The sequence below is a fragment of the Amphiura filiformis genome, chromosome 6 (assembly GCF_039555335.1).
Source record: "Amphiura filiformis chromosome 6, Afil_fr2py, whole genome shotgun sequence".
Classification (NCBI taxonomy): Eukaryota; Metazoa; Echinodermata; class Ophiuroidea; order Amphilepidida; family Amphiuridae; genus Amphiura; species Amphiura filiformis.
In genome coordinates this window covers 6,435,086-6,579,264 of record NC_092633.1, presented here as the reverse complement: position 1 = coordinate 6,579,264, position 144,179 = coordinate 6,435,086, and the positions used below count along the sequence as shown (strand labels likewise).

Here is a 144,179-nt window from a genome sequence, read left to right as displayed (position 1 = left end):
CCACATACAAAGTAAAGTTAACATTATTTGGGCATTTGATTCATGGTCTAGCAAGGCATAGAAAAAATTCCTTTCTCAGAGTATAAAGTGCTACACTACTTGACTGTGGGTCAGAGTTTTATTTTTAGGATATTGTGTTTTATGAATTAATGACATATGCATTTTTTGAGCCAGTTATTATTTTGTTCAATATTTTCTACCCCCCCCCCCCATTTCATTACTTTTATTGTTCTCATTTTTCTCTTTCCTTCTTTCCTGTGATTCTGAATTACCATATTCAATTCATATGAATTCCCCATCTCTCTTCCCCTCCTCTCCCTCCTTTCTTTTTTCCTCTCTCTCCCTCCTTTTTCCTCTTTTTTCCTTGCACTAGGGGGTGGTCAAATAGTCAATTTTTGCCAGGGGCAATTGCCCCCCACCCCGCCACTGGCCCAACCTCTTATAAACCCTTCACTGGTCATTACCACTTTTGACAGTTCTATGTACTTGTCAGAAAGTTGTAATAAACATCTCAAAAAAAGTAACTAACCCCCCTTAAATAATTACTATTATTCAAAAACGGGTGATTGTATTACAAATCTGTAAAATGCATTGGAAGCAGAATTTATTTCTGCACATTTTGACACCTCATTTGCAGCAATTGACTAAATATTGACGTCACCGCGTACATTTAAATCAATGTAACCCAAGATTTGAAAGTTGCAGTAAATTGTACTGATTTTGTATTCAGTGCAATGGAAGGAAATCTGTGTAATGATATCTGAGTGTTTTTGTATTGTAAAAATTTGTATGGAAGTGCAACTTTCAAATCTGAACCTCACTACATTAAATTGTCCGGTGTTTTATTGTTTTCTGGGCTATCGTATCAAATGAGGTGTCAAAATGCGCAGAAATCAATTCTGCTTCCAACACATTTGACAGATTTGTAATATAATAGACCCTTGAATAATGGCAATTATTTAAGGGGGGTTAGTTACTTTTTTTGAGATGTTTATCTATTTTTTGAACAAATTTTCAAGGAATTTACAAGTATAACAAGTAGTAATTGGTTAGTTGAGATTAATGTTAATTATGAGCTTGGTTAATTTCATTGTTTCCAAAAGCAAGTTAATAAGAATAAATTTATAATTAAATATAATATCAAATATAATAAAAAGCTGAATGAGTGGAGCGCTAGCTAGTATACAAAGTGCAACAGTATTAACATTTTAAAAACAGATATGAAAGTTATTCAACCATAAGCACTATTTGAGTTGTAAACTTTAGGAGCCTATTCCAGATTCACCAAATGGGCTATTTAGTTGAAATCCATACACCCCAATGGAATACAACTTATACAAGACCTTAATCTTCCACACCGGGAGTGTGAATTTCAAATGGGGTTACCTGAATGGGTGACTCATCAATTTGAAATCTACACCACCTGTGTGGGGATTAAGGTCATGTCTTCCATAGGGGGTAAAGATTTCAACTGGAAGAGCCAAATGCCCATAGCTATTTACCCTTCACCAAATTACAATTTGACATGCAGGTGTTCATGTCCATTCTCAACATGTATACCTAATAAATTATCCAACATAACTGTTTTATGTGTTTGAAGTTAATTTCATCAGAACTTTATATCAAGTGGTTACTTTGCATTTTTGGCTTTTTAGTTCACTCTAATATTAATATTTAACCATGCAATGTGAAGTGGTTTAGTATCACTATCATTATCAACTGATGTACACTGGAAAGTGCATGGGATCAAATGATGCGTGTTCATGCAATGTAGGTGGGGAGTGTGTGTTTGTTTGTTTGTGGGGGTGTACATACACGCGTGTAGGGGTGAGCTAATTTATGTGTATGCATATACTATTGTGTGTGGAAATGCGGATATAAACCCAAGAAGTACGACATAAAAGTAAAGGCACTATTAGTGATCCAAAAATAAATTAGCTAAATAACAAGTATATGTATATACATGAACAAACTCCCCTTGCAACATTGATCACAATGTAACCTTTTACCCTTATTATACCATTTGCCAGTATTATCACTTACAGGGTATACTTTAACACACACATTCTGTCTACAAAAATGCAAAAATCTGAATAAGCTCTATAAATATGCCTTATAAGTCCAATTTTATCATATTGAAATTAAGCTCTTTAAATAGGAAAGTGTTCATTTGAGATAGGGTTATGTTGGTTGTGTGTGACCGCTAACCTACATGTAACCAGCATAAACATTACCAATACTATTCAAACTTCAACTTGCTGGTCAGTGTGTGGGTCATTTCTCTGCCACAATCAGATATCGGGTGGAATTAATTAGTCAGTGTAAACAATTTCCTTAAATCTCAAATTTCATGACTGTGTCTATTTACATTAATATTTGAGAAGGCCCTTTCTAAATACATGTATATGAATACCGTATTCAGTGCAAGAGAATTAAGCACATGAATTGTTTTTCAACATCACCCATTGCTGGAATCCAATTTGGTTCTCACAAACTCATTTGGCAATAATCAAGAAGGAACCAAATGATTATAATATGTGCGTTCTTATTGCAGAATCAATGTTGATTCCTGCAAACCCATTTTAAGAGAATCATTGCAATCTCTGAATATTGCCAGATTTTAAGCTTTGAATGTTTTCCCCAGGACATACAGACCTGCCACATTAACTGTGACTTAGTCGAGTACAGAGATCACAGTTTCACTCTATGTGTACATTTACCGTACAATTTTCATGACATCAACTCTGTTTATACATTGGTCATCATCTATATTCCACAGCCATCCAGCATAGGTGTAAAGTTGTTTCTCACCATAATGCATTTGATAGCATCCACTATAAAGTATTCTACATGGGTTAATGATGTCTTTTTTACTACAAAAATGTATCGTTAGATGTTCATGTGATGCATAAGACATAATCAAGAAAATTGAGCCGTATTATATCAGTGCAATGATCCAGTTTGAGTTGCTTGGTGTCATTTCTCATTGTCTTCATTATTTAAAGGGGCATGGTCCAATTTTTTCATGTTCTGTTTTCTATCTTACATTGAGGATTACCATTGAAACAATTATGTTTCCAAATTTGGAGTGGTATTGCTCAAGCAGTTTTGATATGAAAAGCAAAATTGTGTTTAACAATGTCCCATAGATAGTACATTTAAACGAAACATGTCTTGGGCATTAAGTTTTACTGGGGTAATGAGAAAGATATGAGCTTTCTTCTAATACCAAAGGCTCAGTTCATGGGATGAGGCTGTCGATTGGGTCATGCCACTTTAAATATTAATTAGTCTTATCTCAAAATGGGTAAAATCAATTTAGATTTATTATGCTAATTTGATTTCATCAGACGCTATTTAAAATATTAATTAGTCTTATCTCAAAAAGGGTAAAATCAATTTAGATTTATTAATGCTAATTTGATTTCATCAGACGCTATTTATAACTTGGTTGAATTACATGTACCATGACCCCTATTCCCACATACATGTAAGGTGTTTTATGTTGTTATTAAAATTATGTTTCATGTGAGGAACAAAACTGTGGATTTGACAGAATTGTATAGTAAATAATAATTATGGGTGAATCCACTTTGGCAAACACTCCATCCATCAGTCCTAATATATTAGAGGGTCGATGAGAAAAATATGGATTTAACACGTACTAAATTCTCAATTTTGATGGAGAATAAGAGGGTGATAATAAACGACTCATTTTGCTTGATGTTGTCACATACATGAATAATGTACCGGATGTTACCAACTAGTGACTTCTACCGGTACTACTGTTTTATCCATGTTACCCTGTGGTAGATGAAGGTTATGTTAGTAATCAAAATGCAAGATTAGAAGAAACAAAATCTTACCTCTTGAAGAAGATCCTGTGCTTGGATAGCTTTGAGTACATTCTTTTTACTGGTTTCTTGAATCTCACCTCCTAACATCAGTTCATCTAACATAAAGTAGGCTTTCTCAAAGTTGAAGATAATGTCTAATTCACATACCTGAAGGGCAATCAATATGTTATTAGTTAGAGAGAATAAATTGTTTGTACTATGTTTTAAAATTAGGACCATCAGATTAATTTTGATACACCATGAGTATGCTTTGAATTAAGTTTTCAGATAATGTACCATATAAATCAAAAGATATTGGTATACATGCTACCACCTAATTAAATGATCAAGCTAAAGTGTTATACATATTGTAACGGAACCCCCAGTAGGCACTTCAGTAGGCCTACTAATATTGAAAAACATTAGTTTAAACTTCGGCAGCGCTAATCATATTTTTATTATATTTTCTAATCTTTTAATTTCAATCTTTATTTCATATGCTTGTTTGTGTGTGCTTACTTTGTAGGTGCAGCGCGTACACAAATCGCACGACCTAAATTGCTTGCACAATATAGAAAGAAAATGCTGTTTGTGTGATTTTTGGAATAACGGAGTTCAGACATCGTGTCGGACAGTCATGGTCTTACATGGTTCCCGCATGACAACTTTGTGCTGACCATTAACTGATTATTATGATTCGTTATTTATCTGACTAAAAATATGTTTATTAATTTTTGTATGATTTTTATATAATTTCTGATCACAGAAAGATTCGGAATTGTGAGTGCGGATAAATCTCACCAAGTACTTGTTTTCATGTTGATTTTTCTACTTCCGTCAGATAAATAATGCGCATCATCCACACATAAACATTAAATTCTTCTCAACATCTTTTTTATTATTTCCAACATAATTTTATAGGGATAATGAAATATCAACATTAAATAAATAATCATTATGCAACTCGGCAATGTTCCTGTTGCATACTCACACTGCCAAAGTACTTGTCTAGTAGTTCTACATATCTGTGGATGATTTCTAATGTCAGCAATTCATTATCTGTTTCCTCTATAGCACAGCAGAAATATAAACTGGCATATCTGTCAAGTAAAACAAATATACAATGATGAAACTTCACAATAGGTCTTACTCTTTTAAGTTCCCTTTATTCCCAACTCAATGTAGGTAATAAGCTAATACAGGGTGTTGAAAGGTTGGTATTGGAGCTACATAATTCCTTTGCTTGTACTTGCAAGAATAAAATTTAATATCCATATTGAAACTCAAACACACAAAATTTTGGGTTTTACCACAGCCCAGAGAACTGAAACTGAATCGGTCCTTGTGCGTGATATTAGACACGCTTCATAATAATTATGTCAAATGAGCAACGCAATGCATTATAGCGTTATAACTTTCTTCCATTTCCATCAAGGACCCGAATATCACAAATATTTTCCCCATAACTGACTGTAATAGTGAATATGGTGGTTTTAATTCTGTGGGTTTTACAATAGCATTCTTTTTAAATCATTGAATTCACTTATGTTGTTTTGTGATTTCCCACAAATTTAAATGAGAAAGATTTTCGCTCATGGATTAACTGTTACATACACAGATGGATGCAATATGCACCCCACGATGTTACTGTACAATGTAGTTAGTCGTGTATGTGTGTGACACGTGCTGACATATACCTCAAAATCTCATCAAATAAATTACTAAATTACGGAATTGATCAGTTTAGCTTTACATGCAAGAGCAAACATATTTGAAAACAAGCAAAACCTTCGCCTTACCTTTTGTATACTACCTTGAGGTCTCTCCATTCTAAAAAGTTACACATTTTGGGTTTGCGTGCTAGGACTGTGGTGATCAATTCCCGTGTGACCTTCTTCTTCTGTTTGTCAGGGGTTGCATTGTACCACTTCTGTAGTCGAAGCTTGCCTTGGCGGCTAAATAATAACATAAACTGCAACTAATATGACAAGAGAGAGAGAGAGAGAAATTTGATCAACATTGGACAAAGTTACATTAGTGTAAAGCACTTGGAATTACCTGGGAATTATGTGAATTCCCTGAAATATGTCAAGAATGTGATGTGATCGAGTAATCTGATATAAAGTTTGATTCCTGATCACACTTGTTTCCGAATTATTTCAAACTACAATGTGAACACACGACCGAAATTTACAGGCATTCACTCGGTCGGACATCCAGGAACATTGTCCCTTCGTCCCGTCCCCTTTGCACAAGCGCGCATAGCAACCAGCTCGAGAAAAGGGAACTGCACATGCGCACACTGGTTTTACAAAGCTATTTCCGCTTTGTGACGTCAGCCCGACCAAGAGAATGACTGGTAAATTTAAGTACCGTACTGTAGGCCTACTTCTTGGCTTGGGCTTGGCCAAGCTCGAACGTACCCGTTGGAAGAAATGTATGACGCTTGCATGCTTTCTTCTGTACCGCACTACGTGTGTGCATGTTTATCATGTAGAGCTCTACTAGTGTTCTGAGTATTTTCAAGCTTGGCCAAGAGTTACCTAATTTATCTGTACCGGTACATAGGTATAGAAAAATTATTTAATTTGTGTACATCATAAATGATCGTGGAATATTCAACTATTACTCTGTAACTATTACACGAGCGTACAATGCTACTCTACACATCCATATTAGCGAGGTTATCTGCGCACAACAGCTTACTATGCACAGCCACGCAAAGAGTATGTTCCTCGGAATGCCAGACGTGTGTTCCAACATGTACACAAATATCGAATTGAATGATTTTTTTATAATTAATGTAGCCCGACACATCATGGCCCTATTGGTTCCTTCCTCGCCATAGGGCCATGACTTCCGTATTTATTGCAAAAAGCGGGGCACACAAGGCAGCCGAACCGTGAACTCATGTCGCAGTTTCAAAGGTTCACCATGCATTCATATAAATACTCACGTGTTCAGTTTTATGATATAATCCTTAAAAATAACACTATGAAGACTTCCTGCATCTCTTTTCTTCACAGCAAAAAAATGAAATTTCTTCACAACCATGGCCACGGTGTTATCTCTAAGATGTTATGGTGACGATCGCTACGGTAAAAAATGTGGTCATTTTACTGTCTTTAAATGTACCGGTACCGTACCGGTACCGTACCGTACACATGCACCAAATACTTATCTTCATGTGAGGAACGGTAAGAAGTGATATTTTGTTAATAAAATTCGATACTGTGTACCCTGGACCAGATAGGCTCAGGAGCCTCAGACCTTCGTTTGGAGAAGGCCAGTGGAAATTGTAGTGACGGAGGTGTGAGTACGGTACCTCGGGCTATAATCAGGGCCGTGACACTCGTATTCAAACCCTGTATAAAAAGTGAAGTCACTTTACAGCAGTTTGATTGACACATCGGCAGTTTGAGTGACGATTGTTAGGGAGTTTGGTACCGGTACCGTAGTAACGTTTTAGCCTAAAATTTACATACGTGTGCACGACAACAACGTGCGTACTACTTGAATATTGAAGCAGACTTATTCCGTAATTTTGATTGACAGTTGCTGGGAGTTTGGTACCCTAAATTTGTCCAAGATGGCGGACATCGACTGCCAAATATTCAGACCCGTTCCTGCAAAAATACAGCTTTATATTTAGCCAAAGCCGACATAGGGTATTCGCAGATATTTATTTTCCTAGCCTAGGCTATTGAGCTAACTTCTCAGCTACTTGGTTTTTCACAATATGATAGCTAATGGAAAGAAACGACCAAATGTTCATCGTTTTTCGCAATTTTTATTTCTTTTTGAAACGATGACTTAACTGTAACAGAATGGTCGACTGCAGATCTGTCGGATAACGCTTTTTCAATGGGAAATGAACTTTGCTGCTTGCAGTGCTTGGATTATGCCTGCCACTTCCACATACTTGTGCATAATACGGAAGGTCGAGTTGTGCCCATAATGTTTAGGCCTATGTTAAACTGTATGTTATACAAATTGTACAGCTATCATTTCTACCCTATGACGAACCGACATACCTGTAAATCAAATAGCCCACAAAAAACTGGTCATCGCTGGTATTTTTCATGAAGAAAAACAACACTTTTTACGCCGAACATGTCCAAAACACGTCAGCTGACGTACAAGCCTCCCCACGCATGTACATAAACAAGCCGTGTTCATTGTTTAATTGTCACCTGCAGCTGTTCGCAAGAAAACTTTCTGCCGCCATAAAATTACCTGGGGTCGTTATCAGGCCTGAGACACACTGGCGCTAGTTTGAGGACAGTCACTATGAGTTACTAATGTCGGCACATGCAGAAAATGCGTGATGGGTCGCCATTTTGTGACTCGTGCAAGCTAACACAAACAAATTATTGGACTTAATAATCTTTTCAAGTTTTAATAAAACGTGCATCTATCATGATAATATTACATTTTATTATTTTATTATTTGAATTACATAAGATGTCAATTTTGTGTCCATGGTAATTTTTATATGGATTTACCTGTGTTGATTTTAAACTGTTGTGAACGTGGAGCTACGCAAACTGGCAGGCGATTACCCACCATCAGTGTTCGATTTACCACCTGCATACCTGCACCAGTGCATGTAACATTCCCTCTGTGCATGCAGCTTTTCACTACCTGCCTGCACGTGTGCATGTACGATTTTAGCGCTAGCGATATGACAAGGCAATATATACAAAAGTAAACAAGCAGTCAGTCCGATTTGGAAAAACCCAATCTATTTTTAGCGCAACATCCTGACTTCATTAGAAGGGCTGGCGCAAATCGCGCAATTGACAATTCCCGATACCCCTATCATGTGAGAACTGTCACTTTTTTTCATTGACTTCCCTAGTCTCCTACACAGCCAGTTTGCGTCGGTCTGATACTTGTCGATCCTAACGAACATTCGAGATAGCCACATTTAGTCTGGTCCGAGACTATGACTCCCTTCGAGGGGCTAGCGTAATGTGACGTCATCCACCAATTCCCGATACCCTCGCACATGTACAAGCTGTCATTTTCATTTCATTGAAAAAAAGAACCGAATTTAAACCGTGGGAAATATTTGTTTACGTACGGAAAATAATCATAATAATGTCCAGCAAAAAAGGAAATAGCTCAAAAAACACTTGCATCATTCTGGAAATCGTGCACCTCGTTGGCGACTAGTTCTAGAACAAATGAAGCCACAACATCCAGTGTTTTGGCTAAGAAATCGGCGAGTGATCGGCATAAAAATGACAATGACAGTGGAGCCGGGAATATTATTACAAGCTTAAGTTAACTGACAATGATCGTGATTCAATGTGATGTTATGTTTGCTTTAATTTTGGTGCATGCACACTTTTTGCTGTGCATGTAGACATTTTGGGCTACATGCACCAGTGCAGGTAGGAAAAAATTTGTAAATCGGACACTGCCCACCATGCAATGCGAATACACGGAAACGATCCAGTTTAGGATGCATCGCAGTTCCTATTGTGTAAACCGCCCATCCAACCTGATGATCGTGTGCACAGGATTTGTGCTGGAGGCTAGTTAATGCGCACAACCAATGCGCAGAAGAAGACCTTGATACTAGGCGGAGCTTACGTTTCACCAGAATGATTGACAGCTGTGAGTAGGTGAAATTCTGTTCTGTGATTGGTACAAAAATATGGTTCTCGTATAAATGAATATATTATCCATGGCTTCAAAATTAGGAACCGTTTCTTCCACAGAGCCCTAGATAGGGCTCTATGGTCTCTACTCATCATACACGACCGTAGAAGATCTGGCCAGCGACGACGCTTGCCAATCAGCCTAGCTATTTGTACGGCGTGGCCTCTCATCCTTTATTATCTCTGGTCTTGTCACGCTGGTAGATTCGCCCATCTGTGATTACTGACCTGGATCTGACAGAAGATTGTGGAATTTACGATTTTCAGCAGCAGGATTTTATGAAACTGCCAATATTTGCAAGTATTCTGAAGGATCGGTAATAATTAAAATATTTTTCATGGTGTCGGTAGTGCAAGTTGAAGTTAGTGAATTTGTGGTTTTGTATGTTATGTGCAAGAGTGTTTTCAGGAAGCGTAAATAGGCAGGCCGTTATGCTAAACTCTCCATCTTATATGTGAGTTCGGCGAAGAACTGGACACATCACACGGTAGTGTGATGTGTCCAGCCTGGATATATGCTTGGATGATGTCACGATGAGGTTAGCATTTATTCCGTAATGAAAAGCGTGTTCCGACGGATCTGCACTCGACCGGCCTCGTAAACATGCACATGCATCACCTCTTCCACAGCCTACAGGTCAACCTCTTACATAGCCCGAGGTACTCACACCTCCGTCACTACGATTTCCACTGTCCTTCTCCGTACGAAGGTCTGAGACTCCTGAGCATATCTGGTCCAGGATACACATAAAATACCACTTTTTCTCATAAATACCACTTCCTACCATTCCTCACGTGAAGATGAGACTTAAAAACAAAACATATTTGGTGCATGTTCGTAAATTTTGAGCACATTTGAGCTTGAGGATGTAAGACAAGACTTGTGACTGTTTATCGTCGCCGTGTTTTGAATTCTTCCTATAAATAGATGCCGTCAGTGTGACGTCATCACCGCGACGTGAGTTCACGATGCCCCGTTTTTACGAACGTAGGGCATTCATGGCCTAGTGAGGAACAAGGAAGGAACAGGGCCCCGGCCATGAATGTTTCGGGCTACCTCTTTTAATCTTTATACACAGCGCAAGCCATCACATGCATTGAACGCGCATTGAAGTGTGTGACTGACTTCATTTGCGCAAACGTGTGGGTTATCCTATATAGTACCGTATATAGTACTCGAGAATCCTTGCAATAATTTATACATCATTTTTACATGTATAAATCCATCAATCATCATCATCATGATTCCATGAAATCATGGAAATAGGGCTAGGCCCAGCTTGCTTTTCTCCATAATTCACAGTTGAATCATTAAATCAAAATCAAATACTCACCATTCTTTTGCAACTACCCTGCTCTTCCTGGTTTTCAATGTACGTATTCAACTGCAGATGTTAAATAATATATTTTAGGGACAGAAAACAAGCAGTAATTTTTATGTGTAGGCGATATGGGAAGGGAAAAATCAGTGTGTGCAAATTTAATATGACGTCATCTTTTGTAGGTATTTTCATTATTTTACGTTTTTTTCGGCAATTTAAGTTTAATAGTTTAATCAACAATTTATCATGATTTAAAAGAATTTAAACATGAGTTATTAGAAATAAATATTATGGAAAATGATGATTTTGTTTTGATAAATTATATCGCAGTTTTTGAAACGTCATCACAAATTTGCGGTCAAAGGTCGTATTTATGTTACAAAACAAAATAATGAAGCAGCCGACGGCGCATGACTTCGATTCATTTTATCAGGTCCAGGCATACAGGCTGCAAACTTAACTGTTTCTGGCATATATTCTAAGAGTAACAGGTAAAAATTGTAGACTAATTGTGCAGAATTCTGTTAACTGTGTGCTGTGAGCATGGGAGTGTGATGTGACTTGTGAGTGAGTGATGATTGATGACACCTACACCCGAGAAAAAGAGATAGAGAAGCGACACTCTGTACAAATTGCCTATACATGCTATACAGCAGTTGTTCGAGCATATTCTCTAACACGTAAATGCTTTAGCATTTACTGTTAGAGATGGCTACTAATACTATGTCATCCTTGTGCATAGTCCGGTTCATAAAATTGTACCGGGACGTAAACATGCTTCATAGTTCACAAACACACTTCATAAGCGTGTCATTATAAGCTTTATTCTATTTCATGTATTACGCCGTACCTTTTTACATTTTCGATACTTACGATCCTAAAATTGGAAGCAAATATAAGCTGATTTTTGCTGACTGCACAGCCGACGAAAAGATGGCAGAAATTTAACCTCAACCTGTAGGGGCATTTGACGCAGGTAAATATTCATGAATAATGACTGGGAGGTCATAGGCTAACACTAGTAACAGATTCTATAGATGAGAGTATCTTTACCACGTGAGCTTACTTGACGTGACCTGACCTTAGATTGCTGCCCTCAGTCAGGCGGCGGATGACATGCATGATAGAGAGAGAGACGGCAAAACTGCTAAGCCGTATGCACATGATGATGGCACTTTCCACACAAGTGCGATGAATTTCGCAGCTGCCGTGATCACTGATACGCGCCATTCAATTTGCACACTGAGTGATCGGAGCCTAACCAACACGGCAAATTACGTCAGAGTGACTCTCATCCAGTAATAATCAAATTTTACAGTATTTAATTAATTTGAAGGTTATTTTTGTAGGGTTCATTATCGAACCCCAACGGTTTCAGCTTGTATTAATTAACATAGGCCTACTTGTTTGTGATATTTTAAGCGTTTTTAAATTTCAAAATAATCCCATTCAATTACACGGCTGACAAAGCAAATTTACTGAATTTAGAGATTGCACGGCGTTCACCACCTGCATCTCTCTGACCTTTTATGCTGGTTTCATACTACCCTGCCGCTTGCCACTGAGCGGCGTGGCGCACGCGCATTGCAGACAAACGGACACAATAAAGGCTGCCATTGGTTGAAATGCCCTGCCGCTTGCAGCAGCGGCAAGCGGCAGGAAAGTATGCTGGAGGCTTTACTTGAATTACTTCCTGACAAAATGGTGACGCTAGCCGATCGCCGGAAAATATTGGAGCAATTTCTCCAGAAATAGTAATGAAATATTTACCTAAATGCACCTGAAATGACACATAGGACTGAGAATTACGTCAACAACTCGCATAGTAACAAATTGGTAGGTAAAGCTACGCATACAATGAGGTATTTAGGGGTATTTCAGAATTGCCTATTGTTATTACAATGACATTACGTAACGGTAAGCTTACGTAATTTGTTTACCGACCGATATTCCGGGCAAAGGAACACTAGCCACGAATGCGAGGGCATCCGTGAGCAAATTCGTGGCTAGTGTTTCTCGAGCAATACAGCAGTTGAAGACATGCAATTCGCAAGCGTCGTCGCCGGCCAAGTCTTACTACGAACGTGTAATGAGAAGATACCATAGAGTCCTACATAGAGATCTGAGGAAGAGACGGTCCGAATTGACCTAGTGACCTATAATTTATTAGAGAATCACATTTTAGAGTATAAGTCCGCCCACCGCTGTCAATCATTCTAATGAACAAATGAAACAAGCTCTGGCATTCTGGCAATGACGTAATCCTAATTATAAATGAGAAAATCACATTGTACATGTAACTGTCTGCTGTACTTCATGTCTTCCAACAAGTGCCGGAGTGTCGCGGCCCTGCCTACACTAGCTCTTAATTTCTTTAACTTCCGTGGTCCGAGCTGTGCGCCAAGCGTCTACGAGCGTACACACAGAAAAAATAAGCAATCACGCTGATTGGTTGATCAATGCACTTGACAACAAGTCGGTTGACCCATTGGTTGTCTGTTCGGCGCGTAGTAGGCGACCTTGTCACTTTTACGCGATCGCAATTCACCAGCGCGTACCCCGACCACGGAAGTTTAAAGAAAACAACTTTTTTTTTTTTTTTTTTAGTAGCTGACACTGACAGTCAGTGACACTCACAGAATTAAAACCAGAAAACCAGGACACGACCGCCATCTTGATACAGGCATGGAGCAAAAATTGGGGGTATTCGGTTTCCCTCGGAATGCGCTCGAGGCATTCGTTGTCATAAAAGCGCGACATGGATGATGGGCGCATTTGAGAGAGACGCACTTGCACGCGAGTACCAAGACGCTTCAGATAGGCATGTTCGTAAAATTTTGAAATTTAATAAATTCATCTAAAATTGCTTTCATTAAAAAGAGAATCGTTTAACTTAAACAATGAGGGGTCAATCATGTATGTAGGCCTATAATTGGCAATGTTATGAGGAAAAGTATGCTCGCCTGAATGTCCCAAAATGGGCCAAATTGTGTGTCCCAGCAATGGCTTCCTATGTCTTAACATGTGTGTATGTATTTTATGGCTAAATTTTTGAGCACGATGGGCCATTTTACAAAAATGTGCTAATGTTTCATGAAATGTAGCTTTCATTACTTGATAGCATCAAATATTATTCAAATGCAGATTTTTTAAAAATCATGCTACATGTAGGTTGGAGTTTTGAGGGTCAAAATCCAAATTTTCTTCATTTTCCTATTGGATTACACAGTTAAGACAGGATCTTGGTGCACAAGTAAGCTTAACAAAGCCCGCCCTCACATGTTCAAAATGTGATCATGTCTACTTCAGATGAGACGCAGAATTGTTTTCGTTCGTCTCCGCGCACCGTCGGCAAGGACCCGAATACCCCCAATTTTCTCCCCATGGCTGACGGCGCGATTGTACATGGCGGTATAGGGAGTCCCGGTTCTCCTTTAATTCTGTGGTGACACTGCACTGATTGACACATTCAATCATTCTCTGCACTGCAGCTAGCTGTGCATGCATGCACAATTGCACATGACATGATATTGTGCATGTGATGAGCAACTACATGTACTTGTACTTGATCGATTCGAGAAATCTATCTGGTTCTGGTTCTGGTTAAATACTTCTTAACACTTTCTACAAAGCCAGACGAGAAGGGTATTGTGCGCAGAACGTCAGATGCTAGTTGTTTCGAGCTGTGTTTTGGTGGTGTTTAAGGACTTCTTTCTTGAATACTTTAATTGGTTTCTGTAATGTCGACTATGGTTTGAGGAAGCTGGTTCCAATCTTTGGTTGTGTTGGGGAAGTACGAGTACACCCAGCAGTCTTTCTTGCCTGTTGGTCTTTGGAAGGCTTTTGTAGGAGATTTCTGGAGTGACGTCTGACAGGCTGTAGAAACGTTTGCTCCGGAATGGCTGCCTGACCACTGGTGATTTTGTGCATGAGGGTGAGTCTGTCTGCTTTGCGTCTGAGTTAAGTGTCCCACTCGAGTTCGGCCATCATGCTTGTTGGACTACTAGTTTTTCTGTAGTCTCTCATAACAAACCTTGCAGCTCTTCTTTGGATGGATTCAAGTTGCTGTTTTAGTTCACCTGTATGCGGATCCCAAACTGTGGACGAATACTCGAGCTGAGGTCTGACCAAGGCTGTATAACTATAAGCTTTTAATTCTTTTGGGCACGATAGGTGGTTTCTCCTAATGAAGCCCAACTGGCGGTTAGCCTTTGCTGTTATGTTGTTTATGTGTGCATTCCACCTTAGATCACTTGTTATTTCAACACCCAGATAACTATGACTTTGGGTTTCAGTTAGAACCTCCTTGCCAAGTTTATACTCAGTTTATACAAGTTGATAATTGGGTTTTTTTTATGAGTGATGCGTAGCAGAAAGCATTTGCTGGCATTAAATGCCATTTGCCATGTGTTTTGCCACTTTTCAAGTGACTCCATATCTTGTTGCAGGATGTGTGTGTCCTTTTTGGTAATTATAGTTTTATATACTACGCAATCGTCCGCAAAAAGACGCACATTTGACTTCAGGGTGGCTGGTAGGTCATTCAAGCTCAAGTAGAGCAAGAACAACAAGGGACCTGCTACCGTCCCCTGGGGGACACCTGATTTTACCTCCACCCAGTTTGAGTTCTCACCTGCAAATTACCACTCTCTGTTTTCTTGTAGTAAGAAATTTATTTAGCCAATGATGGATGTTTCCAGTAATCCCACAGCTTTCTCAAAAGTCTTTGATGCGGAACCGTGTCAAAGGCTTTTGAGAAATCCATCACAATGAGGTCGGTTTGTTGTTTCTCCAGTGTGTATGCTAAATCGTGCACTGTTTGCACTAACTGGGTCTCACATGAATGGCGGGCTCTAAAGCTGTGCTGCTTTTCTGTAAGGATTTTGTGAACCTCAAGGTGTGACATGATGTGACAATGAAGTATGTGTTCATAAAGTTTACAAGTCACCGAGGTCAGTGATACTGGGCGGTAATTGCCCGGGCAGGTTTTATCTCCTTTTTTATGTATAGGAGAAATATTTGCCATGAGCCAATCATCTGGTGGTGAACCATGGTTGTAAGAAAATTGAAATATGGTGGTTATGGCGGTGCAATTAGTTAATACGGGGACGCTACTTGGTGGGAGGAAGGATATCCAAGTTTGCTCTGTAACCCTATGTTTTCGGTGAAAAATATGCTAATTAACATAGCTAATTTGCATAATTTATGCGAAAATCAGCGTAAATTGATAGCAGAGTTTGTGGACAGACTATCTCAAGATCCGTCGGGCGCATGGTAACAAAACCTGGTGGCAGGAATGATACACACCTGCTGATCACCTGATTAGTTTTTCGGCGAAAAGTACATGCGCATTTAGTTGTCATCTTAGGTAAATTACTAAAAACTGTCGTATGGGCATGAAACTTGGTGGGTACAGTCAATATTTAGAGTCAAATTGTCGGAAGGTCATTTCGGGGTCATCCGAGGTCACCCAGGGGTCATCTGAGGTCAAATTACTTAAAACTGTTGTATGGGGATGAAACTTGGTGGGTAGGCCTACAGTCAACATTTAGAGTCAAATTTTCAGAAGGTCATTTCAGGGTCATCCGAGGTCACCCAGGGGTCATCTGAGGTCAAATTACTAAAAACTGTCGTATGGGCATGAAACTTGGTGGGTACAGTCAACATTTGGAGTCGAATTTTCGGAAAGGTCATTTCGGGGTCATCCAAGGTCACCCAGGGGTCATATGAGCTCAAATTACTAAAAACTGTTGGGCATGGAACTTGGAGCGTCAAGTCAACATTTAGAGTCAAATTTTTGGAAGGTCATTTTGGTGTCATCCAATTTTCTCAAAAAGTAGACCTAAAATGTTGTGTCATTTTCAGATATGTTATGCAGAATTTTGTTCTGATTAAGATGATATCAAATATATATTTCAAAAGTAGAGGTAACTCGACTTATGGCTAAAAACGTGACCCCTATTTTGCACGTAAAGTCTATGGAAGGCTATTTTGTGTTATGTACCCTTTAGGGTACATGCCACCAAATAGCTTTCCATAGACTTTACGTGCAAAATAGGGTCACGCTTTTAGGCTATAAGTCGAAAGTTACGCCTTACTTTGAAATATATATTTGATATCATCTTAATCAGAACAAAATTCTGCATAACATATCTGAAAATGACACCATATTTTAGGTTCTTTTTTGAGAAAAATAGCGCTATATAAAAGGCCCGATTTTCCCGTGTTTACGTCTGACTGCTAACGCGTTTTGACCTCGTGTGTTCATGCGCTCATCATCGTAAACATCACTCAAATTTTCGCGTTTTCTGTTCAAATTAGTAGAGATCACATTCACAAGTTCTAGCAAAACACGATTTGCAACATTAGAATTGTTAATATTGTACCGATTTTGCACAATTTTATGCAAAGTTGGGACTATAGTCGTGATAAACTTTTACCGGAAACCGCTTCACAGGCGGATTTAGTGGTATGAACCCTTCAAGAGGCTAAAAGATCGTTTTTAGGCCTTGAAAATGATTTTGTTATCTTTTTCACTACATTTTTAATTAATTGTAAGAAATTTTGGGTTATTTTCTTTCATACTTTAGACAGGGTGTCGATTTCAAGCACAAGCATGATAGCCGACAATTGCCATTTTTCGTCATTTTGATGCACATGAATGCACACTGGTTGCTGATTTGCTATTTTCATGAAGATATTATTTGATGTTAAGAGTAAACGTTCTTTGAACATCTTTTACAAGTGCATAACTTCAAAATTAAAACATTCTCAGTACCTGCAGAATATTTAAAAAGACAAGAAATGTCAATCAAGTAGGCCTACCCCCCCCCCCCTCCAGCGTCACTTTTAACCCGTTTTGTCCAAAAAGCAAATGTAATGAATGGCTATTTGAAATTGAATATTAATATAAATTAAACTTTGAATGTTATAACAATTTAAAATACTGGACAGTGGTATAAATAAAGCAAACTAGAAACTGAAATATCTTAAATCTAATATTTTATGTCATTTTATTAAAATTGAAGGCCAAAACTTGAATTTAAATGACAAAAAAATTGGTTAAAAAATAACAATGAAATTGAAAAACTTCTTTGTAATTTAAACACCAATAAACAATGTTTTTAATATTTTGAAACTCTTCTCAATTCATATCAAAAGGTTTCAAACTTCTACCAAAATCGGAACTTTTATTAAATTGGAAATAAAAGTAGGCCTAGTCGCTGACAAACGCACATACAGCGAAAAAAACCTGGCAGCGTCCATGAACGCGCTTGTTGATGTCCCTCCTCTTTTCTTCGCGTGCATTTTAAATAGATAAAGACGCGCGGAAAACGCATGGAATTGCTCCTTAAAGGGTACATGCCACCAAATAGCTTTCCATAGACTTTACGTGCAAAATAGGGGTCACGTTTTTAGGCTATAAGTCGAGTTACGTCTTACTTTGAAATATATATTTGATATCATCTTAATCAGAACAAAATTCTGCATAACATATCTGAAAATCACACCATATTTTAGGTCTACTTTTAAAGAAAAATAGCGCTATATAAAAAGGCCCGATTTTCCCGTGTTTACGTCTGACTGCTAACCGCGTTTTGACCTCGTGTGTTCATGCGCTCATCATCGTAAACATCACTCAAATTTTCGCGTTTTCTGTTCAAATTAGTAGAGATCACATTTACAAGTTCTAGCAAAACACGATTTGCAACATTAAAATTGTTAATATTGTACCGATTTTGCACAATTTTTATGCAAAGTTGGGACTATAGTCGTGATAAACTTTTACCGGAAACCGCTTCACAGGCGGATTTAGTGGTATGAACCCTTCAGAGCCAAACTTTTGGAAGGTCACTTCGGGGTCATTCAAGGTCACCCAGGGGTCATCTGAGGTCAAATATCTAAAAACTGTCGTGTGGGCATGAAACTTGGTGGGCACAGTCAACATTTGGAGTCGAATTTTCGGACAGGTCATTTCGGGGGCATCCAAGGTCACCCAGGGGTCATCTGAGGTCAAATTACTAAAACTGTCATATGGGCATGAAACTTGGTGGGTACAGTCAACATTTAGAGTCAAATTTTTGGAAGGTCATTTCGGGCCATGCAAGGTCACCCTGGGGTCATCTGAGCCGAGATCAAATTATTAAAAACTGTCGTATGGGCATGAAACTTGGTGAGTACAGTCAACATTTAAAGTCAAATTTTCAGGAGGTCATTTTGGGGTCATCTGAGGTCACCCAGGGTCATCTGAGGTCAAATTACTTAGAGAATAAACGATAGGAATTTTTATTTTGCCTATCCTCTACCGTGTGATAGACGACAGGCAGGTTCAATATTTTGAGTAGTGGATGCCGGCGCAGCCGGTATCCACTACGATAAAAATATTGGACCTGCCTGTCGCCTATCATAGGTAGAGGATAGGCAAAATAAAAATTCCTATCGCTTATTCTCATTCTTCGTCAGTTAAATATTATTTTAATAACTGTAAACAATTTTTTAAAGCAAAAACTAAGTTACCGTCATAAAAACTCCCTCATTATAAAATGAACGAAACTTGTTTACAACTTCACGTATTCTGCTGCTTGGCGTACTGCTAGCGCGTGCGATTCCGCACTAGTCTCACGCATTACAGCGCAATACATACGCGCACCTCTACAAGCGTGTAAGGCATTATCAAGACGCATGATGACGTGGGGTGCGTCTACGGCCTGATAAACGGCACCGAAATCTGCGATTGTCCAATCAAAAATGTGTCTACGAACTAGACCACTCCCACTGACTAAGAATAAAAATTGTTATATGGGCATGAAACTTGGGGTACAGTCAACATTTAGAGCCAAATTTTTGGAAGGTCATTTCAGGGTCATCCAAGGTCACCCAGGGATCATCTGAGGTCAAATATCTAAAACCTGTTGTACGGGCATGAAACTTGGTAAGTACAGTCAACATTTAGAGCCAAACTTTTGGAAGGTCATTTTGGGGTCATTCAAGGTCACCCAGGGGTCATCTGAGGTCAAATATCTAAAACTGTCGTATGGGCATGAAACTTGGTGGGTACAGTCAACATTTGGAGTCAAATTTTGGAAGGTCATTTTCGGGCCACTCAAGGTCACCCTGGGGTCATCTGAGGTCAAATTACTAAAAACTGTAGTATATGGGCATGAAACTTGGTGAGTACAGTCAACATTTAGAGTCAAATTTTCAGGTCATTTCGGGGTCATTCGAGGTTACCCAGGGGTCATCTGAGTTCAAATTACTAAAAATTGTCGTATGGGCATGAAACTTGGGGGTACAGTCAACATTTAGAGCCAAATTGTCGGAAGGTCATTTCGGGTCATCCGAGGTCACCCAGGGGTCATCTGAGGTCAAATTACTTAAGGGTTCATACCACTAAATCCGCCCGTGAAGCGGTTTCCGCAAAAGTTTATCACGACTATAGTCCCAACTTTGCATACAAATTGTGCAAAATCGGTGCAATATTAACAATTTTAGTGTTGAAAATCGTGTTTTACTAGAACTTGTGCATGTGATCTCTACTAATTTGAAAAGAAAACGCAAAAATTTGAGTGATGTTTACGATGATGAGCGCATGAACACACGAGGTCAAAACGCGGTTAGCAGTCGGACGTAAACACGGGAAAATCGGGCCTTTTTATATAGCGCTAATTTTCTCAAAAAGTAGACCTAAAATGTTGTGTCATTTTCAGATATGTTATGCAGAATTTTGTTCTGATTAAGATGATATCAAATATATGTTTCAAAACTAGAGGTAACTCGACTTATGGCCTAAAACGTGACCCCTATTTTGCATGTAAAGTCTATGGAAAGCTATTTTGTGTTATGTACCCTTTAAGGAGCAATTCCATGCGTTTTCCGCGCGTCTTTATGTATTTAAAATGCACGCGAAGAAAAGAAGAGGGTCATCAACAAGCGCGTGCATGGACGCCGCCAGGTTTTTCGTTGTACGTGAATTTGCCTCGAATAGGCCTGCTTTTATTTCCAATTTAATAAAAGTTCCGATTTTGGTAGAGGTTTGAAACCTTTTGATATGAATAAATAAGTGTTTCAGAATATTGAAAACATTTTTTATTGGTATTTAAATTACAAAGATGTTTTTCAATTTTATTGTTCTTTTTTAACTAATTTTTTTGTCATTTCAACTCAAGTTTTGGCCTTCAAATTTAATAAAATTGCATAAAAAAATTAGATCTAAGTTATCTAAGTTTCTAGTTTGCTTTATTTATACCACTGTCCAGTATTGTAAATTGTTATAACATTCACAGTTTAATTCGTATTAATATTTAATTTCAAAAAGCCATTCGTTACATTTGCTTTTTGGACAAAATGGGTTAAAACCGACGATGGAGGGGGGGGGGTAGGCCTACTTGATTGACATTTCCCGTCTTTTTAAATATTCTACACGTACTGAGAATGTTTTAATTTTGAAGTTATGCACTTGTAAAAGATGTTTAAATAACCTTTACTCTTAACATCAATTAATATCTTCATGAAAATAGCAAATCAGCAACCATTGTGCATCAAAATGACGAAAAATGGCAATTGTCGGCTATCATGCTTGTGTTTGAAATCGGCATCCTGTCTAAAGTATACAAGAAAATAACCCAAAATTTCTTAAAATTAGTTCAAAATATAGTAAAAAAGATAACAAAATACTTTATAAGACCTAAAAACAATGTTTTGACCTCTTCAAGGGTTCATACCACTAAATCCGCCCGTGAAGCGGTTTCCGGTAAAAGTTTATCACGACTATAGTCCCAACTTTGCATACAAATTGTGCAAAATCGGTGCAATATTAACAATTTTAGTGTTGAAAATCGTGTTTTACTAGAACTTGTGCATGTGATCTCTACTAATTTGAAAAGAAAAAGCAAAAATTTGAGTGATGTTTACGATGATGAGCGCATGAACACAGGAGGTCAAAACGCGGTTAGCAGTCGGACGTAAACACAGGAAAATCGGGCCTTTTTATATAGCGCTAATTTTCTCAAAAAGTAGACCTAAAATGTTGTGTCATTTTCAGATATGTTATGCAGAATTTTGTTCTGATTAAGATGATATCAAATATATATTTCAAAACTAGAGGTAACTCGACTTCTGGCCTAAAACGTGACCCCTATTTTGCATGTAAAGTCTATGGAAAGCTATTTTGTGTTATGTACCCTTAAAACTGTTGTATGGGGATGAAACTTGGTGGGTACAGTCAACATTTAGAGTCAAATTTTCGGAAGGTCATTTCAGGGTCATCCGAGGTCACCCAGGGTCATCTGAGGTCAAATTACTAAAACTGTCGTATGGGCATGAAACTTGGTGGGTACAGTCAACATTTAGAGCCAAATTTTTGGAAGGTCATTTTGGGGTCATCCAAGGTCACCCAGGGGTCATATGAGCTCAAATTACTAAAAACTGTTGTATGGGCATGGAACTTGGAGCATCAAGTCAACATTTAGAGTCAAATTTTTGGAAGGTCACTTTGGGGTCATTCAAGGTCACCCAGGGGTCATCTGAGGTCAAATATCTAAAAACTGTCATGTGGGCATGAAACTTGGTGGGTACAGTCAACATTTGGAGTCGAATTTTCGGAAAGGTCATTTTGGGGTCATCCGAGGTCACCCAGGGGTCATCTGAGGTCAAATTACTAAAAACTGTCATATGGGCGTGAAACTTGGTGGGTACAGTCAACATTTAGAGTCAAATTTTTGGAAGGTCATTTCGGGCCATGCAAGGTCACCCTGGGGTCATCTGAGCCGAGGTCAAATTATTAAAAACTGTCGTATGGGCATGAAACTTGGTCACCCAGGGGTCATATGAGCTCAAATTACTAAAAACTGTTGTATGGGCATGGAACTTGGAGCATCAAGTCAACATTTAGAGTCAAATTTTTGGAAGGTCATTTTGGGGTCATCTGAGGTCACCCAGGGGTCATCTGAGGTCAAATTACTAAAAATTGTTATATGGGCATGAAACTTGGGGTACAGTCAACATTTAGAGCCAAATTTTTGGAAGGTCATTTCAGGGTCATCCAAGGTCACCCAGGGATCATCTGAGGTCAAATATCTAAAACCTGTTGTACGGGCATGAAACTTGGTAAGTACAGTCAACATTTAGAGCCAAACTTTTGGAAGGTCATTTCGGGGTCATTCAAGGTCACCCAGGGGTCATCTGAGGTCAAATATCTAAAAACTGTCGTATGGGCATGACACTTGGTGGGTACAGTCAACATTTGGAGTCAAATGTTTGGAAGGTCATTTTCGGGCCACTCAAAGTCACCCTGGGGTCATCTGAGGTCAAATTACTAAAAACTGTAGTATGGGCATGAAACTTGGTGAGTACAGTCAACATTTAGAGTCAAATTTTCAGGTCATTTCGGGTCATTCGAGGTTACCCAGGGTCATCTGAGTTCAAATTACTAAAAATTGTCGTATGGGCATGAAACTTGGGGGTATAGTCAACATTTAGAGCCAAATTTTTGGAAGGTCATTTCGGGTCATCCAAGGTCACCCAGGGGTCATCTGAGGTCAAATTACTAAAAACTGTTGTATGGCATGAAACTTGGTGGGTACAGTCAACATTTAGAGTCAAATTTTCGGAAGGTCATTTCGGGGTCATCCGAGGTCACCCAGGGGTTATCTGAAGTCAAATTACTAAAAACTGTCGCATGCATGGGCATGAAACTTGGTGGGTACAGTCAACATTGCGAGCCAAATTTTTGGAAGGTCATTTTGGAGTCATCCAAGGTCACTCAGGGGTCATCTGAGGTCAAATTACTAAAAGCTCATCTGGGCAAGAAACTTGGTGGGTACAGTCAACATTTAGTCTAGCCAAATTTTTGGAAGGTCATTTTGGGGTACATACAGCCCAGTACATACATAAAAACAAAATTATAGGTCAAATCTCCAATTTTTATAATGAGCGGAAAGTTTACCCCTTTTTTTAGCAATGTAATATTCAGTTTTCCCTATTATTCTTAATAAAATTATACACTTTACAAGCAATAAAAGAGGGCTTCTTATTTTGAAATTTACACACATAAATATAATATTTTACAGACAAGCATAGATATGTAAGAAAATTGTCTTTTAAAAAAAAACCAAACACCTTTTCAAAATTTGACATTGAAAAATTAATGGGTGGGGGATGATTGTATGGTCCATCCCCCATGGCAAAATATTGGGGGGATTTATCCCCCCCCCCTGGATCTACGCTATGGTCTTTGAGATTGTACACACCAATTGCAAACTGAAAATAATTGTTCAGTTCTAAAGGCATGTACACCTATTCCTGAAGTGTCTTGTGATAACTGTCTGTAGGCCTAATAGTCTGATTGTTATTATAATTTTTGGTTTTTTACAGATTTGAAGTTCTTTGAGATTGTACACAACTAACTGAAAATGAGTTTGTACAGAAATACTGCATTTCTCTTTAAGGGACTGAGAGAGTTCACAAAGTAAGTATGTACACATTGTGTAGGTTGGAGGCATCAACGGTAACATCTCACTATCTCTAAGTACTGATATACCTGAGGTTCGCTATCTCAAAGGTTCGCTATCACTAATAATTGCAAAAAAGATTCGATATCACTAATTTCAAATAAGGTTCGCTCTCTCTAATTTCAAAACAGGTTCCCTATCTGTAATTTTAAATAAGGTTTGCTATCTCTAATAGCGTCTAATTTTAAGTAAGGTTTGCTATCTCTAAAAAATTTTATTGAAAGTAAGAGATAGCGAACCTTATTTATAATTAGTGATAGCGAACCTTATTTTAAATTGGTGATAGTGTACCGTATTTGAAATTAGTGGTATCGAGAACAAATGAACTTTATTCCTAATTAGTGATACTAGCGGTCACCCGTCTTTTGTGGTCAGAGTCTTTCGCGGTTGGTAAATTTAGTATATTTTGTGTAAATGTTTTATTTAATGTGATTAATGGTATGAGAGGAGATTATGACATGGTCTCAGATTTGAAGCAGGTTTCACTGCCAAAGTGTGTAAAAATTCACCCCAGAGTGAAAATAGCCATGTTAAATTTCTAAGGTGTCTTTTCTAGGGTAAAATTGTTTGTAGAACATGATTTTTTGATCAAAACGCGTGCATCGTACATCGTTTTGCTACAAAATGTTGATTTGTGGCCGATTTTGCCCGAAAAACGCACTTTTTGGGTGACAAAAATTTTCACATACCAACTTTGTATACTCATAGAGTCTACAATATACATAGATATGGCCCTTTAAAATGTTAACATATCAGCTGAGGGTACTATTTGATGGATTCAGGTATTTGTCTTGTGATTGACTTAATAATTTGCGCCAGAATCATTCAAATATGACATGCCTCGTGACAATTGACATGCCAAAATAAGCCGTTTTGCAAAAAAATTGATTTGAAAAATCATAACTCTTGATAGGAAGGTGCTACAGTGATGGTTGACCTACCAGTCTATGCAGTATTTAATTGGCTTTCATTTGATACCTAACTTTGTTCATTTTAACTAAGGGAAAGACTTGCAAAATGTACAAATGTTTCCCCTACCCCTTAAAATTTGGATGTGTGTAAAAATTCCCGCCATTTATAAAAATCGGGATTACAAGAAAACTACAAGAGCTATAGGCTTGAAAAACTAATCAGTTATGCACAGTATAAGTTCCTACTTGGGTATAACATTAATATCTTTCCATTCCTTCTCAATTTTCTTTTCTAATTTTTTTAACAATTTGTGAAATCTGTAAATTACGTAAAATTTGGCATTTAGAAAAATCGCAAAAAAAAAAAAATATGAGGGCGAAATGTTTAAAAAACTAATCAGTTATTCCCATGATACAGTATACTACAGGGATATAGTACCAAACGTGTGCTAAAATGCATATTTTTTGAGTTCTAGTTTTTTTAACAAATTGACTCGCCACCCCATTTTTGAGCAAAATCGGGAACAATTAGTGCCTGTAATATTGCGCAATCATGTGACCTATATTCAATGTGTGTGCACCAATCAGATGTCAGACTTGCACTACAACATGATGTGAGCCTTGCAGAGCCTTTATAAGTGTGCCAGTAGAGTTCAAATATGTTGTGATGATGTTGTCACTTATGGATCTCATATTTTTATTTCCGTCAAAAGCATATGCCTCTACTGTAATGCTCATATCAGGAAAACAATGACAGATTTTGCATTTCTGACTTCAGAAAAACTAATCAGTTATTCCCATGATACAGTACTACAGGGATATAGTATCAAACTTGTGCTAAAATGCATATTTTTGAGTTCTAATTTTTTTATCAAATTGACTCGCCACCCCATTTTTGAGCAAAATCGGGAACAATTAGTACCGGTAATATTGGGCAATCATATGACCTATATTCAATGTGTGTGCACCAATCAGATGTCAGACTTGCACTACAACATGATGTGAGCCTTGCAGAGCCTTTATAAGTGATGATGATGTCACTTATGGATCTCATGTTTTTATTTCCGTCAAAAGCATATGCCTCTACTGTAATGCTCATATCAGGAAAACAATGACAGATTGTGCATTTCTGACTTCAGAAATGAATTCTGCACAAAATTTCAGTCTAGAAAACATATTTAAAACAATATTTTTTGAAACTTTATATTTTGCCATTTTTGGCAGTCAAACCTGCTTCAAATCTGAAACCGTGTCTTATCATTTAGAAATATAATATTTAGTATCTTTTCCATATAAATCAATGGCTTGAAATTGCAATTAAATTAGATCATGATCGAAGAAAATCTTCTTGCCACCATATCGTATCCACCGTGAGAAGTCTTGCCCATGTTTGATGCTGGCCGCCCTGATATTTAAGATTTGTATGCATTTACAGTACTTTTTAGCCCATTTTGGACAAATTTGTTGTACCTTTTGGCCATTTTTTACCATTTCCGTCCAAGTTTGTCCCCTACCTTGAAATGTACCTTGCTGCCCCCTGCAAAAGTCCTGGCTACATCACTGAGCAGATGAACACAATTTTATTCACTTCCCTCTTGGCCTTCTGTGGTATCCTGGCTGACCTGATATTTAAGATTTGTATGCATTTGTTGTGCTTTTTATTTGTTAGCCCATTTTGGATAAATTTGTTGTACTTTTTCCGCAGTTCCCTCTACCCACAGGCATATTGCAAACAATATAAAAATTTATATAAGACTATAATTATCTTATTTTCCGGTGTAGGGTCATCAGTTGGATAATAAAAAGTCTGATTGGTCCATGGTTTGGAGCTTTGCTGGTGAGCACAGTCCCTGGTTAAATAGGAAAAAGTTGTAGGTCCTTGTTTGCATGGTCTTTACAAGTAGGGACATGTGGCTTTATCACTGTATGGATGTACGATAATAACGTTTTATGAATTTTGGGTGTTTATTTCAGGAGTGGCTATACCTCTGCTTCTAAAAGCTTTGATGCCAGTGCTCTTGAAGTAGATATGAGTAGTCAGGCTTTTATGATTACTGGTGCAAATAGTGGGATTGGGAAAGCTGCAGCTGTCGCCCTGGCCAAGAAAGGTTTGTTCACTTTATTGCATATCATAAACTTTGGTATAGATTCCATTATGTAACTGCTTAAACATCATACAATAAAATATTGGTTAACTGGAAGAGGCATCAAGCCATCCATTTTTAGGTTGTCCGAAGAGACGTTCTGGCAGTATGAGTTGTGTATCTGTGTGTCAATAATGTGTAAGAAATTTGGTTAAAATTTGGTCTCATTATGAACAGTTCAAATCCTATATAGCAACCATTATGTTTTCAGAATCCTCCTTCCTAGACCTTAATTGTACACATTTTTAAACAAGCAGGAGAAATTGGTACTGCAGATATAATGATTATTAATATTTGAAAGTTGAAACCACTATTTATTATTATATGTCATAGTATAATACTTGACATTATTAAATACGATTTCGCCATCTGGAATCTTTGGTGAAGTTTTGCAGCCAGGATATTTTGTGTCACATTTTGTGGACCATTTTAACGCTGATAACTGCCTACGCTGAAAGTGATAATTTCTGTGTTTGTATTTTTTAGCACATTGCCAATTTTAAGCTACCACATTTAACCTATTTAGTACCCTCCCTAATAAACCCCCACAATGTTTTTCAAGTCTAAGCACACCCTGTTTTCGATGTGCCTGAACAAATAAAATGTGAATAAATTTACCTTATACACCTTGCGACTTAGGATTATAGCTTCTTTTAACTTTGACTTTCATTTGATTATTGTAATAATGCTGATAATAACTTCAGATAATTATTGCAATACAGCATAATTATTCAAAGGTTTTTTTTTTTATTCTTCTTCCACATGACCTCCGGTTTATAGTCTACAATTACATATCCTGAAAATCCCATCAAAATTTGACTGTACTTTTTGAGAATTTGAACCGTTCTTTTTAGTCACAATCAATCAATTTCGGTAGCAAAGTTACTACATTTTTTGTTGCATATTATATCAGATACTTGCAAGATCATGCTGTAAAATATTTTTTGCTTGCTTCTTTAGGTGGCACAGTACACATGGTGTGTCGTAATACTGAGAGAGGGGAAGCAGCCAAACAAGAAATTATTGATGACTCAGGAAACCAGGTTAGCAGGGGCCTATGTAGTAAATATATTATGTCAAAAGCATACAGTGTTCAATAGCGTTCTTTTCATAAAAGTGAACATGAATGCTCGCATACTTTGCAATATCAACATGTTTGAGTTTCAGTCTTTTCCCCTTGTTTCTGCTCTCCTTCTGACTGTATTTTAATCATGTTGGTTTTTCAATGTTTGGTTGTTTATTTTGTTGTAAAGCGCATTGAGGCTCTTCGTAATAATGCGCTATATTAAGGTTAGCCGAAAGGTTTTTCATGCGCTTGATTTCAGAGGGGCGTAAGTTCATAACAGAAACAGCCATGCAGAAAATGAACAAGCGTGCATCGGGAGGTATAAGCCTACTTTAATAATTATAATAGAATATCGATCCACGGTCAAGACATGAAACTTGGCTCAGCTCGTGCCCGGAGCTCGTTATGGGGGGGGGGGGGGCACAAGCCGTTTTCGGCAATTTTCATGAGGATTTTATAAATTTTAAATTTGATTGGGGGCACTTCCTCTGGCCCCTATGCCCGCCTCATGAAGATACGCCACCGTCTAGAAAATGTGTTGATATTAAATTTATAGAGCCTTGATATCTTTGATGAAATAAATAAATAACATCAACAACAACATCACAAAGCAATTATTATTTGTAAATCGAATTTGGGAATATTCAGCAAGACTGACTTAGCAGGCCTACAAATTTCTGAATTATATAAAGTGAAAAACAATCAATCACTGTAGTCAGCGAATCAATCAAATATACAAAAACTATAAATGAAAGGAGCTAGCAAGAAAGAATAAAGAAATAGTGAATAAAAAAAATAAAATAAAAAGAAAGAAAGAAACTTAAGAAAGAAAGAAAGAAAGAAAAAGAGAAAGAAAGAAAAAAGAAATGAAAAAAGAAAAGGAGAAAGAAAAGAGGGAAGAACAGAAGTAAAAATGAGAAAAGAGGAAAAAACCGAAATTTCAGCCACACGGGGACTCGAACCCACAAAAATTAATCATAATAGATTCAAAGTCCAACGCTCTATCCGCTCGGCCACACATCACCTTACGCAATTGATTGGCGAAAGGGATATATAATTATAATTTGACGCAATGACGTGATTACAATTAATTGCGTCCGCATAATGGCTCTTAGAATAAACGTGCATGTCGCCGCTGAAATTTTGGACAAACCCGATGGAGAAAAACCTTGTTTTTTGCAAAACTAGCTTCAATTTGGAGTGAAAATCTAATGGAATAGCAATTGGCTAAATTAACGTCCCGTAATCAAGATATTGATAATTTCACAAACCAGCTTTTTCTCAAGCAAATTCTCCAAAATGTCCCCAAAAAACGGGCTTTTAAAATTTAATCGGTACTGTATTTGGTTCTTCCCCATGGCAACATTATTTCTTTGATCGATTTGTAGTACAATATGAAAAAAAAGAAAACAATCACTCGGCGTGGATTTATATGGGGCGCACATTTGAAAAAAACGTCATGGAACGTGTTTTTGATCTTGTGAACATGGTGCGTAAAAATGCTTTAAATGAAGGATTTTCAAATTTATTCTAAAAATGTGTATATAACACACACAAAAATGTTAAGCTACATCCAATGCACCAACATTTCACTCGCTGCGACATTTGATTACTGAGAAAACTCTGTTTTAGAGAACAACTTTATACGTCTTTTATACGTTTTTTATACATTTCTTCGTGTCAGTAACCTTAAGTGTCTGTTTATTATTATTATTATTATGAATCCAAGTTAAGTCATTAGAAATTTTGTTTGTGTTAGAGGGGATATGCGGGTCCCAAACTAGCTCAGTTAACCTCCTATTAAAGTTTGTTCCGCTTATCATTGGCCAAAAAAAAAGACTCATAACATCATGTATTGATTATGGCACACACACAGTTGAGCGCACCCCCTTACACTAGTTATGTGTTGCATAATGAGCAACTTGTGGGCGTTTATTTGAATTTACACAATCTTAAGTTCAGACTTTATTAATAGACTCACACAATTACAAAAACCAAAGAATTTTCGCCAATTATAAGCTGAACAAACTGTACTCCCTAGTTATTCACTGGTTTGCACTGTACAGTGCACACTGTTGAGATCATGTGTGCAAATCAGCTGGTATAGGAACTGCAGACAGACAAGAAAGACAGGAAATTAAGTGCTCACAGTTTAATTATGTTGAGTTGAACCTTGAACAGGCATGAAAGCAGAAGAATTACGTAACTTTACACAATGTTATATGACTCTTGTATGCTGCAAGATACCGATGCCCTACCCTTAAGGGTAGACAAGGTATTGTTGGTCGAAGCAACCTAAAAGTCGATTTTCATTATCTAGATCAATATATTATTAAAAAGTAACACCTTGATGTTTTGCAAAAGTTCATTCTACAAATCGTATACTTTGCAAACTTGCTTAATTTATTGTTGTTAATGAGTTATGGACATTTTACAAAAGTGTTGTTGTTTCAGCTCTCTTTACAACGTAACTCAAGAACCGCAACACCTATAAAAGTATATCTGTGATATTTTAATTCTTCTACACAGTCGCTATGAATTGAGCAATGCAGTTTTTGCCAAAGCTCACTACCATTCGTAAGATGCTGTGAACTACCAAATCACAACAGTTTAAAATAATTAATAACCTTAAATTTGATCACAATGCAAACATTTTATGAGTGGCCCACATCAAACTACAGGTCACTCACATTCTTTTTATTTTTATGGTCCAATCCACAATAGAGTCCTACTCATGATTCAGGAAAATACAGCACTAAATTTTAAGGATTAAAAAATATTGTCCTGTTTTGCCAAATGAAACATAGCTAATTCCAATTCCTTTAGCTAGTTTTAACTGGTAATGAAAGTCAAATTATTTGGTCAGTCAATTTTGAAATAAGGGCCAAAATCATGCGTTTTTAGTATGTTTTTGGTATGCCGTAACCATCAAACCCAAAAACTTGTACAAAGACTAATATCAAGTTAATCATTCTAATTTTTGGAAAACACAATTTTGAATCTCTTTTTTAATCAATTATAAAAATTAACATAAGATATTAAAATTATGAGCAAGATTTTGAATGCTTACACTTGTTTAAAGTCTTTGAATTTTGTGACTGCAATTGTAAGAAAACATTGGCCCATTTTCCCGCAAATTGCAAAAATATAAAAATTCACTAGTTTTATTGCCAGTTATACTAACTGAAGGATTATATATAAAATATAGTGCTGTGTTTTTCTGGAATTGGGAGTAGTATGTCCCCCTCTTGGTAGCATAAAAGCAATTGTTAAAATTAATGGGAAATGTCTACAGTATGGTGATATTGTATAATGCACACCATCCGCACTTGCCTAGTTCGGTAATATCATGTGCAATTCCCACTTCAAAGCGTGTTTAGATGTATTTGTTCAAAATTACAATATTTTTGAAGTAAATGAAACTGTCAATGTAATTTCTTTCTTGATTTTGCAGAATATTCATCTACACATTGTGGATATGTCTGACCCCAAGAAAGTTTTTCAGTTTGCATCAGAGTTTGTAGAGAGTGGAAAACCTCTGAATGTTTTGGTAAGGAAATTGTGATAGCATGTATAAATTGGGGTTGATATTATAACTCATCTGAAAATCTTGCTCATTTTATGATATATTATTAAATGTGATCATTTGTTTGGAACTAAAGCTACATATTAAAGAAGTTTTTCCAATTTGCTTAATGCTTAAGTCTTATGACTAATACAGTGGGTGGAGGTGATGCCCACGCTAAGCAGTATGAATGTAATGTAGGTAAGATTACTTTCTCTTTTAACCAAGTCTGCTATTATTCAATCATCTTTATTCAAACAATTCAAACATACAAAGTCAAAGGAATAAAGAAATCAACAAATATCCGAGACAACTGGGGCCTTTACTGACCACCAGGCATGGTGAGAACGAAATACATATTACACACACACACACAAATATTAAAACACCTAAAAAATATATAGTTAAAGAATGTTAACCAGCACAATGAGCAATAGGCGACAGACACGCCACCCGGCCCTGATAGGTTATCTGAGGATATTGACTTTCCACTCTTTTTCATGCCTTCCGTGAAAGATGGAAAAAGAAGACGTGAGAGCCATTTTGGAGATGTCATTCTTCAGATCTTTGTATTTGATGTGTGACTTGGCTATTGCAGGAGGTGGTTATGGCGAGCCTTATTCGATTTTGTAATGAGACCTCTTGAACCAACCTTAAAAGCTAACTTCAGTAATGTCGCCTACCAGGGAAGCATCCGGGGGAAGCATATCTGTCAACATTGAGTTTGTGGGACTTCTCAATGTTCATTTCACAAGGCACGGTGGGTCTCAGCAGAATGATTTTTTTCCTCTGGAAATGTTAAAACAACATCAGGTTCTTGAACGGTGGGGATGACATCAGTGGGAACTGTTCCCTCTGCAGTAAGGTAGCCTGAAATGTCCACCATGATGAGAACATGTTTGTTAAGAACAAATTGGCTGTTGTCCAGAGCGAACATTATGATGCAGATGATGTTGTTATGCCGCCGAAGGTATCAATCTAGCATATGGTTGCAGTTGTTCAGGATCTGGAAAGGGTACCCTTATCTGCGGGGGCAGTTCCCGTTTAATTGTTTCCGCCCCATTTGTACAGATTTGTGTTTGCAGGTAGGCTGTCAATGGCAGCATTAATCATGTTAATAGCAAATTTAAGCATGCTCTCAGGTAAACTGTACATAAAAGATTTCCAAGTTAAATTCATATTGACCTGTCCGGTCAGCAAGAACTTGGAATATCTTGCAAATGACAAAGTCAAGGAAATCATTTTGAAATTCTCAGGTCTGTCAGTCTCCCAGGTTTATATATCAACACATTTCTGGACTTAGACCAGCATTCTGAGGGTTGAGATCACATTGAAGGATTTTAGTAAACAATATTGCCATGAAATGGTGCTTTGAGGGTAAATTTGTCAACAACCCATTTTAAAGCAGTCCGTCATTGCCCGGAGTGGAGGTTGCTTTCTTTTGCTACAGGCAGGGTTCGCAGGTTGTTGCCGCAGGTGGAAAAAACCGCGGTTTTAACCGCGGTTTTAACCACTTGGCAAAAACAGTTTTTGCCAGTTTTTGCCGGCAAAAATGGCAAAAACTAAAAAAGTGATTTATATTCAGTTTTTTCATCTCATTAAGTTACAAAAATAAGTTCCCGAGTGTAACAAGGCCAGATTTTGTAATTATAAGCAATATATTAAGATATTATAGGCATGCGTTTTCATTGCTCAAGTGCATTTAATTGAAATGTGGCATGTATCAAATTCAAAACTTTTTCATTTTAAGGACTTGATTAGACAAAAAATATGTTGAATGATTCATTAAAAGTTGTGTGTTACTGTTTATGAGTTTTTGAGTCACTTTTTAATATTTGAGTGACTATATGTGAGTTTTGCCAGTTTTTGCCATTTTTGCGGTTTAAACCAGGCAAAAACTGGCAAAAACAGTTTTTGCCAGGTTTTTGCCACTTTGCCGGCAAAAACAGGTTTTTGCCGGCAAAAACCGAACCCTGGCTACAGGATAGATTTTATGTCTTTGGGTAATTACAGGACACATATTGAAAGGTAGCTCTTCCAGAACATTTACATTTGGGAACCCATGTTATCTGGGATAGATCCAGACTTGCTGGTTGCTGGCTTGAGTACTTATGTGGGTAATACGTATTGGCCATTTGTTTAGAGAAGGTTGTTCTTTTTATGCAAGTTCACCATCAGAGAAATTAACTTTGATTAACTCCCATTCAATAGCAGAGTGCCTTACTTGGCCATCTCACCTTTATTATTTTATTATAGTCAATATTTTTGTAACTGTTGAATTCAATAGGTGAATAATGCAGGCTGTATGGTGAATGACAGAGAAGTAACTGCAGATGGTTTGGAGAAGAATTTTGCAACTAATACAATGGGCACATACCTGTTAACAACTACACTCATTCCATGTCTTAGTCAACAACCATTTAAACCCAGGGTGGTAAGTACATAATGTATGTTTGTTTGGATCACTCATTGAGTTATTTTGGGGGAAAAATTTGCAAATATCCAGTCAGCCATAGTTGAAAGAAATACTGTATTAATCTATGTATATATTGCCTTTGATAAAGAACCTGCTTGGATCAAAAGCTCAGGCCCCTAAAAACTTTGGTAAGGGTGTGTGGTGCGCTGAACTTTGGGAACTAATAACTGATTTTGGGCAAAATATGCGCTTGATGATCTGAAATTTCAACATTTTGGGGGCTCTAGAAAACTCAAATTGGGCGCAAATATAAGCGTGGAGCTAAAAAATTCCAAGTTTTTCCAAAGAGCTACAGCTCAACTGATCATACTTTTCCTACATTCGACCTTGCATGGTTTTTGAGTTGACACAGTCATGAAAATAACTATAGATACTTGACAGACCATTAGTAGCCCAGTTCTGAACCTTTTCATTGATTATTCATAACAATAGGTATCTGATGGATCAGTGAAGATAAGAAGGGATTATAATATATCCGTAACCATGATATTATAGTACATCTCGAGGAAAAAGTGCAATGGACATGTTTTCATTTTATGTTTCAAATATCCCGCGCATGAAAATTGAGTATTTAACCCAAAATGGAAAATGGAACAATTTATTGGAAATCTGTTTTAACAGATTTTTTGACATCTTTTTCTGCACTGTATTATACCTAAATTAAGAAATTTTATAAATATTCAAAGAAAATATAGGTCATCCAAAAAATGTTGATTTTTACACATTTTGGGGCAAAAAAGGAAAAATAAGCAAAAATATCAAAATCTGTTTTAACAGATTCATTCATCAAGTCATAACAAACGGCCTACATGCTTGATTTCTAATAAAATATTTAAATTGTGAAAAATATAGGTATTTATTGATTTTCATGTTTTTTCTTGCAAATATGCTAATAATATGCAAATTATGAAATTGCAAAATAAAGTTTCTACATAGCATACATCTTTCAAGTGTGATGTTCAAAATGACAGACATCAAAAAGAGATTCGATGAAATGTAAAGGTGTAGTAACAATTTTGGCATGGACTGTCTGGTTAGGCAAAGTACGGTAAGTTGAGCTGTACAATTGTCAGAGTTGGAGGCTCAAAGAACTGGAGCATGGTCCAAAGGGGGGTCTTAAGGAACTGCCGGGGAGCCTGAAAAAGAAGCCCGACCGCCACACACATACCTACAACATGTGCCCCCTCCGGGTAGTATTTAACTGAAACAACCATGTATGTATCCCTCCTACGAGATTAACTCTATGCAAGTGATATGAGTTATGCTAACAGATTATAACTGAATCAACCATGTATATCCCTCCTATGAGATTAAGTCTATGCAAGTGATATGATTATGCTAACAGATTATAAATGAATCAACCGGTGTGTATATCCCTCAGTGAAATTAGCTTTATGCAAGTAATATGAGTTATGCTAACAGATTATAACTGAATAAACCATGTGTGTGTATCCCTCCTATGAGATTAGCTCTTTACTATTGATATGAGTTATGCTAACAGATTATATATATCTGAAACAATTATCAAATGTAATTTTAACCAAAGAGAAAGATTACAAGCAATAAAAAGGCATTAAAAATGATATTGGTATCCAATTTTTCGTGTAATGTCTGATAGCCTTAGTATCAAAACATGGGAATCTGTTTGTGGACCATCTGTATGAAATGACTTTGTAAGTTAAGTGTATCTCTAGCTGAGCTCAACCTGAGAATACTGAAACTAGTCACAGGCCAAACCACTTCTTTATCACTTGCTACATTCGAATTATTTTCATTGATATTCACTGATGATATACCTGCCTAGCTTCAATTCCATGCATTTGAAATTCATCCATTAATAGCTCTTGCTCCTAATACAGGCCATTTGGGCATATGTGATGCGATCTGCTCCATGGGGCCAATAGAGGCATTTTTGAAATAATTATTACCTTATACAAACATGTCCCAGAAAAAATTACCAGGTGAATGAATTTGGACATAAATCGAGAAATAGACATTGGAATCAAAAATTTTTAAAAGCTGCGCGTAGCTCATTTTATTGTGCAGCATCATACATAAATTTTATTTGATTCAGTTGAATGGTTACAAAGAAATGAGCGATTACATAAATGCATGCACCAATGCAATTCATTCTAAGTTTGATCAACAGGCGCTTTTTTTATAGTCACTCATATTCGCTATTTATTTCATAATCCGACGGTGTTATGTTACGCTGAAGGTGAACAACCTGAATATAACTTTTGATTTGCCTTCACATTGATACACGGTGGTTGAATTATGAAATTGGATAGCTATAACATTAACAGTTTTAATTCTTTATGCAAGGTGTTTACCTTTTCAAAAACCAAGAAAGAAAGCCATGATTAAGTGATGAGCTTATCGGGGAGCTTATATAGCTTCAAATGTTTGATATTGTGCAAATTTATGTTTGGGGTTCGATAATGAACCCAAAAAAACTAACCGAGTATATGGCCGGGCGGTTTCGCAAGTTGCCGGCTCTATCATGCCACTCGCCGCCTGATTTGCAGCTTTAATCATTCATGTTGTGCAGTATGTTATATCTTAACTTTCCAAGAATATTTGAGCCAAGAATGTCAATGATCATGATGATCAAGTGCTTAAAGCTTTACGTGTGAGTTTTGATATCATTCAACATTATGTTGATGTTTTAACAAATTTAAATTTTGTATTATCATTTCTTGGAAATATTCCAAAAACATTAATGTATAAGAAAACTTTAACATTAAAAGACATTTGCCACTTGTCTGCCCATGGGAACAATGCATTCAAGTCTTTCTATAAGGCTGCATGATCTTCTGGTCCTTTTATCTCATGATATAGAACACTATTGTCAGCGAATAGTCTAATGGTAGATTCCAGCTCCTCAGTGTTGTCGTTGATATAGATAAAGAAGACGTTGGGTCCTAACACAGACCCCTGGGGCACACCAGATTTTACAGGTGCCCAATTTGCAAGTTCCAAGTGCCATAATGGTGCAACTGCAATTTGGCAGCAAGCCTCTGGTGCCGCACCTTATCAAAGGCTTTGCTAAAATGTAGCATGGGAATATCAGTCTGATTGGTTCTGTTTTGGCATTCTACCTAATCATGGATGACTTCCAGCAGCTGAGTTTCACATGAGCACTTTTCACTGAAACCATGTTGATTTTTTACTATGATATTATATGCGGCAAGATGGTTTGAGATAAGACTATGTGTTCCATCAATTTACATGAAATACGAGTTAAACTAAAAGGTCTGTAGTTCTCAGGTGAAGAGTTTACTCCCTTTTTGTATATGCCAGTGACAAAAGCTTTTCTCCAATCATCTGGAAGAGTTCCTGTTGCATAGGATTGTTGAAAGATGGAATGCAGCATTGGTGCAAGTTCAATGATATGTTTATCATGAAGCATACTGGCTTGTATACTGTCTGGTCCCCCTGCCTTGTTGATGTTTTATTTGAGTAAGCTGTTTTATTACTCATTGTAACTCAATTATGTCAAGCTTGAATATTTGAAAAGACAGAGTATCCTTTGTTAGGAATTGCAGATAAGTTCTCGTCAGTAAATACGGAGGAAAACTGTTTGTTTAGGGCTTCAACCCAGGCTTGATAAATCAGAGACACATGTTTCCCCATCTGATATTAACCTCTTTGTTTCTTTCTTTTTCAGATAACAGTATCTTCAGGTGGAATGTACACACAAAAGCTAGATTTGACAAACTTGCAATCAGATAATGGGTCATTTGATGGCACAATGGTATATGCACATCAAAAGGTAAGAAACATTGCTCACATCAGTTTCATAGTTCACCAGTTTCTTGTTTGTAACATTAAAAGATGATTTTAATGATGTCCATGATATAGAGGCTGGTGAACAGATATTATGTTAAAGAAACTTTTCAGAAAAAGCTTGTTCACTTTTTGGAGGAAGCACAAGGTGTTGTAACGAGTCACCCTTGAGTCTCGTCTCAAATCAAGTCAAGTCAACTGTGGTTGAGTGACAAGTCAAGTCAAGTGATTTATTGACTTTGCTAAGTCAAATCAAGTCAAGTCAGAAACCTTGTCAAGTCAAGTCAACACATTGATCAAGTCAAGTCAAGTCAAAAACTTTGCTTGAGTCAGTAGTTGACTCAAACAAGATACCTTGAGTCACTTGAGAGTGGTAACTGAACACATTTAATCACAGGCACACTGACACAGTAGTATTATACAAGTTGATTTTTATTAACAAGGCCTTTTTATAGGGTTACACAATACTAATTCTTATTATAGTTTTAAAGCTTTTTAATAGAGGTTATCCATGTTCTATAAGCTGCATATTCTATCAGCGATTGCTATACCTTGTTTAGGGCTTTCAAAAGAAGCACCTGCAAGGGGATGACACTCTTATTCACATGTTCATTTACAACGCAAACCTATATCGAATCCCGGTGGTTTGCGAATAATGAAATGTCCGCATCCCTGGATCAATTAAACCCTGGTATGAATTGTTTATTAGCTTTCGCCACGATCCGTTTTGCAGTATTGGCCTACTAGGCCTTGGCCTAGCCTATGACTATGTCATGTGATGAGAGATTCTGTTGATTAAATTGTATTTTTATGCTTCTTGATTATTCAAACAGATAGTATATACTTACTGGCAGCATTTATTAGTAATTTATTTGGATTTAAAGAAGAGAAATAAGGAAATATCGTCAACAGAGATTGTGTATCTTGTATTTATGAATTGTGATGTAATAAGACAAATATGAAAGCAAAATAACAATACAAGATATAACGAAAGAAGCAAATATAAAACAGAATGGTCAAGTCTCATTTTTACCTGTTAGCCTACTCCTTTCATGTATCACTGATTTAACATGTCTCGGGGAGAATTCTAGTCTTTGATACTACGCTACCACTTGTATGTTTAGTGCGTTTGATACTCATCTATATGAGGACTGCACAACCATGGAAGAAGAAGAAGGCTAGTCTTTTTCATCAGTCGTTTATAAAAGTATTAGGGGCAAGTTCGGTCCCGTTACAATACTACGGGAACCAGCGCCTTTGGTTAGAAGTCACACATGAGTAAATGGATAACCTCTATTCATATTATTTTGTTACGTACTATAAAGTTGACATTCATTTTATTTCAACTAGTAACTTGGCATTGGCATTATCATGCATGTATGTCGCAAATTCAGAAGAAGGGCTTTGTGGTCACTATGTAATCCAATTTTGTGCCATTAAGTAGCAGTTCATAACAGTAACATATCAACGCTTTAAGAATTGCATAAGTTGCCAGTTGCCCCAGACATTTGGCCACAAAATATTTATTTTCTTTCAAAGGTAAGAAGCTGTAAGAGTGTTTCAACTGCCTGAAGATACACAGATTCAGTCATAGAGCTATTTGCTTGCACTCTTCTGCTGCATGATAGTCATTAGTCATATTACCCAAGTCAAGTAAAGTCAGGTCAAGTCAGCACATTAGTCAAGTAAAAAACAATTGCAGTGATACAAGTCAAGTCAAGTCACCAACAATTGTGACTCAATTGATTTGAGTCTCAGTTGTTTTATTTTATTAGAACTTATTTTGTCTTGGGTAAAGCTCAGTGATCAACAGTGTTTTCCAGTAAGGCTTTGGGGTCAAACAAAATACATCAAAATACATTAGAATTATACACACTTTAATACTGCAGTAACAAGTTATCATTTAATTGTAGCAAAATAAATGTTTCAGAGAAAGTCTAGGTCGATCAAATATATAGTTCATTTGCAGTTGTCACAAAAGTACCATGCCAGATTACTTTATTTCTGTTGCATTCTTGCATAAAATATGCATGTAGTGGTGTAGCCAAGGGGTGGATATGTGTAACTTAAGTCAAGTATGTCGCTTTGGGGCTCTAGTCCCCCCCTGCCTGTTTTACACCAAAACATGAAAATAATTCAGCATATAGATCATCACAACCGAGCATCACACACTTTGATACTTCAGTAACAAGTTATTATTTAATTCTGGCAACATAAATGTTTCACAGAAAGTAGGTCGGTCAAATTAGTTCATCAGTAGTCACAAGAGATGCCATTTTAATCTATTTCTCTGGTTCTTACATGAAATATGCATGCGGTGGTCTGTAGCCAAGGGGTGGATCTGCTAATCCATTTGCATTCCTGTTACTATAGTTTTTTTCAGCTTATAATTCGCGTAAACAATAAGGCTCAGTCATAACATTGTGACTGTGTATTGATGTAGAGTTGTGTGCATGCAGTTGGGTGCAACTTACACTAGTTTTTTATGCAGGACTGGCGCTCGCTTATTCTCGCTTTCGCGAAAGTAAATAGGGACTTTATAACAAAAGGTGAATAATTTTTGCCAATTATAAGCCGAACTAACTGTAGGGAAGCTATCTCAGCTGACAATATTTGTTGCTGTGAAAGTTGTTGTTTTGAGAAAATCTAGCAGGGATGCCATGCCATTGTAAAATAGTTTGTGATATGCCTATGAGGGACAGATAGCACATCAACAGGAAAAGTCCCTGTGATTATGCTTAGAGAATTCTCACATATTCATGAGGGCTGTTTGTTCTTTTGTTGAAGCATGTTGCATGCCTTATTTATATTTACAGCGTCACCTGTTGCACTTAATAGAACAATTGGCCTTCATTAATGATGCGCTGAACTTTGCCAGTTGGAGAAGGCATATGCAGACAGATATTGAGGAAGAATCAAAACATTAATTTTATACGGCCTAATAGAAGCCAAATGCTATTTGATACGCAGGGGATAAGTTTGTAATGATTGGTGTTGAACAAAATCCCGGGAACAAAATATGTGGCTGTGTATTGTTTAGGCTGATGTTGTTGTAAACTCTGTGATAAAAAATACTTGAAAATGCTGTTTTGTTATCGATGATAAAGGAAATGTGTATGGTAATTGTTCAATATTTGATTACCTACTGGATACGCTGTGAATATTTAACAAAATTTCAAAAATAAGTCGGGTCAGGTGGGGTATGAAAAGTGGGGTACGAAAAGTAGGGTATGAGAAGTAGGGTCACAAATTGTTACAACCCAGTTTTTGATCACTGTTTCCTCAATTCTCAGCTGATATTAACAAACAAGGTCCGCTTTAAATAAAGCAGAACTAAAGGGTACATGTATTTGGCTGCTAGTTTTAATTTTGAGACATTTGTCTTTGTTTAGGATATACATGGGTGAACATAACTGATCCTTTTATTTGCTGTCTCTATATAGCCTATACCTCGGATGAAAATACTTTTCACTACAAATAATTTGAAGTCAAATCTTAAATCTTAATATTTGAATGTTTTCACTAAATCTGTTTGATTAGTACTGCATGTGCTTGATTGCTGATAATGCATGATCACATATTATTTGGTATCACAATTATGACCTTTGGACAAGATATATTGATTGAACAATGTAAAGAGCAATGTACTGTAAAAGCATATAGCTTTTGTCTGGTTGTTATTTTCGTGGTAACTGATTGGAACCCTAAAAGCGCAAAAATAAACAGAGGTTGATGAACATTTGCATTTTTAGTTTTACAGTATCTCATCCTGGTGGCAAATACTTTGGAATGGATGAGTTTAAGATTAGGGATGCTTTCTTCTCGTTAATCAGAAATATTCAAGTTGATCATTATTATGTGGTAAAATCTTCATAAAACTTTTTTCTTTTGGAGTTCAGAATTATGAAACATACATCTTAGTTATGCCTTGGAATCAATACATTATGTTCAAATTTTTTTGATAAAAGTCTTTACTGGAAGTAAGTCAGAGCAGAAAAGTTGAGAAACAACTTTCCTGGTCAGAGTAATTCAGAAAGGGTAAAATTAAAGCACAGTCATATTTTACTTTCAGAGCAAGTACTAGTAGATTAACTGCCCAAAATTACAAAAAAACAACAACAACACAATATTATTTTCCTGAGATAAATAGCTGAATTCTATGCAAAATGTTTGTAAAGTTTAACAATAAGTTAATAAGTTCATGTTGACAAATATAACAATTAAGTTGCCTGGTACAGGGATAACAAGAATGATAAAGAACATTTGTAGAGCACTTTATGCAAAAGCCTCAAAAGCACTAATACACATATAAAAGCATGTGGCAGTAAAATTTAGATAATGCAATTTCAAAAACAAAGTGGTATACACAGTTTTAAAAGTCCCTCATTGAATATAAAGTGAAAGAATATTGTACAACCTGTTCAATGTCAGAACTCAGAAACACTATACTAAACTAAAATATGGCTTCACATAGCAACAACAGAAAATAGAGTAGAACTAGACACACTTTGGACAGACAAGACCCGAGACAAGATGGGTAACGGAGAAAACCGGAACCGGCAATAAAACTGCAGCTGAAGACGGAAAGGACAAAGAAAAAAAAAGAAGAAGAAGAAAAAAAAAGGAGTCAGTCCAAAGTAAATGTACATGTATAACTAAAGAAGTATTTATAAAATGATCATATCAGTAACAGAATAAGAAATATACATACATGATGTCAATTGAAACAAAATATGAGTTAGCAGTCAAAAACAATTTTAGAGGTGTGTTTTCAGCTTCTTATTGAACACCTTGACACTGACAAAGTTCTTTCAATCACCAAGTAAAGAGTTTGTAGAACTTCTACTAGTACTACATGTAGTTGCTAAACTAGTACTAGTAGTCACAGAGTGAAGTTTGTCCTCAATGTTTTAATGATAAAATGATAAGTTCATATTTTCACATCTATTACAAAATCCAAATGCTATTTATTAGAAAGTCAATAGTTAGTCTGCACCATGATATGAATGCTGATGTCTGGTTTGGGATATCTTGAACATTTGACGTCAAGTTCTTTTTACACACATAGTTCATAAGTTCTTCACACTGATATGAAACCCACTGTCCTTCTGTATTGCCAAAATTAATAGCTCCACAATCTTGAGGAAATGGTTTGTCTGGTTCTCCAGGAGCCCATTTTGTGTACCCAAGTTGTAATCCATCACTCCATGCCCATTCATTTGTTGTTGTCGTCTTGTCAGTCAGTCCAGTCCAGGCTTCTTTTCCATCGGTCAGATTTCGAACAAAGTCATTTTCTTCAGGGCTTACTATGCTCACAAGTTCACCACCATCTTTTTGACAGGATCCATGCCTTGCATCAGTCCAGTTCTTTGGTGTGGTATTGTAAAAGCGATAACACTGACTAGTTTCAGGGAACAATATCCATGGTGGTGAACAAAGTTTAGTAGGTGTAACAGAGTTATCCTGATCCCTGTTCAAGGTGTAACAACTTATTAGTGCAATTGAAGACATGAAAAACAAACATTTCAGTTGTGCCATCTTTGTCGCAGTGGTTATAGTCTGTTAATACTGGTGGTTGCGAAATGATCCAAATGTGGAAGATATCTGGCAAGGCTTTTAAAAGTTACAGTGCTAAAGTTGAGATAAGTGATTATTGTGATTATTGATTTGAATGTGCCTTTTCATCTATATAAAGTAATCAAAGCAGAAAGTTTGAAGACAACAGATTTCACAATGTCAAGTCCAAAAGTAGCTAGCTTCATCAAAGTTGTGATATACCATTTGTGAACAGACACAGGGAACAAACACTGCCTTTCTAGATGTAGTCTACATGAACACTGGAGAGATTTACATAGACAATAAAAAGATATTCTAACTTTAATTGTAAGGTCACACATGGGTTCACACGTGTGCTGATCACGTTAATAGGCTTGGTGTGTTTACCAATGATCTTCAGCTTTATTTACCCTGGCTTTATCTGGTTAGTATAGTGTACAATTATTGATACAATGAATCATGGCTTAGTGAAATAAAACAATTTAAAAAGTAATGAGTTGTTGAGTTGATAAGAAATGCTATAATCAATATTTTGGATATCACTTTGAATTTGTTGTCTTTGTATGGTTGTGTTTTTTTTAAAAGAAATTATGAATGACATTGATGTGAGTGTGCTTTGTAGAATGAAACATGATATTATTATGTGAGAAAAATCAGTTGAAAAAAATCAAACTGGGTTTAATACTGTAATTTGTAAAAAAAAAATATTGTTATCCAGTACTTTTGACATTTTTGGGTATTGTATGACTCCATGGTATTAACCCTTATCTTGCTTGGTGCAGCTGGGAGGAGGGGGCAACAACAATCCTTGATGGTTTCACTTAGCCGGTGCACTTAACAGTAAACACTCAATGATTAAAGCCAAACATGTTTCATTTGGAATTTTGGCTAAATTATGTCTTTTGTCCTATAGCAATGTTCAGTGAAAATTGCATATCATGTGTGGACTATTTTATAGCTGAAATCAACTTTGGCCTATATTTTGTGAATTTAGTAATGGTGCACACACACAATGACAGCATAGTGACATTATGTGCTATTAGATATATGTGAAGTTGGTACTTCTTTTGGTATGTATAGAGGGGACAATACCAAAATATTGTTTAGTATTATGCAATCCAGAAGAGGTTGCAATAACTCCTCCGTTCCCCAGTAAGGCATGTTACTCAAAAATCAAATCAAATTATTAAAATAATGTTTCTAGCTATCATGCCAAATATGTTTGACTGAATAGTTTAGCAATGATATTTTTGATTTCTTTAATTTTCTATGCAGCGACAGCAAATAATTATGACAGAGCAGTGGGCCAAGAAATTCCCAGAAATCCATTTTTCAGTGATGCATCCTGGATGGGCTGACACACCAGCTGTACGTACATCAATGCCGGGGTTCTACAATTCTATGAAGAATAAACTAAGAACACCAGAGGAGGGGGCAGATACCATTGTATGGCTAGCTGTAGCTGAGGCTGCGGTCAACCAGCCTAGTGGACAATTTTACCTCGGTAAGTGCATGTGTCAGGAAGTTCACAGATGGCTATATTGGCACTCTCAAGTAAAACCCGGGAGTAAAACATGCAGGATCTGCAGTGCAGATAAACTAAAAAATGTGTACTGCATTTTTACTTGGGAGACAACATGTTTTTTAATGAGTCTACTGCCAACTTGGTCAAAATGTGGTCTCTACATGTAAACAATATAAACCATGTTGCAGAAATAGATGTTTTTGAATTAGTGTTTTCCCACCGGGTTTTCCCAAAGTTAAAAGGCACTAACCCCAAACAGCAGAAAATGCTTGACCTTGAGAGTGGATACTTGAGGTATGCTAAAACTATGCTTTCATAAATAAGTAGCTGCGTAATGATTATCTGTCCCCAGGGGCAGGCAAATTTCAAAATGGTCTGCCAAAAAATACCTGCCCCCTTCTCGCCATGCATTTTTACTCTCTCTCTTCATATCGACCCCTACACTACACCCCTGGTCAATTTTGAGCTTATTTTTGCATTTTTTTCAAAAATTATAGCGCATTGGTGACAAGTAAGATATGCATATGTAGGGGCAAGGACTACAACTACTGCACTGGAAATTTTATTTCAGCACAGACAACAGTTGTGGAGTTAGTCAAAAATGAGGAAAACCAATATTTGATCAATAAATCAATAACTACTTGCCTTGAGTTGCTGAATTTTCAGTGCAGTAGTTGTAGTCCTTGCCCCTATAATATACATATCTTACTTGTCACCAATGCGCTATAATTTTTGAGAAAAATGCAACAATAGGCACAAAATTGGCTAGGGGTGTAGTACCCTTAAGTTACTAGGTATACAATTATTATTGTTGGTGTGGTGTTAACTGTCATAATTATTCCTACTTCTTTATTCCAGATCGTAAACCGCAGTCAACTCATTTGAGTCTAGCATGGACAAGATCCAAACCAGAAGAGGAAGAAAAATTAATGACTGTCGTAGAAGAAATGGCCAAGAAATTCAAAATGTGAATGTGAAAGTGGAAACTGAATCATGTTGTAGAAATGACTAATGCAATGAGGCTCTACTCCTCAATCACAGGTCATAAAACCAGAACGGGTTATGTCCACTTGATGAAAATGTCTGCCACATACTTTCATATACTCTCTGTGCCTTGAGTGTCTGTCCTACAAACTACAAAGAATATCATCATTTTTGCTTGAATTTTTGAGAACGAAATGTGAACAATTCACATTTTTAAACCCCTCTTGAATGACATTGATGTGAGTGTGCATTGTAGAATGATATTATTATGTGGGAATAATCAGTCCGAAAGAAATCAAACTGGGTTTAATACTGTAATTTATAACAAATTATATTGTTATCCAATACTTTTGACATTTTGGGTACTATATGACTCCATGGTAATAACCATGGTTTTTCACCTAGCTGGTGCACTTAAACTCTCAAATAGATCACTAAATGATTAAAGCCAACCAACCAAACAAGTCTCATTTGGAATTTTGGCTACATTGTGTTTTTCTTACAGCAATGTTCAGTGAAAATTACATATCTTGTGTGGACTATTTTATAGCTGAATCAACTTTGGCCTATATTTTGTGAATTTCCTAATTTAGTAATGGTGCACACACATCCCCCACCCACCTCCACAATGAGAGCATAGTGACATTATGTGGAGTAGATATGTGAAGTTAATATTTCATTTGGTATGGATAAAGGGGACCATTCACATTTTTAAACCCCTCTTGAAAAGGAAATTTTTGATCATTGCCAGTTGGAGTTCTAAGACCTCAAATACTTCACTTGGTATTTGGCAGGTAATAGGCCAAAACTGTTTGGGTTTTCTCAACTTACTTTTATGTACACTCACTTATAGAAGTGTGGGCAAAGAAGACACTAAGCAAGAACACTTAATTAATTAGGATATGTGCCACACTCAATGGTGTGTATGTTATACACAATATATATATTCTGTATCCGCAATCTTATAATGCCTTAATTACCTATGTACAGGTTGACCAAAGTGTAACAAGTCTTCACACAATATGTTGATGACAACTTGGGATCTAAAATATTTCAGGTATCACAGGTATCCAGTGTGACACTGACAAAGGATATTTTACCAAAGGTATTGTGAACATATTCACATTTGGGGCAATTTATAGTTAAACTTAAGAAGTTTCAAGAGATAAGAGATAAAAGAGTGTAATGTTAAAATCTTGTATCACAAGCATGCAGCTGAATACTACTTTATTGTATTCATATCATACAGATTAGACTAAAAGATTCAGGACTCCATGTTTTAATGTCTCTCACGGAGGGGTCAATAGTAAACCTCTGCATTATTTCACCATGCACCTGGTATTCTGGTAACTTAGATTTACAGTGTGTATTTGTTTATATTCTGTATGTAATGCATTGTACTGTACAAGCTTAAAGATGCAAATGCTCATTCTATATCAGACTTTGTCAATAAATGCCAGGAGGTGCACTATTTATAGCAGATTCAACCCAATGTGGGATGTTTTTTAAACAAATCCAGGCTACGGGCGATCATGCATATCAGGCTAAAGACGAGGTATAAATGATGGACCGGCAGCCTGGATTTGTTAGAAAAATGTCCCACGATGGGTTGAATCTGCTATAATATCCATGTGTGACAATTCAATATGACAGTTCTGAGTATGGACTCTTTTTAAATCTAATCTCTCATGTTTCATATATCGATTTGGAAAATATATGAAGGATATATCTTGTGCAATTTATACAATCATGACTTATGTGATAAATTTAAGAGATTATAATAATACCAGCAAATTTATTTTCATAATTACATGTATAATTTATGTACACTAAATAATGACAGCCATCAATTGGGTCCACCATCTCAGGGTTGACCATTATAGTGTCATGATATTGTTATAATAAAGTCTGCACAAAAAGTAACGCAGCTGTTACAATACGCCTATAGCTGTAGAATTAATAATTGTTTTCAAAATAAAGGATGATTTATTAACACACATTTTGATACCCCATTTGTCAAATGTCGTTCAATATTAACAACACAGTAGTACTTTTAAAGAAAAATACCCGACTTTAAAAGTTGCAGTTTACAGCGATCAATGGTTATTATGCCAGCACTGTAGCATATAAAGCCGGCCATTATGTTCGCGCTTACTTCAAATCAATACAAATAGCTGTAACTTTTAAATTCGGGTATATTTCTTTCAAAACACTACTGTATTGTTAATATTGAACAGAATTAGTAGAATCTGGGATCAAACTGCGCGTAATTAAATCATCATTCTTTGTTGAAATAATGTGAAAACAATTATTAGTTCTGAAGCTATAAGCCCATTTATAACAGCTGCGTTACTTTTTGTGCAGACTTTAGATTTTAATAAGTAATAAGTTATGGTTGGACCAAAAAATATATAATGTAGTATCTATCTATGTGATTTACTTATTGATATTGTTTTCTACTTAAAGAGCAGACTGATTAAAGCAATGTTCAGGCAAAAAAGCAGTGTCTGATTTGCAATATTTGCCGATTTGTATGGAAGGGTGTGTGCCTTATTTTCCTGTGTATAAGATGCTCTCTGTTTGATAGAAGTTTGCCATTCAAGTTGCAATACAGTGTATGTGACATAGCATGATAAAGATACACATTATGTTTGATTTAGGGCAAAGATATAAAAATTGACTTTATTGTAACTTAAGGCATCAGATATTAACGTCTGCACAGTATTTTTGTGGGAGCTGAGAGTACATCGGACATATTGAATTGCATTCTGAATACCAGAAATGAGCTTCTGATGTCAAATAATTTGATTTTTTGAAATCGCGATATAATACAGAATTTTATGACAAGTTATTAAAATGTTTGATATTTAACAGTCCTCAAAGTAAACTTTCTAAATCTACTGTACATTTTTTCCCCAAAAAGACCTACATTTTTCAATCTTCAATATGAAAGGTCAAAATTTTCAAAGATATAAAAATTGACTTTATTGTAACTTAAGGCATCGGATATTAACGTCTGCACAGTATTTTTATGGGAGCTGAGAGTACATCAGACATATTCAATTGCATTCTGAATACCAGAAATGAGCTTCTGATGTCAAATAATTTGATTTTTTTTGAAATCGCGATATAAGACATAATTTTATGACAAGTTATTAAAATGTTTGATATTTAACAGTCCTCAAAGTAAACTTTCTAAATCTACTGTACATTTTTTTCCCCAAAAAGACCTACATTTTTCAATCTTCAATATGAAAGGTCAAAATTTTCAAATATTGTCGGCTTTTCATCCCAGCTACATACACTTTAAGTACATATCATTAGATTGATAAGTTTACTTTGAGGTCTGTAAAATATCAATTTCTAATCATTTGCCATCAAAATGTGTATTATATTGTGAATTTAAAAAAAATGAAAATTATTTGATATCAGGACATCCTTCGTATTCAGAATGCAATTCGATATGTCCGATGTGCTCTCATGTCCCACAAAAAATACTGTCCCAATGTTGCTACTAGAGCCCTTAAAGGTCCTATAATTTATTTTAAGGTTTTATTAATTAGGGATCTAAAATGGCGTTTATTGCGTTTCGACAGTATTTTTTGTGGGACATGAGAGCACCTCAGACCTATCGAATTGCATTCTGAATACTGAAGCATGTCTTTCTGATATCAAATAATTTTCATTTTTGAAAATCACAATATAATACAAATTTTATGACAAATTATAAAAATTTGATATTTTTCAAATTTTGATATATAACAGTCCTCGAAGTAAATTATATAAATCTAATGACATATTCTTAAAGTGTATGTAGCAGGAGGAAAAGCCGACGGTCAATTGAAAATTTTGACCTTTCATATTGAAGATATGGATATTTGTCCCAAAAAGACCTAATTTTTTTTGGTGTTTTGGGAAAAAAATCCATATCTTCAATACGAAAGGTCAAAATTTTCAATTGATCGTCGGCTTTTCATCCCACCTACATACACTTTAAGTATAAATCATCAGATTTATAAAGTTTACTTCAAGTACTGTTAAATATCAAAAATATCAATTTTAATGATTTGCCATAAAATGTGTATTAAATTGCGAATTTCAAAAATCAAAATTATTTGATATCAGAATGACATTCTTCGTATTCAGAATGCAATTTGATATGTCTGATGTGCTCTAATGTCCCACAATAAATACTGTCCAAACGTTCATACCCCAGCCCTTAAATAATGAAACCAATTTTCATTAGATTTGATTGGTTAAAATGATAGGTTTAAACGTTTTCCCCATATCCATTCTTGTTCCAAAACTTGCCAATTTTGCCCTTGAATCGGTTATTGTCACTTTTTAAAGGAGGATTTCGTGATCCTAGCATCCTCTTTTTTTGACATTCTTTCATCCATGAAAAAAGCTTATTCCCAAAATTTCAGATCCGATTTTGCGTTTGCGACTTGCGAGTTATGCATGATTATGTGCATTACACTGCTCCATAGGCCACTGTTGTCATTTCGTTCTGGTATACCAGAACAAAATTCAAATTTGACGATATTTTTGCTAAACAAATTAATCTGCAAGAAATTTTTGGTACATAAACATGTAGCCAGAGGTTTCCAGTAGTAGAAAAACTTTTTTTGAGAAAAGTGGGGAGATGCGGCTGTGGATCACGAAATGCCCTTTTAATTGATAATGCATCTCACAATAATATTACTTGATTGAATTACATACACTGATCACGTATACTCTGATGTTTGTTGACAGTTCACATAAATAATGAAAACATTTATTTTTTGGAAGTTATAAATAACTGTTATTCTTTATTTTTCTGAAACAAAAAATAACAAACAAATCCACACACTTCATCTGATAATGCACTAAACAATATATATACTATTCGCCTATTGCACGGTTCCGCCATATGCGAGGAGAGCCTTGAACTGGCAATAGGCATGAAAGGAAGTGTTACGTGACTTTACGCAATGTTATATGACTGGTTCAATTCCCATTCATGCATGCTGCCAGATCGAGGCTCTCCTTGCATATGGCGGAACCGTGCAATGGGTGAATGTGAACAAACTTAAACTTTCCCGAATAAACCCAACTGAACTCCTCAAATCATCACCAAACTTTGCATTACAGATAAGACAAATCCATTGTTCAAATAAGATGAAATATTCCTGGAATCTAGGGACTGTGTAACAAACTCATATAGAAAATAAAATATTGCAGCAATCTAAGGACTGCGAGTTAAATCCATAAATCAAATAGGCAGTCGCGTAGCTATGGGTTGTGGTGCCCAGGACTAAGGATACATAATGGCCCCTAGCTCCCTAATTCTTGAAACAATTGTGTGGTGTGCGTGCGAAAATTTGCACAAAAAGGTCCTACCACTCATTAATTTGGGTTATAATGGTACTTAAGGGATCTAGAATGGCGTTTATTGCGTTTCGACAGTATTTTTGTGGGACATGAGAGCACCTCAGACCTATCGAATTGCATTCTGAATCTGAAGCATGTCTTTCTGATATCAAATAATTTTCATTTTTGAAAATCACATAATAAAAATTTGATATTTTTCAAATTTTTGATATATAACAGTCCTCGAAGTAAATTATTTAAATCTAATGATATATTCTTAAAGTGTATGTAGCTGGGAGGAAAAGCCGACGGTCAATTGAAAATTTTGACCTTTGATATTGAAGATATGGATTTTTTTCCCAAAAAGACCTAATTTTTTTTTGGTGTTTTGGGAAAAAAATCCATATCTTCAATACGAAAGGTCAAAATTTTCAATTGATCGTCGACTTTTCATCCCACCTACATACACTTTAAGTATAAATCATCAGATTTATAAAGTTTACCGAGTACTGTTAAATATCAAAAATATCAATTTTAATGATTTGCCATAAAATGTGTATTAAATTGCAATTTCAAAAACTCAAAATTATTTGATATCAGAAGGACATTTTTCGTATTCAGAATGCAGTTCGATATGTCTGATGTGCTCTAATGTCCCAAAATAAATACTGTCCAAACGTTCATACCCCAGCCCTTAAGTTGAATATTGGTCTTAAATTGATTTTTGAAATATCTTGTGCTGAAATGTGCACACAAATTTTGACTTTCATCGAATGGAGGGGGGAGGCAGAATCAATGCTGAATTGTTCAAATCGGCACCCTGGGGCGCCACCCCATCACTACGCAAATAAGACAAGATATTCCAGGAATCCAGGGACTGTGAGGCACTGAAATCCATCAATGAAATAGAAAATAAAAATATTCCAGGAATCTAGGGACTCCCATTAATTAAATTGAAGATGAAATATTCCAGCAATCTGGGCACAATGAGACAAATCCTAATTAAATATAAAATAAAATATTCCAGGAATCTAGTAGGAGTTATAAGACAAACTGACAGACCACCGCAATACGAAACCAGAGTCATGTGACAGTCTGTGTTTTGTCTAGGGACTGTGATACAAACTCCCAGGCCACCACAATACAAAGCCGAGCCATCCGGCAGTCTGTTTTGTAATGTGACACTACAGAATACCGACTATATATAATTAAATGGAGAAAGTAACATGATAATGTCATGAAAAGCATCACCTTACAGGTGTTTGTACACAACTTGTGCTCCAGGAGCACTGCAAGAACACATTTTGATAATATCTTCAAAAATCAAAAAAGGAAAGGATTTTTTATAAGCCTTGTATGTGACCATCCACCACAAATGAGTCCAGAAGTCAGTTAATATTTTTACAGATTTGGAAACCTCATATCTGAAGCTTCAAAATGACACTTCAATCAACTTTGTATGATATCCTGAAATGAAGTCATGTTTCTTTGAAATTTGCCTTATGTGCAACACTGAGAAAACTGCAAAGTTATCAAAATTCAATTCTTTCTTTTGAAACCAGCTCCATAAAATGTCAATTTTTAATTATTTTTAGTTTTTGTATAGCTGTGTAGCTGTATAAGAGAAGTATGAAATATTTCAAATCTGAAAATCTAATTTCTCTCAAAATATGAAATGTTTGGATATTTTGAATTGTAGCACAAAATCACATTCCGACTTCTGGGCTCATATTTTTTACATTATACCTGTACCTTCTTTTGCAATCAATATTGAGTAGGAAGCTAGTAAGAAGAGTAGATATAAATCAGTTATTACATTGTTAGCATTGTTAGACTCTAGCATGGAGTCTGAGTGAATCAGTGTCAGTGATATTGGAAATAATAGATTGTGTTCCATTGTGTGAAACATGATATGTATCAATGTTGCTGCCATCCATTGCAAAAACATGCAAATATTACTCATTGAAAATTTTCAAAACCTTTGCTGACAAAGAATTCCCCAGATTTCCTTTATTTAAAGTGAAATGACTACTTTCATACACTTGATATAATATTTAAAAAAAACAAGAACAGTAGAATTTTGAAGACGGCTGTAAAGAACAATTGAATTTGCCTACATGTATTTCCCAAAAGGCTTATTACACCACACTGACACTTCACAACTAAGTATAGAAGTATGTTCTGCTATTTATTGCATCATAAATAAAAATTTATAAAAAAAAATAAAACACACACATAATGTAAAACATTTTACAAGGATAAAAAAAAAATACACTCAATAGAACAGCAGACAGGACAACATAACACCTCAGCCTGTAGGTTTTAAATCTCCACAAATGACAGTGCAATACTGCCTCACCTGTTGTCCCACATACAATTGTTGTTCCTAAAAGCAATATGTCTCTCCGATTTCCGGCAAACTTTCAATACATCGATCAAAACATATTAGGTTTCACCTCCTTACACCTGACTAAAAAAACAATGTACTTATGCTGGCATCATTGTGAATCTTGGACCCACCCACTTGAGCCACGCCAACTTCACCATCTTACTGATGGTGAAGCTTGGACTTTACAAAATTACTTACTAGGTGAAGCTTGGATTAATAAAAGAATGGTTAAGGTGAAGCTTGAACTAAGCTTTTAATAGGCATTATGGTGAACTGATGGTGAAGAATCTGATGCATGAATGGTGAAACAATGGAAACATTTTTTGAAGCCTGGCCCAAAAGATCGTTTTATGGAGTTAAGGGGGTACTACACCCCTCGATAAATTTGTGTCTATTTTTGCATTTTTCTCAAAAACTAATAACACAGTGGTAACAAAAGTTATACATATTATAGGGGCAAGGATCCAATTACTACACTGGAATTTCAGTGACCAAAGACAAGCGGTTCGTTATTTATGATAAGAAATAAGGTACCGCTAGGATGTACCGCATTTCCTATCATATATACTGAACCGCTTGTCTTGATTCACTGAAATTTCAGTGTAGTACCGTAATTGGATTCCTTGCCCCAATAATATACATAACTTTTGTTACCAGTGTGTTATTATTTTTGAGAAAATGCAAAAGTAGTCACAAATTTACCACAGGGGTGTAGTACCCCCTTAAGCTTGATCTTAAATATGTGAGCAAGGGTGTAATCAGCTTGACCTCATACGCAATGAAGGTGAGAAACGACAAATGCTTGAGGAGGGTGGGTTCAAGGTTTTGAATGATTCTGCATTAAACCTGGCTATATGGGCATCAAGAATAGCCAGTAAAAACATCTTTCATTGTATGATTAAGCCATGTTAAGGATTCAAGAAGGTCAAAAATTGATAATGGATGCGTGTGAAAGAAAAACAAAAATGACAAAAATACCAAAATTGACAAGTCTGGCTCTTTAAAGCCATATTTATGTACAATTTCCTTCGAATTTTAGATATTTTATTCTTTATTCAAAATGCTGAAATAATATTAGTAATAATTGCCGGGAAGGGTATCAGTCCATTTTAAGATGAAATAACAAGGTGGGACTTCAAGTCATATATGACTTTTATGTCAAAATTGCTCTCTTGACCTACAAACACAATAAAATTGGATGATTCCATTAAGGTGCAAGTTGGGACATGTATAAACCAAAAATTAACCAATTTCATATTATAAAATCATACATTACAGCTTTAATCTGAACAGAAGTGTTGATTGCTTCTTGAGGCTCTGCTTGCTTTATAGTATGTCTACAGATGCAGTGAGGAGTTAGGTCACTTGATGCATAATATGAACATGTGCTACCATGCATTATTTTAAATTAATAATTAATCTATGTTATTAGAAGTGCTATTCCACATTTGAGCTTTTTCCTTGTTTTTTAAGGGGATACTACACCCCTCGATAAATATGTGCCTATTTTGCATTTTTCTCAAAAACTAATAACACAGTGGTAACAAAAGTTATGTATATTATAGGGGCAAGGAATCCCATTACTACTCTCGAATTTCAGTGACCCAAGACAAGCGGTTCGTTATTTATGATAAGAAATAAGGTACCGCTAGGATGTACCTCATTTCTTATCATATATCTGGAACCGCTTGTCTTGAGGCACTGAAATTTCAGTGTGGTAATTGGAATCCTTGCCCCAATAATATACATAACTTTTGTTACCAGTGTGTTATTATTTTTCGAGAAAAATGCAAAACTAGTCACAAATTTACCACAGGGGTGTAGTACCCCCTTAAATGTATATAAGATTGGAATCCCTTTTACCCTAATTAGCACCCCTATTTTAATTTCGATCACAAAGTTACCTCATGTTTTTTCATACAGCAGGTACAAAAGTGAATCGGTGATAATCAAATCAAACCAAGCATATATTTTGTGTAACTTCTCAGGATGGACAGAGAAGAATTAAATCAATGACCTAATACCATTTTGCCATAAGTGGATATTCAATTTCAATAAATCGACTACCATAAATGAGTTTCATTTGACGGGTGTCTACAACTGAAATCCATTTCGTTGAAATTTGATTAAAACTTTCTATTTATGCATGATGGGTCTACTTGAAATCAATGGTTAATACCAGCGGGCTGCAACATTCATTGTTCTATTGTGTCTGATTAGAGCGCTGACATATTGGAAAATGTTGCCAATCAATATTCATGAGAGTGTACATTCAACGTCCAGTTTTCGACATCGGGTGACTTGTGCTTGGCAGGTGCGAAATACATCTGACTGGGCGTTTTAATTACGTAACGCATAACGGCATTGATGTCATCGATTGGCTGCTTAGTGCTGTTATGTGTTTAGTTTCTATAATAATTATTATTACATTTATTTTCCTTTCTTTTCTTTCTCTACTTATTCTTTCATAGTCCTACACTAACTTTATCACTCCCTCGCTCTCCTTCTCTCTCTTCCCTTCTTCCCCATCTTTCTTTCTTTTTGTTCTCTCTCACTCTCCCTGTCATTCCAATAATATGTCCTTATCTTTCTATTATTTTATTTACTTCTCATTATTTCTTTCTCTTCATTTTTCCTCTTTTTTCCCTTCCTGTAGGCCCCTCTCATTCTCCATATCCCTTCCTCCCCTCTTCCTCCCTCCTCCCCTCTCAAGACTTCTCACAGGGTAAATCTGCCCCTACCCCCGGTACACCGCTATTTCTATTCCAATCGCCTTAAAATAAAATAAAACGGACATTTGTGAAAAAAAAAACCTTTATAGGCCATACTTATACTTACATTTATATGCAGCAATTACCATTATAGAGTACTATAGAAATATGGACATGGCAGCCTTAATACATTCTTATGTGTAATCGATCAGCAGGGGCATTCAATTTATTTAAATGAAGCGCCTAAAGTCAGGTGGGTGATAAAAAAGATTATATCGACAACTAAAGCCTCCTTTATAGACTTCAGACCCAGACAAGCGCACATTTGGGATACGTGAGAACAATGGTACCACTTTACACATGACTGCCCTTACACATGACTGTATTGTGGTCACTTATTGATACTCGCCTGTTGTGTAAAGCGTTAATATGATGCCGGATCAGTGACCAATTTAATGGCGGAACCCCTTTGTTCGAAACAATGGTACCACTTTTATGAATAGCCTACCGGAAAACAAATCGGCATCAAAGGAACAAAGCATTACGTAATCTATTTCTCTCCTTTCTATCCCTAACCTTCTTAGTTAATACCAATTGCATAAACAACAAATTTAATGCAACTGAATGGTGCTCCAGTCCACTCCAAGAGCAGCATTCGATACCAATTTTTCAAGCCCCAATTGAGTAACAACTAAACCTACTTACATTAATGTGGCACTATTTTGATACTGCACTCAATAGTAGCTCAGGTAATTCACATTGAGGCTTTTGTTTTAGTTAGCGTAACACTGGTAGCTCTAAACGTTAATACCCTAGAATAGATGAATGGGGAATTAGTTTGGCTGACAATAAAACTGGGTATGGGTATTCAGGTTTACTAACTATCACATACTTGTCAAAGACATTACCGTACCAGACAAAGCAAAGTTCTATAGAAACATGAGCTTCTATCTCTTACACATAATGGATAATGCACTTACAAAATGAATGGGCATAGTTCCTAGTCCTATTGGAGTCATATGAGATTTTTTATTATACATTTGAAATACAAGTTGATTTGATCACAGCATGCATGGTAAACATTACTTTGTCCAAAACATTACCAGTAATGCATAAAGCACTTAGAAAATGAATAGGAATAGTTCCCTGCCTAGTCCTATTGGAACCATATGATATTTTTGATACATTTATACAAATTGATTTGATCACAGTATATCATTGCTAACATTACTTTAAATTATTCAAAAGATGTGGGCTAAATGTGTACCATTGTCTGGGATGTCTTTACACACTGACAAAAATGGGTAAAACCTGATGACATGTTTCTTAACTTGATGAAAATGTATTATTATTGTCGACAACTTTTGGCTTAAAATATCATACCCAAGATTTATTCTTTTTACATGCCTCCTATCAAGGAGAGGCTGGGGAGTCTAACAATACATCCAGACTGTTAAATGGTCTATATATGTCCAAACTAGTATGACATATCTAGGCATTCATGAGTTCAGCATGTCTAGGCATGCCTTGCAATCAGAGATAGTGTTGTTATTCCATTCATGCACATTTAAACAGTGTCAATACTATTATTGCATAATAGAGCATCGCACATTACACTAGAATCCAATTCCCACATGGATGGTATTAAATAATCCATACAAAGCAGTCGTGTAACAGTCATCAGTATTCCCTGCCTTCTCTTTCTGGTAAACTTGGTTGTGTTATTCTAGATTCCATGTCATTATTGCACGCATGTTCTTTCAGTCTATCCATTATTGTGTTATCATATTCCTTTGGAGTGGGCTTGTGTCCTGTAATATGAATCACACACAGAGAAAATGGTGTAAGTGGAATACCTGAGAACTTGTAAATACCTACCTGTTACACGTACCATTAGTGTGTTTAAAGTACTAAGCATACCCCTTATGTTGTCGACAAAGCAAATTTTCCTAATTGTTGACTTTGTTTTGTCTTGTGTTTTGCACGCTCGCTCCCAGGCATATTTTTGTTCTTTTTGTGGGTCCCAATTGGAATTAGACTTTATGGGTCATCCTGGCAATTCGGCATTTTGGTGTCTATGTTCTTTTTGGTGTGCAGCTTTTCAGTGTGTTAATTTATGTATGTTTGATTATACAATTTTGTGTCGCTTTTTGCCAAATAAATATGAATGAATGAATGACAAGTATGGACTAATTGTCAACAAAGACTAGGTATTATAAATATTTAGAGATAAGCTTAAGATCACAATTACTTACAGGGTTCCCACACCTTGAAGCCTTTCAATTTCAAGGACTTTTCATGGACTTTCAATGTCCAAAAGCATGATTTTCAAGGACTTATAACAACACAAAAATCATCATGCGGCTCTCCATGTGGCACATATTAACAAAAGTGACAGCTTCCCTTCCTCTCATAATCCTAGATTTTATCGGGGTACTCAGTACAAATGACCATACGGGGGCGTGCACGCAAATATGGGTAGCATTTTCGGCCTTTTGGTATATCAATGACCCTTTTTCAAAGCCTATTTTGGTATATGAATGGGTCCTTTTTTCAAAATATTTCGGAAAATAGCCCAATTTTTCCTTAATCTAGCCAAAATTTGGGAAAATTTGTAAAAACCAAGACAATTTGGGTTCAATTTGGCCAAAAATTTTGACTTTTGGTATATAAATGGGTCCAAATTTCTTGAAAAATTGGTATATTTATGGGTCCACTTTCAAATTCTCAGCGGCACGTCCCTACCAAAACCAAACTTGAGTACCCCCCCCGGATTTTATATCAATCTTTATCTTTACCATAACCCTAAAACATTACAAAACCCGATATCTTGGGTTGGCTGAAGTCATTTATGAGTCTTGCATATCTATCTTTTGATGGGATGTTTTTTAATCATAAGCTTAGCTACAGATAACACTATCATAAGTACCAGCAGCCAAGGCATTGAAGCTTTGGCTAATTAGAAGGTATTGTACAGGTATAGCAACATCTTCAGTACATCAGAAATTGTATTTAATATCTGATCTTTTTTTTCTTCATAATAATCAATTAATCATGTGTATAGAAAGCAAAAATTCTACCGTGTTTTTTGTTGCATCTCTGCTAAAAGCCTAACCACTTCATATCACTTACCAACCATCCAATGAAACAGGTCCCAGTCATTGTTGGGCTTGTTTATCAAAACATCATACAGTTGCAGTTCTTCCTTGTTAAATGAATTCAGATATTTATCAGCAAATGTACTGTAAGAAAGAAGTTAAAAACAATGTTTTACTTGGGGCTCCAAGTTCATCTAGGTAGATAAACATAATGAAGTGGAATTATAAATCTGCTCACTTGGACTTTTTTGAAAATATAAGTCTTAAAGCCCTAATTTGATATTCTATACTTAAAATGCTGAAATAATACTAGTAATAATTGTCGGGAAGGGTTTCTGTCCATTTTGAGGTTAAATAACAAGGTAAAGCGAGAAAACCCCTACTGGTTATTTTGGCAGTTTATCATGTAGTTCTACAGGAGGACATAAAGTCACAATTCATGAATTATAACTTTGCTCTGTTGACCTACAAACAACAAATTTGGCTGGTTCCATTTAGGTGCAAGTTGGGACATGTGTAAACATAACAAATATGCCAAAAATTCAGGTTTGACAAAAATTAGCCAATTTCATATTATAAGATTGTACATTATGGCTGTAAGTCTAAAATATTATTAAGTCCACATTTGTAATTTATTTCATATGTTGACAAACTGTTTTGCAAAAATGTTTACCAACTTGCCAAAAATTATTTTACAAGAACATTCTGACAACATTTTTTTTTTCTATTATCAAACCAGCTAGTATGAAATATGAAATACTTTAAAACACTACCAAAACTTCACCAGTCAACGTACCTTAACAGAAGTCCATTTTCTGTCATGCCTCTTTTGCGACTCTGATACACAAGTCTAGCTCTCTGTAAATCAACTGTTTCATTTGTAGGTTGCTTCCACTCGGGTATTGGTGGCTCACTTACTGGTGGGTTAGCATTGCTAGCTAATGGTCTTAAAATGCACTGATGAGGTACCTGACAACAAAACAAAATATTAGAACATTGTGAAATAAGAACCATTTATTTCATTTACAGTGTGCATGTCTATGTACCATCTGTGGATTCTTGTAGATTCAATGTATTTGACCAAAACTTTCATTATTTTCATAAAAAAGTCAATTATCTGAAAATTGAGATGGAAATAATCAAAATGTCTGACATCCCCTGCTGATCATAATCAGCAGTTTTCTTAGTTGTAGGGGTAGAGGATGTAGTAAATAATTGAAATTTAAGGATTACCTCATCATGTTTCTAGTGATTACAAAAATTGCACATTTCTTTTCATTTTAATAAAAACAAATTCAAATATTTTCTCAATCTGTTGCAAAATTTCTGTAATGATGATCTAAGCATTAATACCTGTTTTAAGATGATCTTTCATCAACAATATAGGTATAGCCATATAAATGAAAGTAAATAATGAAATTTTCCAAAATAATGAATAATGAAATCATGACCTCATAGGTTCATATTTCACTGAAAAAAAAATGTGACGGGAAACTAATAATTTCATATTTTCATTAGCCTAATACAAGTCTCATTCTGAGTCATTCAATTACAAAATGAGTGGAATATTCCATTTTGTTTATGGGTGTTTCGAAATAGTTGGACCGAGATGCAATAACAATCCTTGCAAAATGTGAACCAAAAATTATCTACAAAGTTTAATTTTGAGTATTCAAAACAAAAGAAAAACACCTCAAAGATTAGGTCCATCCCCCCTCTTCAGTTTCATGAAATTACCAGTAAAAGTTATGTGATCATAAATTATACAAGAATATTTAAAAAACATTTTTGAACCATTAAAATAAAAAGGCTGTATTTGTAGCATGTATGTATATATGTTTATACTGATATGGTTACAGTAGTGTTTCTTGAAAGTAATCGGTTTGCGTTAAAAAGATGATTTTGTGAAAAATGTTTCAACTAACCCCAATCTCCCCTACTTGCCTTGAGTTGCTGAATTTTCAGTGCAGTAGTTGTAGGGGAGATTGGGGTTAGTTGAAACATTTTTCACAAAATCATCTTTTTAACGCAAACCGATTACATTCAAGAAACACTAACCATATCAGTATAAACATATACATACATGCTACAAATACAGCCTTAAATTTTATTGGACCTGCTTATGATTATTCATATAATCCAATTTGAAAATTTGAAAAAAAGAGTTTCAACTAACCCCACCCCTGGGGTAAGTTGAAACATAGGGTGGGGTTAGTTGAAACATGGCTTGTAAAAATTTCAAAATAATTATTATTGTGTTCTTAGGGTTACTTCCCTTGAAGGCACCCTTTAACATACAATCAGTGTGAAAAAATGAATAAATAAATATGTGGGAGCGCGGGTCAATACTTTGGACACAAGGTGACGAGTGTCACCATGGACAAAAATATGAGAAACCTAAAATATTATAAACTGTACTTTCTGTGTGCACTTTTTGCTTGTATGATTGCTTTTTAACCATATTAAAGCAATATTGAAGAAATGGTAAACATGTTACAAATTTTTAAAAAGTCAAATTTTTAACCATATTTTTCTATGCGATTTTCACGTGTCAACTAACCCCACCTCAAAAGTTTCAACTAACCCCGATGCCTATTTTTACATTTCAAAGTTCATTACACAAAATAAGAAATACAATAAAACTTTTATTTAACATTATTCTGGGACTTACTACTAGTGCTTATGATACTCAAAAAATAATCCCTGAATCTTCAAACAACATGGAGATAACGCATCTTTTCTGAGGGGTATAAAAATTAGTCAGTAAGTCAAAAAACAGATATTCCTTTCCCAAGCCAACACTGGTGGGGCATCAGTGCTGTTGCTAATTTGGTGGATGACCCTTACTAATACCTATTACTAGGTGCCAGTAGTTAACCAAATTAATTTTTTGTGTCAGAAAAAATACAATGTTTCAACTTACCCCCAGCGTTCCAACTAACCCCAATCTCCCCTAGTTATTGATTTATTGATCAAATATTGGTTTTCCCCACAACTGTTGTCTGTGCTGAAATAAAATTTCCAGTGCAGTAGTTGTAGTCCTTGCCCCTATAATATACATATCTTACTTGTCACCAATGCGCTATAATTTTTGAGAAAAATGCAAAAATAGGCACAAAATTGTGCAGGGGTGTAGTACCCCCTTAACTGCACAAGTTATGTATGTGTGCAATTCTAGAGAACAGCGAATCATGCGCATTGAGGTTGGTTGGTGCGCATGCATCGACGGTAGTTGCTTTTTTGCAGACCTGGAGGTCGGGGGATTTTTATCCATCAGAATCCCTAGTTTATGTTTTCCATCCACCATAAACTCTCTCCAGATATTGCTCTTTGACATCTACTGAGCGATATAGTGTGGTTTGTTGGTAGCTTTAAGACTTTATTTTCCTCAAATTTTGTGTTGAAGTTTTGTATTTCGCCGTCCCAGTAGTGGCCATTTTGACATCAAGGTACAATCTACACACTGTGCAGTCACTCTGTCAACGAGGGGTTCCTTCGTCTAACTGAACCCAATTGCGTAGTTATGGCTGGCTAGACCAGTAGTGCCTTGGACCGGGGGACGGTAGTTGTGAGATACTCTACCGGTGGGGTTAGGTTGTCCCTCTCATATGCCTTGTTTTGAGCATTTTCATGCTCATGTAAAATGTTTACATGCCTCTTCATGTTGTCGAATGCATGAATGTATGGCCCTGTATTGTTTACATTGCATCTTCATTATGCATACCCGTATATTGATTGTATTTTGCTTATTTATTGATAATTGCTTTGTATATATATAGTCTTGAGCGTGCGCACGCCAATTGCGTTAGTGCTAGCTTAAAATATTATAGCAAATTGGTGGATTTTGAATTATTATGATCCACATTGGCATTTGCTTGCTTGTTATCTCATGTATATATTTGTTTGCTGTATTTATATAATATATGTAAACATCGCCAACAGCATTGTCATTATTGTTCTTTGATATTTATGTAATTTTGTACCATACTTCATTGCTGTGCGTATGTCAGACGCATTCAAAATTTTATGATCAAAATCTTGCGCTAGTGCTCCATTGATTGTAAGTTGGATTGTATGAATTTTGATATTATCCTACCTGTCATTTGCCAGACAGGCTTACATGTTTTGCATTGTATACTGTATTATTTTGTTATGTATACATCGCCAACGGCGTTGTCATTGCCATTTAAATATATATTTTTGTATCATATTTATATTTGCTCAATTGCGTGCTACATGTAATTGCATATTTCTAGTGACACTGATTGCTAGTTGAACTACATTGTATACTGTATCATCATACATGTATGCATTGCCATCGGCGTTGTCATAGTGCCATATATTTTTGTATCATATTTATATTGCTCAATTGCGTGCTAATTGCATATTTCTTGTGACATTCATTGCATTTCATATTTGCAAGCGCTCTTATTGTACGATAATTGCACGCGCGCATGATTGATTTGCCTTGCCTTATTTGGGCTCTTGTGTTACTATCTATGCATACCATTGTATATTATATATTGTGTATTTATTATTTTAAAAATATTTTGTGCTCAAAGCCGAGGGTAAAGCTTGTCAGGTACACCACGCTTGCGCCAAATTTTGGTTGACTTTGTAGTGTCATCACTACACGATCTAGTCCTGCTTTAAAAGATCGTGTGAGCGTAGTTATCCCCGACGCTAGTTTTCATCAGCCTAAATCTCTTATGCTGCTGTGAAAACTCCCCGCTCGCATCATGAGACTTGACATTGTTCTCGTCTCTTTATTATTCGTTGTTGGATCTGGCTTACAGATCCACCAAACCTGGATGGAACATATGCCTGATACTCTTCAGTATCAACCCTCAATGTCAAATGAGATCAGTTTAGTTAGTCAGAATTATTTTGACCACTTCCCGGCCCTATTGGGAGTCCTAAGCAACACAGGACCCCAATCTTTGAGGATTACGAGTTGTAATCGGCCGTGGAAGATCACCTTGTGTTATATTTCCATACTGATGCTCGCACGTGCAGGTGACTTACATCCCAATCCAGGTCCCTACACACCAAAATTCCCATGTATGATCTGCAGCAAAGCGGTTAAATGGAAGCAGCGTGCACTAGGGTGCGACGGGTGCATGGAATGGTGCCATTCGGATTGCCTGAACATGGACCTGTCAGTTTATGAAGCACTTGCCAATTGCAGCGTCTCCTGGATTTGTATTAAGTGTGGACTGCCAAACTTTACTGACTCATTCTTTAGTACATCTAATGTCACCGTGTCCAACTCATATTCAATTTTGTCAACCGATTCTGATTTAGAAACCAACACTAGCCACGCTAGTTGTAATAGCTCTGGGCCAAAAAGCCCTCCTCTGGCGGCATCCTCGCCTAGAGCGACCATTGGTGTTCATATTAATCGTACTATTCCTGGCAATAATAACAGGCCAGCCAAACGAAGTAACCTGAAAGTGTTAGTCATCAACTTTCAAGGTATACGGGGCAAGATTTCTGAATTGGCTTGTTGCATAGACACCAATAACCCTGATGTCATCATAGGGACAGAAACCCATGTGGATTGCTCCATTAATAGTAGTGAATTGTTCCCACCACAGTACCAAATAGTCAGAAAAGACCGTGACTTTGGTTCTGCTGTTAGAGGGGGAGTTCTGATTGCAGTTAAGAACGACCTCATCGCCACTCACAGAATTGATCTCGATTCAAACTGTGAAGTTGTCTGGATTTCTATCTCAGTCCAAGGGATGAAACAGATCATTGTTGGTGCTTTTTATCGATCGCACCAATTTGGTAACACCACTGAGTACTTGGACCAACTTAGGGATTCGCTCAGCAAGATCAAAAGATCTGGCTTGCTGGCGATTTTAATCTTCCTGGAGTCGACTGGGATTCTCAGAGTGTCACCCCTAATTCCCAGTATGTTAGACTTTCCAAACACATGCTTGAGATTGCTGCAGACTTTGGCCTTGAGCAAATGGTCACTAAACCTACTCGAGGCAAAAACATCCTTGACCTATTTTTCACCAACAATCCAACCCTGGTTGAAAGGTTTTCACTTATCCCAGGGTTGAGTGATCATGACGGTATCCCCATGATCATAGTCAGCTCTAAGCCCAAGGTGATCAAAACCAAGCCTAGAAAGGTCTTTTTATATCAGAAAGCTGACGTCAGTGCCATCAGAAATGATCTCAAGCAGTTTAGTGATACTCTGACTTCTAGTGATCCATCATCGTGCTCTGTGAGTGACCTATGGGCTGATTTTGAGAAAGCGGTCAAGAATTCCATGGATTCCCACATTCGAATCGCATGGCCAGCAAGCTTAATCTGACCCCTTGGATAGGAGGAATATTAAGAGACAGCTGAAAAAGAAACAGCGTGCGTTGCCGTTTAACCATAAACAGAAAGTTGGGGACCAGGAATCTCTTGATCGCTTCCATGATTTGCGCAAGGCCACTCAGAAAGCTACGAGGAAGGCCCACCGAGAGTTTATCAACTCTGTTTGTCTAGATTCCAGCAAAAAGTTCTGGTCCTTCATGAAGAATTTGAAGACCGACTCTGTTGGCATATCTACCCTGAGATCAAACTCAGGTGTTCTGGAATCTGACAACCATGACAAGGCTAACATTCTCAATGACCAATTCAAATCTGTTTTTACCAATGAAGATGACACATTACCAACATTAGGACCTAGTAATTATCCCACAATACCAGACATTCAAATTTCACAAGAGGGCATCATTAAACTCTTACAGAACATCAAGATTCACAAAGCCCCAGGGCCTGATGGTATTCCTGCCTATATACTCAAGGTTGCAGCTGAGGAGATAGCCCCGGCATTATGTATGATTTTGAAAGATCCCTAGAGTCTGGCGAACTACCATCTGATTGGCTTAGTGCCAATATTAGCCCGATTTTCAAGAAAGGAGACCGAACAGCTGCCTCGAACTATAGGCCCGTCTCTCTCACAGCCATATGTTGCAAGGTCTTAGAACATGTCATCCATTCACACATCATGCATCATTTTGATAAACATTCTGTTCTCACCACAAAACAACATGGCTTCAGACACAACCACTCATGCGAATCACAACTTTTATTAACAACTCATGACCTGGCCCTTTCACTAAATAACAGACAACAAACTGATCTTGTAATTATGGATTTTAGCAAGGCATTTGATACGGTACCACACAATCGCCTTCTCCTTAAATTACAACACTATGGCATTCGCAATAACATTCATACATGGATAGCAAACTTCCTTAAGCACCGTAAGCAGAGGGTCGTTGTCGGGGGTGAACACTCGGCTTGGACAGATGTGTTATCTGGCGTTCCCCAGGGCACGGTGCTAGGACCTTTGCTATTCCTCATATATATCAATGACTTGCCACAAAACATACAGTCTGAAGTCCGGCTCTTTGCCGATGATTGTGTTATCTATAGGCAAATAGTTCACAATCATGACCATGTTCAACTCCAGGATGACTTAAACACACTTGTCAAATGGCAGAATGATTGGCAACTACATTTCAACATCCAAAAATGTTTCGGTCATGAGGATCACCCATGCACGCTCCACTAAAATGTTTGATTACAAACTAGGAGACAGCATTTTAGAAGAGACAAAATGCCATCCCTACCTAGGAGTTGAGATTTCCAACAATCTTTCATGGTCAAATCACATCAACCGCAACACATCATCTGCAAACAGACAATTAGGATTTGTTAGAAGGAACTTATACTCTTGCACCAAACAAATCAAACAAAATCAAACAAAATGTCACTTGTACGTCCCCACATTGAATATGCCAGTTCAGTGTGGGACCCCAAGGACCTAAGTAACAAAATTGAGATGGTGCAGCGTCGCGCAGCAGCGCTTTGTTATGAATGACCACAAAAGAACTAGTAGTGTCACTAACATGCTGAAGGAGCTGGATTGGTGTTCTCTTAAAGATCGTAGAACAGCCAATAGGTTAACCATCCTCCACAAGGCTAGAGAGGGTCTCCTGCCCCTACCGGTCGACGACCTCCTTCTGCCGGTCCAAAGTCCTTCTAGGCACTCCCATCAGAACTCATATCAAATTATAACAGCAAATAAGGACTGATACAAGTACTCGTTCTGGCCAAGGACAGTACAAGACTGGAACAAACTACCCTACCACATCACCACGATACAAGACTCAAAAGAATTCAAGAATCAAGCAACCAACCACCTAAAGCAACTACAATAAATAGCATTCGCATGTGCACAACCATTTCTTTTCGTCTGGCTTCACCTGAAGCGTTGAGCAGTATTGCTACAGATACAGATACAGTAGGTATCCCAGGCAAACCTTAGTTAACACATTTGCTAGTCAGCGAAATTCACCGAGACCGGGGCCCAAACACAATGCATATTTACATAGAAATTTCAATTTTTTTCGAGAATAGGTCGGTGAAGGAAACCTACATAAATATGTTTTCTATACTTCACTTGACCCAAATATATGATTTTTTATGGTGATAATCAAGTCGCACATGGAATTTTAGAGGGATTTTGATAGCAGTTCCATTAAAAAAAGCTGCTATCGCCATGAGACTAAGATCTAGAAACACCCCTAAATGCCGTTTTGGGGAATTTTGCTAGCAGAATCTTTTTGATGAAAGTCAATCTTTGACAAGATGTAACTTTGTTACGGAAAGTGCTATGACAAAAATGTTTTCAGTTTTGGCTTTCTTTACTCAAGGGCTTTAATTTGATATGTAAAATGATGCAGTTTGATGGCAAATTTGAATTCACCTAGCATACCTAGATACATATGGTCATTTTCACAGTAAAGGGTGTAACTTTTGATTTTTAGGGTCAAAATTTCAAACCACTTAAATATGTTTCTGTTTACTGTAATCATGCATAGAAGCAACTTAAATTCCAGTAAAATAGTGTTTCAAGGCTTAAACCTTTTGATTTCTGATAAAAATTTGACATTTCCATAACATTTTGGTTAAAATAAAAGAAAAAATGTATTTTACATAAGCTCAGAAAATTATGACATGAAAGCTGGAATACATGTGAAATCCCATTCCAAAGTAAGTCAACAGATATAAGTTAAATTTTATACCATGTTTTGCTATGTTTGTAATGCAATTTTGAAAATTTTTAACATCAAGGGTCATTTGCAGTGGAAATTTCCCAACCTTAAACATATTTTTTAAGTTTTAATTGGGTTCCTAAAATAATTTAAATGTCTAACTTCATGTACAAATACTACTTGATGAAAGGAACCTCCCAGCCAAGTTTCACAGAAATTGGAGTTATTTTTAGAATTGGCAATTCAAGCGATTTGTGTTTCGGAGGCTTCAGTTAACAACACAGGTGATCATAAAAGTAAAATATTTGGCTAACTACTAGAAGTTGACATGAAAAAATAGGTAAAAAATATCACAATTACCAATTTTCATGCTTTGCTTCTAAGTATTGAATTTCAGTTGTGACAAAAATTAAATTATCACAGCAAGTCATTTTTTTTGTTTGGAGGCTTCATGTTAACAATGGTTAAACATTGCAGCAGTGTTTTTTTTGAAAACAACACTGTTGGGATCATCTAAGCTGTTATTTTCTTGTTTGTATTGAATCAATGATTCTATGCGGCAGATATTGTAGATTTATAACATGGTAATTTTTTCACCCATTTGTTAAGTATGGTGTTATTTGCATGTGAAGCCTCCAAACGGGCTTTCTTGGATATCAGTATATTTTTCAAGCATTAACCATAATATCAATTTTTTTTTAATTTATGACATTCTGCACATATCATGCAACAATTACAATGCAGATATCAATATGGAACATATCAATTTAGATATGCATAGATGATAATTAAGCTTACTGTTGTTTCGGAGGCTTCATTTGTTTCGGAGGCTTCAATTGTTAACGGAAAGTTTGTATTGGGTCCCATTTTCAAACGGTGATATATATCTCCATGATTTAAAAACAAGTGACTTGAGGATCTACTTTGCTACATTTTGATAAATAGATTGGATGAGCTCTCTTATTTATATTTGCCCAAGCTTGCTGAACAGTTTGTTTCGGAGGCTTCAAAAAAGTTAACGGAAAATCGGCTCTTTGAAGTCAAGATTTTATAAAAATTTTAAAAGCTTGCAAATCAACTAAGTTTTGTTACCCATTTCAAGTTAAGATATCAACTGTTATGAATCAAGAAGAAGTGAAGAAATAACCAAGAATTATGAACCAAAGCTATACCCATTAAGTTTGTTAACAATTGGTAACGGTAAATTAAGCCTCCGAAGCGACAAATATCAAGTCCGGTTCTCAAAAATACAGGGCTGTTCACAATTAAATCTAATGTGGCAGTGTTTACTGAACATATGACCGTACTTTCAGGATAAGAAAAATTATCCGTGAACTAACTGAAGAAAACACAGGGTTTTACAAAAATGTTACTATTTTTACAGTTTTTCAAAATGGCAATATTAGGTACATTTAAGCCTGCTAAAACTGAACGCAGTAACTCCCGAAGATGATTATGCTACCCAAGGTAGCTGCTAACTAGATGACTTATGTGGCCAAAAATCATGGAATTCTGTGGCTTTATTAGAAAACTACGGATCAAAATGTTAAAAATCCAAAGTTACACCCTTTACCGTGAAAATGACCATATACATGCTCAGCAGGCAAATTGCGACGGCGATTTAGTACACTGATCATGCGTGCGATTCAGGTTTCTGCAAAAGCGATTGAGTATAAATGCATCTTTAGAAATGACCGGCGATTGTGCGTTCTCAAGTGGGTTTTATCATGTTAATTAGTGACCTGACACACATTTGTATTGGTTCGATCAAGGCTCAAGCAGCCATTGGGCCATTGAAATGCTTTCATTTTTTGTACTGGATCGTTCAAGCATTCCCAACAAATTTTTCAATGTAAGTGCCTCTGGCCCTAGTGGAAGTAAAAACGGATACTATTACCAGAGTTCTAGGACTAGGCTAGGCCAGTTGTAGTAACTACAAATTTCGAACGTTTGAGGACTTGTTCTCAAGTTGTAGAAGGTGCCATAGGGTGTCTTCAGTGTTAATTATTTTCATTAAAAATGTCGCAAAATATTAATATTGACAATAATTAACATTCCGTTTCACCTCTCCATATATTCATACATTGCTCACCTAGTCGGGATTATGCACTTTCAGTTTCTCACGCGTTTGAACGGGAATTGGATTGCCTACTTTTTTGATGTCTAGTGAGCAAATTTCTTCAATATTTTGAGAAAATGATGTCAAATTTTCTATTCTATATTGTTTGGTAATAATGTCTTTTGCCAATAGTATGTTTAAAGTTGTAATTTTGTGTTTTTGATCGCAAAGATCGGATATTTTCGCTTCGATTCAATTCTGAACCCTTCGCAAGGGTGCCGATTTCGCAGAACTTTGACGATAATTTTGCCTTTTGGACACTAAAATGCATTCGATCCTTAATTTTGTTTCAACCGAGTCTTAAATTAGCAAGCACAATAAGGTTGGTACCACTTTTATATACATTGATAAAATTTTTAAGATTTTTTTTCAAGTTTCTAACCGGCGCAAATCGTTAAGTGTGTATTTCCCATTGACATCCAAAATGGCATTTAAAGCCAGTCCTTAATATACAAAGGTACGGCGTATGTAGGACTGGCAAGCAAGTCTATGCTCACCTGTGTTTTCATATCATATTTTGTGGTGAAAAATGATTACAAATGTGTAATTTGCAATCATGTTTGAGCAACGATTTCTTCAGTACCGACGGCTAAGTGTGTATGTGAATGCACATTAAACACATACAAACACATACACAGCACCTAGGTTGGAACTCCCCGTCGGAGCGGGGAGTTTTAATTATTGGAACTGAGGCTAGGCTCAGACAGGGTCTAATTCTGCATAAAACCGAGCAACGTTATTTCTATAGATCTGCTGCGCATTCAAATTGCATTGTGTTGCATCGTAATTTCATTTGTGTCTATGCTAATTATGTTTACACAACATGAACTCACGTGTTTTCAAGCAAATTCGCCGATAATAGGTGATCAAAAGCGATCGGAATGTTACAAAAGTACAGATCGCATTCAGCTTACTTCATATGAGATGATCTTTGGAAAAATACGGCATAATTTGTCTTGGTGTTTGCGGAATGCCATGCAGTAAAATATTAATATGTTGCGGCAATTCATGATTGACAACTAACAATCGGCGTGTCCTTCATATCCTCCACTGTCAATTTCTTATCCACTCACTAATCCTCACAAAAGCTTTGTGTTGATTACGTAATGTGTGGAGGCAAATTGCAATAAGTACAATGAAATAATGAGTAGGGCGGGCTCCGAGGCGGGTTTCTTCTTCATCTTACGTAAAACAGTATTGTTCTCCAAAAAAACCCGGAAGCTTGTCGTTTGGAGCTCTAGCTGAAATACAGCAAGATAATGTAAGATAGTAAATGTAAACCTGTATTTTAGCTAGAGTATCTCGAGCTAGCTAGGCTAGCTGCCTGCCAGGGCTAGTATTATAGTAAAGTGGTGGTCGATGGTAGACTGCGGAACTCAGTCCTCAATGATAGTCAGTCATTTATCTTTTGGTCGTTATATGACTATCATTTGAGGGACTGAGTTGTTATAATATATCTTCGGAGGTGCAATTTCAGACAATAGCTGGGGATTAGTGGGGCAGAGGTTATCTATTGAATCCTTTCATGACCACTGAAGCATAGTCAAGTCTGCCAAGGACACTCGGCACAAATTGAAAGACCATCACAAAAGAATGCATGCATGTCAGGTCATCGACACCAATTTGGTGTTTGTTATGACACAAATTTTGTGTCTGTTATGCACCTCGAAATATGGGAAACAGGACGGTTCGCACCCTTTCAATTTCGCACCCGTGCACTTTCGCCCCCTTTTAAAACCGCGGGTAATGTGCTGCTGTTGATTGATGATGCACGATCGATCGCTTCAACTCCCGGCGCCGGTACAGTGGGGTGTTGTATGTGTATAGTATTGGTTGACTTTTGAGTGTTGATTGTCTGTGTTTGCAGTACCGGTACTGGGTCCAGCGTGTACAAAAGCAAATAGTATGTTGATGGACTCTCCGGTTCGATTGAATTTAATAGGCCTATATTATTACGATATATTAAATGTGCTTCGACTAAAGATTGGTATTCATTATGTTTTTGATTTGTTATTTTGTTTTACTTAGGCCTATTTTATTTTATTTCATTTCTATTTTATTTTATTTTAAGCCTATTAATTATTTTTATTATATTATTATTATTATTATTATTATTATTATTATTATTATTATATTAATTATTATTATATTATTGTTATTAGAATTATGTTACCTTATTAGTACTTTATAATAGGCTATATAATTTAGTGTTCAATTATTTATGGCCTATAAAGTATAAAATTTATAGGGCCTAATATTGATATGGCCAAAAATATGATGGCTTATAATTTATAATTTTATCCCATCTTTATGTTGCCGAATTGGTCTTCTTTGACATGACACTAATGGAAAAAAAATATTTAGCAAATTTCTCAAAGACAAATGCGCACAAGCAAAACAAATGCCTGCAGCAGCTTTGCGATAATGCTGTGCCGACTTTCACCACCTTTCTTCACCGCGAGTATTAGCTGCCACTAGTACGCGAAAGCGCCGGGCGTGACATGGGTTCAATCAATGCAATGGTAGCCTACGGTGACAAGGCAGTAGCACGCATATTTATTTATTTATTTATTTATTTATTAGAACATACACTTTTGTAACAGTGGCACACGCCAATCCGGCGGTGCGTTCATAAACAAGATATTAAAGGAAACAAAGCAAATTACACAAATATTATACAAAGGTGACTTAAAAAAGCACAAGTCAAAAGTAAAACTTGTTGTACAGCAATGAAATACATATTGAATGACAAATAAATGAGGAAAACACACAACTACCTGAACCCAAGTTGACTTGAAGTGGGTTTACGGCAATAAAAATATTATATACAATATCGATTATATTAAACAAGCAACGCAGAATTTAGCACATACAATTATTAGTTGTCAGTAGTCTTCAATTCTGATCTTGCTTTCCACGCTCTCTTTGCGAAAGATTTACAGAATTTATCAAAAATTTCATATATATCATCAGCATTAGTTATATTACAGAAAGTGGTCGCTGTACTTCCAAGAGCAAGATTAAATTTTACATCTAGATTGCCAGAAATAAACAATTCCCATATATCAAGGCCATTTAAATTAATCAATTCATTCTCTAGTTTACAGTATTCATCAACTCTAATATTGTTAAGTGCATAACAAGTAAAAAGAAAATGCTTTACATCTTCAACACCAATGTTACAAAGCTTACATATATTCGTCCCAGAACACACCCGCATCGGATCGATTGCTTGACAAGTCTCCGGCCACGCGCCGCGTGATTGTATAAAGTGTGACTCCTTCAACCCATTATGTAATGAATGACTTACGCGAAAGCGCCAGGTATGGTGTGGGTCCAATCAATGGTAGGGTACCGTAAACAGACACGCAAAAGTGCCATATGCCTCTTGACGTACGATCGTAAAATATTATTAATCAGGAAAGTTTTCTGTTCGTTTTAATGAGAAATGTAAATAATGAACCAAATGTTTTAACTTTTATGTCTTTTAATGAATCATGTATTTTGTCTGTGTTCTTAATTAATTTAATATATATTTCTACAAGTGTTACGTAAATTGTATAAAACAAATAAATGTAAATACTTTTAATGAATTTTGATATATTTGATGTATGATTTTTTGATATTTATGCATTTTTATGTTTTTAAAAAATTCTTACATATATAGGGCTTATGTATAATTCTACAAATTGTTATGTATATTGTTTTTATGACACAGAGTCCCTGTAATAGCAGATTTATCTGAAAGGTAGCCCTGTATAAATATGGTTTTAATAAATAACATAAAGTAAATAAACAAATTTGTGGAAAAAATGCTATCCAATTCTGCATTGTAAACGATTGACATTTATGTGTTCATGATTCATTTTGTTTACTGGCCTGTCAATCACGGACTCATTATGACGATGCTTTATTAACACCACGGCACATCTTATATCTTAATCTGCTAAATATGCCGACAATTTTAAGGCGGGATGTTTGAACTCAAGATGTCAATAATGTAATATAGCATCTATTTCTTAGATAATAAAGATCGTGTAAAGGAGATGAATTTCTTTCTTTATTTTTCTTTTCTTTTTCCTTTTTTTTTCGTTTTTATAGTGCCTTTTTTCTTCTTTTTTTAAAATCAATATCTAAATTAGCCCACGTGAGGGCAGTACTATAGAAATATTTCGTGCAAAGTAATTGCATTCAATAGTGATTGAGGTCAATCGCAAGAATATTATAAAACATCAGACTGTAAGACTAACAGTCAAAATATAAACTAAAAAGTCAGCAACGGACTTTTTTATTAAGAAAGCAGAACAGTCAATTATGAATTTGTAAGATTACAAATGATCGAATCAAGAATTTCTAGCACTCGGGAAAGGCCTAACTTCATACCAAATCCAGAAAAACCTAGTATCGTTTAAAAACGACAGTTTTCCTTCTACCAAAAACAAAGTTTATGTTTTTGATCCATCACACATTACACTGCTCCATAGGCCACTGTTGTAATTTCGTTCTGGTGTACCAGAACGAACGTAATTCAAAATTGACGATATTTTTGCTAGACGAATTAAATCTGCAAGAATTATTTTTTTGACATAAACATTATGTAGCCAGAGGTTTCCAGTGGTATAAAAATCTCAATTTTTTGAGAAAAGTGAGGGGATAATAATAATAATAATAATAATAATAATAACTTTATTTATACACGGTAAAACATGTTCAATACAATATTGATCTTCCAGATGTCCGTGTGGATATTAAAACATTACTAATACTAAAATATAAAATATAAAAGTTTGTTAAAAGATAATTATAATGCAAAAATGTACAATGACTTAATAAGTGCATGCCCGACGGTAGATACAGACTTTAAGGTACATATTTCGAGGTGCATAACAGACACAAAATTTGTGTCATAACAAACACCAAATTGGTGTCGATGACCTGACATGCATGCATTCTTTTGTGATGGTCTTTCAATTTGTGCCGAGTGTCCTTGGCAGGCTTGACTATGCTTCAGTGGTCATGAAAGGATTCAATAGATAACCTCTGCCCCACTAATCCCCAGCTATTGTCTGAAATTGCACCTCGGAAGATATATTATAACAACTCAGTCCCTCAAATGATAGTCATATAACGACCAAAAGATAAATGACTGACTATCATTGAGGACTGAGTTCCGCAGTCTAGCCCGACGGCCCCAGCACTACATACTACGCCGCATCGCCGGGAGTTCAAGCAATCGATCGTGCATCAATCAACAGCAGCACAATACCAGCGGTATAAAAAGGGGGCTAAAGTGCACAGGTGCGAAATAGAAAGGGGCGAAAGTGCACGGGTCCGAAATTGAAAGGGTGCGAACCGTCCAGCATTCGAAATATGTACCTTAAAGTCTGTATCTAGGTCGATGGGTCAAAAAGTCAGGATCGCCGTTTTGAATACTTGAACTAATTGCAAATAAAACTACTCTCATAAATTGAAACGAGTCATTCACATCCATCACACAATATTAAATTTAATCCCCAAGATACCAACATACCGTGGTAAATCGATGAAAAAGGGTGACACTGCGATGAAAAATTCTTCCCATGGAGGCCGCCATATTGAATTGGTGCATTATGGGAGATTATTACACAACTAATTTTTATTCTTCAGATGTCATTCATAATTACTCATGTTGATAAATACCCTCAATTCATATTGTAATTGATTATTCATCAAATTATAAAGACAAATAAAATGTATTTTGTGTACCAATCATCGCTAAAGATGCTAAATAAACGTTGACCTTCTTGACCAGTGCGCAAAATGATGACGTCATGTAGCAACAACACAAAACAAGTCTGCATGTGAAACAGCAATTGAAAGTTGCAAGGAACAGAAAATTGGTAAATATTGCTTATTTTAAGATCAAAATACTTGGATGCCATTATTAATTCCTTGTAATGTATGCGAGCATTTAAAACAAAGATAATAATTAGTACCCCATTCAATACCCCTTGACTTTTGCCCTTTTTTTGCTGGTAAGAGTTATTAAACTTAAAGCTTACCTATCACATCATATCCATGCCAATCAATGCATCATTATGATCATCATGTCTGATAATTAAAGTCTTGTTCAGATTTCCTTTTACAAATTAAGTGTACTGCTAGCTGTCTAGCCCGTATTATTTTGCACCAGGTCCAATGCACACGCTTGACGCCACGACGATACGCTGATGGTTAGCTCTGTCAAAGCCTCAAAGGAACCTCCTTGGCTTGCCCTTGGAAGTTGGAAAAAACTATAAATTTAATTTTTTATTACTTCCGTGGTCCAGGTACGCGCTGGTGAATTGAAATCGCGTAGAAGTGACAAGATCAGTACTACGGCTACGCGCCGCACCGACGACCAATGGGTGCGTTGATCAGCCAATCGGTGTGATTGTTTATTTCTGTGACTGTGTGTACGCTTGGCGCACAGCTTGGACCACGGAAGTAATAAAAAATTAACTTTATGATCAACATGTAGGCCTACATGATGTTCATCCAGCATTGTCCAGTCATTACCAGCATGACCAGTGCATCATGTACTATTATTTTTTCCAGATTTCCTTTGACAATTTTAAGCGCATTGACTACTGCTAGCCGTCCAGCACATATTATTTTCCACAACTCTTCAGGTCCTATGCATTTGTTTGCAAATGCTTGACGTATACACGATTTTTCCGATGGTTAAAAATGCATAATATTAATAAAAGGAACCTTGCCTGAATAATTGTATTCTGTCGGTCCGTGCCACATATCACTTCTGGTTGATGATACAACTCACAGTTGAGTGAAAACAAGTCCTTGGTTCAATTTTTGTGGATGATTTCTGTCATTCCATTGCTGTTGTGTGTATCATTCGTTCTCATATGGTCGCATGTCATGAATTGGTCATCTTTTGTGTAACATAGTGTTTTAATATGATAAAAATATCACCAATCTTGATTCACTTCAACACAACTTTTAATGAATACATTTAAGACCATTAAAAGTATACATTTCTGGAAAGCTTATATTACAAGGATGCCAAATCAACAAAGTATAATATCATAATACAGGGTGGGTAAGAAATATACAGGGTGGAACATGAACAAAATTAGCATCTTTCGTGTCATGGTAAACCCGGGGGTAAACCCCATAGTTTCTTTTTCTGAAAGCTATGTAGCTCAAAATAAATATGGATTCAGAAAGACATTGCATGGGCCCTTCCAACAAATTAGGAAGAAAGAGTTTGGTATCCCTTGCGTTAAACATACAGGGTGGTCAAAAATTGAAAAATAATTTTACAATTTGTATGACATTATCAATCAAAACTTTTTTCCTCCATGTCTGGCACTAAAACTAATAGCATAATTGAATTCCTCATCAAATTTCCTTAAAAATATGTGTACTTTTGAATAAGCAGGGTGACTCGATCAAGAGATAGGCCATTTAGAAATGTCGGAGCATTACGTACACACTTTGTACAGTAACATATAGGGAAAACTGTCTTAATTAGTATTTAATTAGGCAATTAATTAGTTACATCTTTTGTTACAGTTGATCTACTATGAGGTAGATTAACAATCCAGGATGATATATGTGCAATTTGGTGTCCATGCTAGTTGTACTTTTTAAGATACAAAGGTTTGAAGTTTGCCATATTTTCACAATTTTGTGTACAACCCTATGGGGCTCACCCGCCTGCTCACCCGCCCCAGCTCCTCCATTGACACATCTTACATATTGAAGTATAAATCTCAAAGTAGTTGTCTAATTGACTTGGGGTTTTTGCATTTGACAAAGAACATAATTATCTACAAAATGACACCAAACTTTCTAAAATAGGTATCATACTTTTAGAATAAACTAAACTTGAAGTGGGAAGAAAGCATTTTCATGTTACGGCTCCTCCATTTTTGGGTGACCTATTTGTGACATGCGACCATATACATGTAGTCAGTAGAATCAAACAAGTTTCTAAGTCTGCAGAGTGGAAGTTACTTACTTGATTTATCGTTTTATATAGTAACAAACTGACAAATAAATTCCATGGTCGAGTGTTAGTTTTTCCGATTTTGAATTTGGAGTTATGTATTATACATGTAGGGGCAAGAAATCCAGTTACTACATTGGAATTTCAGTGACTCAAGAAAAGCGATATGTTATTTATGATAAGAAAAGAGGTACCGCTAGAATGTACCTTATTTCTTAACATAAAAATATCCACTTGTCTTGAATCACTGAAATTTCAGTGAAGTATAATTGGATCCCTTGCCATTGCCCCTATAATATATACATAACTTTTGTTACCAGTGTGTAGTTATTTTTTTGAGAAAAATGCAATATTAGTCACAAAATTTATCAGGGGGATAATCCCGTAGGTAATCCTATCACATCTATTCATAGTCCTTTATTCTCCATATCCCAGTAGTTATAGACATCCACTTGAAATATCCTATGATGTTATGTGTTTGGATTCGCTGATGCATGACACCGTCAAAAGCAATGGTACGGTAGTTCAGAAGTAAACACAGCCGATCACGACGGGCGATCGCATGAAAAATGTTGCTAAAATAATTGCACTTCAACAAAATTTTGGATTGTTCAAAAAAGACAATCTTTACTCAAAAGATACAGTTGAGTGAGGCATCAAAATAACTTTCATCCATTGATTTTCAACAGTGATTTTTTTTAAATCAATGATTTTTAAATAAACTTTTTCATTTTTTTCCATTTTTGTTCAATTTAAGTTTATAATTTCTTCCTTAAATTGACTGTTTTACTAAACTTTTTCATTTTTTTCCATTTTTGTTCATTTTATGTTAATTTCTTCCTTAAATTGACTGTTTTACTTCATTCCTAGTGCTTCTACAACTTTTGGATACAATTAAAATACCTCTATCATGTTATTTTACATAAAATTGCTAAACATTTATCTTCAAGGTGCAGATTTCAACAGGTTTTTCCCCCTGATTTAATCAATTTTTTTCTGTCTGACCTATATGCTTCACTCTATAGTTTGATCAGCTCATAATCGACGGGACTTGTTAGGCTTTTACAACTACGCCAAAAAGTAGACCGACGTTTAGAGTAGTTGACCTGTAGTCTATAAGAATAGGACTTCAATTAATAATTTGTGATGCTTCTGGCAGAGATGTCACAAGACAATATCAAAATAAAATATTGATATAAATCTGTGATATTATGAGGCCGCCGATTATGAGGTAATCAAACTATAGCAGGGTGTAATATACTCGAGACACAAATTACATATTATGGAAATAAATGATGTAAACCCAAGAAATTATGAATGAAATAAATATATTTAAAGCACTAGTAAAAGCAGTAACAATTTGAGATAGCATGTACAAATATATATCTACTGAAGACAATTTTAGCCTTACAAAAATCAAAATGCTAGTTACTTAAGATAGTATTCATTTTAAGTGGGTCATATATGTGACCATCCACCACTTAAGTGGTAGTAAAGTCGACTCTAAGTCATTTTCTGTTTATTGCAGATTTTGAAAGAATGCACTTTCAGCTTTAAAATGACACCTCAACCAGCTTCATCAGACATCTGGAAGTGAAGTTATGGTTCATCAAAGGTCAAATTCCTAATATACTTTACATAGAAATCCATATACTGTTTTTGGTTGTATCTCAAAATGGAAAATGCCGACTTTACGACCAGTTTGTGGTGGATGGGCACATATTGTTGATAGAGTAACAGATTGATCTTACAATTATCAAGAAGCTGTCTACTAAATATAACAGCAACAATATACTGAGCCTCAGAAAAATGCTCTCTATAATGGAAAAAGATCAAGTTACTAAGCCCTGAAAACCTAGTTTTTAAAAGCTATCAAGCATGTAACACAAGAAATCAGACTGTATTGACGCTAAATTGGTACTTCTTTTCTAGGGTTAACATGGATGTGACAGAAAATGTTTTCAACATTTGGCAGGTGATAAACTTTGTTTTTTTTCTGTTTTTTTTACAGAGTATTGTGAGTAGTTGAACACAAGCAATTGACATTTATCTTAACCATGGGCAAGAAAAATAAGAAGGAGGCAGAGGCACCTCCAAAAGATGTGGTAAGTATACTCACAAAGTTGATTTAAAAAGAAAAAGAAAAAATAAAGATCATTGAACTACATTAATCATTAAATTGGCACCTAAAATGAGTTATTCTTTTATTTTTCAACCAAGACATTGAACTAAGGGCTCATATTGAAATTCCCTTACACAGGAAGGTGTTCCATCCTGCCTTCTTTCCTGTGCTAGCCTTCTTTTGTTAAAATCCTGGGAAGGGTGTATCACTGATGCATATAATCCATCCGTATTATGACCGAGCTTTCATGAAGCGCGCGCTTAGCAAGGGGAATCCTGCCTTCTTTCTGTGTGAAAACGTGGTAGGGTATTTCAATATGAGCCCTAAATGGATTTGCATTGCATGAAGTAAGTTTATTTTGGTTATATTTAAATTATAGATGAAGTAACAAGAACCTCACAATGTCCACATTAGATGCACATTGGTATGCCAGGGGTGGCGGGGTCTTTGGGGCTTACCAGGTTTAGGGCCCAAAATATGGAAAATCAACCTGGGAGTCGAAATGGTTGTTGGGCATGCTTGTCCCTATTTTTAGTGAACATAATTATGTGTAATAGCAATAGTAGAAAATGAGAAATGCTATATATAATGTGACCTTCCACAACTCTCATCTCAAAGAGGATATAAGTTTTGAATTTCACATTTTGAGATTATGTTAAACTGATAGTGTAGACTTAGCTAAAAAACAGCTTTAAAATGATTTCCAGTGAGGTGAGTCAAGAGTGAGTACTGGTAATACTTTTACTCAACTTTTACAAATCAAATCTTTTAAATATATCTAAATAAGCCACAGTATTGTTACAAGAACTGTTATTTTTTTAACACATTAACTTTGCAATATATTGCTCTCACCAGAATCATATTGCCCATTTTAGTAAATTATGATAATCAAATGTAGATTTCAATTGCAATACATTTGATTTTGGATTCTTATGAATGCATTAATTGACTGGAAAATCAATGTTTTGTGTTTACATAATTTGTATACCAATTATTATATGGGCACATACAAATATTCTCCCCCTCCACCTAGATGCTACTTCAGTATCAGCACCACCTCCACCTGCCATATCATGATGTCCTAAAATAAAAGCTGTTTAAATTTGTTTACATATTTTATTTTTAGTTTGATCCTCTGCCAGTAGAAAGCAAGAAGGCAGCTACAGTAGTGTTGATGTTAGAGAGTCCAGAAGATGAGATCCTCATAAAAGGATGTGAAGCACTCTACAAGTTTGCAGAGAAATGTAAGTGTAAAATATATCACTGGAAATGATACAGATGCATATGAATACTTTGGCTCAGTGTCATGCCGTAAAAATTTGATAATAAGCATATGTGGCTGTGCCTATTAACAAGTTACTCAGACAAGAACAAATTTTTAGGCTAGTTTGATAAACTTTTTTTTTCTTTTAATTTACAAATGTTAACACAGTTATCAAAAGGAAAAACTAAAAAAGTGTAACAAACTACCCTAAAACTTGTTTTTGTCTGAGCAGCTCAGTTACATAGGCTTATTATTATTGAATGTTTACGGTTTATAGTAGTCAAAAGCCCAGTCTACCAAAAAACCTCTACAATGTATAAAGCTTTTTGATGCTTAGACTTGATTTATACAGAGAGCTGCAGTCTGTTTTTGAAAAGTTTTTGGTCAAATTGAGGTGCTGATTCCGAATCTTATGTATTATACTCTCGTAAAAGGTGTGGAAAGTCTGCAAAAGCTCAGAAGGGGATAACACAGGGATAAAGTTTCAGAGTTTGTCAATTTTGGTTGAAAAATCTACCCAAATAGTCCACTTATCCCAAAGATTCAGAAAAAAGTATCGTTTGACTCTAGCTTGTGACATACTATTCTTAAGTTGAATGCAAATAGTCAAATGACAAATATTAGGGTGTACAGGTGTCAAAAACTGTGAAGTCCTCTGATGTATACAATAAAAGATTCTGAATCAGTGCCCCTTCTGTGTAGAACCCCTCTAAATTTGTCACCATGGGCCCCTAACTCAGTCTCATAGTGAATATCCCATTTTGAGGAAATTCAAATTGATGTACAAAAATATTGTGGGTAAACAACAACAGTAACAAACTGTTGTTGAACAGCAAAGAACTGTGGAGATATATTTGTAGCATAATGAGTTACAAGACTGTGATCCTAGCATGTACTTTATGACCACTGAAGTTATTAATCTATGGTGTAATTTTCAGGTGATGAAAACAAGGCAATGATGTTAGAGTTAGGAGCTTTACCTTCCCTACTCAGGCTGATTACATCAGAGGATAAGACTGTTAGGAGAAATGCCACAATGACACTGGGAGTGATGTCTCAGAATGGTAAGTTGATGGCTCTCATTGCTTCACACATACCTTGAAATCAATAACATGATTGTTTTGAAAGTATACTGTAGTTGACATTGTAATTAACATCCCTTTTATTGTACTTTCTTGGCATGAAATTAAGACAAAACCCAAAACTAAAACCACAAAAAGATCTGGGCATCAAGTTTGTTGTACAGTTTCTTTATTGTAAATTGCAGAAATATTTTGTATTATAGAATTTATGACATGGATGGAAGGCCATCTGTTTCATTAAACTTGTTTATAAATTGAGATTTTTCTTAAAGACATTAATGAGTGCAGGGATTAACAGGGGCCATGCTCCTGAGTCCTGATCCCCTTCTTTATTACCTCATTGGAAACCAAAAATTGCCCATAAAGTTAAAATATTTATAGAAATGAATAGGCCTAACTATAAAATTGATATCATGAGTAGTGTAAAATTTTCAATTTAACAAGGTATTAATTTGATTGTTTGTATGCTTACATTTGCAGCTGAAGTGAGAAGAGCAATGAGAAAAAGTGATTGTATACAAAACATCATCAAACTGCTTGCACCAGAAGGTATGGTGATGATTTAATTATTAACCCTAACTGTACTAAACAACGCAAAAGCACAGTTCATGGGCAGGTATCCCATGCGATGTGATTGCATCATCATGGGAACAGTCATATGGTCACAGAAAGCTTTACCGGGCAAGCTACAACCCTGTGCTACAACCCCGTGCACATGTCTGGCACCTGATGAGGGGCCGGTGGTTCAAAACCGCACCCGAGAAAAAAAGTTTTCTCTTCTTCTTTCTTCCTTCCTTCCTTCTTTCCACCCCCTCGCCAAAAGCAGCTAGGGCATAAGGGGGTTAAGGAAAGCATTTGGCTAACAGATTTGTAGAATTTGTAACAAGTCACGTCACATTATCATTGACCCCATAGATAGAATTTAAGATAATAATTATTGTGTTTGTCACTCTCAACCATTATCATATCAAGGAGTTATCACACCCTTTTTGTTTTATTTTTTGTTTGACTACAACTCTGAATATTTAATTTGACCATTGAGCCGTGAGCATTTAGTGCTCATTTTGGTATGAATCGAAAGAAGAGATAGCACAACTCAAATTCAAAAGGGCCACTCGTCTGGTACAAAATACCTTAGTAATAAGATATGTAAACAAGCTAAATATTTCTTTTATTATTAAAGCAAGTAAGGGGGATAGCTTCAAAACTCAACTGGTGGTGGGTCAACTGGGAAACCACTGGTGGGTCAGCTGGGCACCCGCTGGTACACTGGGAGAGCTGGTGATCAGTGGCGTAGCGTCATAGGGGCACAGCCCCCCCCCCAATCGATTGCAAAATCCCATTGGAAAATTGCCAAAAAAAAAGATTTTTGCCCCCCCCCCATCAGACCCGTGCCCCCAATCATGCTTGGTGCTCCCCCAATTATGGTTGGTGCCCCCCCCCAATATGATGACCCAAACTACGCTACTTCATGGTGTGTATTGTTTGGAACAATAGAACAAAGTAGCGGATGGGTTTTGTAGCCATTCCTAAGTAGGGGGAAGTAGGTTCATGATGTCAAATTGTGTTCACTGTAGATAAGGTACTGTTGTTGATGATCATAATGATGCTGACAACGATGAGGATTATAGTAATAACAATAATTAGTATAAGTTGTGTGATTTGCCATTTCAGTTTTGGCTAATCAACAAACTAAATACTTAGATTAGGACTAGGCATTATCTGCAAATCAGCAACAATAAATACCTAAACCAGTGCTAATATTTCACTTTTACAGAAGAGACCCTTGTACACGAGTTTGCAAGCCTCTGTGTATCCAGCATGGCCAATGAATACAGCAGCAAGATGCAGATTATGGAACAGGATGGTCTAGACCCTCTGATTACACTACTCAGTGATGCTGATCCAGATGTACAAAAGAACACTATAGAAGCTGTGTCACTGCTGCTGCAAGACTTCCAGAGCAGGGCAGCCATAAGGTGAACCAAAAATTTGGAACTCATCTATTAAAAGAAAGGTTACATATATGCAGACGTCATGGACACATAACTTGTTTCCCTCTGGCACATCAATGTAGCATGTAGAAAGTTCTTTTCAGAACATAAAAGCATTTATTTGTCAACAAAACCAAATGAGACAGGTATTAGGAATGCAATTTTGCAGTAAAGGCCAAAATTTGCATAAGGGATGCAAAAACTTTTTTCTCTGCCAATGACATATTAGAGTATCCCCATTTCACTCCAAAACTTTTCATATCAAAAATAAACCTGATTATAGAATTTGTTATGGAAATCTGTGCCAGGTATATTTCCAAAAACATTCCTGTTTGAAGCAATATACAGGATTTATCATTCTCTCTTTTGACTTCGAGTTACATCATGAGACTTCACATTAAATGGATCAGTTCCGGAAAAAGTTGTACTTGATTCAATAAGGTCAATTGGAACTTCAATAACTGACTGAAACATTCTGTTTTCTTTATCTTGCAGAGAACTGCATGGATTAGAACCACTATTGGAACTATTGAAATCAGAATACCCTCTCATCCAAGAATTATCTTTACGTAGCCTTGAACTATGCACACAAGATGGAGAGAACAGAGAAGCACTTAGAGAGGTAGAAGGCTTAGAGAGACTTGTAGATTTCATAGGAACCAAGGTAGTGTATTAAAATGTACTAAAATATTTTTTTTTAAACACACACAGGGATTTATAACACACAACTTATATCCACCAAGAGGATCTCTCTGTTGTTGAGTCTAAATGCATCTATTGAGATGAACTGGATAAGAAGGGACAGGAATGTGGGAAGAGGTCCTATTTTATAATGTAGGAGGAAAAGCAGATTACCCAGGGTTATGCAGTGTTTTTCTTACTCTATGCAGAAGATTATAATTGTGTTTATTTGTATACACTGTCAACATTTTTGCTATTTTGACCCCTGCCCCTGCCAAAATAAAAAGTGGGTACATTTTATATAACATATTTCTCATGTTCGAAACTGGATGTTTTTCAAATTTATGCCAAAACTTCATCTTTCTGATGTAAAAGTAGGAATTTTTTCTCAAGCTTTTACATATAGACACTTGTCAGTGAGAATCATTTGGGTTGAAAAAGGTAGTTTTACAAGTAAAAATATAAGTGTTATAAATAGTGGAGTGATTAGTGGCACACCCATGTTAGGTAATGACAATATATGTTTTGGAACTGAAATCTGGTATTACCTGGTATAACCATTTGAAAGTTATTTCAGATAACTATAAGTCCAAAAAAAATCGATTGATTTATTTTATTATTTTTGTCACAGATGTGTGACCATACTCAAGCTTACTTAATTTTTAAGATTCATACCATAAATGAGTATGTGAAGCAGCTTTATTCAAAAGTTTATCTTCCAATAGTGCAAACTTTGTACAAAAGTTGTGCAAAATGGGTACAATATTAGCAATTTTAGTGTTGAAAATTAAATTGTGTTTTTCTAGAACTTGTGAATGTGAACACATTTGAAAAGAAAATATGAAATTTAGGTGATGTTTAAGACTATCCTTGCAAGAACACAGCAGGTCAAAATATGGTTAGCAGTTGAATGTAAACACATAAAAACCTGACCTTTTAATATCGCTAATTTTCTCAATAATTTGGGAACATGTGGAATCTTTTTTAGGTATGTTATTCAAAATCCTCTGTTCATTAACATGATATAACATGCATAATTCAAACAATAGATAACCTGGCTTATGGCCAAAGTTGTAACCCTTACTTAGTGTGTAAGTCAATGCAAAGTTTGTTGTGGTCTGTACCAACAGGAATATGAAGAGCTCCATGTCCATGCTCTACTGGTCTTATCCAACTGTTTAGAGGATGTGGAGAGTATGGAATTGATACAGAGTACAGGTGGCTTGGAGAAGCTTCTGGCATTTGCCGCTGAGTCTACTTTACCAGATGTGCAGATGCATGCCGCTAAAGCTATGGCAAGAGCTGCCAAAAATAGTAAGTTTAATATATAGTTGGCTCTATTGTAGTATTACTGGTCAATTTTGAAGACAGCAAGTGTGAAGTAGGTCGAATATGTGAGTAACTTATTTGTGTGTCTCTGGATTACAAGAGCTATACAGTGCAAACAGGTTCTTTTGTATTCAGATTCAACTTTATTTAGCCACAAAGGGCCTACTGTTTATTAAGAAAAGCAACAGTGTCCAGAAATCCTGTCACCCAATTATGTGATTTGTCTTCAACTACTTTCGAAACAGTAGAGTGATTGGATGGAAACATTTTCACTTGAAGTATATCTGGATTTTCAATGGACGTAGTTAATATGTGACATAATCTGGTCCATGGGGGCCAAAGGAGGCATTTTTGACAATTGAGTTACTATAATTATTACCTTATACAACCATTAAGCTATCATATACTGAAAACACAGAAGATCTTGTGATGTCTATTTTCCTATGTATTTTATTGTTTTTTACTCCATATTTTTGCCTATATCTCAATTTCAAATTTGCCGCCTTTGGCCCCCATGGACCAGATCGTGTCACATATGCCATTTAATGACAATTAAAAAATAATAATAAACATATTGTTAGAAAAGTACTGCTACTACCAATTTACTTTGAACTTGTGCCATAAAGTGCTTCAGGTTAAGATTGTTTACATTTTAAGGTGTTTGATTAATTAAGTTTTGGTACTTCAGGTTTTTTAGTTTACAATTTTTGAGCTTGTGATCAAGTAACATTGATCAACTAAGTTGGGAGATCTTTTCTCAGGCAACTGTATGTGCTTGCCTTTGGCAATTGTGCCATAAAGTTCTGAGATTGAGATTATTTATAGTTCTATCCAGGGTGTGCAATCAGGTTTGGGTGCCTGAGGTTTTATCTTACAGTCCTTGAGATTTTGATCAAGTTACAGTAATCAACTTGAGACACATCATGGTCAACATATATGGCTATATTACATTTCTTGTATTACAACCAGTAGGCTTGTGTAAAGGAACTCATGGTTCTGCACAAAATTAGATCAGACCATTCCATTTGATATCCATACACACCCTATGGAAGACATGACCTTAATCTGCCACACAGGGGGTGTAGATTTGAAATGGAGTCATCCATACAGGTAACCTTTGAAATTCACACTCCCTGTGTGAATGATTAAGGTCATATCTTCTATAAGGGTGTATATGGATTTCAACGGGCATATAGCTCAATTTGCCTAAGTGCTCCACATGGTCAGCAATCATAACAAGACCAATTTGATCATAGTTACTCATGTTTTAGTTTTTGGTGAAACAGGTCTTGAAGTAAATCAGTTTGAATGTCTCCTATCATATCATCATCTGATAACTTGCGTATGTTGAGCATATAGTGTTAAATTTTGCCTGCCTTCATCTGCAGACTTTTTTTTGACACATGGATTCAATAGGTTGTTAGATGTGTGGTTTCAACTCAACACACAAAAATAATGTGTGGCTGAGGGAATAGAGAAAGGCAGAAACCATATGAATAAACATTCAAATAATAAGAACAGTTTTGAAATAGAGTGGCTTCCTCTCTGAGCAATATTTCAAGATTTCTGACCAATTTAGATATTTTCACGTATACATGATATATCAGATATATTTGCTTGAATTTTGTCCCAACGAATGAGTTGAAATAACATAATATAGGTGTTTCTTTCCATAGCGCATGCGTTATCAATGAATCTGATTGCTGATCCCGAGATTGATCTCAAAATCTCGGCTTTTGTCCGAAATATTGCACCTTGGGCTTTACTTTTCACAGAGAATTTTAGCTTGTCAATGTGCATCACAATCGTATAAAAATCACAATTTTAACAAAAACAAAAAATAAGGGCATCCTCTGAGCAAATCTTACAGTACTGCTTTAAGATAATATTAGAACCAATCAAGTTGCTATATACCTTTTCTTTGTCAACCAACATGAATAAACATTATTATTGGGTGCCATATTTATTCCAGGTGAGAATTGTAAAATTTTCCATGAGCAAGAAGGAGAGAAGACTCTAATAGCTTTGTTGGATTCGAAAGTCCCCCTCAGTACAGGCTGGGGCAGCACAGGCATTGGCTACTATGGCGGAGAGTGCTGTTTGCAGGCTTAGCATAGCTGATTTTGGTAAGTTACTGACTTTAAGGAGTGTTTATAACCCTCACCCCTCCCTCAACTTGGGTGCTCAAATGTTTGCATACATTTGCCTAAAATTGGGCTTGTTTTGCTCAAAATGGGCACATTCACCAAATTTCTTACTTGGTGTCTAGTGCGTTTCTACACCTCCATGTAAGATTGATGGGATAAGTTTAGTTTTCACTTGTGGGAGCAAATGTCTGACCAAATTGAACTGCATCAGTTTAGCAATAAAACTCAACTTTGATGCCAATGCTATCAAATCCTCAACTTAATTTCATGAAAATAATACCAGTACATTTTTGCCAGTGAAATTGTACCATATTCATACCTTTAAATGTCCAAAGAAATGTGCATTTCATTTTCTGAAATATGATTATGATGATGTGACTCAACACAAATAAATCAAGTTTATCTTTGCAAAGATTTTATTATCATCTTATTCTACATGAATCAAGAAACATTTGATTTATGAAAGCAACAGTTTTGTCTTTGCTATGTTTGATTGCTAATCATCTGATAAAAATTCAATGGTAGACCAAAAGTCAGGCATGTTTGTTCTGGCCCAACTCCTTTCAGGAGGTAGATCAGTTGATTGTTAAGAGCAGAGGAGAAAAGAAAGTGAACAAATTAGTGAATTTGATCAATCAATCAAGTACATTGCATCGCTCTAATAAAAAAAAAGCATCACATTTAGAGTTAAATACAAAATCAATGTTTAGAATTTCATCAAGAACAAAAGAGAAAGAAAAGTGAACAAATTAGTAAAATTGATCAATCAATCAAGTACATTGCATTCACAAGTAAAAATCCGACACATTTAGAGTTTAATACAAAATCAATGTTTAGAATTTCATCAAGAATAGAGGAGAAAAGAAAGTGAACAAAATTAGCAAAATTGATCAATCAATCAAGTACATTGCATCTCACAAGTAAAAAAAAAAGCATCACATTTAGAGTTTAATACAAAATCAATGTTTAGAATTTCATCAAGAATAGAGGAGAAAAGAAAGTGAACAAAATTAGCAAAATTGATCAATCAATCAAGTACATTGCATCTCACAAGTAAAAAAAGCATCACATTTAGAGTTTAATACATAATCAATGTTTAGAATTTCATCAACAGGCATGTGATTTTTCCGCGGATTCACGGAAATCCGCGGATTTGAGACCAAAATCCGACCCCCCTGAGATCAATGTAAATCAGTTGAGACATTTTGGGGGGGGGGTTGGGGTAGGGCCCCCCTCTAAGCTCCTGAACATTGGCAAAGAGCATCTCTCTCTTTTTTAACAAACTTCTTGTTTTGGCCGTGTGCGCCGTGGTTGCCAAGACGTAAGGCAAATACCTGCTGAAAAAACACGCAAAAATTTGCCCAATGTGTTTTTCCTGCGAAAATGAATGGAAAAACTGCCGATTATTCATGAATTACTATTTTAAAAGTCGCACAAAAGATGGTTTTATAGCTCGTATGGAAAAAAAAAAAAAAACGCTATTGTAATTTTACTAACGATTTCTATGATTGGTCCATTTTGACGTCACTTGCATAGCTCAAGTAAAAAAAACATCACATTTAGAGTTAAATACAAAATCAATGTTTAGAATGTCATCAAACATTAGAATTTATCCTTTTTTTTTAACAGGAATTACTTAAAAATTGGTTTTTTTTTTAATTTTGAAAATGAACAAGAATCAACTTTGGTGAATACAGATCCTTTTACAAGAATGATTCAGACCAAACTTCTGACCATACCTTCTTTTTTATTATTATTCCTATAAACAAATATGTTATTATTCCTATTCTCATATTGAGAGCACGGTGGCATCCAACTCATATCATGAACTTGCGAATTCAAACCCTGTCAGGGCCAAAAGGTTGCATCCTTGGGTAAAACACTTATCTTACTTGTTACACACCACCCAGGTGTATACTGGGGAGCTGTTATGGGTAGTCATTCCAATGCCATTGTTGTTGGCAGCCACATGGTGTGATATATCCTAGTGGCAGCAGAATAAATGTAAAGTGATTTGAGGTGCAATTGAAAAAATGCCGAAATTTATCTTGATGTTCTTTATTTTACTATTGCATTGCATTACAGATGGTATTGGTCCATTAGTAAAGTTATTGAATAGCAACAATGGAGATGTGGCAGAGAGTGCATCGTTAGCTCTTGCAAATCTAACCACATCACAAGTAAGTAGATTTTATACCACAAATAATGGAAATGTGTGTCATTGTGTCATAGTATCAATGTAGGTATACTTTGGTCATGATTTGCCATGTTAGGACAGTGTAGTATTTTGATGTTTTCTGTGCATTTGCCATTTTGACACACATCAGAAAAAATGTGCTGCAGCGACAAAATGGAAAGAAGTAGAATGAAGCCTTTAACAATTTCAGTTCATTTTATATGGCATTAACATCAAAATTACATTAAAATACATAGTACTACACAAAAAACAACATTAAATTTTTGTTAGCACCTTATTTACAGATACGGACAGCTTACTGGAAACCAGACAAATTTTATTTTAATGCCTATTACACTACATGTTGTCAAAATTAAATGAAAATTGTTTAACCAAACCAAATCATTCTTACATCCTATTAATGTCACATAAAAGTGGACCAAGTTGACATATTAAGTCCTACACTGCTAGTGCAGTAATTCTATATAATAATGAATAAATGTAATAATCCAGTTTGTCGATGTACATTTGAAGTCTGGATCTGGATCATTTATACTACCAATTAAGCAGTAGATCAGCATCACACTAGTGTTGACTTGACCAAGACCATGACTGATTGGTGGTGAGCATGAAGATTTGAGTCTGGTTTGTTCATTGCAGAGTGCCCTCTACTGATCATTGATTGCGTAAAGAGGCAAGGTCTCCACCCCTTACTGATGACTAATGGTTCAACCGTCTTGTTGTCATGACTGTTGATCAGCCAATCATCATCATTGTTTTCACTTTTGCATATGCTTGATGCACAGCACAAACTACGGAAGAAATAAAACATTAACTTTAATGGCATTATGATCATTTGACATCCAAAATGATATTTAAGATTATCTTATGAAATGTGTTAGTATTTTGTTTTAGTCACTATAAAATCAAGTAATTGGTAAAAAAAGACCTTTAAACTCAAAATCAGAAAAGGTCCCATTTAAGATTTTTAGTTGGTCCATACCTTTTTTATCTTGTGCATTTCTTTATAATACCATGGTAGTTTTGTTTTTTACAACATTTACTTCTGTTTTATCTATTAATGGCCAAGATACACTAGATATCTCATATAAAGTTTCCAAAAATACAACCAAGGCAGAAATTCACTTTTGTATGAACATATACTTTTAAAGTGATAAACAAAAAACAGTCATTTTGCCAGCAAAATAAATGTCAATTTTAATATCCTTAAATAAAAACCAAACCTTAACCAAAGAGAATAAGGCGAACAATATCAAAAAGAGTGACCATGTATGAAGGCAGGATGCACTATTCTCAACACATGACAGAATAAAAAATACATATTTGGTCCATGGGGGCCAAAAGCGGCAGATTTGAAACTAAGATAAAGTCAAAAATATGGAGTAAAAAACAATATAATACATAAGAAAATACACATCACAAAACCTCATAACTTTAGAATCAAGTATGCTAGACCTTAAGTGTTTTCAGTATATGATAGCTTAATGTTACTACAAAGTAATAATTATTGAAACTCAATTTTCAAAAATGCCTCCTTTGGCCCCCATGGAGCAGATCGTGTCACATATAAGGGTGCTATTGCATAGCCCCATTACCTACGTTACTTGTGCTATTGCACTTAAATTATATATGAAGAAAACATTTTCTAGTTGAATTCATTAAACTCAAAGTATATTCTGTCAAAATTTTGATATGACATACGCCATTCATACAAGGGTGCTCTATCGTACATACATGAAGAAAACATGAAGAAAACATTTTCTAGTTGAATTCATTAAAACTTGTCTATTCAAAATATTGATCACGGGGTTGGTGTTACGTTTTAGGTGTCAAATTTTAAGGACTATAGATCTCTTTAATATAAATGATTACTACCGCTTCATTCAGTAGTCTGTCCCAGTATGTTGTCTGTTCCAGGATTTGCAATATGTGACCTACTCTGACAAAACCAGGAACAAGTTGCATTTTGGACATTTCATGATTTAATTATAAATGAAAGCACTAGAAAATAGGCTTTAAAATAATACAAAAATTATAAATAGCATCAATACTTATCAAGATATGGATAATTTTGGAAATGATACCTTTTTTTTTGCCTTATTGCTATTATAAGTAAGTTTAGGAGGAGGGGGAGGGAGTAAATCAGTACATCAGTACATCAATCAGTACATCAATAATGTAAAAAAAGGAAGCTAAGATAATGTTAACAGAATTAAAAGGGCATTTCGTGATCCACAGCCTCATCCCCCACTTTTCTCAAAAAAAGTTGAGATTTTTATATCACTGGAAACCTCTGGCTACATAATGTTTATGTACAAAATATTTCTTGCAGATTAATTTGTTAGCAAAGATATCGTGAAATTTTAATTTCGTTCTGGTGCACCAGAACGAAATTACAATGCATTGTCTATGGAGCAGTGTAATACACATAATCATGCATAACTCATGAATAAAATCGGAATCAACTGAAATTTTGGGAATAGGTTTTTTCGTGGATATCTAATGAAAAATGACATAAATAGAGGATGCTAGGATCACGAAATCCTCCTTTAAACCACATGCAAACCGGAAATCACAAGCTAAGTAGGAAATTTAAGAAATGGCAACAACATATGTAGAAAAAAAAAGCCAAATAATACATTGGTTAAATAAATAAATAACATGGAAACAGAAAATTACAAACTAAGCAACAAATATTTAAAAAATAATGGGAACAAAATAGGCCCATGTAGAAGAAACTGAAAAGAAAGAAAAAGCTAGAAAGGAAATGCAAGAAGGGACAGGTTTAGATTAATAAAATTTAAATTTTCAATGAATCTACCTGTTCAGTAATTCCTCCTGTTTAGTGAACGCTTCCATTTACTCAACCAGCGGGCACCCGCTGGTATTAATAAGTCTTGCATAAGCAGCAGCTTATGATTTCTTTCTTCTGTGAACATGGGAGTAACCTGTTTTGTTCTTTTCGTTAACTTCTATGATGAATGCATAAGCAGGAACATTTTGATCTTGTTTCACCAGCGGAAATTTTTTTATTGTTACTTTTATTCAATTTCACCTTAATTGAGCTTGACAACATTGTAAAGAAGGGTACAGCAACCTATTTCAATAACTGCTACCGGATATGCGGCATTGTGGAGCTTATTTTGACAATTGACTAAACTTGACTAGATTTTGTTATCATATGTGTTAACATTTTGCTGTATAATGTATTTGAATTTGTTCATGATTGCAAATGAACACTGCACTGATAATGTAAATCATGATAGAAAGTTCATTGCTTGAGGAAAAAAGTCTTAAAAATTTTCACCATTTCTGACAGATAAAAATATATACACTATCATGTCATAAATTTTCACCAAGTTGATACGTGCCCCCTTAAGAAATGCCCCGATAATTTTTCAATGAAAAAGTCACCAGAGCGCATAATTTTTCATGTCATGAAAGTAAGTTGTAAGACATGCATTTGCCATGCTTGCTGAATGTCCGTATTGGAAAATTGCAGTGAAATCCTTTCACAGGAATGTATACCTTCATATATTTGTCTTTGTTATTTTAAAAATAGCGGGATACCCGTGCTTCGCACGGGTCCCCGCTAGATGAGTAAATGGGAGCAATCACTAAAACAGGAGGAATTACTGAAAAGGTAGAATCATTGAAAAGGTAAATTTTATTTTTCTAAACCTGTCCCTTCTGGCAGTTCCATTTAGCTTCTTTCTTTCTTTGCAGTTGCTTCTACATGGGCCTAGTTTGTTCCCATTAAAAAATTGCTATTTGTTTGTGATTTTCCGCTTCCATATTATTTATTTAGGCCTAACCGCATTCCCATTATTTTCTAAATCTATCCTTTCTAACGATTCCCTATGGGCCTAGTTTGTTCCCATTTAAAAAATTGCTATTTAGTTTGTGATTTTCCGTTTCCATATTATTTATTTAGGCCTAACCACATTCCCATTATTTTCTAAATCTATTCTTTCTAACATTTCCCTTTTAGCTTCTTTTTTATATGCTGCTTAGCTTGTGATCTCCCGTTTCCATGTTATTTATTTAATTCTGTTCTCATTATTTTAGCTTCTCTTTTCTTATATTTCCTGATTAATTTTAATCTAATTTTGGCTTTTTTTTTCTTAAGTGTCCTGTCGATTAGTTTCTTCCTTTCCTTCTTTAGTTTGCTCCCGTTTCATTTAGTTACTGTAACCATAACCCGTATCTTTTTTGTCTTCTTTTTCGTTTCTTTTTTATTCATTTTTTCTTTTGTTCATTTCAGTTTCTTCTACATAGATCTATTTTGTTCCAATTAATATATGCTGTTATTTTCCGTTTCCATGTTATTTATTATTATTTAATATTTTATAAATCTACCCTTTCTTACGTTTGTCCTTTTAGCTTTGGCTTTTTTTCTACATATTTTGTTCCCATTTTTCATATTTCCTGCTTAGCGTGTGATTTCCGCTTGCATTTAATTATGTTCTCATTATTTTAGCTTCCTTTTTCATGAATTATTTATTTATTTATTTATTTACCCTAATCTACAACCCTGTACCCACAACCCATCCATAGTAGGCCTACCTTTTCAATTTTGTCCTACTTTCTTTTCTTTTCTATTTCTCTGGCACGGAAAGTTGGCCTATGCATATGCGCCCCGTGCGTGCGAGTCACATCCCTTGTACGCCAACGCACTAACGCCAACGCACTGTCGATGTCAGTTAGTTACTGTAAGTTTTAACAATATAAAGCCCAAAAAAAAACCCGGTTTAACCATATTTCTTATATAACCGTTTTCAACCAAATAAAGTGCAGTGTATTTCCCGTATATATTCCTCAATCTCCCGTATGAATTTGGCTGTAAAACTAAACAACGATTCATAGGCCTAGAATAAACAATGAAATTGTACACTGACTGTCTCCACCCCGGGTCTCCACGCAGGCACTATCACCACTCTAGTCTACCAGACCACTGTTTCCTACGTTACCTTAGCAGTGGCGGATTTAGAGGGGGGCGCACGCGGCGCGCGCCCCCTCTATTTTGTGCAGATCGGCGCCTGACTCTGTGTATTTTTGCAGAGTGGCGCCTGACATTGTGTGGGCGCCGAGCCGCGGCGGCGGTGGCGGTGGCTCGGCGCCCCCTCTATTGAAAATTCCTGGATCCGCCCCTGCTTAGTGATTCACGCGTCGTAGCCTTAATCTCTTGGCTGCCAACCTCAATGCAGTGGCGGAAAATGGGGCGCGTAGCTCTGCGTAGGAGCAAAAAGCTCGTAAGATCATTATTAAATTATGCGATGTTGTGCATCTAGATAGCCTGAATCATTTCTTGGCATCACTTGGCCAGCAGAAAACGGGGCAATGTTGCTCTGCGTATGGTTTTTGAATGTAAATATTAGTACTACGCGGTTCACACTGTCCTTATTACCCACAATGCCACTGCGATTTTGCATAGCAACACAGCAGTTTTTTATGTTATTCTCTTAGTTACGAGCAATTTTTGCAAAAGCGAATGTCCGATGGAAAAATGGCAATATGTCTCCGATCAATATACCACTAAATCAAAGCCGAAAGTCTAGGCAATTCGGAGAACATTCGCGCACAAGATTGGGTAACCTTCCTTTTATTTATATAGAAGTTATATGTCAACAGTTTCAAATTTCCTGCCAAATATGACCCTGCATGCATCCTTAAGCTTATATTGGGATTTTGTTGTCCAATAAACACTCCTCTTTTGGAAAATGCAACACCCCATGTATTTAATAGAGTAAACATTGTTAGTTTTAATTTATGATGTGTCCAAAGAGGGTAATTGTATACTACGGCAACTTGGTCCATTCTCTGCGACATTTGATTACATATAAACTCCTCAAAAAAAGTTTGGAAACTTACCAAAACGGCTTTATATCAGAAAAATTTGAAATCTATTTCCATATTATTTCATATCAATACAAGCGTTGTTCTTTCCTGTCAAAAATTACACCAAATTTGTGACCATAACTTATTTTATTGTTGAGTAACTGTATTTGAAAGACAAGGAGGTCTCAAACAAAATGTGCCAAATCTGCCATTGTCTGCGCCATTTGCATCAGTAAACATGAATAAGGAATGCCACACTGTTTCATTAAAAACGGTTCTTGTACTGTCAGTCTCACGCACCGGTCTTCTGCAGCCGTTGTTTTTCTTGGATGGCCACTTCTGGGTCTGTCTTTGACATCTCCGGTCTGACGAAACTTGACTTTTAGCTTGGAGATCATACTGCAGGAAAATCCAAATGTTGCCGTGATTCTGAGGTATGCCAGCCTCAAGCTGACCAATAGCGCAAGCCTTATCCCGGTCTGGTAATCGAACCATGTTTGCTAAGAAATTTCTTGCAAATGACCACTATGAAGAAGTGACCAGCAATATAGGTTGACTTGCGTTGATCTGTTTGAATCCACAAGTAGTAGAACTGCTAATTCCATCCTAGCACTTTTCATTCAACATGATGTACTGCAAACAACTTTTCATTCATTCTTTTATTCATGCATTAAACCACTCGATCATTCATTCAGAGCAATAAGATGAGCGCAGATAATGGTCAGTTTCGCACATTTTCTTTGAGACCTCTCTGTCTTTCAAAGCAAGTTACTCAGCCGTGGAATAAGCTATCATCACAAATAAGGTATCATTGTTGACAGAAAAGAACAATGTTTTCGCTGGTATGAAACAATATGGAGATAGATTTCAAAATTTTCTGATATACAACCGTTTTTGAAAGTTTCCAAACTTTTTTTGAGGAGTTTATATACATACAGCCAAACTCGGCTCCAAATATAGCAGGACTGTGTTCAAACAAGACTTTATTTCCATAACACAAATGTAATCCCAGTATGAAAACTAAATTTATTATTCTATCATGAACATGATAAACAAGAGCGGTTGGAGTGTTTGTTTGATTCCATCAAGTAGATTAGGCCATCATCATTCTGTTTATAGAATAAATACATAATATGCAATCTGTGGCAAAGCTGCTGACCATGTTGACATAACACATATACATATGTTTGCATATTTCTAGACTATCAAATGTAGTCTTGCAACCAAGTACAGAGATCAATTATTCTTTGCAAAATAATGTTGTAAATAAACAACAAAAATATATAAATATGGTTGGTTAACGTTATAATGTGATAATAATCAGTGAATGTTAAATAGCGTGTATCTATATGGTTATAATTGTTGAGTATTTCATAAACATGTTAAAACTGTAAAACAGTAAACACAAAACATTTTACAGAAAAGGTTTAAATCTTTGGTTATATAAAAGGTCTAAAACATTTTAATAACATTCAAAAAATATTTTTGAAAATTTGATGCAAAACATTCCAAACAGAATGTTATTTAAGTGTTGACAAAATATTTTGCAAAAAAAATGTTTGCCCAAAATATTTACAATAATGCTTTAACAGAACATTTTTGTGTTTGCTGAGAAGTTGATTGATTCAGGAAAAATGCTAAATAACACAGTCAAACAAACAGTTGAAGACATGTATACACAATCATGTTGTAAATTCTAAAACAGCGAATACCCTAATTAGATTAATTTAGTAATGTGGCCAAAGATGTGGTCAATATGTATGTGTTATAATACTGCGCAAATTGGTCTAGTCTATGTGACATTTTATTACATGCTGCTAAATTTAGGTGCAAACGGGACATTGTCGTTTAAATTATGTTCCATTACATAAAGGTGCTTGTTCCATTTTTTCGTCATAGGTGATTTGTTACTTTACAGTTTTACATAAAGGATTATCATTAAACAATCGGATTCCAAGTTTGTATATTAAAAGTGAAAATGGTGTATCTGCACAATAACCCATACCCATGCTGTACCATGAGGCGACCATATTGTTCATACCATTAAAGAAACATATCTCTGGCCTGAAAATATTACTAGGTTTATGAGAAAATATTTTGGTGGGTTATTGTATGGGGATGAGCTATAGAGTGTCAATCTAGCCACCAACCTTTTTAAAATCTGCTAAAAGATTTTGCATGACATACCATTTTATACACAAACACACCAGAAAAGGATTAAATATTTTATTTACTATGCAAATTTCCATTTCCATGTCCCACAGAACTTGGGCATCTTATTTGGAACAAAATTTTTCTTATGCTAAATAGCCTCCCGAAATTTTATGTGTTGAAGGTTGTGCTCTACATACATCAGAAAACATCAAAAGAGGAGCTACAACAGCTCTGTGTCAAAAAATGACACAGAATTTCTGGTGCACTTGTGTATTAAGGGATCTGGAATGAGTGTTTTGAGCGTTTCGAGAGTATTTTTTGTGGGACATGAGAGCACATCAGACATATCGAATTGCATTCTGAATACGAAGAATGTCTTTCTGAAATTCACGATATAATACAAATTTTATGATAAATTATTAAAATTTGATATTTTTCACATTTTTGATATAACAGTCCTCGAAGTAAATTTTATAAATCTAATGATATATTCTTAAAGGTCAAAATTTTCAATTGATCGTCGGCTTTTCATCCCACCTACATGTACTTTAAGTATAAATCATCAGATTTATAAAGTTTACTTCGAGTACTGTTAAATATCAAAAATATCAATTTTTAATCATTTGCCATAAAATGTGTATTACATTGCAAATTTCAAAAAATCAAAATTATTTGATATCAGAAGGACATTCTTCGTATTCAGAATGCAATTCGACATGTCTGATGTGCTCTAATGTCCCACAATAAATACTGTCCAAACATTCAACGTTCTTAATAATTCTGTAATGTGGACATTTGAGTAATTGTCATAATCATTCAAAAATCTCTTATTTTGTCTAGGCTAGTAATTGTGTAGAGGTATGTGAATACAATGGCATAGAATCACTCATCAACCTGTTGAGTAACCAGAGAGAGACAGCTCAGGCAAATGCAGCAGTAGTTTTAACCAATCTTGCTACTGATGAAATATTGAGAAATGAAATACAGAGTAAAGGCGTGGTTGGAGCCCTTATTCGTCCCCTGCAGTCAAGGTAGGATGATACAGAGTATAGGACTTCAAGCACAGGGTTTGGGATGGGTGGCACTCACATTTGAAAGTTCACCAACACCAGTTGGATCCTACCAGCATAATATGCTCTAAAACATGCTTTGTGGGACACATTTACCCATTTTGAACTCAATTAAAAAATGTTTAATAACAATAAAATCCCTGAAACATGATCAGAAAAACTCATTTTTGTGTGTGGAAAATTTGAGTTTTCAACTCATGCACATTACTTGACTGGTCACAAAAGCACTTGTTATTTTGGCCATGCATGTATGCAGTATTATTTCTGAAGTACAGTGCATCCATCTCCCCTCCCCGCAGGCCTGAAAATAGAATGGACTACTTCCACTTCAAGCTACTAATGAATGATGTCAACCATTTTAACATGTCCTTAAATGTATGGCTTCTCTGCCTGAAGTGTTTATATCCTGTATTTTTAAATCGTTTGAAAAATAATAAAAAGGAAATCGTCTGATGATCGAGTCGTTTGGTTGCAATCTCAATCATTGAAATTGATTGCTGACAAAATGTCCTCATGAATAATGATTTTATAATGAGTCTTTAGGTTGCAATCCCAAACATTGAAAATGATTCCTGACAAAATGTCCTCATAAATTATGATTTAATGTCACTGTTCTTCAACAATCCCATCTAAAAGTCCACCTCGCCACACCTGTTTAGGCCTTCTCATAATATTCAATTGGGGCTTCATTTTGTAAATGTGTCCAACTTCACAGGGGCTATAGGTTTTATTATCATTGAGGTACAGGACTTTTTATTTTTTCGGAGAAGAGCAGGGCGGGCAACTACTTGATTATATTTCTACATGTTCATACTACATACTCTGACAATTTTAGAAAATTCGCACGAGTCCATTTTTTTAAAATCACATTTTTGTTCCTTAAAATGGGGGTTATAGCGCCTTCAACGGGTACTCTCTCCATAGGGCTACATGTAAAGACCAGTTACAGACAAATGGTCCTAAAATAAAACGGACTCGTGCGAATTTCCTCAAATTTTGCATATGATGTTGATTTAACATCTGGAATGTAATGCAAGTGATGTCGTTGCTGCTCTTCTAAATTCATTTTTAAAATGTCCTCCCCAGACCAAGGTGGCTCAGACACTCCCCTACGCCGCCCAAGCTCGTCACTGATGCACTAAATTCCATTTCATCACAAATCAACACCCCACACATTTTAATGGCTACGGGATACCCCCCCCCAAAAAAAAAAATCCCCAAATCCTTTCCAAATCCTATGGGCCAACATAGTCTAGTATTCAAACACATTTTGTAAAATATGTTGCACAAATGGCTTCAATTGGTACTTTATTTTGACAACATTTGCAGGTCACTTTTTTCACAAATCCACACCACATTATTTATGGCTATTTGCCAAATCTTGAAAAATGTGCAGTAACAATCAGCGATCTCAATATTACAAAGTTGTCTTCCACCTCTATATGATATTGAAAATATTTTCTGTATTAATGATATTGAAATATATTGTCCTTGCAGCAATACAACAGTCCAGGCCAAAGCAGCACTTGCATTAGCAGGATCGTTTGTGATGCAGACACCAGAAATCAAGTAAGGAGATCAAGAACTAGCAGTGTTATTAAAAACATAACATAACGTAAACTATGTTTGGTGCAGTTTATTCTTCTTCATCAATCATTTTAATGCAACCTGTATTCAGTGACATGATATATAGAGTCCAGTGTCCACAACTTATAAGTTACCCCCTAAATACTTTTTAAAATAAATCGAAAAATATTTGACAAAATTCAAACAAGTAAAAAGATATAAGTAGCCTTATTTGTTTTACACATATGGACCAAATTATAGCGTCACACGTCATTGCGTTCATTATGTAAAAAAGAGGCCGTTTTAAACAGTGTTAAAAGTGGCATCTGAGTTCATAGGAGTCAGATCTCAAACAATACAGTAGGCCAGGCCTATTCATGTGTTTATTAAAGAAAACCTGACTGCTATGGACTCGGGTCCAACTTTTAAAACAGCCTCTTTTCTTACACAATTAATCATTGTGACTGAACGCCATGATGTGTGAGGCTATAAATTGGTACACAGGGGCAAAACTAATAGGGCTATACATATCTTTTTACATTTTTATATTTCGTAAAATATTTTTCGACTTATTTTAAAGGTATTAGGGGGGAACTTATAAGTTGTGGACTGTATATAGGCCTATACAACCCTGATTACCCCTATGACCAACATTTGTGATCAATAGTTTGCTGAAATCACTAGTCATGTAATGTCACTGCTTGATTGATAGCTCTCAGAAAACCAATTGATGATCGGAATAATAAGGAAATCCTATAAAATTGAGAAGTATATTGAAAAAGAGAGAAGTGCACTTTAGGGCTCTGAATCCAAATCAATATGTCATTGTGCCAAGTACTACAGTCAGTCTACTCTGAAGTGCAAAGTACAGACGCGGACGCACACATCGTGCTGACTTTGAAGGCACGCATACCTAGACCAGAGACGCAGCACTGCGCACTGTTAACGTGCTGTATACGTGCGTCTTGTCACTTTGTACTTCAGAGTGGACAAACTGTAGTTAATGAAGGTTCTGCAGTGTTTAACAGTCTATAATATCGAATTGATTAATTTGAATTAAACAATTCATTGATGTTAGCACTGGGTAGTAGCCATTACTGCCAGTAGACAGGAAGTCTAGAAAGTTGACCTCAATGCTGTGGGTGGTCTTCCTGTACTTTTGAATGGGACAGCAGTAACCTTCGCCATTTTTTAGACCAAAATTTTGGATTTTTCAGATTTTTTTCTTAGTTTGTGAGAGCATAACAAGACTATCCGTCGATGGATTTTTATTTCCCTCAGTAGATATTTTTTTAATTAAGTTTTTCATAACATATTAAAAAGGCAGAGACCCCTGCTGTATAATAAATTAGCTAGGTAAGTTTTGAGTAACTTTGATGAAAATTATCAAAAAGTGCCTATTCTTTTTGTGTGTATACGGTCCATCACCTGTCACTTGGTAGTCTTGTAACATGTCTAATGGCGCTGCCCATGGCCACTCGATGAATTGTTTAATTTGAATTAATCAATTCGATATTATAGACTGTTTAATGTTGTTTCTTTACGAGGAAAAATCTCATTTTTCAAGAGAATGATCACAAAGTAGGTCAATAGGGATTTCAACATGGAGCATCTAACACTAGAGGCACATTTAGCCAATTAAAACTAACATCATAAGCAATTTCCTTTACTACTAAATATTTGATCCGGGATTTATTATTTTATAGGTCTAGTAGCTATATGTGCACTTGCCCGACTCTCAAGGCCCCACTTATTATAGCTAATGTATTTTGTTCTATATTTTAACAGTTACGTGGTCTGGGAGGTCTTTCTCCACTTCTAAAACTGTTGCAATCTGGGAATGATGATGTAAGGAGGGCAGCATCCTGGGCAATCTTTGTTTGTGCTAATGATGCCATCATTGCTACAGAACTTTGCAAATTAGGGTAAGATCAGGAGATGAATTAGGGTAAGATCAGAGGATGAAATTCGCATAAACTTCTAGTGCCCATTTCCATTCACCGCTATGTATTCTTCCCCCGTGCATTATATTTCAGGAACTATCCTTCATAGCTATATTATCAGAAACCTAAGTGCTAAACACTTGATTATCTGAAATTGGCACACTAAACAATATATTCTACATTGCTCTGGAGCCTGGGTGGGGGCAGTAAGTCTACGCTCAAATACTAGAAATACTTTCACACGACTTTTACATTAAAATGTCTCAGCTGGATATATATACCATGAAAAAAATATGAATATACATTTTTTGATGATAAAATTTTGGTTGGGGTGACTATATACAATTAGAGGACATCATTACAAAATATTCAGCATTTTACAAGTACAATATATAGGAACGAGGAATATCCCAAGGGCACAGCTCCAAGGGATAGTCCAAGCCGTGTGTGTAGATAGATTTTTCAGTATATGATTGCATTCAAGTTGCAAGGGATATTATTATAGCATTTCTATGATTGTTTCAAACAAATTTAAAATCTGATGTTTGATGAATTTTAGGGTTCCACAAATGAGGACAGTTATCATTGAAATTAACCAATTACTTGTACATTTAAAGTGCACATTTTCTTTGCAAAAAGATGTAAGGAGAGCTAGAACACAAAGGTCACGGCCATTATTGATTGCGATCAACCTATCATTTTTCAACCCAGCCCACATTCACATTTGAAGCTCTTCATACAACCCTCATACTATCTTCTATACTTTGTTTTGCAGAGGATTGGATATCCTACGAGAAATCCAGCAATCAAGCACCAGACAAAATAGTTTTAGTGATGCAGCATTGAATAGACTTCTTGACAACACATTACCAGCAAAGTATAGTCAAATGGGATTCTTAGGACCAAGTGATATCATTGCTGATGGCTTCTATGATGCAGGAAAGGTTTGAATTCGTTCAAATCAGATAATCTTTATTATTTATGTGGAAGAGGTTACATGCATTGCTACTAGAACAAAGTAAACATTAAATTACCAAATTATTTAATCAAAATTACAAAATGTATTAGTTAATTAAGCACACCTTCACACGTTCACATTATACTAAGAAATGAAGATAATTAGCGCTTAAAGGAGTATTTTGTGATCCTATCATCCTCTTTTTAGGACATTTTTCAGTACATATCCACAAAAAAAGCCTATTCCCAAAATTTCAGTTGATTCCGATTTTCCGTTTGCGAGTTATGCATAATTATGTGTATCCCTGCTCCATAGACACTGCGTTGTAATTTCGTTTCTGTTTTGGTATACCAGAAGCGAAATTCAAATTTTGCAATATCTTTGCTAAACTAATTAATCTGCAAGATATATTTTGTACATAAACATTATGTAGCCAGAGTATTCCAGTGATATAATATTCTCAACTTTTTTTGAGAAAAGTGGGGGGATGAGGCTGTGGATCACGAAATGCCCTTTTAAGTGTAAATTAAGGAAGATAAAAATAAGTATGTACATGTATGTGTGGTTTGCTAGGGAGTAAGTTCTCTAACTGGAAACACATGGTCAGGAGATTAAATATCATTTAAATATAACATTTTATAACTAATACCTCACAGTATTTATTTTATAAACACCGGTGCAAATCATTCTTTAAATATAGTATCCATAAGTCCGTTATAGATGATTTTAATTCTGACTTTGCAACGTTTTCTTCAGATTCGTCCTGAGAGTAAATTCCTGACACTAGAGGAGCTGAGCAATAGAGATGTGGACCAGAAAAGACCTGTACTCTTAGTCAACTGTGGATCATCAAAAAGGTGAGACATATATAGGAAAAGGTTTTACTAGAAGGATATTGACAAGACTGACAATAGAGCTCATCTAAACATGAAGTATCATTGAATCATTAAATATACTCACACCTGGCCAGGGTTAACTAGGATTTGACAAGTGCCCATCATTTTCAGGAAAACTGCTTGCCCAAAATGTGACTCTTAAAACATAAACCATACCTCTCTACCCCTTTGAAGGTTCAAATAGCTTTTGCTATATTAGCTTTCATTTATTTGTCTGGTCTTGTTTTGAGTTCACAGAACTTATTCAAGGATTGTTTTTAGAATTTAGCATTAATATCTCACAGGCATTAACTTTGTATGTCCCAGGAGCAAACTGCCTGTCCAATCATCATGGTGATGGGTGGTTAGTTAACACCTTGTACCTGTGCCCACTCATTGTTCCCAGACCTACATCAGAACGATTGAAGGTATCTCTACGTGTTTGTAATTTGTATTGATATTTTTTTTAATCTTAAGAATGCACAGAGGATCACATATAGCAGGAAATTTGTCTTTTGAAGTGACAAAGACAAAATAATGAAAATAAGGGAAATTATGCAAGGTATGGGGAAAATGATGCATTTTTATGAAGAAAAAAAAACAGAATGAAAAATGTCCACCGGAAGAATTGTAGGCCATCATAACAAGATACCTGCTCCTTCAAAGTCATTAAACCAAAATACTTATTATTAATTTCAATAATTAAGAATGAGGCAATCAGAAATAAATAATGGAAGCCAAAGAAATCATAATTCAAATGAGCAAACTGACATGATAATAAATTGAGAGATAGAGAGAGAGAGAGAGAGAGAGAGCAAAAAAATTGGTACTCATCGGGATTGAGCCCCTGCCACTCTATTACCAGGCAAGATTATAATACCACTACTGTAGCACTACCTGAGTCTATAAATGGTACTTGGGTAATTTCACCTAGTCATGAATGCCCACTGTCTCACTGTGTCTTAGTGGCCACTATTATTAATTTAGAGAAAAAAATCAACTTGAGCTATTGTTTTATGGTAAAAAATTTCACCAAGATTTGCCAAAATGTATGCATTTAAAAAATTTCTGCCCATATTTGGCTTTTTTACCCCGATTTTACACTGTTTTTAACTTTTTTAGTTTTTTTTTTGTTGTTGGTCTGTTCCCTCTCACAATCCTGAGAACTATTCCAAGTAACTACTAGATGTCCAACTTGATAAATAATATATCTAGTTATCTAATGTTACTTTTTATGATTTAGAAATAATTTCACATACTTTTCTCTGTTGCTTTAAAAGATACTGTGAAAAATGTCTTATTGAAAGCAATCATGCATGCATACCTAACTTTGCATCTATTTGCACACATCTCATGTGTAGCATCTTCTGCTTCTGCAATTACTCTCCAATGAGAGACATTAATATGGTAATAAAATACTGGCTTTTACTACTATTGCAGTAATAAGTATCTCTCATTTCATAGAAATTTAACAATTATAGTGTAAGCTTGTAACTATATAGGAATGATTATGTAATAACATGCCATCCCTCAAATATTCTACTTTTTAATTCCTTGGAGAACAATTCCTTTGAAGATACATTTTTCATGAAATGCATATTATGCCAATTAAGGTTCCATAAATGGAGTGTGAGCTACATATGTTTGCATAATATGATGAATTTATCACATCATAAATTGACACCTATCTTGTAGCTAAATCACAATAAAATCACCTTTGTGGCTGTAAAGTGTGAGTTAATTATTGCTGGATTTGAGTTTTGTTACTTTAAAATTGAAAACAGGATCAGGACCATATATATTTATATATGACTGGTTTACTTCACTGACACTTTGCTTTCTTTCATCATTATGCATTACCTTGTATCCCCGATGGTACATTACTGTTATACAAGGTTTTAGTAGGAGGTGAGGAAAGTTACACAGTTATCTCTTTTGTATCTTTCAAGTCAGGACACGCCTAACCTATATTAAATATTCATAGTGAGGAGTTTCTCAGTGATATATTGATAAGGTGAAGGTTGATGCACTCAAGACCTTATCTGTACCTACAGAGCCCAATATTTAGGCCAAGAAAAAAAGAATGTATGTTTCAGACACCCCCGTGCATTGCTATGTGAAATTCAATTTAGCGCTTGGCGCTACGCGTTGGCCGTAATTTTTTTTTGCCCATATTTTCATTTTTTAAAGTATTTTTCAGTATCGTATAGCGATTCAATTTTGTCTTTTTTTGCAGTTTGGTTGTTGTTTTTTGTACACATTTCGCCATGATTGTAAAAGAGACAAACAAAACTATTCATTGTGTATGTATATTACTAAGTTTCTGTATTTGAATATCAAAAAGTACATAAATATTGTGCCTTGACTGTAAAAAAATAAAAATAAATAAATATCGCATATCGCATAGCTCATATTCTTAAAAAAATTAAAAATCGCATAGCACTTTTAAGCTTAAAAGCTTTTTTACCAAATGTGTCTGAGACATTTTTTTTTTTTTTTTTGGCTTAATAAACAGCAAGTAAAGATCTTTCAAATGTATATTATCCAAATATTGCTTGAAACACTTTTTCTGTAATTAATACATAGATATTGAAGTTGTTGACCTTGGTATGTGATACCATTCTATTGTTACAAATTTAGGCTAGCTTATGTGCAGGAAACATGGTTGTTTATTTTTGAACATGAAGAATTTCTAGTTGAATACAGACTTTAAACATCAGAAATAATTAAGTTAGAAAAGATCCCTGTTCTTTCCCTTTACTCTGCCATATAGCAAAGGTAATGAGAAATTGTCTGGTTGTTAATTTTGACTGTTTGGTTAGGAACTGAAGTGGGAATTGGCACAGCTCTGTCTCCTGTATAAATATGATTACAACTTAGGCTTACAACTTAGGCAAAAAAAAAAAAAAGATTGTTTGCTTGTCCTCCAGCGACCGACCGTATATTCACCACCCGTGTTTAAAAGTAAAAAGGTTTTTTAAAACTTTTACTGACTGACTGGCCGACTCAAGTTTGTGTGTATGAAAAACAAAAATAAGCTTAATAAAACAAAAAAAACACAAAAAAAAAAAAGGATAACAAAATAGTTAAATAAAAGCTTTCAGTAGACAATCTAGAACCACGATGTCAGAATCTTTAGTCTCTGCACACACCTGTATAGTATACGCATGTGTCCCGAGTGTATGTGATATATCTATCCGACAGATCGAACACTTGACGACACAACTTTCTATTTTTAACTTTTATGTTTATTCTGTTTTCTGTTAATATTATTACGTTTTACTAAATAATGATGCACGCAAATAAATTAAACAATATTTTAGGCCAAGAAAAAAAGAATGTATGTCTCAGACACACGCGCACATTGCTATGTGAAATCCAATTTAGCGCTATGCGTTGGCCGTATTTTTTTTCCCCATGTTCATTTTTTCAGTATCGTATAGGGATCCAATTTTTTTTTTTTTTGCAGTTTGGTTGTTGTTTTTTGTACACATTTTGCCATGATTGTAAAAGAGACAAACAAAACTATTCATTGTGTATATATATATATATATATATATTACTATGTTTTTGTATTTGAATATCAAAAAGTACATAAATATTGTGCCTTGTCTGTAAAAAAAATGAATAAATAAAAATATCGCATGTCGCATAGCTCATATTCTTTAAAAAAAACATGCATAGCACTTAGCTTTTTTACCAAATGTGTCTGAGACATACTTTCTTTTTTATTTGGCCTTAAACATAATATTTTGAAATATTCTTATAAAGATTATTTTTGAACTGTAATATTTTGACTTTATGACACAACACAACATTCGTTTGTAGCATGTGAAAATGGGGTAAAATGTCGATGTACAGTGTCTCAGTGCACTGTGAACTTGGCGTTAAAGTGCTGATTGACCGAGTTAGTAGCATTGCATAAATCACCAACACTGCCAAAAAGGACCAATGAGAAACAAACCCGGTCCAGTTTGATGCAGTGTGGATGGTTATAGTCTTATATGCTTTTTTTGGCCTAAGCGAAAGGTTTCATTACTATAATATAAGTCAATTTAAGCTGATTTGGAATACAACTGGTTGTAAATACTACTTTAATTGTAACAGGTCCATCACAATAGCTTGCTGATATTCTTGTGAATTTTTGACAGATGGCCTACTATACTTTCTCATCTTATATTCATGCATTACCAAGGCCTAGTAGTGTTATAACCATTGCCTTTAGATATCTGGAGAGCTCAGGTGCAACATGTGATATGGGTCATATGTGTTATGTGCCCTACTTTATCCAGTAACAAATGGACATACATTAAAATTTCCAGGTGTTGGCAAACTCGCTCGAGGAAAACTTGCTCCCTTTACCATGATGATAAATAAGTGTACAGATTTTTTAAGGAAAACATTAGTATACCTGTTTCACAAGAAACTTCTGAATGTTTTCAAGCTTGTTTGTTTTGTGTTTTTCAGTCCACCAGCCACACCAGCTCCAACTATGCAATCAGAAACTGATCTCCTGAAACCAGAATCATCCTCAAGAACACAACTAGCAAGTAAACCATCAAAATCAGCCGTCAAAGGGTATGTCACCATATCACATGCCTTGTGATATTGGCATACACAGTAATTCTGCTTAACCGTATTGTAACTGTAACTATATAACTCTTAAAGGTAACCATATGAAAAAAGTATCACTGACAGTTTGAGAGTGCTCGATACAGCAGGTGGGTAGAGTCGTAATACAAAATAATATGGTATGAAAAACGTATCAAAGGAAAGGACCTGTTAAATAGAAGAAATGAGCTCATTAGCAAATGTAGGCATGGCAACAGACCAAGCCGTGTAAAAAAGAAGTAGTGTGTACTGTGCATGAAACACCGTATTGTGACACTGGGTGTATAAACCGTATTATTTTCAAACTCTTATTAAAGGTATGTAAATCCTAGCCATAGGACTTACATTTAAGTAAATATAGGTAAGTTCAAGTTTCAGTATATCTGTATAATGTGAGACTTTATTTTAATATAAGGAAAGTAAAGTGGGTCAAATTGACAACCTAATAGGCAGAGCTACCCTGTCCCAGACACCCAAGTAACGGCCATGTAACAAGTTTACAGCTCCTAATTACCTTTGTGTCAAGGTTTCTTTGAGAGTATTGGTAGGTTTGATGACTAAATATTTTATGAGGGCGAGGTGGTCTAAGGCGCTGGACCATTAGGGAGAGTTGAGCGAGGGGTCCGTGGTTCGAAACCCATCCTGCCCGATCCTTGTTCCAATAGGTCAGAAATATCATAATCATAAGCTCTTTCAGTCTAGTAGAATATAATTGTGATATTTCTCCTCGCTCCCATCCACCATGTAGAATGTGCAGGTGTACACATAAAATGGCGGTTCCGTGTGTCAGACGAGTCAAACCTGAGCACGTAAAAGTTGCAGGCCTTATCGAAAAAAGTAGGGGGATCATCCCCGGGCTTGTTACCTTCACCCTCCCTAGGTCCCAGGGCAGTAGTAGTTGTGTATACAGTGATGGTCAGAGATGCCAGTTTTCAGGTTTTAACCTGAAATCAGGTTTTTTGTGAGTCCAAATTCCAGCTTTTTATTTATTTTCAGCCCGTTTGGGGCTTTTTGGCCTGCATACACATGCTTTTTCAGGTTTTTTGAGTGAAACCGACTGGCATCTCTGGATGGTAGAAGATTAGTTGTGTTAATGTAATGTTGTGAAAATGGTGATTTAGATAGATGTTCAAAGTACACTGCTGAGCAGTGGTGCGTCTGAATTATAGACGGGAAAATTCAAAAATCCAATCCAATCCAATCCTATGGCATATAAAGCTGTCAGCATTCCTTGTGATATTATAATAAGGGTGGCTTTGGTAGCATCCTACATCAGTTTATTAATTCTTTTTTTATTCATCTGTTTCATAGTTGTAGATCTTAGTGTAAGGATCTTGGATTGGCTGATGGATATCTTAATGCATTGTAAAATATAATATGTTTGCTCTTTCATATTTCAAGCCATGTGGCTACCCTGGATTGAAATATGAGAAAAGTGTTACCACATGTCTCCCTCAATAACTTTACCTTGTTCAATAGCTATCTCTTGACTCACAACTGAGTGTGTTGGGCGGACAGCTAGAGTTTCTGAGGGAGACACGTGGTAACGCCTTTCTCATAATTTGAACAAGGTAGACTGACCTTTTTCTTACTAGCGATTTATAGGAAATGATTTGGTGTAAGATGATGAGATAGTGTCGTATTATTCTGCCAGGAATGGTTTGCAACCTTCCTTGTAGCCGGATTGAATAAATGAAGATTTTGAATAGTAACTAAAATGCAACTTCATGAAAGTGTATTTCTCTAGTCAGTCGAACCTAACAGGTTGAGGACCGGTATTGTAAGAAACATTTGCGTTATCCATGTTAACGAATGATCTTTTATTATTAATTACCCAAAGATACATTAAGTTCGTACAAACAGGCATCTTACATTGGCATTAAAAAAAAACAAATGACACATATTTTTGGGAGCATTTCAGTGTCCTATTTGTGATGTAATCAAGTGAGTTACATGGCAGAAGAAGTCAATTTTATTAGAAAGAATAATTAATCCAGCATTTTCAGTTCTGCAACAATGAGTCCCATTGATTCGAGATCATAGATAAATAAGCCTTATGGGCTATAAAGTCTGTGTCTGGCTAAGAGTCATGTACACCTAATTAGCTCTAGTTATTACTGCTATTTTTGCATTTGCAGGACACATTACTTTGTATGATAAAAGGTCAAACCAGAATGTAGTGATAACAAATAGTATGGATGCTTCTTTGATAAATTAGTTGAGATTATATAAATGAAAATGATCAAACACATCAGATATTATTAGATATTATATAGAGGCCCTGCATGCTTTTATCGATTGGCTCCAAACAAAGGATTTGAACCGGTGTCCTTCGCCATAATCATGGCACAGTGCAGTCCATTCAATCAAATGTTGTCATCAACCTATTTGATCGTAGTGCATTTGTTATGTGTGTGAGATGAACTGTCGCGGTAGATTGCAATCATGCTTTTGTTGAATGCATTTGAGAAGTCCGCCATATTTACGGCATGATACGTCATAATATGCACAACCTCTCTCTATTGAAGAGTAAAAAAAGGTTTTCTGAAAGACGAATTATGTATCGTCAAACAGTTTTGGTTGTTGTTGTTATTATTTTAAGGTAATAATTTACAATCGTTTTGTTGGTATTGTTTGTTCTCAATAGGAAAAGGGAAAGCAAAAAAGACAGAGAAGAAAGAGAGCAGAGAGAACGCATGGAAGCAGAAAGACTTGCTGAGCAGGCAGCTTTGCTTGCCCAACAACCATCAGAATTTGAAGCACCTACAGACTCCAAACTAGAAGATTATGTATCCGATGTCATCACTAATATCGCACCACTGACTACCACAAGGAACAAGTTATCCAAATGGCAAAGTAAGTATTAAGTAAGACTTCATGTGCAATTTGGTTTCAAATAAGTCATTCAGAATTTCATTATATATGTGACACAATCTGGTCCATGGGGGCCAAAGGCGACAAATTTAAAATTCAGATAAAGGCAAAAATGGGGTCAAAAAACAATAAAATACATAAGAAAATAGGCATCACAAAACTTCATAACTTTAGAACCAAGTGTGCTAGACCTTTGGCGCTTTCAGTATATGATAGCTTAATGTTTGTATAAGGTAATAATTATAGTAATGCCTCCTTTGGTCCCCGTGGACCAGATCATGACACATATATGTCTTCATATGTCAAGAAGTTACTAAATTAAGGTTAGCAACTATTTTTTTTAAATAAACTGTTCCGATTTGGTAGTTCACAGCATCTTGCGAATGGTAGTGAGCTTTGGCAAAAATTGCATTGATAATTTCATAGCGTGCATATGTAGAAGAATTCAAATATCACAGATATACTTTTGTAGGTCCTGTGGTTCTTGAGTTATGTTGAAACAACAACACTTTTGTAAAACATACATAACACATTAACAACAATAAATCAAGGAAGTTTTTAAAGTACCGTATTTTGCAAAACATTGAAGTGTTATTTTTCAATACTACTATACATTGATTTAGATAATGATAATCAATTTTTTGGCTGCTTCTACCAACAATACCTCGCACAGCGTCATCATCCTATATCTTCGTGTCAAAAATTGCTGTGATAGTACAGTGAGTCCACTCTTTCTTCAAAAGCTACGCATGGCGATTTTGTTCGAGATAGGCTGAGCGACTCAGGCTAAGCATATCAATTACATGATATGAGATACCGCAGCGTTTCCATTCATACACGTTTATGCAATCTGTGCATGCTCAGTATCCCATATGGTGTTGCTATTACAAGAAAATTTGATTTGTTGTCAGGTAAAATGCAGGATTTGTTTCCAATACACTAACTGGAAATGCAATACACTAATAAGTGGGGATAGCTGTTTAGTGTAGACATATTTTACTGCATTTTCAGAGTAAAAAATTTTAAATTGTGCGTAAAAATTGTGATATATTAAACTGTTTGAGAATATTATTTATGAAAAGAAGCGAAATGAAAGCCCATTCAGCTAAGACCACGGTGCTGTACACTGGCTATAGAAAATTAAATCAGAAATCTATAATACAATACAGCACAGTGAATAGCTATAAAACTTTCTTTATCTGCATCAATAATAGAATATTGATCTAAATGGAATTGAATACATGAGTTTGTACACTCGTCACTGAGCGATCTACCAAGCGGTTTCTAGCCAATCAGATAGGACTCCTTTTCTTGCGTTCGGAAAGATGAGGTCTCATTAGTGAAATACCAATCGCCCGTCGCTCACCAACGGAGTATTAGGTCGTGATTCATTTTAGGGAAAAAGTATTTATTTAGACGCTGTCGATACTGTGCCTCGTCTACCCTTAATATTGTCATGAAAATAAATTGCATGAAAGAATATTGTGGTTTGCAAATTATTCATGATAAGTTCAGCCAAAAAGGAATCATTCATTCCCAGTGGGAAGTGGTGGTTGGTTTGATGATGAAAGGTCATGTATCCATGTTATCATGTAGATGTGATAATATTGCAAAGGTATATTATAAGTGTCGGGTATTTATATATTCATTTTAAAACCATGTAATCAAGAAGATGTAATAATAACAAAGGCATATTATAAGTGTCAATTTGAGTATTAATATTTAGGTCATCTCATGTAATTAAGAAGATATGATAATAACAAAGGCGTATTATAAGTGTCGGATATTTGCAGGTAATCAAGAAGATGTGATGATAGTAATTTAAGTTTTTAATGTTATCTTTCCGATCAACAAATTGGAATTGAAATTGTTTCTGAATTCATAGTCCAGTTGCTACTGTGTGGCGTTGAATTTGATCAATAAACTAAATTGTTTTGCAGCCAAGGAAAAACAAACTACTTTATTGGTCAAATTGAAATTGGTGGTTGTTGTATAAATATAACTCGGCTTACTGTAAATCCTCTCCAAGATGCTAATAACCAGGTGGTGTATGACGTGCAGTCCCTAAATTCAGTAAATTTTCATCGTCGACCGTGTAATTGAATGGGATTATTTTGAAATTTTAAAACGCTTGAAATATCACAAACAAATAGGCCTATGTTGATAAATAATATAAATACAAGCTAAAACCGTTGGGGTTCGATAATGAACCCCACAAAACTAACCAGTATATGGAAAAAACCATACGGCCGGGCGGTTTCAAGAGTTGCCGGCTCGATCGTGTCATCCGCCGCCTGCTAATAACGTACGTCAATAGACCTGTAATTGCTTTGACATGTATTTATTCTAGTTATTAGAAACTTTCAATTATCGAAATGAAAAATAGTATCAGTTAATATTAGGTAAAAACAAGTATCAACTATTGTCATCAATTGAATTAATGTGAAGTGTGGGATTTAGATATGTTATTATTAATTCCAATATCAAAAGGAGTACGAGTTATTGAAATTTAAGTATTGGCCTATAGGTTGAATAATAAAATCACTAGAAAATGCTGTATGTATGTGTGTACATGCCCAAAAGGCTGTTAGTTTTAAAATATTGCAAAATTCACACAGGAGATTTCAGGAATATATGAGGAGTGTTATAAACTATATGGGTGAAATTGGAAAAGAATTTAGCTTAAAAAACAATGAAGTTTCTAACCAGCATAAAAAAGTTGCTATGTAATGCAAGAAACTTTGCGCACATATATACGCGCGGGGACACTCACGGGGATGTATTAGGCCGACACACTCTTGGTGGTGGCGCATGGTATATGTCTGGGACATGAAGATATAGAAAGTGAAAAGAAAATGAAATGGAGGAAGAAAAGGCACTTGGGCTAGTTATGGGTACATGCTGATGGTCAAGGTTACGGGCTTATGGTTATGGGTACGGGGTGGTTGATGGTCAATATCGATGTTATTATAAAATCATGTTATTGAAATCTATGTGATTTGAATGCATATACTCAAAACTCATGCACATAATAACATAACTATCCATTTTATGATATATGTGGTTGAGTGTGTGTGTGTGGGGGGGAAGACAAATAAATAGTCATTTGGCTTCTTGTCGCCTTTTCAGTGCATCCTGCTTGTGCAATACAAATCTGGAATTTACTAACATAGATAACATAATGACATTTTTGTGTGTTTGGGTAACAACACACCAACAGATGCCCCATGTGTTTCTTGTATACAAAAAAGCAGACAAACGAAGTATTTTTGGTCAGTGACACTTTCAGGATATGTAAAGTGTGTGCTAATGATGACACCTATTGTATTTGAATCGTACCAGAGATGTAGAAACAGAGAAATTAATTAAAAACCAAAACACCCAAAAAAACCAGCAAAGGCATTGAACAGCTTTCCGGTCACCCAATACTGGTTGCTAATTATGTACATCGGCAACTCTTTTATCCCTACCTATCCTACACTAAAAGGCGTTGCAGTGGGTGGGTATTTAACATATGGGTGTATGTTTGCCGTACTCATGATGTTTTGAGCTCTGATATGGGCGCTAGAGCCAAGATAAATCTGGCTAGATCTGTCATTTTGTCTACATATACCCGGTAACACTGAGACTAGGTCACTAGATTATACGGAGGTCAGACTAGCATTGAACCAATCAATGTTGATCAATTCCAAAGTATAAAAGTGTCGCTGGATTTCATTGGCTCGCTCTAGAGTCGCCTGGGTTTTATACTAATTTATTGTGCATATCTCCACGCCGCCGACAGACTTGATAATTGGTAAACACATCTGACGGCACAATTCTGACCAGTCAATAGCCTGTTGCATAGCGAAAGTTTGACCAATAAGCGGCGTGTCCACCTTCACAAGCTGCATGATGTAAGTTTACATTACAGCCTATTAGCATAGTGACACCCTCTCATGTCCCGAACATGTATCTGATTTTGTAATGGTAAAATTTTTCGTTCCAGGCATCGTTCTCTGCTTGCAATGTTTTGAATTATGTTATAGGACATTATTCAAGTTTGGTAAAGAATATTAACTAGGATTGCCCATCACTGAGACGAAAACTNCGAAACAAGGATATATTTTAAGTCTTTCAAGTTAAGGTATGAAAATTTTCGCTGTGCAAATTTCACGTTTTATCTTAATAAATGTTCATAATTGTCTAACAATAGGCCTTTTCTTCTCTGATTTATTGTGACTTGTCGGCCCGCTTGTCGGCAAATTTTAGTTATATGTTTGATAATAAAATCGCCGGTAAAATCGCTAAATTGTAATCTTCTTTTTTTACTATGAAGCTCATCCAGATTTCAAAATCAGTACAGAAACGTAATAATTAACTTTTTTTTATCAAGTATTAGCAAACGAATTTTTGTTTCATCTCTGGATCACCCCCGTAAGTTAACTAACTTTTCATTCATATGTTAATTAGAAGTAAACAAAATAGTAAATGAATTAAGAGAACCCGGCCCGGGGAACCCCGGGCGAGAACCATTTAAAATTTTAATACTAGTAAAAATATAAAACATGCATTTATAGACTCAAATTTGAAGTTGATTCGCGTAGAAGAAAGAAGAATAAAACAAAAATAATAAAGAGAAATGCAAGAAACATAAAAGAAAGAAAAGAATAGACAGAAAGAAACCAAGAGAAAAGAAATAAAACATTTACATTCAAACAAACCATCAATTGCTCACACGCACACCGGGAGATCACCCATCGATTTACACAGTACGGGAAATCCCTCGATCGCGTATCGTAGGCCATTTAAACCCAACGTGGTTGTTTGTTATGTATCGAGCACGCTGATTGGCTTAGCCAATATTTTAGTAGTTTATTCGACCAATCAGAAAATTCAGTACTTCGCTTCACTGCCAACAATTGTGTGCTGCCAAACCCGGCCGTCGCATTCATTGATTGGCTTATGATTTAGTAAAATCGTCTGTGCAACCAATCACAAAACGGGTTATGGAGCACGTCGGGATAACAATTTTGCTGATGCCAGTGACAGCGTGTGTGTTTATTTGGGAGCAATACATGAATATCGGGAGATTTATCCGCACCAAAAAGAATTATAAATGAACTCATACGGGGAATTAATGGCTGCAGGACTCAAACAGGGATATAGCACGATTAGTTTGTAAGCTTTTGCCAGTACTTGTTGCCTGTCATCATTTATAAATAACTGTAAACGTATAACTTGGTTCATGAGTTGTTAACCGGTTGTTAAGCTTAAATTTATTAATTTTCATGATTTGATTTTGTAAAAGCCTGTAGTTTTATCATATGTCATATTCACTGATTCTGTCATGGCAGGAAAAAGTGGGTAATACGGGAAGCTCATTGCAGGGAAATTTTTGGTTTTTGACCAAAAAATTAAAGAAATACATACCGGTATGGGAAATATATGTCATACTGGAGGGAAATTTGGTAAAACTGGAGGGAAATTCTGGATTGCTTGCAAAAAAAAAAAACATTCTGTGTCTGGAACCGATTCATGAATTCGGCTCCATGCGTCGTCTACTAGGTCTGTGTCAAAGGCAACTCTTTTGAAATGGAAACAAGAGTTGATCGACACGTACAATTGGCAATACGACTCTGACGGGATTAAGGCAGTTAAACTAAAGCTACCTGTAAAGTTTGCAACAAGTATTGGCAAAAAATAAAAACTCATTACCCATTTGGCAATTTTCGTCTGAGATAGTCATATTTAGTACAAGGAACTTATACGATGTCCTCATTCACAAACTGATACTAGATCTGTCCATCGTATAAGCCTCTTACTGTACGATAATGTGGTGAAGGAATATTACACAGTCAAGAATAGGCTCCATCATCTTTTGGTTCTGATCCCTCTCAGTCTCCCAAAACATCAAAATCATTGTACATTTACTTAATACTTAAGACTGTCCTTTTTCATATAGCGCAGACAAAGTAGGGCCAACTTGCCTAGAAATGGTCAAATTTTGGCAAGAAATATCTCTGTGTAATCCTATGTAAGTCCCATATCACATCGTTATCGGCGATCAAGTTTTTTTTTTCTGAAGTTTGGCTGGTACCTACCAGCGCAGCCGGCGTCATGCACGTGACGTGACAGAGCTAAAATAATCGACCGGGAATCAAGGATCATTAAAACATCAACAAATTTCAAAACATAGAAATCAGTAAACTTAATGGCGAGCGGTCCGAATTTTGAGCCATACAAGTTTACGTGGTGAACTAAGTCATATTGCCATTTTGAAACAAAAATTTACTGAGACACATTTTCACAATGAAGATTTTGAACATTTCTGGATATATTTCTTGAAATATTGGTCATAAATTTTGTGAAACGGAGGCTCCAAATAAGGACTCAGATTGCACCAGAGAGCATCTAGAACCCCAGAGCTGGACCCGGCCGTAAGGCCGTATAAAATTAATGTTTTGATTCTCGTCCAGAGGATTTTCATGAATTGATGAGGGAGGGAGGTTTTTTTATTATTTTTTTTCAATGTAAAATTAGCATTGTCAGTAGTTTTCGGTCTTCTCCAACAGTGCTTGAGGAAACGACGAGGCTCTTTCTTTTTTTCAAATGTGAGATTCTGAGGATAAACCCCTAGAGTACCACAAAAAGACTTGGAAGTGATGCTTGTTCTCTAATAAACTTATTTGTATGTATGAACATTTCATAAATCATTCCAAAGTCTAAAAAATTGAAAAATCTAAAAAAAAAATCAAAAAAATCTGACAAATCCCAGAAATTGAGGAGGGAGGGGACGAGAACCAAAATATTAATTTTACACGGTTAAGGACTTAGCGCTATGCGCTCATGATGTTGGGGGGGCAAGCGATTTTTGGCCAGCCGTTCGAAATTTTGCCCGGGGGCTCATAATTGGCTCAATTGGTGCATCAAACTTATCTATTTAGACATAATCAGAGCACTTTGATTTATTTTTGTATCCCCATAGAGACAAAAACGTGACATTGGACCTTTTTGGTTATGACTCAAGAATGGTACGTCCTAGATAGGTCAAACTATACAATTGCTGAATGCTCCCCGGAGTCTAGAGGAATACATTGGAATGGTATTTAACACAATTTGAGCAAGTTTGAAATTTCACCCTGGGGTGCAATTTTAGGTGCTCAAAAGTTGAGCTCCTGAATAATTCCAGGAGAACAAATAATTGAGCTCCTCATATTTCTATTAAAGGACTGAGGAACACATATATATGACGGCAATCACTGACATTTTTGTATTGTCAAATGTTCAATTCATCATTTTGTCACCAACAATATTAACACAGGCAATCATTACGGTACAGATAAACTTTAACTCAAATATTACACTATCGTCCATGATGATTTTGAAGAACCATTAAAAACATACACCATGCTGTTGTTTTAATGTATGATGAAATATTTCTATATTATTTCTCCTAACATGCCCAACTGAAGACTAGCCAAGTATCAAAATAGTTGTCAAAATTTCAAAATTCCATTCATATTTCTATTTTTTCATGATTTAAAAGTGTAAAAAACCTATGACAATTCCACATAGTAATAGAATTTTTGAGACATGCACTGCATTGGGGTAATTAAAAAAGTTTACACTTATTTTCATATATTACATACATACATACATACATGAGAGCTTTTGTTACACGCCATTTCAAAAGATCACAGCGTGAAGAACCAAAACATATGCAAAATATATACAAGAAACAATTGAAAAACAAAAGAAAAATGAAGCAAGCAAAATTATGTTTGCGGAAACAGGTGGGTTTTGAGGCCTTTTTTAAAGGCAGAGACTGTTTGAGCACTTCGCACAGATGACGGTAAATTATTCCAGATCAGAGGTGCATTGTAGGTAAATGCCTTGTCGGCAGCGGATTTAAAAGTCCAACTGCGTATGATCGGCACATTCAAGCGTGTGCGATCTGAGGCGGATCTAAGGCCCTCGCGAGGGTTCTTAAGTTCAGACATGATGACAGGTATTCTGGACCAATGCCGGCAAGGCATTTAAAAACATACAGCATGGCTTTGAATGTTATTCTATCTTCTACAGACAACCAGTGGAGCTGATGTAAAAGTGGCGATACATGGTCCCTTTTCTTCGCACAAAAGATGATTTTTGCAGCCCAGTTTTGGAGGGTCTGAAGGCGAGCGATATCAGTAGTGTTGGCACCCATGAGGAGAACATTGCCATAATCAAGCCTGGATAAGATAAGTGAGCGGATAATGTCATTACTGGTATCAAAGTCCAAGAATCGTCTAATGCGAGAGATATTGCGAAGGTGGAATGAAACACTGCGTGTGAGTGAAGAAATTTGTTACGCATGGTCATGCAGTTGTCGAAGATAACTCCAAGATTTCTGACTGTTTCCGATGGTTCAATGGCCTCACTTCCAATTTGGAGTGTGACAGCAGGCATCTGGTTCTTAACATGAGATGAAGCAGCGATGAAGAATTCAGTCTTCTCACAATTGAGTTGAAGCATATTGCACGTCATCCATGATTGAATGTCACCAATGCATGATGTAAGAGAGGAGAGTGCACGATCAATGGACGACTGACATGCCGGGTCAAAGTTGGTATACAGTTGCACGTCATCTGCATAAAGATGGTAAGAAATACGGTGTTCGCGTATGATTCTTCCAATTGGGATGGTGTAGATGCTGAAAGATATGGGACCAACAATTGACCCCTGAGGCAGACCGTAGTCGAGGGCACACTTCGCTGATTGGCAACCATTTACACATACACTGGTGGTTCGTCCGCTGAAATATGATTTCATCCACTGAAGGGCTGTGCCACTGATACCAAGTTCTTGATGCATTCGCTGAAAAAGGATGTTATGGTTGACCGTGTCAAAGGCGGCACTCAAGTCTAATAACACAAGAAAGACCCTTGTCGATGATGAAGAGATGTCATAATATCATCTTTGACCTTTAATAATGCCGTCTCTGTGCTATGTGCTGCACGACACGCCGATTGCAGTGGCTCGCCCAAATTATGATCTTGCATATGTTTGGTAATGCTGTTTACAACAATTCTCTCAATAACCTTAGATAGGAACTTAATGTTCGATACAGGTCTATAGTTCTTTAAAATGTTCCTATCAAGAGATGATTTCTTAATCAACGGACCTATGATGGCATGTTTTAAAGTGTCCGGGAACACACCTGTAGATAAAGACAATTTGACAATTTTGGTAATGGCATTGACAAAAACCTCACAGTTGCTTTTCAGAAACCAAGTGGGTACTGAATCTAGAATACAATGTTTAGCTGCAAATCCATTAATAATCTTCATAACATCATCAGCACTAACTTGATCAAACTCAGAAAGAGTACATGAAACATGACTTTGATACACATTCACACTCAAATCATTGACACTGTTTCTTTGCTGCTCCAGACCTTCCTGGATCTTATCAACTTTTTCTTTGAAACATGTAGCAAAGTTGTCACATAAAGTTGGTAGAGAGTCATGAGATGGAAGAATCTTATTATTGTTATTCAAAAGGCTATTTACAGTTCTGAACATTGATTTTGAGTCAGCATCTTTCAACTTGCCTTGTAGATAAACCTTCTTAGCATTCTCAATCATGGTATTCACGAGCTCCAGTTGTTCAAGGTAGAGTTGGTGGTGTACCTCAAGACATGTTTTCCGCCACTGTTTCTCATACCTACGGCGGACTCTCCTTGCCTCATGGATCTCGTTGTTATACCATGGTTGATGAATACGACTGCTACGGGTTTTCTTTATAACAGGAGCATGTTAATCTACAGTGGCAGATAGAGCATTCTCAAAGTTAATGATGACACTATTTACATCATCTTCAGAAATCAAGTTCTCACAGTTCATTGTTGACCAAAGGTCATTTTTGAAGGCATCCAAGTCGATGTTCTTGAAATTCCTGGACGTGATTTCCTCCTTTTGGACTTCTGGTCTCGGAACTTTGAGTTTACAGTAGATGATGTGATGATCAGAACCCATCCTTGGACCTATTGACCAGCTTGCAACAAGGTTCTCCTCTTGTTGTGAGAGTATCAAGTCGAGGGTGTTACCATCCCTGTGGGTGGGACCGACGATATGTTGCTGCAGGTTAACTCCTTCCACCGAGGACAAGAAGTGACTCGCATCATACTTGGCAGTTTATTTACATGTATGTTAAAATCACCAACATATATGACCTTGCCAGACAATGTGTTGATGTACATTAAAAATTCGTCAAACTCGGTAAGGAATTGTCTGGTGGTAAACTTGTTCACTTTAGATGGAGTTGGCCTATACACAGCAACAAAGTTGATCTTTCTAACATTGTCTAGTATGATGGCATGTTCAAATGAGATGGAGTCAAATCTCTTAGGTAAAAGTTGAAATTTTAGAGACTTGTGATGCACGATACCAATACCGCCATGGTTATCATTTGGCCGGGGAACATTGATAAAGTCAAAACCAGGAGGGACAAGTTCTCCGATGGCAACTTGATCAGAGTCAACACTTATATAGCCATGTCTCTGTCAAGAACAAAGCATCTATGCGGCGGGCTAAAACAATATCATGACAAGTTGTAGTCTTTTTTCTTATACCTCTTGCATTCCAGTGGCCTATGTTTAGGCAAGACTGGACAGTGTCAATTGATGGGGATGTCGAACATTTCTGTTTCACTTGTGTACCAGCTCTACAGCCTCGATGAGTAGGCTGAAATTTGGCCTTTTCAATACCCAATGACAAAACAGTTCTCCAAGTGTCTTGGGGCAGTCTAGCATTGCTCAACTCAGAGCCTCTGAACTTAAGTAAGTCACTTCTAGTGTAAACTCCCATTGTATAAGATGAACTGCTGATGGGGTAATTACTTAACAGTTGTGTAGGTGCTAGAACCAAATCAATATAGACTAGCACCAGTCCAATGAAGCTAATCACAGTGTAGTTCATTGATCTAAACATGGAAGAAAGAGATGAGAAGGAACCACAACGACTTCGATCGGCCAAGTTTTAATCCGCTTATCTATTGGCGCATGAAAAGAAAAAGCTATCAATGGTACTTACTTTCATGTATGATCCATTTACCATGATCGATGCTTGGCAAAATCATTACTGGAAAAAATTTATAACAAACCCATTCACGAACAAACAAACGCTAGCCAGAAGTAAGATTATGGAATTTCACTGATGCTCTGAACATGTATAGTATAGCTTTGTTTTGGGATCTACAGTCAAACTGTTTTCTTGATCGTGTTGTGTAGAAAATGTCCTATAAAACATCGAAAAGGTAATCAAAATCGGCCGTTTTTTTGCTGAGTTTCATCTTGAGCAAATAAGGTAAGATTTTGGTGACTTTTTCGATGAAAAATAGATGTAAAATGTTCTTAAATAATGCACAATGTTCCGGTTGAGTCCGGTACATAAAAGCTGTTTAATTTAATAGTTTATATGTGTATAATCGTAATTAGCTAACTCGTTTCAGTGCCAATGACTGAAAAAAAAAAGAAAAAAATCATCAAAGTTCGGAAAAATTGGGCAAAATGGAAGAAAAAGATGTAGGCCATCAATGACCGATGATCACGTCACCAAAGAAAATCCTATAGGGTGCTTGCACGGAAGGTCATTAGTTCAAATCATCCTTAACACACGCTCCAGAAGACATGCAAATACATGGAATACAATACCAATCACCTATTTAACGCGGGGTATTGATCAAAGTAAATCCTCATGAATAACAATGTCAATTAAATGTCGGTAAAGGGAGTGGACAAAGTGAATGCGTTCGTTGTGGTTCCTTCTTATCTCTTTCTTCCATGATCTAAATGAAGCAATGGTAGCCATGAGCATTGAGTACAGTAGCTAGCATGAAGAAATAAAGATGGAAAATACTTGCAAAATCTGCTGCAAACACAAACATAAAGTTGCTCAAAATAGTCAGTAGGCATGCATCCAATGACTATAAGTATAAATCTCAAATGTGAATTTCAATTGTATCTGGTAGAAATTAAACACATTTCTGGAGCTGGCTGCCAAACACAGGCGCATCAGTCAGGTGTTTCTATATTCTTTAACCATGTTAACAGTCCATGCTCATATGTTGTATTACTTCCTGAAAGGCCTGTTCAGTTATCAACATAATCCGAAAAGCGTAAAACACCTTAAAATTATGTTTTTCTTCCTAGGTCTACTGTATCAGTTCTGTTTTACACCTTGTAATAAAACCATAGCATAAGTCAATATCAATAATTGCCGAAACTCGAAAAACAATCTACAATTATATTATGTTATTGTTGTATCCATTTTAATATTTAACTCTTCTTTAAATGTTTTTGTAAACACTTTCATAGCAATTTCCAACTATGTCATCTCTCCATATTTAAAACCAAACAGTCTAATTTCCCAATATTACCAAATGCCCGACCCATCGACTCGTCCAAACACACAAGGTTCTGAACAGAAACAGTATACAACCAGCTACAACCACACACGTTTTCCAAACACTACCACTCTCCATCTAACACCAACATCAGCTAATAACCGCCAAACCCGAGAACCGTGAAAGCCGAGAACTGCTCTAGTTTTCATTTGTGATGCAAAAAGAAGATACGTACCAAAAAGAAAGTTGCAATTAAAATTTCAAAGGTGTTTGCGGATACTGCAAAAACAGGTTAACACCATGCTGTTCCCTATGTGTTTTCAACAGTTTGCGCCTACCAATTGTTGTTGGAAAACAACAGAGTGCTCCAGATGTAAACATGCCACATCATCCATAGTGTAGGCCAAAGGTACTGAAATTGATACTGATGCATGGGCGTCAATTCCAGAGGACATGTCTCCCCCACCTTTTGGTAAAATCACCCATTTTTTTGTTCCTTTCAGCCACTTTCTTTTCCTCCTTTATCCCAAGCAAATTCCAAAAGTTAAACTGGAACCATCTAATATTAAGCTATAGGTATTTGCCCTTCACAGGATCTAAAATTATATAGAATTAATAGTATAGATATGGTATGTAAATACCCAAGAGTTCCTTCTCCCTAAGTCTTAATATCCCGGGGGGGGCACTCAACTTAAATTTTGGTAGGGGGTGTGTATGGAGCGCCGAACTTTGGGAACTAAGAACTGATTTTCGGGCAAAATAGGGGCTTGAAGAACTGAAATTAGGGCCAAATTATAGGCTGTTGAGCTAAAAATTTCTAAATTATTTCTAAAATTGAGCTTAAAGAGCTACAATTGTTAGAGTTTGAGGCTCAAAGAACTGGAGCAGATCCAAATGTGGGGCTTAAGGAACTGCCGGAGAGCCTGAAAAAGGGACCCTTGAGCGCCGCACATACCCGTACCACCTTAACATGTGAGTGCCCCCCCCGGGCTTAATATCCATGGTTAGATCAGGTAATGTAAACCATTATGTATATTTTCCCCAAATTGTTCTGCTCTAATTCAGTAGCAAGGATCATAATTCACAGGGTACTCATTGTGATGTCTGTACACTTTACACTTACAGGAAACGTGCTATTGTCACATAATGATAAATCATGGCTGTATGGGAACTGTGCTAAGGATGTCAGACTTTTTCCTTTATTTATGTCATGAAATACATCCAGAAGAGTAAAGAAATAGTGATAATGGGAAAAACTAAGTAATTTGAATTTGAGGAAAGGGCTTTACTAAATCTTTGTATGATGTCCACACATGCTAGGTAATGTACATCTTTTAGCCAGGGCTGGACACAACTCTTAGCAATTGTTCTCTACAAGGTCCTCAGCTTTGCATTCTTGCTCCAATAGAGGACATCTCAGCAGGTGCTCAATGGTTTGTGGTTCAGGCAACATACACTGGTCGCATCATCAATGTTTTGATATCCCCACTTTTTGAGAGCTCATTTTACATATCAGTAGGGATGGGAACGTTAAACGCATGTGCCGTTAATTGTAAGTATGATCCATTTAACATTTTGCAATTGCAGTATAGACGTGTACACGCAAGTCATTTTCAACCTTCAATTGTCCATTCTTCAATGCTAGACAACAGTTGAAAGTAACAAAGTAGCGAAATCTGAAAACTAGCTCAAAACGTGCATTCTTCAAGTGGCATATATATTGCTGATCAAGTTTAACTCCATTGAAAGAAAATAGTTATTACAATACATTTTGACACTTGTTGCAATGTTTTTATTCTTATTTTTCCTGAAAAAAGACTAATTGTGTTGGTTAATTTCTGGTTCATACAGCCCTTTTCAGCGTTCAAAGCGAAATAATAATTTCCAATACAACAGACTGATGACATCATTGTATGAACAGAAGTGGTTGTATCGCGGCCCATTTAAAAAACGTTGCTATGTGTATAGTCTGTATACATACTGTCACAGAATGGGGATAGAGATGTTAGCCTAAACTTTCTTTTCAATAAATATCAAAATTGATGGGTACAATCATTTTGATACAGCCTGTATAATAGACTGTCAGTTGATGTAGGTGGACGATATCCAGTGAAAATGCAGCAGGTGAAGTTGATGACTGATTTGTATTTCACTTGACTAAATGAAATAGAATGAACAGTTTAAAGACACAAATGTGAAAGATTTTTTTTACAACTACCACAAGATGTTGTTCACAATTCTAAAATATATTTACAAATTAATCATTTGTAGAAACAAACAACTTTGTGTTAAGGGTGATCTCAACCCTGGAATTATGGAAACTTTTCGGGCATCATAACTGCTAAATTATTGGTCTAAAGTATATTAAAGTCTACATATTTAGAATGGCAAAGACGTGATAAATTTATCTGTTATGGGGTCCAAAAGTTTCCATAATTCCAGGGTTAAGACCACCCTTAAGAAGATCTAAAAGTGTGTTTAAAATCACCAAAATAGGTAAAACTGCACACAAACTTACAATATTATTTGAAGAGAAAGAATGAATATAGATTTTAAATCTGACTCTTCATCAGCTGGACGGGTCCTTAAAGAACTTGAGGAAAATTACCCTCGATTAGAGAAAGCGAGGGCAATAAATCTTCTTTCCTGGTCTTATTTTCACATACCACTGTCAGCAGGAGGGCTCCCAGCTCCAACCAAACCATGAGAAATAACCCTTTCTCTTCTTCCCTGGACCTCTGTGCAACTCAGTGGTATACACTCAGTAGGCCTAACATTGTTATTCAATATGCAGAGGTCAATTTCTTATTTAGATAGTTATTCTTTCTTTTAATATTTTCTTTTTAAGATGGTTCTTTCTCTTAATAATATTTTCTAAACCTTTATTCTTTATGCAGTAGTAACAATTTTACCTTGGTTAATGTTGAATCTTGATGAATTCTTGAGCATGCAAGGAGTTAATAGACTGCCCGGGGCATTTTTTGTCTGCCTGACCATAGACACTGATATTTTATCCTATTTTATTTTTACTTATTTTCACTTCATCACTTTTCCTCATGTGATTATATGAAAATAATTTAAGCTGTTGTTTTAGTGCAAAGAATCAATTTGAAATACCAACAGAAACATATAACAATGATAACCAATGTCTAGAACAAAGTAAAACTTGTAGTGAACATAGCTTGGTGCAAACCCCATTATAAAAATAGCCTGGAATAGTGGTTGAAAGCAGCGTTCGAAATAGGGCCGGTCAGCCGGCCATTGGCCTGTAACTTTTTGGCCTGGCCGGTAACTTTTCTGACTGGCATCTAGTTGCCGGCCCGGCTGGCCGGTAACTTTTTAAGGTCAAGCCCGGCTGGCCTGTAACTTTTTGAGGCATATTTCGAACACTGGTTGAAAGTAACCCAAACACTGAATTGCCGGAGGGCATATAGTATGGTGACCCAAGTCCAGTTGGTTATGATGACAGGTGGACCACTATGCCCATGTCAATTGCCATGGGAACTAGCTGTCACAGCTGAAAATAGCTGGAAAAAGCATGCATTGAAAACTTTTAAGGATATGTAGACCTAATGTAATTTGCAATATAGGCAGGTAACTTTATGGTAATTCCTAAACTTAGTTTATATTTTCTTAACTTTTGTCAAAAATGGATGATCAAGGCCTGCATATGGTAAAGTGAAGTGAATCACCAGGTGACAAAACTGCTTGATTGATCACAAAAGTTTACTGTTACACACAGCATTACTGAAATAATTACTGACATGCCTTATGCACAGATCTATAAGCACCAAGCATAAATTTGATTAGAATTCCAGTACAAAATGTATTTTTTAATATAAAATGATAAATATATTTATAAAATAGGAATAAATCTAATTTACTTTCATGGTAAGTGATTGATTTTCCTTGATACCTTGCATCCCACATAGGCCATACAAATCAGATATGCAAATTGTTTTCTTGACAAGCAATGTATTTTCCATAATCCCTCATAAATTTCTTGGAATTATTACAAAAGTTTTCAATTTTCAATCAAGAAAATGAGTCAATAAATCTGAATATAGGTAAGGGCTGTGCAATAATTATGAGCCCTGGGGAAATAAAATTTCAAACGGCTCATAAAAATCGCTTGCCCCCCCCCTCTCGGCCCGCCAAAAATTCTCTCGGCCCGCAAAAAATTCTTTCCCCCCCCCCCCTTGCACATGCCAAATTTTTGGGATCCCAATTTGCAAACCTTAAATGGTCTATATACCTGTTATGAAAGAAGCTAGCAGGAAAATTTGCATATTTAAGCGTTTCCGTACTGTTTTCCTAAGCCTTTTAGAGCGTTTTATTAAAAGGTGCCCCATGAATGTGTGCCAAAAATCGCTTGCCCCCCCTCTCAGCTTGCCAAAATTGCTTGCCCCCCCTTTTGGCTCACCAAAATTTCTTGCCCCCCCCAATTTTCCCCTCCCCAGGGCTCATAATTATTGCACAGCCCCTAAGTACCGTACTCATGCCTGTTAAGAAATTTCATGAAAAGCTTTCTGAAAAGTAGGCCATGTTGGGTATATCAAAATTAAAGGGAAGTGAATTTGCTCAATCGTCAAAAACAAAAAAAGAGTTCACAAACTAGATCAGTTAAAAAAATGACACAGAGTGCAAAAAATATAAGCCTAGATTTAAAAATAATCTGCATGATAAAAGTGACCTACTGACAGTTTGTAGGCATGCATGTGTCTGAAAGAATTGAGTGTTTGCCAGAAAGGAGCAAGGAGAAAATCATTGGAGTATATATGCCCAGAATTAAGAAAAACATATCAGTATATTGAAATGTTAAGGCTTCAACTCTAGAAGAACTGCAATTAAGCTAATTAAGGTAATACAATGTATTGTTGGTCGAAGCAGCAACAAAAAAATGTAGTTCACAGCATCTTGCGAATAGTAGTGAGCTTCAGCAAAAATTGCATTGCTCAATTCATAGCGAGCGTGTAGAAGAATTCAAATATCACAGATATACTTTTGTAGGTCATGTGGTTCTTGAGTTATGTTGTAAAGAGGGCTGAAACAACAACACTTTTGTAAAACGTACATAACTCATTAACAACAATAAATCAAGCAAGTTTTCAAAGTATATGATTTGTATAATGAACTTTTGCAAAACACCAAAGTGTTATTTTTCAATAATATATTGATTCAGATAATGAAAATCGTTTTTTATGGCTGCTTCGACCATTAATACCTCGTATAACCTTAATGCCCTAATTGGTATCTTTTTGCAACATTAAAGTTTAATTATTAAAGCTATAAAAGTAAACTTGAACAAATTAATTATTTGATATGGCATGCATGCAAGCCAGTTTTACTTGTTATGTTGGTCATGCTTGATTTTATGACATTGTAAACAGACCGCAACAAATTAAACTTAGCCTTGATACAAGGCTTTTCTTGTTATTCTTTCAACATTATTTTCATTTCAGACATAGTGGTGTATCAGCATTTTTGACAAAATGAGATAAGATCAGTTTCATAATCTATGTATAAAGCTCTACATTCTGACAAACTTTCAAGATATACATGTCATTGGCTTATCAGTGACATACGCCACTATGTTGTAAATAAGTGACATACACCACTATTTTGGTATATCGCGGCTGTGGCCAATATGGATATGAATTCAACTATTATTCGACATACTGGCGTATCACGTGTCGTATGTCAATTTTGAATGGAGAATAATGTTTCAAAAATTTTTACATACTGGCGTATAAGTTTAATGACTAATTATGTGAATGACAGCAATGTTTTTTATACATTAAATGTAATTTAAATATTTATATTTTCATATCCATTCAAGAAAAGGGGACATTTTAATCGAGGCAATGTATGACAAACGGTTAAAAGTTGCAAAAACTTCAGATGCAATTATCTTAAAATGGCCATTTTCATGATCCGCTACTATGTCTTGCAAGCGACGATTTGATTACTATATGAACTGTTCAGTAGGTCCATATCAAATTAATATTTAAATATAGCATTTGCTTAATATGCTTTTAGGTTTTCTACTCATAGCCAGCTGTGACTAAAGCACTATGCAAGCCCATAATAAACTGCCTATGTATAATAGCAGGACAATGACATGTATACCCCAGAATAATAGCAATGTGCATTTTAGTCGCAGGTGCCTTCATCCCATAATGATGTACAGCTTACATGTCGATGTTACAAGTTACAGGGTGTTCTCGGAGCCGGTCTCGGAGGTATTCTCATATTAATGCTGAGTTTGAGCAGATTTAATATTGTGATTGATTTAGGAATACCTGCACTTAAGAAAACTGGAAAGTCCCAGCTATAGTTAACTCATTCTGTCGCATTCACCTTACTATAGACACAGGGATTTTCAATACATGATGCAAAACAATGGTCACATTGAGACATATGGGGATTTCCTATATAATTATGAATATGACTTGTCAAGAGAGATTTCCCCAAAACTGTCATTACCACAAACTCTTGCATGATTACTTGAAAGGGTGTTACCATCTCTCATGAAATAGAGAGTGAATGAATGATTTTATGAGTCAGCCTCCACTTGAGAAAACTGGAAAGTCCCAGCTATAATTAACTCATTCTGTCGCATAGCTTTAAATTGTAAACAAAAGTTAAGTGATCAAATTAAATTTTAACTCAGGCTTGCCTAAACTTAGCCAAAGTTTTGCTGCCATGGCATGATTGATGATCGCTCAAGTGTAGCCATATTTGAGTCAAGTGGAGGAGTGTATTCTGAGCCGTGGCAAGTGATCTTCAAAGCAGCCCATTGGCGGATAAACAGCCAAATTAGCATCACTGTTAGAGCTTTAATTGAGAAAAGGTTGGATGGCATTCATGGCTTGGTTCAAAATAAGTAACAGATTACAGATTTTTTATAGCTTCTTATGTTGCGGAGTTAATAACTTGATCCGGTCCTCAATATTGTTATTATACATCCAAACATATGTTACTCCAAGTCAAAGAAAGAGATATAATATGTGTGTATCGACATAAGACCATCCCAAAGGTCTACACTTCGCATGCTCTGTGCCTTGAGGGTAAAGGGGACAGATCACACCTATAGATAGTGAAGTACTTGATCCTTCACTTTCTATGATAAGACATAGAAATGCTAGTATTAACTCATTGGGTGTAAGTGATTTCCAAGTTATATACAAATATATCATTTATTCAACAAGTTGTATGATGCCAGCCAAACTATAGCAATAGTTCCTACCAGAGTAAATCTGACTGCAGAAGAACCACTGGCTCATGACAAGGGCGTCAATCTGAAGTTGATAGTGGGGGGGGAGCACAAGTTTGTTAAATATGACTGGGAAGAGGGGGTGTCTGAGGGAGGATGTGCCCCCCAGAGTTGTTGGTAAATTTTACAAAATGGGCGCCAAATGAAGGCATTTGGTGGACACTTTTTACACTATTATTGTGTAAAGTCAGTTGGAGTGAAGCAGTTTGCAGTTCATTTCTAGTGGCGTGCCTGGACTTTTTGTCGAGTGAGGGAGAAAAGAAAACAAAATTACCCAGTGAGCATGATTCCAGCCTGATTTTGCTGGGATATATGCGTGCAATAATTTCAGTTTCATATTATTTGAACTTAGGAGGGGGTTAAAGAAAGAACTTTAAGAAGGAAATATTTAGTCCCTGCTGATTTAATATTCAGTCGGCTTCTTAACATGTATTTGCATCTTGTTCATTTTCTTCAATCCTACTTCTAGGGAGGTATTGTTCACATTAGTGCGAAAAAATTTATTATTTCATACTATTTTAGCCAAAAATCAAGGTATAATATCATATATTGCCTGTATTTTTACAGTAAGCCTACTTAGACCTAGGAAGTATCCCCACATCTCAAAATGTGGAGGGGACATGCCCCCCCCCACCTCTGGGATTGCTGCCCATGGCTCATGAATCATGATGCTGTAAGTTAGGATGGAGTAACCAATCAGGTTCTAGGCATATACCCTTAGCTATAACAGCTTATAAACATAAACATAGACAATGCAATTTCAAAGTGCCTTTTACAAAAGCAGGCAAAGCGTTAAGAGAGAAGACGAAAGGAAAAGAGCTAAACAGTGGGAAAGAGGCGAGTTTTAAGGAGATTCTTGAAACTGGTAATATTTTTTTCTATAGTGGTTAATATTTTATAACTAGGTCAGGAAAATATGTGGGTAAATTCGTATTGATTATGTCTACTCAGAGGTAGTAGAGACATGGTACTGAATGCAATGTTTTGATTACATGAGCACCATGGATTTGTCATATTGATTCAATTCAAAGTAATCATACCCATGCATGTGCATAATTCTTTTTCCTTTGGGGTGGATATATACCAGGTTTTTAATAATAATATGTTCTGTTGAAGTAAATGATTTGACTGTTATTGCCAGTTAGGATTAACTAAATGATTAGGATTTAGCTATGTTTCATTTGACAAAACAGGATAATATTTTTTAATCCAAAAAAATAGGCCTCTAGGAAATGTTAACAAAAGCTAAATAATCAAACTTAACAAGGTGTCAGAACAAATCAGAGCTCAGACAGAGTTTTCTGTTCCAAAATGGATGTTCTCAACAAAGTTTCTTGTGAATGTCATTAGGGGCCTATTATAATAATACTATGTTTACATCACAATAAATTTTCAACTCTCTCTCTGTGTCAGGTGGCGCTGTGTAGCGCTGCTGTGGTCTTCACAAGAGTACGCCATCTCACTCGATCCGATGCCAAGTGTGTTGCACCTTGCATTCCCTGGTTAGAAACCAGCTTCACGTCATTAGTCCAAGATGTTGGTGGACGTCCTCTTCCTCGTTTGTCTTCCATGGCCCCTTGCAAAATCTGTTTTTCTACACCTCCATGTTTCCTGACAATATGGCCAAAGTACTTCAGCTTTCTCTCCATTATGCCGCTTCTGATGGTTAGACTTGTACCAATCTTGTCAAGGATCCAGGAATTTGTTCTCCTGTCTTTCCATGTCACTCGTAGAAGCCTCCTGTAACACCACATCTCAAAAGCATCTACTCTTTTCCTATCATTCTTGGTCATAGCCCAAGACTCGCATCCATAAGTGGCAATGGAAAACACAGTTGCACGAAGTAGGCGTACCTTGAGGTCAATGGATAGGCCTCTGCTTTTCCATATGCTTGACATGCCCTGCACAGTTGTCCTTGCAATAGCCAGTCTTCTCTTAATTTCAGTTGTGCTGTCACCACTGTTGTTAATCATTGAACCCAGATATTCAAATTGCTTCACCTCCTCAATCTGTTGTCCATCTATCACAAACTCATCACTTTTTTCTCTCTGTCTACAACCATTATTTTTGTCTTCTTTGTGTTCAGGAGAAGGTGTTTTTCTTCACTGGCCTCTTTGATGCGCTTCAAAAGATCAATCAGCTCTACTCTGCTGCTACAAATAAGAGTGGTATCATCGGCGTACCTCAGGTTAGTAATTCTTGTACCGCCAAACTTCACTCCACCTTCAAACCCCTCCAAAGCTGTTCTCATTATGTCTTCAGAGTAGATGTTAAATAGGTTTGGTGATAGCACACAGCCCTGTCGTAAGCCTCTTCCAATCTTGAACCAATCTGTGTCTCCACTACTTGTTCTGACTGCCGATTCTTGGTCTTCATATAAGCAGCTGATCAGATCCACAAGATGACTTGGAAAACCCATCTTTTTCATAGTTTCCCACATCTGAGGGTGGCTAACACAGTCAAAAGCTTTACTGTAATCTATGAAGCACATATAAAGAGGAAGTCTATGCTCTCTGCATTTCTCAATCACATTCCTGATATTGACAATTTGGTCCCTAGTACCCCTTCCTTCACGAAATCCTGCCTGCTCATCAGATATTTCCTGCTCCATTTTGTTCTTCATTCTCTTGATGATGATCTTCAGAAGCACTTTACTTGCATGACAAATCAGGCTGATGGTCCGGTGATTGGCACACTCTTTCAAATTTCCCTTCTTTGGCAGTGGAATAAATACTGCCCTGCACCAGTCTCTCGGCCATTTCTTCTTTTTCCAGATGATACCACATAGACGCCACATTAGGTCTATCCTTCTTTCCCAGTTGCCTTCCACAACTCAGAAGCTACATTATCAATGCCAGGTGACTTAGCATTTTTCATTTGTTCCATTTTCAACATAAATTGTTGAATATTAAATATTTCCATTTTCAACATAAATTGATTATTTGAAAAATAGAAACTGATACATCAGAAACAATATTGAAGGATCCAATGTTATTCTCTATGATGTTTTTATATGTATTGTTCTCTTGTGGTTATAACTTCTCTGCACACCTGACATCTGCAAAACATGTGCAAAACATATTGCATTTCAATTTAACTTCTAGAATAATAATAATTATTATTGATATAGTATATTTGAAACAAAGTGTTTTAGAATGAGAATACAACTATCGTCTTATATCTCATATGAGAGTCATTCAATAAGTTCTACATTCACTCTTATAAATTTGGTTCTGTAAGTTTTAGCTTCGATCTACAAATGAGAGCAAATGTATATTTTATTGTAGGTGACCTCAGAACCAAAATAAGATTTGATACACCGGCCGGAAACAGTAAAAAAATTCAAACATTTACATCAAAATATGTGTGTATCTTTCATACCAGATTAGCTCAATATGTAAGTGTTATGATTATGCTAACCATCCCTGCATTAAAACTGAATCAACATTACCATTTTATTTAAACAGCGAGATGAGTAGATGACCAGTTTACAATAAAAATGCATTTTAACTTAAAATATTATAACAGCATCCAATTTTAATAATAATAATAAGAAAAAAAAAATAATAATAAGGTGCTTCATATAGCATCCAATACCAAAAAGACCTCTAGATGCTTTAAACAAACACAAATCTAAACCATTACACAAGGAAAATTTACAGTTTATATCAATTTTAATAACTTGCCATAAAATTTGTATTATATCGCAAATTTCAAAAAAACAAAATTATTTGATATCTGATGTACTCTTATGTCCCACAAATAATACTGTGCAAACATTGTTACCATATACAGAGCTCTTAATTTGATTCAGCTAAAATGATTTTGCACAAAAAAGAATGACCCTCTTATATATCAAACATCAAAATTGATGCTCGAGAAAACCAAGAAAACCTGAATTTCTCCCCTAAAGTAAATGAAATGCCTACAGGAAGCTAACATGCTACATATTGTCATGTAATTACATCAAAGACCCTATGTTAGCCTACAGGAAGCTAACATGCTACATATTGTCATGTAATTACATCAAAGACCCTATGTATATTATGCTGCTCTGAAAATTACAGAATAAATGCCTAACAATTGCTGAAAATGCTGTAAACATGCACGCCACAAATTTTCATTTTAAATTGAAATACCTTAAAGTCGGGTTGAAATATCTCAGGACCGCATTTCACAAAGCCTTTCCATCGATCTTATCATTAATTTACCACACTTGATCCCCTATTCAGTCAATCGTAAAGTCGATCGTAAGTCCTAGTGAAATTGGGCCCAGAAACAATATATTGGAAGCAAAAAAAAGGCCTGCATGTTATTCTTAGCAAATGCTATCTACTGAAGATAGCAAAATCAAAACTTTTCTAATTTTACTGCTTACTGTGATGGGCAAGTAATACTAAACTCTATTTTTATCTTTTTACTTATGACTTCATCAACAATATGACATTGTTTAATGTAGCATTATAAAATACACTTTTTGATGACTTTTAAGTTTGCTTTTAAAAGCCAAAGCAAAACAGTAAAGACTGTTGAAGTAATTTCTTACTGTTGAAGCTGTTAAATAGGCAGAAAAATAACCCAAATACATGTTGGAACAATTACCTAAAGAGAAATATTCCAACTCGGTTATTGGATACATTATAATTATGATCTGCAGTCATGCTACAAAGTCCCTGTTGGTTCACTAAAAGGGTCAAATATAAAGGTCCTTTCAAATTGTTCATTTGTTCGCAAGATAATGATGGTTTCTATTCTAATATAAGGCCAAAAAAATGTGTTTGTTTCCTGTAGCAGGTCAAAAAAGTCATGCGAAATGTGGTTTTGTATTTTTCTTTTCTTTTTTATAATCCATGTCTTCAAATGAAAAAAACAACTTTTTGGAATGGGAATTTACAGTGGGTCTCTCCAACACACACACAAAAAATCACATTTCTTCATATTCAAGAATTTTTATGATCCCTTTCAACCTGCAGATTAAAAAAGGTATTAAAAAATGTGTGATGTTTTCTCCAGTAGTTTTTTACTATGCTCGATTGTTGTGTGATGTGTAAATGTTTACTTCAGTAGTGTTGTGTATATTATTTTTTTGCGATTTTTTTTCCGGTTTTGCGTTTTTTTTCTTTGTAGGCTATAGTCCTCGGATGATAGTATTATAAGCTGGTATGATGCGCTTAATAGTATACTGATGAATTTGTAATATTTAAAATATCCGTACTTTCTTCATACATTACGCCATATAGGTGTTTTTATAACAGCTGAGTTGATTTTTGTGCAGGCTTTATATACCATGAAACAATGGTGAAACTGAAAAAAGAGAGGAATGAAAAATGAAAACCCATGAACCCTTTAAAGCAGCAATGTCCTTTATATCATTTCTATGCTTGGATGATATCATTATGACCTTCGATATACATTCTTTGCCGGATTATATTGACTGATCCCCAAATTGCTCAAGGTGAGTAAACTCAAGTACGTGTAAGTACTACAATAAACATTAATATAAAGGTTTTGAGTAATGAATGACAAACCGCAGAACAAGAAGATGGCAAGTTGTTGCAAACTCGATGCCCATAACTGCTCACAAATTCCCAACCAGGGATATGGCTACAATATATTAATTTGTCAGCATCGTGCTGCGGCTTGAAACTGCAAGCCGCAGGAGAGCCATCAAAATGCTCTGTGATGCCGCAGAGTTAATCGGCGAGATTGAGCACCGGGGCCTAATGCATTAAATTAATGTCACCCACATTTAAAACATTGATTACAGTAAAGAATTATATAGTAGTTAATGTTTCACCTTTAAATGTAAAATGTTTTCCATTTGCTATGTGTTTTTACCAGGTTTGTGAGTGAGAAGATGGGTGGAGCAATTGAAAGAGGGCAGCTGCCAAATTTCAGTTATGAACTTTCAATCAGTCAACTAAAGTATGAATTGAAAAGCAATGTTATTCCTATTGGCATGATTGAGAAAGGAATACATTATCATCGGGCGTTACTATTTAAGGTAAGTAAAAATATTTAAGATGGAAAGAGATTGGTAAAAAACAAGTCATGTTTTTGATGCTATCAGCCCCAGACTCTTGGGAACACAATTTTATAGTGGAAAACAGTTTGAATGATGTTGTGGGGCAACTCTTTAAAAGAAATTAAAAGTTGCACATTGATTTTTGATGAGATTTGAACAGTTAGAATTTCAGTGCCTAGTTTCAGTCTAGTTTGGAGCAGCATAATAGGAGCAGGACTAACTTCTTTACCTCATTTCTCCATCTTTTATTTGGAGGTTGAAACCCTCAAACGTTCATCTTAATGTATGGTTGTTGATGATAACATTGCAGTTTAGCCATACAGCAGCTCATAAAATCCTGTCATAACTTGCCAAACATTGGGCTAATATAATTAGCTTAGTGATCATCAAGTTATGATCAAGCCATGGCGGGGGCCTTCTTTACATACAGGAAATTTCCTTTTAGCATATCAGGAAACATCCCTTTTATTTGAATTTGTGGCTCTTCAATGATAATTATTTGCTCCTATAGCCTACTTTAGCTAAATTAGATGCCAAATTGTGTGATTCAATAGTTATTTATAGTTTACTTCAAAAAAGCATATCTTAATTTGGGCTACTTTAGAGCTTTAGCCCGAGGCACAGCACCAAAAATGTTGTGTTTTTATGCACCAGCGCAAGCATGAAATATAATAACCAATGATTTTTTCAGCAATAGAAAAACACCTGCATAGTCATAGTGCATAGCCTTTCTTTGCAACTAAAAAAATACACTCACAAACCACAACAAAAACACCCGATAGAACCCCTCCAAAAAACAATTTTTTTCCCTTCAGAAAATCAATGTTTAGGGATTACTTTTTATCAGGCTACATTGTACATTTAAATTCTGTACATGTGCATGTCTTATATGGATTTGCGGTGTGATTTATGATGTCGTCTTTGATAACTCTTTACCTTGCAGGCATTATGTGATAGGATTGGGGTAGCAAGTTCTTTAGTACGAGGTGATTATAACAGGGCTTGGAATGAAGTAATGCTTACAGATGAAAATGACTCAGTAAGTATCTAAATGTTTACATTCATTCTTCTTTCTGAATTTGTACTTAATTAAGTTTTAGAAGTGATTCTACTAACTGTTTTGAAACTGCAATCTTGAATATAACATATTCATTATTATGTTTGAAATGAGCTGAGAAGTATATGTGACTGGACGCGGCGAATCAGCCGTAAAGTCGGCCCCGGTCAATTTTGTTTTATTTCGTGTTTAGAAAATATATACCATAAGCTTTAAAATGGTATATCATTTGACTTCAAACGATATCCAAAAGCGGGGTTATGATTTGTTGAACTCTGTTCCTTCGACAAAATTGTATTTTTATCGGTTCTACATGTGTCTCTTTTTTTACATTTCTGGTAATAAATATCCAACAGTCATAATTTGACGGTCATTTCAATTAAATCATCCCCAAGTCAACGAGGTTCAGAAATATCACAAAATACAATGCTTTGTTATCTACCACTTGAACAGAATTTAGCCAAAGCAAACAAAGACAAGAACTATTCTATAGAAATAGGTAGAAGCTTATTATCCTCTTCAGCAGTAGTGTTATTGATTGATTTATAATACGATACACAATTAAATTACTTTAAGCTGTACAAGGAAATTAGATAAAATACTAAATGTAATTAAGAATAATATTATCTTTTACTTTGAAGATGATACAATTTGCCAAGGGGTTCATTCTTTAGAATCAACAATGCAATTCTCAGATAAAATGTTGAATGTATAAATGTTGAACATTGAATAGGGATAACGCCCTATGCCTGGTACACTCAGTAGGATTTTAAATTTGGACTTCTTTCTTGTCAAGTGAACCCTTACCACTGAACTACCCCTATATCCCCTTCCCTGCATGGGCTCATCATCATCGGTCGTCCGTGGACGGAATGGAAGAAGCATCAGAAGTATGCTGGGCCCAAACTCTCTGATGGTTATAAATAGGCTAACATCAGTTTTACATCACTCTTACTGGTGTCAGGGTATTGAAGAGGCCTCCTGCCTCTATTTGGTATCCCCTCAGGAAGGGTCCAGAAAATCAGTCAGGACACAGATGGTCAATTGCGCGGATGCAGTGACCAGTAAAAACTCCATAACTGCGGAACCACAAGTCTGAAGCATCAGATAGCAAATATTCACCTTTTCCCACATGTTATAATATCAAAAAAATCATAATTTTAGGCTATTTATAGCAGATCATTCCCTTTAAGCAAGTTAAGTTTAAATCATGTGAAATCATTCATCATACATCAAATGTTCCTCTCACTTTGCATATATGTATCAACATTAATGCAGTTGATGTCACATTATCATTTCAGTGGCAGCAGCCCTGACAAAATCATCAGTATCAGTTGTAGCCCCTCAGCTCCCCAGTAATTTTGGCCACACCTTTCAAATCCTGGACCTGCTCCTGCATTTACTGTACTTCTTGTGAACCAATTGGAAAGAAACTCATCACTTATACATATTTTGTTTTTATTGTTTTACTTCCTCACAGGCAGAAAATCCAAAGTTTCCACCAAAATCATATCTGGTAGATCTCATCCATGAACCTGGCCGTTTGATGAGAACCGATTCTTCCGATGCTGTCAATTACCAGAAAATATGAACTGATCATTTTTATCAAATTGCTCGCATAAGTGTGTATATTTGATAATTGCAAGTTATATAACAGAATTAAATTTTATGTGTATTTGATATGTGGTGAGCTTATCAGAAAGTCAGAAAGTTGGATCAATCATACCAGTCAATTTATTTATTTATTTATTTTGTTTTACTTCAATCACTGTAAGTATATAAGCATTTCTTTGATTACTTTATGGTTGTAATATTAATGTACAATATGTTTGTAACCACAATACAGCTTTGAACATATTATTCTACAACTTGTAGGTGTAGTATGCTGAATCTAATAAATCTGTCTGTTTACCGAAAGATAATGATAAAGATTCACCTAATGGTGCGGCGCACATGGGTTTCTTTGCCTTATTAGTGTAAATTTCATGTACAAATAGAGAGCTTCCTCTAAAAATCCCATTAAGATTTAATGGTCCATGCCCTTATTTGATGGTGGGGATTTTTATGGGAGAGCTCTTTTAGTTTGTGTTATGTTAAGGGTGCCCATATGCACTATTAGGCAGATTTATACAGTATGTTATCTACAGTATGTTATCCACTGTTAACATGATGGGTTGAATTTCAATTTTTTTTTCTTTTGATATAAAATATTTTCAGATAATATACAAATTATGTCTCAAATTGAAATTCAAACATGCTTTTAAATGTAAGCTGTGATATATATAATTATTTGTCAAGGGATCCCATATGCACCATGGCATATATAACTATATAGGGGATTTGCTGTTTGGTCTAATACCATTTTGTCTAACATCCATTTCATCTAAACCCATTAGGTCTATATCCACTACGTCCAATAATCATATGGTCATATAATCATTTGGTTCAATAACCATTTGGTCCGATAACCATTTTGTCTAATAACCAATAAGTCTAAAACCATTTTGTCTAACAACAATTTAGTCTAATACCCATTTGGTCTATAACCAATAAGTCTAATAGCCATTTGGTCCTATACCCACTTGGTCTACCAACCATTAGTCTAACAAGCATTTAACAAGCGTCTACTAACCAATTGAATATATGAATACAAAACCCACCCAAGTCCATACTTTGGCCAAATTGAGTTAAGCATGGGAATTGTTGCTATACATAGGCAGACATGCCAACTAGTACGGTTTCACCGTATTTTGTACGGTAAAACTTGAAAAATACGGTGGTACGGTCACCCCAAAAAAAATACGGTATTCCAGAATTTTGACCAAAATAATAAAATGTTGTGTCTTAAAAAGATAAACAGCTGCAAGATTAGACTACCGACTGAATTACTGGTATCATTTGACCACTTTCTTGGTCTGTTAAAATGGTTGCCTACATCGTTTTTCTCTCGACTTTCGATGACGCATGCACATTGAAAAATATTATTTCATAGGCCTACAAGATGCTTTCCGAAATAATTTTCTTCTGACTTGCAGATTTTTCATGGCCATTAATATTTTTTATTAACCACCTAATGCTATGTCTTCTGAAGGTATTTAGTTAACTATTTAGCTCTATTGGTGCAAAAGAATAAGCATACAAGGTTTCCCACCTCCTTTTACTTCCGACTTTCGCACCATGTATGCACATTAAAGAAATATTTATAGGCCTACAAGGTGGTTTCAGAAATAATTTTCTCCTGATTTGCGGATTTTTCATGCACATTAATATTTTTTATTAAGCATCTTCATCTAACTGCTACACATGCTATGTCTTCTGGAGGTTTTTGGGGCGCCCTCTACGGAGGCGTCCCACAATATTGGCATGTACTTGTGAGTAGCTTCTAATTTCAGTCTTACTAGATTTACTCCAATTGTTGTGCTATTTTGCTAAAATTATGCCCTTGCTCAGAAATAAATCCACAATATGCTTGGATTTTATTTTATTATTGTTTTCTGTTATGCACAGGATAAAATGGTGTGCGATATTCTTTGTTTAAAAGACAAAATTAATGGATTTGTAAAACACCAAATAAATCGAGACCTTTGACCTTTGTAACCACTTTGACCTTTGTAACCAGTTTATCGCCTCTTAGAACCCGATAGCGGTGACCAACACTTTGGATTACAATAG

The 144,179-nt window shown here is 35.9% G+C and overlaps 4 protein-coding genes across 8 annotated transcripts in view; 2 read left to right on the top strand and 2 right to left on the bottom strand.

Annotated features, from left to right (window-relative positions):
• Positions 1-10,997, bottom strand: part of LOC140154897 (AP-1 complex subunit sigma-2) — a 44,618-nt gene extending 33,621 nt beyond the window's left edge. For all 5 annotated transcript variants that reach the window (XM_072177553.1, XM_072177555.1, XM_072177552.1 and 2 more), the window contains exons 1-4: positions 10,840-10,997; positions 5,636-5,814; positions 4,828-4,936; positions 3,867-4,004 (exon numbers count right to left, since the gene is read on the bottom strand). In XM_072177553.1, coding sequence (XP_072033654.1) covers positions 3,867-4,004; positions 4,828-4,936; positions 5,636-5,814; positions 10,840-10,842 — 429 coding nt within the window. In that variant the 5' untranslated portion in view covers positions 10,843-10,997. The remainder of the gene's footprint in view (positions 1-3,866; positions 4,005-4,827; positions 4,937-5,635; positions 5,815-10,839) is intronic.
• A 207-nt stretch (positions 10,998-11,204) lies between these two features.
• On the top strand, positions 11,205-46,716 carry LOC140154886 (dehydrogenase/reductase SDR family member 12-like). The gene is made up of 9 exons (XM_072177536.1): positions 11,205-11,318; positions 24,199-24,292; positions 27,221-27,354; positions 28,351-28,433; positions 31,911-32,006; positions 34,309-34,455; positions 38,168-38,272; positions 45,118-45,346; positions 46,226-46,716. The coding sequence occupies exons 2-9, from the start codon at positions 24,237-24,239 to the stop codon at positions 46,336-46,338; spliced, it is 963 nt and encodes a 320-aa protein (XP_072033637.1). The 5' UTR covers positions 11,205-11,318; positions 24,199-24,236; the 3' UTR covers positions 46,339-46,716.
• A 9,207-nt stretch (positions 46,717-55,923) lies between these two features.
• LOC140154884 (succinate dehydrogenase assembly factor 2, mitochondrial-like) lies at positions 55,924-76,735 on the bottom strand. The gene is made up of 4 exons (XM_072177534.1): positions 76,619-76,735; positions 60,698-60,870; positions 59,936-60,045; positions 55,924-58,614 (listed from the first exon to the last, which is right to left on the bottom strand). Exons 1-4 carry the CDS (start codon positions 76,694-76,696, stop codon positions 58,484-58,486), a joined length of 492 nt encoding a protein of 163 aa, XP_072033635.1. The 5' UTR covers positions 76,697-76,735; the 3' UTR covers positions 55,924-58,483.
• An 87-nt stretch (positions 76,736-76,822) lies between these two features.
• Positions 76,823-142,616, top strand: LOC140154885 (armadillo repeat-containing protein 3-like). Its single transcript, XM_072177535.1, is given in 22 exon segments — positions 76,823-76,967; positions 81,090-81,183; positions 82,327-82,444; positions 83,403-83,528; positions 84,027-84,095; positions 85,324-85,525; positions 86,036-86,204; positions 87,352-87,535; positions 89,523-89,589; positions 89,591-89,676; positions 91,783-91,877; positions 100,727-100,917; positions 102,454-102,491; positions 102,494-102,525; positions 104,311-104,447; positions 105,241-105,409; positions 106,180-106,280; positions 110,766-110,876; positions 113,557-113,769; positions 139,267-139,429; positions 140,394-140,489; positions 141,988-142,616. Coding segments are annotated over 21 exon segments (2,526 nt in total). The 5' UTR covers positions 76,823-76,967; positions 81,090-81,135; the 3' UTR covers positions 142,099-142,616.
• Positions 142,617-144,179: the final 1,563 nt, after the last annotated feature.

What these genes read in the sequence shown, in the direction of transcription:
- LOC140154886 (XM_072177536.1), top strand. Translation starts at nt 24,237, where the DNA reads ATGAGTTTGTACAGAAATACTGCATTTCTCTTTAAGGGACTGAGAGAG. An exon ending in TGTCGCCCTGGCCAAGAAAG is followed by an intron (nt 27,355 to 28,350) that starts GTTTGTTCACTT and finishes TTGCTTCTTTAG; the next exon opens with GTGGCACAGTACACATGGTG. An exon ending in TAGTGGACAATTTTACCTCG is followed by an intron (nt 45,347 to 46,225) that starts GTAAGTGCATGT and finishes TCTTTATTCCAG; the next exon opens with ATCGTAAACCGCAGTCAACT.
- LOC140154884 (XM_072177534.1), bottom strand. Translation starts at nt 76,696, where the DNA reads ATGCACCAATTCAATATGGCGGCCTCCATGGGAAGAATTTTTCATCGC. An exon ending in TTTTTCATCGATTTACCACG is followed by an intron (nt 60,871 to 76,618) that starts GTATGTTGGTAT and finishes TTTTGTTGTCAG; the next exon opens with GTACCTCATCAGTGCATTTT. An exon ending in CCTGTTTCATTGGATGGTTG is followed by an intron (nt 58,615 to 59,935) that starts GTAAGTGATATG and finishes TTCATATTACAG; the next exon opens with GACACAAGCCCACTCCAAAG.